Below are 139,432 nucleotides of genomic sequence, written 5' to 3'. Positions count from 1 at the left end.
AATTAATAAATAAATTAATAAATCAATCAATAATTTTAAAAGAGAACAATAGAACAGTAGGACAAGGATGGTAGGCACAATGGTGCTCTTATCCATGCCCGTATATCCCAAGCTGGGAAGATGGGAAGCCAAGCAGGGATGAGAGCAACCAAGATGATTAAGGGATTGGAAACCAAGACTTACGAAGAGAGACTGAGGGAACTGGGCATGGATAGCCTAGAGAAAAGGAGGGCCAGAGCGGACATGATAGCAGTCTACAAGTATATGAGGGGATGTCACAGAGAGGAGGGGATCACTTTATTCTCCAGGGCACCAGAGGGCCGGACGAGGAACAACGGCTGGAAGCTGACCAAGGAGAGATTCAACATGGAGATAAGGAGGAACTTCCTGACGGTCAGAGCGATCAACCAATGGAACAACCTACCAGCGGACGTTGTGAACTCCAGCACTCTGGACATTTTAAAGAGAAGATTGAACTGCCACTTGACTGGTGTACTATAGGGTTCCTGCTTGGGCAGGGGGTTGAACTCAATGGCCTTCATGGTCCCTTTCAACTCTAACAATAAATAAAATAAATAAATAGTAACAATCTTAGGTCCAAGAATAGAGTTTATAGTTTGACAAAGCTGGACCAAACAACAATCTAGAAATAAAAGGGATTTTCTTAATAATCATAGCTCCAACCTCCAAAATTGAACATCTTGAGGTCATTTATAAAATGAGGTAAAAATCCACTATTTGGATACAATTTTTCCAACCTTGCTTTAAAAAAAAAATAAATCCTCAATTTGAAGTGAAACACCTTTCTTGTTGTCTTTAGCATCATTCATTGTGCTTTACAATACGGTAAAGTGCCACATTGGCTCAATGGTTAGAATGCAGTCCTGCAGGCTACTTCTGCTAACTGCCAACTGCCAGCAATTTATCAGTTAGATTCTTACCAGCTCAAGGTTGACTCAGCCTTCCATTCTTTCAAGGTCAATAAAATGAGGATCCATTTTAGTAGGGGGCAATATACTGATGCTGCAAACTGCTTAGAGAGGACTGTAAAGCAGCAGGAAGTGGTATTTAAGTGTTATCGCTATTTACTCTTCCTGATCTCATTAGAAACATAGAAACATAGAAGACTGATGGCAGAAAAAGACCTCATGGTCCATCTAGTCTGCCCTTATACTATTTCCTGTATTTTATCTTACAATGGATATATGTTTATCCCAGGCATGTTTAAATTCGGTTACTGTGGATTTACCAACCACATCTGCTGGAAGTTTTTCCAAGGATCTACTACTCTTTCAGTAAAATAATATTTTCTCATGTTGCCTTTGATCTTTCCCCCAACTAACTTCAGATTGTGTCCCCTTGTTCTTGTGTTCACTTTCCTATTAAAAACACTTCCCTCCTGAACCCTATTTAACCCTTTAACATATTTAAATGTTTCGATCATGTCCCCCCTTTTCCTTCTGTCTTCCAGACTATACAGATTGAGTTCATTTAGTCTTGCCTGATACGTTTTATACTTAAGACCTTCCACCATTCTTGTAGCCCGTCTTTGGACCCGTTCAATTTTGTCAATATCTTTTTGTAGGTGAGGTCTCCAGAGCTGAACACAGTACTCCAAATGTGGTCTCACCAGCGCTCTGTATAAAGGGATCACAATCTCCCTCTTCCTGCTTGTTATACCTCTAGCTATGCAGCCAAGCATCCTACTTGCCTTTCCTACCGCCTGACCACACTGCTCACCCATTTTGAGACTGTCAGAAATCACTACCCCTAAATCCTTCTCTTCTGAAGTTTTTGCTAACACAGAACTGCCAATGCAATACTCAGATTGAGGATTCCTTTTCCCCAAGTGCATTATTTTACATTTGGAAACATTAAACTGCAGTTTCCATTGCTTTGACCATTTATCTAGTAAAGCTAAATCATTTACCATATTACTGACCCCTCCAGGAATATCAACCCTATTGCACACTTTAGAGTCATCGGCAAATAGGCAAACCTTCCCTACCAGACCTTCCCCTATGTCACTCACAAACATATTAAAAAGAATAGGACCCAGAACAGACCCTTGTGGCACACCGCTTGTAACCTGTCTCTGCTCAGAATACTCGCCATTAACAATAACTCTCTGATGTCTATGCTTCAGCCAGCTTGAAATCCACTGAACTATCCAGGGATTAAGTCCAATCTTCACTAATTTATCATCATTAAACAAAGATACTTCATTAGTATTTTATAGTTCCTGCTTTTTCAACAGTCTGCATAGAAGTAGTTGCTCCTTTGTCTATGTTCAACTACAGTACTTTAAAAATATTGCCGGGTTAGGAAAAATAGACCCTCTCTATCCTCTCCCTCTCTATATGTCCCAAAAGCAATCCCGTGAAAGAAGGAACAAAGGAAGGTGAACCCTAGAATATATACAAATATATCCGTATGGTGGATTTCTTCTTTTTGAAAATGCTATTTCTACGGTGCAGTTGATTAAACTCAGTGATGAATACTAAAGCATGTTGACATTTCTAATGCTTAAAAATTGTATGATTCTTCCTTAATATGCAAGCAGAATCAAATACAAATAAATAACCAGGCAGATAATATGTAAATCATTATCAAAGTAAACAATTCTATTGATTCAAAAGTGAATCCTACCACTTCTATCCATTTTCTTGTCACAAAGAAATATTTTATCAATTTTGACTCTTTCCATTCAATTTTCCCTGGGTGATCCCTGTAACCTACTATTTTGTGAGAGGCTTGTTTGTGTTCTCCATACAATGCACGGTTTTATAAGTCTTGTTCCAATTCCCCTAGTGGCCTTTTTCCTCAAATCCCATGGAAGTACCATGTCTAGAAGTTAGATAATAATGTCATAAAGTTGGTTGTTTTTTATTTTCTAATCACTCCTATCATGGACTTTCTTTCTCCGCTACCAAAGGCTTCATCATTACAACCCTGAGATCTTTCTGCTGGTGGATTACAAGCAGCTTGGACACCATCAGTGTAAATGTAATGTTAGAGGGCTCTTTTGTGCTAATGGGTTTTATTGATTTATTGTTAGAGTTGAAAGGGACCATGAAGGCTATCAAGTTCAACCCCCTGCCCAAGCAGGAACCCTATAGCACACCAGTCAAGTAGCAGTTCAATCTTCTCTTAAAAATGTCCAGAGTGTTGGAGTTCACAACATCCGCTGGTAGGTTGTTCCATTGGTTGATCGCTCTGACCGTCAGGAAGTTCCTCCTTATCTCCATGTTGAATCTCTCCTTGGTCAGCTTCCAGCCGTTGTTCCTCGTCTGGCCCTCTGGTGCCCTGAAGAATAAAGTGATCCCCTCCTCTCTGTGACATCCCCTCGTATACTTGTAGACTGCTATCATGTCCGCTCTGGCCCTCCTTTTCTCTAGGCTATCCATGCCCAGTTCCCTCAGTCTCTCTTCGTAAATCTTGGTTTCCAGTCCCTTAATCATCTTGGTTGCTCTTTTTTGCACCTTCTCCAGAGTTTCAATGTCTCTTTTGAAGTGTGGTGACCAGAACTGAATACAGTAATCCAGGTGTGGTCGGACCAGGTTGATAATTCCCCATGTTAGACTCCTCCAAAATCATTTTTGGTTTATGTTACCTTAAACTGTTTAGTATCTCCTGCAAATTGGGACAAATTATTTATTGCTAACTCGAGATCCTTAAAGAAGAAGGGAACAGCTACTGCATTTTCTTCCAACAGCTTCTGAGCGCTGTGCATACACCTTCCAGTTAGTCTTCAAGTCCAGATAGTGTTCAGGGCAACCTTATTCAAAAGTGCTTTGCTCTGTTGTCTCTTCTTAAAGGCAAGGAGCGACTGAGTGTGTGTGACTGAGTGGATGTGACAAATGAAAGATAAATAAAAGGAAATTAAAATTAAACTGTGTTATGGATATATTCAATCTCTAAAGTAAACTATTTGCCTCACCATCAAAGATCAGGTATTGTCCAAGGTGTCAGGAGTTAATAGATGTTTGTAGTACAGTGTTCCCTCGATTTTCGAGGGTTCGAACTTCGCGAAACGTCTATACCATGGTTTTTCAAAAATATTAATTAAAAAATACTTCGCGGTTTTTTCCTCTATACCATGGGTTTTCCCGCCCGATGACGTCATATGTCATTGCCAAACTTTCGTCTGCCTTTAAAAAACATTTTTTTTAATAAAGTTTAATAAATAAACATGGTGAGTAATAATCTAAATGGTTGCTAAGGGAATGGGAAATTGTAACTTAGGGGTTTAAAGTGTTAAGGGAAGGCTTGTGACACTGCTCATAGCCAAAAATAGTGTATTTACTTCCGCATCTCTACTTCGCGGAAATTTGACTTTCGCGGGCAGTCTCGGAACGCATCCCCCGCGAAAATCGAGGGAACACTGTATGCAGTTTCCTCCTGTTTTTTGTGTTTTTGAGATTATGTAAAATGAAAGTTAATCTGAAGCACTTTCCAAACTTTAGAATTTCTTTTCCACGTGGTTTCATTTATGGGAAATCAAGTTACGACAACGAACAAAGTTCTATTGACACTCCACAACTTGTGTGCTTTCTTCCCATTTGGCCTTTATTTTCATATATACAGGTAAATCCTTGACCTATGCCCGTTAGGATTAAAATTTCTATTGCTAAGCAAAGTAGCTATTACAACTTTTATCAGTTATTAAACAAATCAGTGCGGCTGTTGAATGAATTATATCCTGATATCTGTTCTGCCCCAGCTAAGAATGTAGCAAAACACAGTTTGATCAAATTTATTTTTAATCAATGACTACTAGTAACTGCCTTAGCAGAGGTCACATGCACATGAACTTAAAGGACGTATTTTCTTGCAAAAGCCAAACTGTTAATTAGGGGTCATTAACAGTTGGCATAAATTCAGAAAGTCTTAAATCATAGAACAGCAATTAAGTCTTTGGTAGCTCACAAAGTTTGGCAAAATGCCCAGGAGTTATCTTCAAATAACAAACCGAAGCAGATAAGCAGAGCAGAGATTTTCCAGACATGAATCCACACAACATACACACAAATTTCAAACGTTGTTTCCTGCAGAGATTCAACTGCCCCGGCTTTCTTTAAGTAGACTAGGAGAATGGACAATTAGCCCCAAGTCTTACTCCCGAGGAGACCTCCTCTGGAGTAACCACTCCCGCCTTTTGGCAGCTCTACATGCTTGTGAATTCAGAGACGCCTCTTCTTCCTCATCACTGATATGTGGTGCTGGAGATTCCGAAGACCCTGGCTGAATCTCTTGCCTCTGGCACTGAGTCCTCACCAGCCTCCTCAACGCCCAACTCAGGTGCCAGCTGCACAGGTTGCTGGCACATTTTTATTTTATTTTATTCATTTGTCCAATAAACAAATATATAGGAAGAAAGATAGACATGTGATAATATAAAAGAGGGTGAAGGTGAACTTAGAGGAGAGGATATATGAAAGGAAGAGAATATGTAAGATAGGAGAAAGAAAGGAAAGACAATTGGACAGGGGACGAAAGGCACACCAGTGCACTTATGTATGCCCCTTACTGGCCTCTTAGGAACCTGGAGAGGTCAATCGTGGAGAGTCTAAGGGAGAAGTGTTGGGGGTTAGGAGTTGACACAACTGAATCCGGTAATGAGTTCCACGCTTCGATAACTCGATTGTTGAAATCATATTTTTTAGTCAAGTTTGGAGCAGTTCGTATTAAGTTTGAATCTATTGCGTGCTCTTGTGTTATTGCGGTTGAAGCTGAAGTAGTCATTGACCGGTAGGATGTTGCAGCATATGATCTTGTGGGCAATACTCAAATCGTGTTTTAGGCGCCGTAGTTCTAGGCTTTCCAGGCCCAGGATTGTTAGTCTATTCTCGTAGGATATTCTGTTTTGAGTGGAGGAGTGAAGGGCTCTTCTGGTGAAATATCTTTGGACATTTTCAAGGGTGTTGATGTCTGAGATGTGGTATGGGTTCCAGACAGATGAGCAGTAGTCTAGGATGGGTCTGGCAAAAGTTTTGTAGGCTCTTGTAAGTAGTGTGAGATTGCCTGAGCAGAAGCTGCGTAGGATCAGGTTAAAAACTTTTTTGGCGATATTGTTGCAGTGGGCTTTAGCGCTTTAGCAACATCACCAAGTTGATCTCCTCTCAAATGGCATCCGCTATCAACTGCACAGACTGCTGGCAGGCCATATCAATATCCCATTGACTGTTTGTTAGAAGTCAGCTGAGGTCACAAATGGTAATCACGTGAATCCAGAACACTGCAAATATCATAAATACATACCAGTTGCCTACAGACACAACCCCAAATTTTGATAAGTGATTATGCAAATATTGTAATAGCTGCGAGGTCTGGTTTTAAGTCACTTTTTCAATGCTGTGATACTTCGGTCAGTTGCTAAACATTTTTTGGAAATTGAGGACTTCCTGTAAAGTAATACTGAAGCACATTCCACATTAATTACATTTATATAGGTTCTTCCCTCTATGGATCCTCCTTACGCGTACAGTAGTACCTCTAGATACAAACTGCTCCCCATGCGAGTATTCCAAGCTACGAGCCACGACGCGAGCGAAATTTCTGTTCGACACCCGAGCTCAAATTCGGGATACGAGCCGAGCTTCCATTAGGTGGCGCAAGAATCCTTGCTTCTGGTTATCTCGGCGTGAAAAACAAAGTCTAAAGGCATTCGTTTGAGATGCAAGTTGATGTCGAGGTACTACTGTATTAAGTTTTCTCTTCTGAATTTTTTTCCACATTCCAGACATTTAAAGTTTCTCCTGGGTGGATCTTTTCATGGGAAGTAAGAGATATGTTATTACTGAATAGCATGATGGCCTAGAGGTGAAAATGCTCACCTCTCTCAGAAAGCTGAGAGTTCAATCCTAAGTAGTAGCAGATGTTTCTCTATCAGGATGCAAAGAAAAAATATCTGCTGTGAACTCCATGTAGGTGTCAGGAAGGGCATCCAGCCAGTTAAACGCTCAGTCCATTAAGTCAACTTTACTCCACCCCAAAAAAAGAGATTACAGGTTTGTAAAAAGAGAGAAATGTTTTCATTGATTCCACCCCCCCACACTCATATTCAATGAATTTATACAGTCGCCCAGAGTCTACGGAGAGGGGCGGCATACAAATCTAATTAATAATAATAATAATAATAATAATAATAATAATAATAATAATAATAATTGGTCGAAAATGAGCAAGCAAAACTACTGTGGGACTTCCGACTTCAGACTGACCGAATTCTGAAGCATAACACACAAGACATTGTGATCATGGAGAAAAAGAAAGTATGGATCATCGACATCGCAATCCCAGGAGACAGCAGAATAGAGGAGAAGCAGCTAGAGAAATTAGTGAAATACGAAGATCTAAAAATCGAGCTGCAACGACTCTGGCATAAGCCCGTGAAAGTGGTCCCAGTGGTACTTGGCACGCTGGGCGCAGTGCCAAAGGATCTCAGCGGACATTTGAAAACCATCAGAATTGACAAAATCTCCATCTGTCAATTGCAAAAGGCTGCTTTACTGGGATCGGCAAACATAATTCGCGGCTACATCACGCAGTCCTAGGTGCTTGAGAAGTGCCCGACTGGTGATGAAATACGAAATCCAGCATAGTGATCTTGTTTGCTGTGTTGCACTGACATAATAATAATAATAATAATAATAATAATAATAATAATAATAATAATAATAATAATAATTCCTTTGTGATGATTAATATCCAAACCTCAGGACAGATTTGAATGGAGAAAATCTATCTATATAGTTGCTACGAATTGACACACTTCGCTGCTTATAATTAGTCTCCCTTATAAATTATTAAATTAAAAAAATATTCTCCTTTATTAATAATTAGTCAACATAATCAATGGGAAGCCCGTCCTCACACTGTGTGCATTCAAATGGCTTTTCTATTCTTTCACGTGAAGTAAGGTGTCTGCTGCTATGGATGTTTTTACCGTGCCTCATGGATTTGTATGGAACTTCTTTTCTATGTGTTCTGTCATGTCGAGTGAGATCAGCAATCCGCTTGAAGCTCTTTCCGCATTCCATGCATAGATACGGTCGTTCCCCTGTGTGGATCTTTTTATGAAATTTAAGAGAACTCTTTGTACTAAAGCTTTTCCCACATTCCATACACTGAAATGGTTTCTCTCCTGTGTGGATCCTTTTATGGGACGTTAGATGACTACTCAGGGTGAAGTCCTTGCCACATTCTGTGCATTTGTAAGGTCTATCCCCACTGTGGATCCTTTTATGCACGAGAAGGGAACTGGAATCAGCAAAGCTCTTTTCACACTCGGTGCATTTATAAGGTTTCTCCCCGGAATGAAGCCTTTTATGGTACGTGAGATGACTATTTTGAGTAAAGCACTTTCCACATTGCACGCATTTATAAGGCTTCTCCCCTGTGTGGATCCTTATGTGACAAGTAAGGTGACTACTCTGAGTAAAGCTCTTACCACATTCCATGCACTTAAATGGCCGCTCTCCTGTGTGGATTCTTTCATGTGCGATAATTTTACTGTACTTGCTGAAACTTTTCCTACACACCTTACATTTAAATAGTTTCTTTCCCATGTAATCTTGCTGATGCAAAGTAAAAGAGCAAAAGCTCCTGTACTTCTTCCCATCATTTTCCCATCTCCATTGTTTATTTAAATCTGATTGATCTTCAAATAGTTTCTGAAAATCTAAACATTGTCGCCTTCTCTCTGTTTTAATATCTTTTGGGGTCAGGAAATCATAGATTTTAGGACGTGGATTAGCATTTTTATGCCTCGCAATATTTACTTGAATTTCCTCTTGGTTTTTTGAGGGACACTGGTTTTGAAAAGTCTCTTGCCCCACTTCAACTTTGATGACTTGCAATGGCTCTATCTCTGTTTCCTGTTTGTTCTTCCGCTCGTTACCTATTTGGAAGAAAATGAATGAACCAAAACAGAATATTCCAAATTATCATTACATTGTGTAATGTACAGTGGTATTTGGTACTCATTGTTAATTGGTTCAGGAGTAACAAACCAAAATTTCCCATAATAAATAATGTAGCCGCCCCGAGTCTACGGAGAGGGGCGGCATACAAATCTAATAAATAATAATAATAATAATAATAATAATAATAATAATAATAATAATAATAATAAAAGTGAATGACAAGACAGATGACACTGACACGTTCTAGCTTGTGTGTTGAGTACCAATTAAATGATGATTATCAGGACAAATATTTTGTATCAAAATGCATTGAGTAGCAAATTCAGTGAGTTTCCAAGCAGTTGAGTCCCAAAGACTATTGTATTTCTTTCTAGCATTAATCTTTTGGGGACATGTTCATGGCCTTATAAATTACAACAATTGCACCTAGAAAGGAACTTGTATCCAGTCCAGCTTCTTAGCATAGTTATTATAATACAGTAGCAGGTTTGAATCTAAGGCAGTGGTTCCCAACCTTTTTTTGGCCATGCCCCACCCAAGCATCTCTAAAATCCTGATGCCCCACGCATGACAACTAGAAAATACCCAACCCAACTATTTGAACAGAGAGAAAAGAGTCTCTTACTCAGAAAAGCCACATTCCTGCATGTCTCCAACATGATTTCTTCATGCAGAGCTTTCTGATCAAGGTCTAGCAGAGCCCACTCCTCCTTGGTGAAATAAATAACCACCTCCTTGAAGGATATGGAATCCTGAAAGAGGAATAAAGAAATTATTAATTAAGAGACAGACCGAGAAGTCTTTCAAGATCTCTAAGAAATCTCCAGAGCAGAAACTAGCAATAAAATGAACTTTTTTTCTGGCAAGTTTCAGAATTAAGGAAAGAAGTGGACATAGCTCACATCCACTGGCTGAAATCACATTGGATATAAAGGCTGATTAACTGTACAAAGACTGATTAATGTTTCCACGGGATTTGATCAACTGAATGAATGAACAAAGTGTCATTCTGGACAGTAGTGGGTTTCAATTACCTTTGCTACCAGTTCGGGAACAGGAGTGCATGGGCGCACTTGCTTTGCACATGATGTACAATGTGTTTTTAATGATGCCCAGGTGGTTGGGTGGAGCCTGCTACCGCTACCAGTTTGCCCGAACTGCAAAGCGGTAGCAACCCACCACTGATTCCAGATCTTCCCCAACCCGAGCTCTTTCTTGTGTCCACCAGATCTGCTCCTATTCTAAAAGGTGGCTAAGAAGCAGAGGTGGGTTCCTACATGCGGCTGGGACACTGCTCAGTAGTGGCCTGCTGATTGCGCAATTCCAGTGCTGTCTTTGCCAGTCCATGCACACCACCATCATTTTTTAATTTAATTTAATTTAATTTAATTTAATCTATCTATCTATCTATCTATCTATCTATCTATCTATCTATCTATCTATCTATCTATCTATCTATCTATCAGATTTGTATGCCGCCCCTCTCCGCAGACTCGGGGCAGCTCATAGCAATAATAATACAATGTAAACAAATCCAATATTTAAGTTTAAGTTAATTTAAAACCCCAATTTAAAAACCAATCATACATACTAACATACCATGCATAAATTTTATAAGCCTAGGGGGAGGGAAAGTCTCAATTCCCCCATGCCTGATGACAGAGGTGGGTTTTAAGGAGCTTACGAAAGGCAAGGAGGGTGGGGGCAACTCTGCTATTTGGGGGGGGTTGGTTCCAAAGGGTCGGGGCCGCCACAGAGAAGGCTCTTCCCCTGGGTCCCGGCAAATGACATTGTTTTGTCCAATACACAATGAGGGTTTTAGTGGGTATATATCTATATACACATAGTAAAATACATGATGAAGGTTATAGAGGAGATAATCATAGTAAAATATATCCAAGAAATAATAGAAAAGAAGGTATAGTAATAGAACATATCCATGAAAGAATAGAAGAAGAGATATAGGAATAGAAGAAAGGTATAGGAGATATAGGAGAGCAATAGGACAGGGGACGGAAGGCATTCTAGTGCACTTGTACTTGCCCCTTACTGACCTCTTAGGAATCTGGATAGGTCAACCATGGATAATCTAACGGTTAAGTGTTGGGAGTTTGGGGATGACACTATGGAATCCGGTAATGAGTTCCACGCTTCGACAACTCGGTTACTGAAGTCATATTTTTTACAGTCAAGTTTGGAGCGGTTAATATTAAGTTTAAATCTGTTGTGTGCTCTTGTGTTGTTGTGGCTGAAGCTGAAGTAGTCGCCGACAGACAGGATTTTGCAGCATATGATCTTGTGGGCAATACTTAGATCTTGTTTAAGGCGTCTTAGTTCTAAACTTTCTAGGCCCAGGATTGAAAGTCTAGTCTCTTGGGTATTCTGTTTCGAGTGGAGGATTTCCCGCCTAATTTTTTGCAATTTTTCAGCTCTGAGCATGAGAAGAAGGAAAATCATCTCTGCGCATGTACATGCGCAGGGGACACATGCATGCCCTCACAGTCACTCATGCCCTCATCACCTCGAGGCTCGACTACTGTAATGCTCTCTACATGGGTCTACCTTTGAAAAATGTTCGGAAACTTTAGATCGTGCAGAATGCAGCTGCGAAAGCAATCATGGGCTTTCCCAAATATGCCCATGTCACACCAACACTCCGCAGTCTGCATTGGTTGCCGATCAGTTTCCGATCACAATTCAAAGTGTTGGTTAGGACCTATAAAGCCCTTCATGGCACCGGACCAGATTATCTCAGGGACTGCCTTCTGCTGCACAAATCCCAGCGACCAGTTAGGTCCCACAGAGTGGGTCCTCTCCACTCTGTCAACTAAACAATGTCGCTTGGCAGGACCCAGGGGAAGAGCCTTCTCTGTGGCGGCCCCGGGCCTCTGGAACCAACTCCCCCCAGAGATTAGAATTGCCCCCACCCTCCTTGCCTTTCGTAAGCTACTTAAAACCCACCTCTGCCTCCAGGCATGGAGGAATTGAGATACTCGTTCCCCTAGGCCTCTACAGTTTTATGCATGGTATGTATGTATGTATGTTTGGTTTTTATATTAATGGGTTTTTTAATCGTTTTTAGTATTAGACTACTATTGTACACTGTTTTATTGTTGCTGTTAGCCGCTCCGAGTCTCCGGAGAGGGGCAGCAAAGAAATCCAATAAATAAATAAATAAATGTATGAAACTAAATGACATATGCAGTTTTGAGGATGGGGGAAATCTTCTTCCTACCTGAGCTGGCAGGACAGCCGCTGTTTCCATGCCATTAGAAATAGATGCCTGGTTTCCCAATGAGAGCTGATTCATTGTTTTGTTCTCTGTGGGGAGGACAAAGATGAAAGAAATTGGCATTTTTAAAGAACAAGCTTAATACAATATATTCTGGGGGAACCTGAATAGTTTGCGCCACAAGGGGTAAAGTTTGTTTGCAAAGGAAGCTCATGAATGAAAATACAGATAATCCTTGACTTACGACCACAACTGAGCCCAAAATTTTAATTGCTGAGTAGGACAGTTGTTAAAATGAATTTTGTCCCGTTTTATTACTTTTCCTGCCATAGTTGTTAAGTGAATGAAAGAAATGGTTAAGTTAGTAACGTATTTGTTAAGTGCATACAATTTACTCACTGACTTTGCTTCTCAAATGTCACAAAAGGTGATCACAGGACTTCAGGACATTACTATTATTATTATTATTATTATTATTATTATTATTATTATTATTATTATTTATTAGATTTGTATGCCGCCCCTCTCCGAAGACTTGGGGCGGCTCACAACAGCATATAAAAAACAGTATAACAATGGGACAAATCTACTAATAAAATATATAAAAACCCCAACAATTAAAAACCATACAGCACATACACACCAAACGTGAAATATAATAAGCCTGGGGGAGATGTCTTAGTTCCCCCATCCTTGGCGATATAGGTGGGTCTTGAGTAACTTGCGAATGACAAGGAGGGTGGGGGCCGTTCCAATCTCTGGGGGGAGTTGATTCCAGAGGGCCGGGGCCGCCACAGAGAAGGCTTTTCCCCTGGGGCCCGCCAAACGACATTGTTTGGTCGACGGGACCCGGAGAAGGCCAACATTGCAACCATCATAAATATGAACTAGTTGCCAAGCACCATAATTTAAATAATGAGGGCACAGGGATGCTGCAATGGTTGTAAGTATGAAAAACATTCACTATTTTCATTGTAACTTCAATCAATCACTAAATGAATGGTTGCAAGTTGAGGATTACCTGTAGTTTAAATAGCTCTTGATAACTTTTTGCCATTAGAACAAATCCTTCCTTACCTGGTGGTCTGTCCTGAATTGGATCCTTTTGGGAGAGGTCTCCTAAGAATGAATCCCTAGATTTGAACAGATTCCCTCTTGCTTCAGAGCATCCAGTAACCAAATTAATACAGGATGTCTTCACTTGCAACTGTAGACATCAAAGGAGAATGGGTTTAACAGAAACTTGACAAAATGTATTAGATTTGTATGCCGCTTCGAGTCTTCGAAGAGGGGAGGCATACAAATCAAATAATAATAATAATAATAATAATTTCCAACTTCCATCCCACCTCCCCTTCTGCTCCAGGTTCATCTGTGGGAAAAGGGCTTGGGTTTCTCCCAACTACAGTGGTACCTCTACTTAAGAACTTAATTTGTTCCATGACCAGGTTCTTAAGTAGAAACATTCCTGAATAGAAGCAATTTTTCCTATAGGAATCAATGTAAAAGCAAATAATGCGTGCAAACCCATTAGGAAAGAAATAAAAGCTCGGAATTTGGGTGGGAGGAGGAGGAAGAAGAGAAGGACAGTCGCTGCCGAAGGAAGAAGATGAGGTGAGGGGAATCAAAAAAATCCAAAACTTTAAGGCTTAAAAACAAGAGGGACTCTGAGACAGCGAGGAGAAGCACGCGCCTCCAATACACCCGGCGCAAGGCTGCCTCCCATACACTGTCTGCTGCTGCTGCTACCTGCTTCCTCTTCCTTCCCATGCTGAAGGGCTCTCCTCTCATCTCACTCGCTCGCTTTGTAGCTGGCGCCTTTCTTTCGCTGGGGTGACTCCTCGGCTGCCCAGAGCGAAGGGAGCGTTTCTTTTCTCTGGGCGCTGGCAGAGGTTTATTCCCTGTCCAAGCGCCCAGAGAAAGGAAAATGCTTTGTTCGCTCTGGACTGCCAAAGCATCCTTAAGCGCCACCAATAGGCTCCTCTGGCAGCCCAGATGGCCCAGATTGAATGGGGAATGGCAGGAAACTGGCCGGGCCTTCATGCTGCTCTCAAATTCCCTGGAAAACTTTTCCGGGCTCGGGTTCTTAAATAGAAAATGGTTCTTAAGTAGAGGCAAAAAAAATCTTGAACACCTGGTTCTTATCTAGAAAAGTTCTTAATTAGAGGCATTCTTAAGTAGAGGTACAGGAAAATGTTCTTAAGTAGAGGTACAGGAAAATGTTCTTAAGTAGGGGTACAGGAATATGTTCAGAAAAGGCAACAAACATTTTAAGAAATTATACTCCTTCATTATATGTACAATTAATAAAAAAAAGGACTGAGAAACTTTTAAGCTCCCATCTACTTTTAGTAATAATAGCAAGATCCCTCCAATTTAAGGCTGGCCGGAGTCCAGACTATTATATGGCCAGCTCTAATATGGTTTGAAAGGACTGTACAGTGTTCTCTCAATTTTTGCGGGTTCGAACTTCATGAAAAGTCTATACCACGGTTTTTCAAAAATATTAATAAAAAAATACTTCGCGGTTTTTTCCCCTATATCACGGTTTTTCCCGCCCGATGACATATGTCATCGCCAAACATTCATCCGCCTTTAATAAATATTTTTTAAATAAACTTTAATAAATAAACATGGTGAGTAATAATCTAAATGGTTGCTAAGGAAATGGGAAATTATAATTTAGGGGTTTACAGTGTTAAGGGAAGGCTTGTGATACTGTTCATAGCCAAAAATAGTGTATTTATTTCCACATCTCTACAGTGGTACCTCGGTACTCGACCACAATTCGTTCCAGAAGTGTGGTCGAGAACCGATTTGGTCGAGTACCGAATGTATTTATCCCATAGGAAATAATGGAAATGGATTTAATTGGTTCCCAGCCCCTGTTAACTCGCTGGGAACCAATTAAATCTATTTTCTTTATTTCCTATGGGATAAATAAATTCGGTACTCCAAGCTGCAGGAAGGGTGGGGGCGGCTGCAATCCCAGCAGCTTCAGGGGGCTGAGGAGCTCTATAAGAGCTCCAAGCTGCAGGAAGGGTGGGGGCTGCTGCAATCCCGGCAGCTTCGGGGGGCTTCTTTCCTCATTGCTTCCTCTTATTACCTGTAAGCAGCTGCAAAAACTTTCTCCTTCCTGGTGGCTGCAACTTTCTCCTTCCCTTCGAGGAGCAACAGCGCCGGGAATGTCACGTAATGAAGGGAAGCTGCTGGAGCGGCGGCAACTGCTGAGATGACTCCGGCGGCTTCCCTTCATCACGTGACATTCCCGGCGTGGTTCGAAGGGAAGCCGCCGCCGTTGCCACCGCCTGGAAGGAGAAAGTTTTTGCAGCTGCTTACAGGTAATAAGAGGAAGCAATGAGGAAAGGAGCCCCCCGAAGCAGCCGGGATTACAGCAGCCCCCACCCTTCTTGCAGCTTGGAACTCTTATAGAGCTCCTCAGCCCCCTGAAGCTGCCGGGATTGCAGCAGCCCCCGGCGGTAACATTTCGGATAATGAACAAAATTTTCTCTGGCTGTTCGGTATCTGAATTTTTGTTCAGATACCAAAGCAAATTTTTGCCGAAAATTTTGTTCGTTATCCGAAATGTACGAGAACCAAAGCGTTCGAGTACCGAGGTACCACTGTACTTCACGGAAATTCGACTTTTGCGGGCGGTCTCGGAACGCATCCCCTGAGAAAATTGAGGGAACACTGTATACTTAAACTTTGAGATATTTATTATCATTCCCTTGGAAGCAATCAGACCTTCATCTCTTCCTGCTTCTTCTCCTCCACTTGGCTCAGAAGAAAACTTTCTGCCAGAGCCACTGCCTGAGAACTAGTCTCCACTCCACATTCCTTGACCCAGTTCTTGATCTCTGAGGGCAGGATGGCCAGGAATTGCTCCAGGATCACCATGTCCACTATTTGAGACTTTGAATTTCTCTCTGGCTGCAACCACTGGGAACAAAGATAATGAAGGTGGCTGCATATTTCTCGGGGCCCCTTAGTCCCCTGGTAGCAGAACTCTCTAAACATTTGTTGTTGGATGTCACTGCTGATTTTTCCTTCATCTGAGATCTTCTGCTTGCACGTGTCCCAAATGTTCAAACTGGTCTCCCTCGGAAGGAGAGGGCATACTGCTGTTCCCTCACATTCTGATCTTTTTCTATCCATTTTCCATCTATGCTCCATCGAATTTCCCAGTGGGTAAAAGGTCTCCAAACCTCCTTCCATCTATAAAATCAGAACATCTGAAAAAGTCTACTGCAGAATCCAAACAGACCACTGAGGTCTCTTTGGTGACAAGTTGTTGTTGTTTCTATGGAAGTAGAAGTTTCTATGGAAGTAGAAGTTTGCAGGTAAAACAGCGCACATGCAGCTCCCAATCTGTGATCAAAAAGGGAAAAAAAGGAATAATAAATAACAGATTTGTCCTAGCCCTGACAATTTTCATTTTTTTTCTAATAATGTTCAACCAGATTTAATGTCTGGGGAAGAACATTTGCAATCAAAGGGCTTTTCGGTTGGGAGGCTGGGGTCTATCTCCTAAATAGAAATCTCATTGCAAGCAAATCTTTGCTCTGAGAATCCTTGAGAAATTTGATTGCAAGATAATTTTATCAGCCAGAAAGCTAATAAAAGATTACACAGTCATTTGTCTTAAATGGTATATTGTTTCTTGCTTGAGCAGAGGGTTGTAGTAGAAGACCTCCAAGGTCCCTTATAAGTTCCAACTTGGTTATCCTGTTATTCTCTCTGCAGGGGTCTAGACTTTTCTTGATTAATTTTGTATCTTTTACAGTACAGTAGTTTAGCCCCTATAGCAGCTCTACACATGAAATTAAACACAGGAGGAAGGAACCAAAGTTGTCTTTTAAAAATTAATTAAAAGCAGACTTTTCAACAACTTCACATAGTTTTACAAAAAGATGTATACTTTGTTAACAAAGTTTGTTGCAACTTTCTGAAATCAGCTGAGATCTTTTGATATATAAATTCAGCTTTCATTTTTGAAGATTCTGTAGTCTACATAAAGTAGCCGGGGGTGGCAGCTGCGAGCGGGAGCTCCAGGTCGGAGGCACCAGCACCGACAGTGCCCCGCCCAGCTGGAGCTTTCCTGGCGGGGGCGACAACACCAGCAAGTGATCTTTGGGGCCCAGTGGGAGGGCACCGGCAGCGGGAGGGCGCCGGCAGCAGCGGCACCGGGCAGTAGCCAGGGGACGGCGGCAGCGAGCAGGAACTCCAGGGCAGAAGCACTGATGGTAGCAGCTGGACGTGTTGCTGGACGCCGTACATGCTGGCACTGCAGGCTGGCACTAGTCTGCTGGCTGGGCCGGGATGGAGGTGCCAACCCCACGCCCATGCCCAGCGCAGCGCCAGCATGTACGGCATCCAGCAACACGTCCAGCCGCCGCCGTCAGGGCTCCCGCTCGCAGTCGACCGCTCTGCCGCCACCCCTGGCTACTGCTCGATGCTGCTGTTGCTGGCGAGGTGTAAAGAGAGAGAAAGAGAGAGATAGCAAGAGAAAGAGAGAGAGAAAGAGATAACGAGAGACAGAGAGAGAGATAACAAGAGACAGAGAGAGAGAGAATAAGAGACACACAGAGAGAGAGAGAGATAACAAGAGACAGAGAGAGAGAGATAGCAAGGGAGAGAAAGAGAAAGATAACGAGACAGAGAGAGAAAGAGTGAGATAGCAAGAGACAGAGAGAGATAACAAGAGAGACAGAGAGAGAAAGAGTGACAAAGAGAGATAGAAAGAGAGAGAGAAAGCAAGAGAGAGAGAGGGAGGGGGAGGGAGAGAGGGGGAGGAGGGAGGAGGGAGAGAGAAAGACTTAGAGGGAGGGAAGGAGGGAGAGAGAAAGAGAGCAAAAAAGAGAGGAAGGAAGGAGAGAAAGAGGGATAGAGAGAGAGAGAAAGAGGAAGGAAGAGTGAGAAAAAGGGAGGGAGAGAGAAAGAGAGGGGGAGGAGGGAGAGAGAAAGATTTAGAGGGAGGGAAGGATGGAGAGAGAAAGAGCAAAAAAGAGAGGAAGGAAGGAGGAGAGAAAGAAAGAAAGAGGGATAGAGAGAGAAAGAGGGAGGGAGGGAGAGAGAAATAGAGCGAAAGGGAGGAAGAGAGAGATTTCTTTTGTCCAAACTTTTTTTTAGCCCCCCCTCCACCCCCGCTCAATGTTCCCCCAGGATTTTGAAAATGTGAATAATGTGCCGCGGTAAAAAAAAAAAAAAAAGGTTGGCAAACACTGCTGTAGACAATGCATGCCTTTGCTCAGGATTGCCCTCTCTCCTGGGATGCCCGTTTCCCTGCTCACATCCCTTGAAAGGGAAAGCCGAGGCTGCGACCTTCAGGAATCTATAAACCGTCAACCAGCCAGCCACTGGGTAAGCACAATGGGGGAAGCACGACCCACCCATTTCCCCAGCCCCTGCGATCTATATTGGAAACTGCACACCAGCCGCGGAGCTCAGCTTCATCAGAACATTCGCTTCTTGTGAAGCAGCACAGCTACTGTAGCAGAGCGTTAAGTAAGAAGGCGCTTTCAGCCTCACCCAATCTCCGTGCCCTCAAGGCATTCCCGAGCCTTTGCATCCCGGAAGTGTCAGTGGAAGGTGGCTTTTTCCTAGAGAGTCAAACACTCACTTCCTGTCATCCTGCTCAGAACTCCAGCCTTGCACGTAGAGAGAAATCTGTCGGATCGCAGGAGGATCGTTCCCAAGCACGCAACCGGAGTGAATGCGGCTTCCTCCGGATGGAAAGCGAAAGTTGCCTCCGCACCGATGTAGAAAAAGCAAGGCAGCAGTTGGCAGTGTTCCCTCTAATTTTTTTTTTTTGGGGGGGGGGGGGAGGGGGGCGGAAAAGTATAGTGTCTGAGCGGCAGTCCCTTCGGGACTGGGCGGCACAGAAATAATAAATAAATAAACAAACAAACAAACAAATAAAAAACCCACCCTGTTTTGCCTCAGAGAATTTCAAAATAAAATACTGTACTGTGTGTCTATAACAGTGAGCTCATAATAGGGCAACTCTATCAATATCAAAATGCCACTTAAATAGTTGAGCTAGTTTCAAACTAGATTTTTATTTTCTTTCTCTCTTCCTTACTCCCATTCTTTTTTTCCTCTCTTTTCCTTCCTCTCTTGTTTTCTATCTGTTTCTCTCTCTTCTTCTCTTCCTCTCTCTCTCCATCCCTCTCACTCTTTCCCTCTCGGCTTCTGGGCAGGTTTGGAAAACTCCGAGTTGATGATGATTTTTAAGTGAGCGATTGCTCATTGCTCAGCTTAGAGGGAACTATGGCAGTTGGACGAGAAAGCCCGGGAAAAGGGGGAAGCCAGTACGATATAGCTGGGCCCCGCAGTTGTCAGGCGAAACCCCAAGATCTGGGACCCCAACAGTTGGCAGAACCATTGTTTTCCCCCACCTCACTTGATCCATTATTGCTCGTAAAGGCTTGGCGTGAATATTTCATATTTTCTTCGCTTGGAGCAAACAAAAAGATCTAAATCGAGGACTATCTCCTTTGTTCAGTAGGTAGATACAGACGACTCCCCCAAATACAGATAGTCCTCGATTTAGTGTTTTATTTATTTATTTATTTATTTTGTCCAATACACAATGAGGGCTTGAGTGGGTATATATCTATATACACATAATAAAATACATGATGAAGGTTATAGAGGAGATACTCATAGTAAAATATATCTAAGAAAGAATAGAAAAGAAGGTATAGTAATAGAACATATCAATGAAAGAATAGAAGAAGAGATATAGGAATAGAAGAAAGGTATAGGAGATATAGGAGAGCAATAGGACAGGGGACGGAAGGCACTCTAGTGCACTTGTACTCACCCCTAACTGACCTCTTAGGAATCTGGATAGGTCAACCGTAGATAATCTAAGGGTAAAGTGTTGGGGGTTTGGGGATGACTCTACAGAGTCCGGTAATGAGTTCCACGCTTCGACAACTCAGTTACTGAAGTCATATTTTTTACAGTCAAGTTTGGATCGGTTAATATTAAGTTTAAATCTGTTGTGTGCTCTTGTGTTGTTGTGGTTGAAGCTGAAGTAGTTGCCAACAGGCAGGACGTTGCAGCATATGATCTTGTGGGCAATACTTAGATCTTGTTTAAGGCGTCTTAGTTCTAAACCTTCTAGGCCCAGGATTGAAAGTCTAGTCTCGTAGGGTATTCTGTTTCGAGTGGAGGAGTGAAGGGCTCTTCTGGTGAAGTATCTTTGGACATTTTCAAGGGTGTTAATGTCTGAGATGCGATATGGGTTCCAAACAGATGAGCTGTATTCGAGGATGGGTCTGGCAAGTTTTGTAAGCTCTGGTAAGTAATGTGAGATTGCCAGAGCAGAAGCTACGTAGCTGTTCACAGTGATCAGTTAAAACCTCACTGAAAAAAAGTGACTTTAGACTTTTTTGTTACATTTGCAGCATCTCCATGATCACGTGATCAAAATCCAGCCACTTGGCAATAGGTTCACATGACCATTGCTGTGTCCCAAGATCACGTGATACACTTGTATGATCTGACAAGCAAAGTCAATGGGGAAGCCAAACTCATTTACCAGATTACTAATCAATTGGAGTGATTCATATAACAACTAAGGCAACATAGCTGGTAAAAAGGGGCAAAATTCACTTAACAAATGCCTCACTTAGTAACATAAATTTTGGGCTCAATTGTGGTTGTAAGTTGAGGATTACACGTAGAAGCCATTCTTATCTCCTAAACTATTATTTTATTTTTGAGAAATAGCTGGGGGGGGGGAAGGTTTTCCATATCTTTTCAACCTTCACATAAGTCTGTTTTTCCTTAGTTTGGGTAAAAGGTGAGCTTGCAAAGAGTTCTGTGGGGGAGATCTCATTGCAGAAAGAAAGGTGGGAATTCCATTTGGGATGGGGATATGGCTGCCCAACCCCCATCAATCACATTATTAGAAACAGGCAGGATAGAAGAGTTGGAGGCTTTCTAGTCCAACCCCCTGCTCAGGCAGGAGGCCCTCTCCCATTTCAGACCCTTCAGGACCTCCCACTGTAGATTCAGGGAGCAAGCTGCAAGGATGCAACTCCCCTGACTCTTACGGGGCGACTGAGGGGCAACACCACCCCCCACCACCAAAGCTGGAAGATGCTGGCTCCAGGGAGTTGCTTCTGGATGTGCCCAAAGAATCCCCTCCCATCAGAGTGAAAAATACCCTCCTTAATGAAGTGGGAAGGCTTGAAAGACAGGAGATTCCCAAAAAGAAGAACAGAGTTGGCAGGGAGCTTGGAAGCTTTCTAATCCAACCCTCTGCTCAGGAGGCCCTCTCCCATTTCAGATAAATAGTTGTTTCAATGTCTTCTTCTAGTGGAGGAAAGTTCTTCGCTAGTTAATTGTTTTGTCAGGAAATGTCTCCTTAGTTCTAAGTTGCTTAGGTCCTTGATTAGTTTACACCTGGTTCTTCTTGTCCTGCTTTGGAGACTAGCTTGACTCTCTTTTTTATGGCAGGAAATTTAATTGCCTCTTTATATCTTTTCAGGGGGAAAGGACTTCACAGGGGGAAAGCACAGGAGCCTCAAGATATGTCATGGGTCGCTCTCTTCTCCTTTAGCGTTGCCAGTGAGTCGTCTTATGATAACCGTTGTCTCCTAAGCCCCTTCAGGACCTCTATATTTCACCCTGGGGGAGTCCTTCTTCCTGCTCCCCAATTTCTAGCGACACATTTCGAATGAAGCTTTGGGTCCTGCCCGCCTCCCCTCCTACTCTCTTCTTAGAGCAGGTTTAGAAAGCCACTCGGTCTCAAGGAGCTCGGGGAGAGCAGGTCCCCAGCCAAGAGTAGAAACGAACCGTCCTAGATGGGGGGAAAATACTTAGGGAAAAAAATCTCAATAATGGGGGGAGTGGGGGAAACCTTTCGCAACCGCAGGCGCTTCTACCACGCCACCTTCAGACTGAATCCGTTGCTGGGGCTGAGAGGAACGCAGATACCGCGTTAAAAAACAATAATCGCGCGAGCAACGGACAGCCCACTCTGCACAGCAACCGCAGCCGCCTTCAACAGCGCTGCGCTCCTATTGGCCAACCCTCCTCCCCTCAAACTAATCCCAGCGCCGCCGCTGAAGGCAGGCACTCTGCGAAGAATCTGTCCACATACAGAGTGGGCGGTTGGGAGGTTCCGTTACCTGTCCTGGGCTTGGGTGGAGTCGGAAGCGGGAGGGCCTCTCAGAGCTTTGAGGGCCGACTGCTGGTGGTGGTTGCGGGGTGTGCAATTGCGGGGGGTGGGGCGGATCTCTGAGGGGAAATCTCTTGATCTGGCTGCCTCTCCCTCTCTGTTCTTTAATGCGCGTGAATCTGGAGTGACTCCGGCTTGTGTCCCTTCCCTGCGGGAGTCGCTTCAGGATCTCCCACTGTAGATTCAGGGAGCAAGCTGCAAGGCTGCAACTCCCCTGACTCTTACGGGACGACTGAGGGGCAACACCCCCCCCCCAAAGCAGGAAGATGCTGACTCCAGGGAGTTGCATCTGGATGTGCCCAAAGAATCCCCTCCCATCAGAATGAAAAATACCCTCCTTCATGAAGTGGGAAGGCTTGAAAGGCAGGAGATTCCCAACAAGAACAGAGTTGAAAGGGACCTTGGAGGTTTTCTAGTCCAACCCCCTGCTCAGGCAGGAGGCCCTCTCCCATTTCAGATAAAAAGTTGTTTCAATGTCTTCTTCTAGTGGAGGAAAGTTCTTCGCTAGTTAATTGTTTTGTCAGGAAATGTCTCCTTATTTCTAAGTTGCTTAGGTCCTTGATTAGTTTCCACCTGGTGGTTCTTGTCCTGCTTTGGAGACTAGCTTGACTCTCTCTTCTTTATGGCAGGAAATATAATTGCCTCTTTATATCTTCTCGGGGGGAAGGACTTCACAGGGGGAAAGCACAGGAGCCTCAAGATATGCCATGGGTCGCTCTCTTCTCCTTTAGCGTTGCCAGTGAGTCGTCTTATGATTTTATTTATTTACTTATTTTGTCCAATACACAATACATATTGAATAGGCATGTAGTATTATATATAAAGAAAAGGATAGAATAAAAGATATAAAAATAGAAGATATATGAAAGGAAGAAAAGATATATATGAGTTAAGGAGAGACAATTGGACAGGGGACGAAAGGCACACTAGTGCACTTATTTATTTATTTTTATTTATTTTATTTTGTCCAATACACAATGAGGGTTTTAGTGGCTATATATCTATATACACATAGTAAAATACATGAAGGTTATAGAGGAGATACTCATAGTAAAATATATCTAAGAAATAATAGAAAAGAAGGTATAGTAATAGAACATATCAATGAAAGAATAGAAGAAGATATATAGGAATAGAAGGGAGATATAGGAGAGCAATAGGACAGGGGACGGAAGGCACTCTAGTGCACTTGTACCGTTGCCTCCGAAGCCCCTTCAGGACCTCTATATTTCACCCTGGGGGAGTCCTTCTTCCTGCTCCCCAATTTCTAGCGACACATTTCGAATGAAGCTTTAGGGCCCTGCCCGCCTTCCCTCCTACTCTCTTTGAGCAGGTTTAGAAAGCCACTCGGTCTGAAGGAGCTCGGGGAGAGCAGGTCCCTAGCCAAGAGTAGAAACGAACCGTCCTGGATGGGAGAAAAATACTTAGGAAAAAATTGTCAATAATGGGGGGAGTGGGGAAACCTTCGGCAACCGCAATCGCTTCTACCACGCCACCTTCAGACTGAATCCGTTGCTCAGTCTGAGGGGTTGAAGGGAACGCAGATACCGCGTTAAAAAAAAAAAATCGCGCGAGCAACGGACAGCCCAGTCTGCCCGGCAACCGTTGCAGCCTTCAACAACGCTGCGCTCCCATTGGCCAACCCTCCTCCCCCTCAGACCAATCCCGGCGGCGCCGCTGAAGGCAGGCGCTCCGCGAAGAATCTGTCCACCTACAGAGCGGGCGGTTGGGAGGTTCCGTTACCTGTCCTGGGCTTGGGTGGAGTCGGAAGCGGGAGGGCCTCTCGGAGCTTTGAGGGGCGACTGCTGCTGGTGGTTGCGGGATGTGCAATTGCGGGGGGTGGGGCGGATCTCTGAGGGGAAATCTCTTAATCTGGCTACCTCTCCCTCTCTGCTCTTTAAGACGCGTGAATCTGGAGTGACTCCGGCTTGTGTCCCTTCCCTGCGGGAGTCGCTTCAGGACCCCCCACTGTAGATTCAGAGAGCAAGTTGCAAGGCTGCAACTCCCCTGACTCTTACGGGGCGACTGAGGAGCAACCCCCCCACCACCACCACAAAGCAGGAAGATGCTGACTCCAGGGAGTTGCTTCTGGATGTGCCCAAAGAATCCCCTCCCATCAAAGTGAAAAATACCCTCCTTCATGAAGTGGGAAGGCTTGAAAGGCAGGAGATTCCCAACAAGAAGAACAGACTTGGCAGGGACCTTGGAGGCTTTCTAGTCCAACACCCTGCTCAGGAGGCCCTCTCCCATTTCAGATCAATAGTTGTTTCAATGTCTTCTTCTAGAGGAGGAAAATTCTTCGCTAGTTAATTGTTTTGTCAGGAAATGTCTCCTTATTTCTAAGTTGCTTAGGTCCTTGATTAGTTTCCACCTGGTGGTTCTTGTCCTGCTTTGGAGACTAGCTTGACTTTCTCTTCTTTATGGCAGGAAATTTAATTGCCTCTTTGTATCTTTTCAGGGGAGGAAGGACTTCACAGGGGGGAAGCACAGGAGCCTCAAGATATGTCATGGATCGCTCTCTTTTCCTTTAGCGTTGCCAGTGAGTCGTCTTATGATTTTATTTATTTATTTATTTTGTCCAATACACAATACATATTGAATAGGAATGTAGTATTATATATAAAGGATAGAATAAAAGATATAAAAGTAGAGAAGATATATGAAAGGAAGATATATATGAGTTAAGGAGAGACAATTGGACAGGGGACGAAAGGCACACTAGTGCACTTATTTATTTATTTTATTTTTTAATCATTTATTTTGTCCAATACACAATGAGGGTTTTAGTGGGTATACAGTACTGTATATCTATATACACATAGTAAAATACACGATGAAGGTTATAGAGAAGATACTCATAGTAAAATATATCTTAAAAATAATAGAAAAGAAGATATAGTAATAGAACATATCAATGAAAGAATAGAAGAAGAGATATAGGAATAGAAGAAAGGCATAGGAGATATAGGAGAGCAATAGGACGGGACGGAATGCACTCTAGTGCACTTGTACCGTTGCCTCTTAAGTCCCTTCAGGACCTCTATATTTCACCCTGGGGGAGTCCTTCTTCCTGCTCCCCAATTTCTAGCGACACATTTCGAATGAAACTTTAGGCCCTGCCTGCCTTCCCTCCTACTCTCTTTGAGCAGGTTTAGAAAGCCACTCGGTCTGAAGGAGCTCGGGGAGAGCAGGTCCCTAGCCAAGAGTAGAAATAAACCGTCCTGGATGGGGAGAAAATACTTAGGGAAAAATTCTCAATAATGTGGGGAGTGGGGAAACCTTCGGCAACCGCAGGCGCTTCTACCACGCCACCTTCAGACTGAATCCGTTGCTCAGTCTGAGGGGCTGAGGGGAACGCAGATACCGCTTTAAAAAAAAATAATCGCGCCAGCAACGGACAGCCCAGTCTGCACGGCAACCGCAGCCGCCTTCAACAGCGCTGCACTCCCATTGGCCAACCCTCCTCCCCCTCAGACCAATCCCGGCGGCGCCGCTGAAGGCAGGCGCTCCGCGAAGAATCTGTCCACCTACAGAGCGGGCGGTTGGGAGGTTCCGTTACCTGTCCTGGGCTTGGGTGGAGTCGGAAGCGGGAGGGCCTCTCGGAGCTTTGAGGGGCGACTGGTGGTGGTGGTTGCGGGATGTGCAATTGCGGGGGGTGGGACGGATCTCTGAGGGGAAATCTCTTAATCTGGCTACCTCTCCGTCTCTGCTCTTTAAGACTCGTGAATCTGGAGTGACTCCGGCTTGTGTCCCTTCTCTGCGGGAGTCGCTTCAGGACCTCCCACTGTAGATTCAGGGAGCAAGCTGCAAGGCTGCAACTCCCCTGACTCTTGCGGGGCGACTGATGGACACACACACACACACACACACACACACACACACACACACACACCAAAGCAGGAAAATGCTGACTCCAGGGAGTTGCTTCTGGATATGCCCAAAGAATCCCCTCCCATCAGAGTGAAAAATACCCTCCTTCATGAAGTGGGAAGGCTTGAAAGGCAGGAGATTCCCAACAAGAAGAACAGAGTTTTTTTAAAAAAATTATTTATTTATTTATTTATTTATTTATTTATTTATTTATTTATTTATTTATTTATTTAACAATTATAGGGTGTACATATTAAACATTTGATAAGTAATGATAAAAAGTAGACAATAGGACAGGGACGGTAGGCACAGTGGTGCGCTTATGCACTCCCCTTACAGACCTGTTAGAAAGGAGGAGACATCAATTGTAGATAGTCTAAGGCTAAAGGTTTTGGGGTTAGGAGTAGAAACCACAGAATCGGGTAGTGCATTCCAAGCGTTGATTACTCTGTTGCTGAAGTCGTATTTTTTGCAGTCAAGTTTGGAGCGGTTGACATTTAGTTTAAATCGATTTCGTGCTCGTGTTTTGTTGCGGTTGAAGGTGAAGTAGTTGTTAACAGGTAGGACATTTTGGTATATGATTTTATGAACTATAATTAAGTCGGAACGGAGACGACGGAGTTGTAAGTTGTCTAAACTAAGAATTTCAAGTCTGGTGGAGTAAGGTATTTTGTTGTGAGAAGAGGAGTGAAGGACTCTTCTTGTGAAATATTTCTGCACTCTCAATTGTGTTAATGTCAGATATGCAATGTGGGTTCCATACAGGCGAGCTGTATTCTAGGATTGCTCTGACAAATGTTTTGTAAGCTCTTGTTAGCAGTTCAAAATTACCAAAGAAGAAGCTGCGAAGGATTAGGTTAACAACTCTTAACCCTGCTGTTCTGTTCGAAAAAAGTTACAAATCTTCTGTTCGGGTCACATACGACCCGGACCGAAAACTCTTCATTTGAAGTGCTTATGTTTGGTCAATTTGAAAACTTTTTTCACTTGGAAAGTAGTCTGAACATTTCTGCACACAATGATATGAAAATTGAACTGAGAAAATTAATCCTTATTGGTTTATTTTGCACATAAATGTGCCCCCCCCCTCGGGTCTATTTGACCCGAACTGCAAATTGATCATTTTAGGTACTTATATTTGGTCTTTTTGAAAGCTGTTCACCTGGAAACAAGTTTGAACATTTCTGCACACAATGATATGAAAATTGAACTGAGAAAAGTAATCCTTATTGGTTTATTTTGCACATAAATGTGCCTCCCCCCCGTTTCTGTGAAATAGTCTTCACTTTACGGATAGTTTTGCTAGCAGAATACATTCAATTTTGCTAAAGTTGGTGTGGGATTTGTAGCTTGAATATTTCTGAACATAATGATATGAAAATGGAACTGGAAAAATTGATGCATATTGGTTTAATTTGCACATAAAGTTATTTCAATTTATATAAAAATTATGCTGTTAATTTCAAACTTACATACTTTTTTTTAGTAAAATGGATTTCTTTCATAAAATTAGTTATCTGGCTACAATGTGGTTGATTTTCAAAAGGATATTCCAAATATTTCTAGACAAATATGTATAAACAGTGACAATAATGGCACATAGCAAGGCCGGGGGGGGTGGCCCTTTTGTGGCAAAAATAAACCAATAAGAACCATTTTTTTCAGTTCATTTATATTTTTCTTATATTCAGAAATTTTCAATTTAGTATATCAAACCTTTTGGGGGAAAATTCCTTAGGGATTTGTAGCCTTAAAAAATAGAAATTGACACGAATTTCAAAAAGGATGGGGGGAGTGGATTTATGATCGAAATAAAAATATAAGTCTCAATTTTTCCAGTTCAATTTTCATATCATTATGTTCATAAATGTTCAAACTAGTTTTCCAGTTGAAAAAGTTTTCAAAAAGATCAAATTCAAGTACCTAAAAAAATTATTTTTGGTCCGGTCATATACGAACAGAAACAGACTCGAAGTTATGATTTTTTTTTGCCCAGAAAACAATTAGCCACCACCCCAAAAATATTTTTTGATGATCAGCATTGTTAAATTGAGTAAATGAATGCCTAAGATTTTAAAGAATATTTCGGATTTGGAGCATAAAAAAATAAAAAGTGAAAATGGTTGCAAGCAGCCAAGTGGGGGGGGGGAGGCCTTATTTCTGATGTTAAAAAACCAATAAGAATCATTTTTTTCAGTTCCTTTATATTTTTCTTATATTCAGAAATGTTCAAGCTACCAATCTCACACCAACTTTAGTAAAATAGAATGCATTTTGCAAGCAAAACTATCCATAAATTGAAAAAAATTTCACAAAAACGGGGGGGGCGTGCATTATATCCGCAAAATAAACCAATAAGATTTACTTTTTTCATTTCAATTTTCATATCATTGTGTGCAGAAATGTTCAGACTACTTTCCAAGTGAAAAAAGCTTTCAAAAAGACCAAACATAAGCACTGCAAATGAAGAGTTTTCGGTCCGGGTCGTATGTGACCCGAACAGAAGATTTGTAACTTTTTTTGCCCAGCAAAAACTAAGCCCCCCACCCCCCAAAAAAAATTCTCATAGAGAGAACCCCTGAAATGATAAATAGTCATGAAATTTCAAGTTTCAGATATGCAGGGAAAATTTTTTACAGGGACTCAAACTTGGCTTCGGGTCACATACGACCCGAACAGAACAGCAGCCTTTTTGGCAATGTTGTTGCAGTGGGCTCTAGGACTTAGGTCATTGGATATGAGTACTCCAAGGTCTTTGACAGATTGAGGGTTATCAATAAGTTCAATTACTCCAAGTTTATATTTAGCAGGGACCTTGGAGGTCTTCTAGTCCAACCCACTGCTCAGGCAGGTATACCAGCAATCCCCAAACATTTGGGTTCCAGGGACCAGTTCCAGAAAGAGATATTTTTCTATGGACTATAGTAGGGTGCATGGTATTATGTGCTGCCTGCATCCCATGGATGGGGATTCATTTCTTTGCACAGATGGTTTCTGGCATGCTGTGAACAAGCGCCAGTCCTTGGACTGGGGTTTCGGGACCCCTGTCCTAGACCATTTCAGACATTGGAGCACAACTTCTGGAGACAAATTGTTCCAATGAATACTTCTTTTGTCATGAAAATTTTCCTTAGTTTTAGGTTGCTTCTTGATTCATTTCCATCTATTGATTCTTGTCCTGCTTTCAGATGCTTCGGCGAATTGGTTGACTCCCCCTCCCTTTTCTTTGTGGCAACCTCTTAGCCTTACCCTTGGAAGTGAATCTTCAAAAGACTGATGCTCCTTTGCATTATTTTCCATTACAGGTTGAAAATAAGAACCTCTGAAGGTCTTTCTTGTACAGAGACAAAAAAGGAATAGAGCAGCAAAGATGAACGAATGAATGACACAATTAAATTTCTCATAGGAGTTTTTATGACCTTCTGGTTCCATGAACGAAAGAAGCATGGAAGACTTTCACTCATTGGAGGGTACAGTTGAGCCCATGGTGAACATGAGCCCACAGAAACCAGCTTGGGAAGGACTGGCACGTTGTGATCTGCCCGGCTGTCGCCTTTTGAAACAGCCGGGGGGCTTCTCAGCGTTCTCCCGAACAGGTTCGGGTTCGGTGTTTGGGTTCGGGAGGATGCCGAGAAGGCACGCCACCCGGCTGTCAGCTTTTGAAAAGAGCCGCGGAGCTGTTGGCCAGTTGGGAGGCTCAAACGGAGGTGGGGAATCCCAATAAGGAATTCCATGGGCGGAGCTTTGACGTCACGAAGACATCCTTCCTGGCCGGCTGAAACATGGACTCCAACAAGGACGTCTTCGTGATGTCAAAGCTCCGCCCATGGAATTCCCTATTGGGATTCCCCACCTCCGTTTGAGCCTCCCGACCGGCCGACAGCTCCGCAGCTCTTTTGCAAAGATGACAGCCGGGCGATGGGGCTTCTCGGCAGCCTCCCAAACAGTCAACACTAATTGAACTTTAATGTATCTGTTTTGTATGATTGAATAATTAATGTCCTGGATGTTGTACATACTCCTGGTCAGTTGGAGGATGATGAAGAACTTGAGGACTCAGATACAGATAGTGTTTATGAATTAGTGGTGGGCCTGGGGCTACAGGTAGTAGAACAGGTGGGAGGCCAGCCACAGGATGTTGCTATGAGTCCAGAATCTAGCGAGGAAGAATCAGACGTTCGCTGGTCAATCCTAAATTCAGAAGGCTCCAAAAACATAAGGAACAGGTGTTTGGAAGAAGATATTAAGGGGAGGAATGGGTTAAATATTGGAGTGATGTATTTGGTACATCGGGGTCAGTGGGGAAGAAGGGTTGAGTTTCAATGTTGTAGGGCTAAAATGAAAGGTGTTTCTGTTCAGTTCCCAAGCAAGCAAATGCATTCTGTGTTATTTTACAGTCATTTCTGCTGTTTTTGAATCATGCTGTGAGTACATAAATCTTGTTAAATGGAGGAGGCTGGGAGGAATGCATGAGGAATGCAATTAAGAAAGATAATGGGAGGAAGAGGAATGTGCTAGTCTGAACTCTATTTTGAATACGGAAGGGAAGAGAATAAAGATGGAATTTCTTTGTTTATGAAATATTGCATTTAGTAAGAGTTATTTGTAATAGCTAAAGTTCTACCAGAAACCAGAACACTGGATATCTGCTGGAATCTCACATTTTCCTCTGTGGGTATCTTTGATAATCCAAGGGTCATTCTGCACACTTCCCGGTGGAAGGGAAGTGTCAATCACTTTCATTTAAATATTACATCAATTAGCTTCAGGTAAAAACAAATTTGGTTATTCCTAAAACTATTTCTAAGAAACATTGAGGAAAAATACTAGTTCAGATTTTCTCTAGCATTTTACATTAACAGATTAACAGTCATTGAAGCATCCATTGAAGTCAGTGGTGAGATTTGAACTTCTGAACTACAGCTAGCAGTTAGCTGAAGTAGCCTGCAGTGCTGCACTCTAAGCACTCCACCACCTCGTATGCAGGTGGCTGCAGAGTCCTTGGGGACCCCCAGCATCCTGGTAGTGAAACTCCTTGAAGTATTGTCTGTTTGCACTGAAAATGACTTTTTCTTCATTCTGGAGTTTCAGTCCTATACTTTCTTGGACTATTGCACTGCTATCCTTGTGAAGAGGAGGACCACAAAATGCAGTTCCTTCTCCCACGTTCTGTAAAAGACCTTGGAATACTAATATCGAATGACCTAAGTGCTAAAGCCCACTGCAACAATATCGCCAAAAAAGCCTCTAGAGTTGTTAACCTGATCCTACGCAGCTTCTGCTCAGGCAATCTCACTCTACTCACAAGAGCCTACAAAACTTTTGCCAGACTACTGCTCATCTGTCTGGAACCCATATCACATCTCAGACATCAAAACCCTAGAAAATGTCCAAAGATGTCTCACCAGAAGAGCCCTTCACTCCTCCACTCGAAACAGAATATCCTACGAAAATAGACTAACAATCCTGGGCTTTGAAAGCCTAGAACTATGGCACCTAAAACACGATTTGAGTATTGCCCACAAGATCATATGCTGCAACGTCCTACCAGTCAATTACTACTTCAGCTTCAACCGCAATAACAAAAGAGCACGCAACAGATTCAAACTTAATACGAACCGCTCCAAACTTGACTGTAAAAAATATGATTTCAACAATCGAGTTATCGAAGTGTGGAACTCATTACCTGACTCAATTGTGTCAACCCCTAACCCCCAACACTTCTCCCTTAGACTCTCCACGATTGACCTCTCCAGGTTCCTAAGAGGCCAGTAAGGGGCGTACATAAGTGCACTGGTGTGCCTTTCGTCCCCTGTCCAATTGTCTTTCCTCTCTTTCACCTATCATATATATTCTCTTCCTTTCATATATCCTCTCCTCTAAGTTCACTTTCACCCTCTTTTATATTATCACATGTCTATTTTTCTTCCTATGTATTTGTGTATTGGACAAATGAATAAATAAAAAGAAATAAATAAAGATTTTCCTTCTGAACTCAGCTTATAACTCCCAAGAAAGTTCCTTTCATTCCCATACTCAATTTTCTCCCAGAACTATATCAACATATAGAATTCAAACGACATTTAATAATGCTTTCAAATAAACTAAGTTTTAATGTTTGTAAAAGTATTTATTTTAATATTTGAAAAGTATTTTAACATTGCAATGTTGTCTTCATAGTGATTATCAGATCAGTTGTTGGGTAGAGGGTGAGAAAATAAAGCTCCGGTCACTGTCCATCTTTACTAAAAGAGGGCAAAATCAGGCATCCCTGCTGAATAGAATTCTATAGACATTTGGACACATGACTTCTCCCAGTGGTGGAAGACATAGGGTGGTACCAATAAAAATCACCAAAGTTAATTTCTCCAGAATATGTAGATTGAATCAACCTGATTTCTTCTCAAATGATTTTGAGACGTTTGTGACAATTGTCAGGTTATTTTGCATTCCCTCTCAAGCCATCTTTACTGTTTGCTGTTAGATGCTCCTTTGTATTCAAATCTGGCCTCAAGATAATAATGTAGCACTTGGGGATGAAGATACAGCCCAATAACCCAGTACTGGAGGCCAAGATGGAGAAGACCTGAACAGCCACCATGTACTTCCCTTTGGTACTCAGGTAGGCGGGCACAAAGGACACCCAGACACTGCAGAATACCAGCATACTGAAGGTGATTAGCTTGGCTTCGTTGAAGGCCCCAGGCAGGTTCCTGGCTAGGAAAGCCACCATAAAGGAGATGGCAGCCAAGAAGCCCATGTAGCCCAGGGCAACATAAAACATAGCGACAGAACCTTCGCTGCAGTGCAGGACAATCTGCTTGGTCTGAGAGTGCATATCAGACTCAGGGAATGGAGGAGAAACTCCCAGCCAGATGATGCAGATGACAACTTGGAGACCAGAGCAAGAAAGTACAATGGAATTGGCCAGAGTCTTTCCCAACCATCTCCTCACAAAATTCCCAGGCTTTGTGGCAAGGAAAGCCAGCACTACCATGATAGTTTTAGCCAAGACAGAAGAGACAGCAATGGAAAAGATGATGCTGAAGGAGGTTTGTCGGAGAAGGCAGGTGATTGGCTTTGGAGAACCAATGAAAAGGAGGGAAGTCATGAAGGACAGAAGGAGAGAGAAAAGGAGGAGGTAGGAGAGGTCCCGGTTGTTGGCTTTGACTATGGGAGTTTCTAAGAATTTGATAAAGATTGCTAAAACAAAGACAGTGATTAAAGATAAGAAGATGGCAAAGGAAGCCAGAATCATTCCCAAGTCTTCCTTGTACGACAAGAAGGTTATATGTTTGGGGATGCATTTGGTTTGGTCTGTATTCGGATGGTGATTTTTTGGACATCTTGTGCACTTCTCTGCATCTGGGGAGAAGACAGGTGAGACCTCAAATGTTAATGTTACATGATCATAATAAAACATGTCTTCTGAATACTGTCTATTAATACTAAATTATGGTTATTTATTCATTCATTCATTCATTTATTGGATTTGTATGCCGCCCTTCTCCAATATTGTACCTCCGATATTGTACCTCAAAATCCAGGTCTGTAAAGCAAAAAAAGATGGGTTAAAAGTTCTCTAGTAAAAACGAGGAAGGAAAACAGCCAGGAGTAACAAAAAGGATGGGATTGGTGAAGACAGAAGTAAAATAAACTGGCTGCAGTGGAGAGGAAGGTCCCAAAAAGACAAAGAGCAGTCTAAGATCTACATCATCAGACAACTTAACCCTCAACATTATACAAATCCATTGGACCGGAAGTGTTGTGGTGAGACAGTCTGAAAATAGCGGGCTATGATTAGCCACACAAAATTCCACTATTGGGGGCTTTTCGGACCAGATCTGTCCTGTAGGGATGGAGAAGAAGGAGAGGTACTTCAGAAGACTAAGAGGGACAGGCAAGTCTCTCAGAGGTCGGAGGAAAACTCTTGGATCCAGCAGCAGGGAATGTGGTCATGGTGGCCACCATAAAGCTAGGGCAACCAGAATAAGCTTTGTGCAGGAGCGGTGAGTTGTACAGAGCACTGATACTGTGTGAGTGATCAGTCAATGTATATGCAAAAAAAGAAAAAAATTAAAAGAACTTTAAAAGCTATCCTGGCAAGGCGGCAGAAGCTAATTTCTGTGGGGAAAACAATGGAGGTAGACAAATGTAATATCCAAATATCCCTGAATGGCAACACTTCATGGACTGTTCTCCCCATCATTCAAGAACTGCCTTGGTGTCTCCTACCTTCCACAGTAGAGATGGTTCCTTCTGCACACGAGATACACCCGTAGCAGCAAAGAGGCCTTCCTTCCAAGACCATCTTGGCTTGGCCAGGGTGACAGTTTGTGGTACACCGGGAGTGAGGAAGGGACTGTACGAAAAGAAAAGCAGCATCAATCAAAGGTGGTTGGGCATTGGCACCATCACAAGACATTCATCTGTTTAACAGGTCTGCTCATCCCTATCCTTTTTCTCTTTCTGTCAAGGAAGGTATTACAGTGGATTGGGGGTGGGGGGGTTAAGATATGGCCAATCAATTGTTTTTGTTTGAAGTCTTCAAAGGCAGCCTGGATAATTACCTGTCAAAGATGATTTAGTGAATCCTGTGCTGAGTAGGGATTTGGAAAAAAATGATTTCTCTATCCAGCATTAAGTTCAGTGATCAAAGAAAGGGTGGGACTGGAAAAGCAGAATAAAAATAACAGAATAACAGAGTTGGAAGGGACCTTGGAAGTCTTCTAATCCAACCCCTCACTTAAGTAGGAAACCCTACACCAGGGGTGTCAAACTCACAGCCCATGGGCCAGATGCATCACATGCTGGTCACCCCCACCGTCGGTTTAGTGGAGGGGGAAAAAGTCATGATACATCATGTGACAATATGATGCAGTGAGTTTGACACCCCTGCGCTATACCATTTCGGACAAACTTCCAGTGTTGGAGCATTTACAACTTCTGGAGGTAAGTTCCATTGATTAATTGCTGTCAGTAAATTTCTCCTTTGTTCTAGATTGCTTTTTTCTTTGATTAGTTTCCATGCATTACTTCTTGTCCAGTTCGATTTTTGTGGAAAGCCTATACCAAGGGTTTTCAAAAAATAAATAAATAAGTAAAAATTTTGAAAACCCATGGTATTTTTTTTATTTTAAAAATGTATTTAAAGAAGCCTTCTTTAAATAAAAGCTCCGCTTCTGCCCCAGCCTCCCGATCCTTCCCCTTTAATTCTTGGAGCATTGGTACGCTCCACTTGAAGAGCCTTACTGCCACCCGCTGCGGCCAATTTTGCTGCCTCCGATTTCGCCAGCACAGGACCCCTTAGCTGTTTGGCAGTTTACGGGTCTTCTGTTGGCCGCGATGGCGGCAGGAGGTGCAATCTGGGCAGTGGCGGCCAAGGCTCAGCCCCCTCGCTGGACCCATCTTCTTTCGGTGCCGGCGCCACTTTGGGAGGAGCCCTCAGTGGCCATGGGCAAGCCTCCAGATACGGAGGCACAAGACAGCCTGACGGATGGGTGGCTACCTGCCTGCAGCAGCAAAGGGGCCCAACGGTTTGGGCTGGTCAGCGTCGAGAGCTGCTCCTCCGCTTTTGGGATGCCACCGCCAATTTTGCTGCCACTGGGCCTCTCAGCTGTTTGGCGGCCCACGTGTCAGCTGCCGCTGCCCAGATTGTGCCTCCTGCTGCCGCCGCGACTGACAGAAGACATGTGGGCCACGAGACAGCTGAGATGCCTGGCAGTGGCAAGATCTGCGGCAGCAGCGGCGGCAGAGGTCCCGTGAGCTGCCAAACAGCTGAGGGGCTCGGCAGCGGCAAAATTGGTGGCAGCAGCAGCAGTAGCAGGTATGTGCGGGCTGCTGAGCAGCTGAGATACGCAGCCTCCATTCCAGCCTCTGCCGCCACCACCTGCGTCATAGAGCACAGTAAAACCCTCAGATTGCCACCCCGTTGCCCCTGCGGGTTCTGGGGTGAAGTAAAGCGTGTTTCAAAATGCTGCTGGAGGAGCCCAGGGGAGCTAAACCAGTCCTTCAGGGTATGTGCACACCCGCCTCTTGTTTGCTCTCTCTCGCTTTCTCTCTCTGAAGAACGCTGTTTTAACTACAATTTAGGCAGGGGTGGGCTGCTGGAGGTTCTCAGGTGTTTCGGATAATCTGTAGCTGTTGTGGTTAGCTCTGGTTTAGCTCCTGCCCCAAGGACTGTGGATGTGGGGGAGACATCCACATGCTGCAGGCCTGTTTTGCCCTCGATTGGAATCTGCTGATGAAGGCTCCTCTGACCAAGAAGACATGAGTGACAGGGAGGAGGAGAGTGTGGCAGACAGCTCAGAAGGAGATCAATTCTCTAGCTCCTCCTTGGATTCAGAACAAGAGTTAATGATACAGCCACACATGCGGAGAGCGATGCATAGGCAGCAACAACTGAGAGATTATTATCAAAGAAAATGAGACCACCTATGGTTGGGTGGGGCTGTGGTCATTAGTGAGGCTGCTATAAAGAGCAGCCTGTGGGTTTGGCCATTGTGGAGGATTATCTGATTGTTGTGTTTCGTGACTGCTTTACTGACTTTGACTTTTTGTGTGCTGATTTTTCCCCGCTTTGAAACTAAACCAGAGCAAAGTGTCTCTCACTTTGTGAAAGAAGAAGGACTGTGAATTGCCTCACAGCTGCAAGCTAAGTATCACAGAACTGATATGGGACTTGTACAAATTACCAGTTTGTTTGGAGATGAGTGCTCTTTGCTATACCAAAAGAGGGCTTAGTTTAAGTGACTTTTCATTAAAAAGAACATTGTTTTGAATTTTAAAACGTGTGTGTGTCTGAAATTTGTACCTGTGAATTTTTGGGAGAAGTCTACCAGAGAGCCCGACAGAACATGTAGCTAAGATTCCTAGTAGTTCAGAGAGCCCCCAAATCGGTTGGGCTTCAAAAATGTTAGCAAGGGGTTCTCTGCCTGGTTTCTGGGTCATTGTAGCCATGGTGGGCATGGCCTTTTGGCCTCCTACACCACAGTAGGGAGAATTTTTGCCCTCCCTGAGCTCCGAAGGCTTTCTTCGAGTTTCCAGGAGGATGAAAACAGCCTCCTCAGACACCCTCTAGAGGCCGGAAATGGGTCCATTTCCAGCCTTCCTGAACTGCTAGTAGTTTTGCCCTCCCTGAGCCTCTGTGTGTATCCTACACTTACCTGCATCCACAATGGGCCACATGGGGACTCCTGGGAGGAGCAGGATGAGGGGGGCAGCCACGAGAGGAATTTGGGAGTTCTCTGAACTGCGTAGAATCTTAGCTGGAGGTTCTCCCAAACACTGTACTCCCAGCAGCCCACCCCTGCTCCAAATCCCTACTCCTGACTGGCCCTGCTCACCCTGCCCCACCCCTTCTAGGCATCCCAACACAACTCATTTTGGATGCAGGTAAATGCAGTTGCACGCAGAGGCTCAGCGATGGCAAAAAATGGTTCTACTGGAAACAGAAAAATAGAAAACTGATGGCAGAAAAAGACCTCATGGTCCATCTAGTCTGCCCTTACACTGTTTCCTGTATTTTATCTTACAATGGATATATGTTTATCCCAGGCATGTTTAAATTCAGTTTGTTTGTCTGTCTGTCTGTCTGTCTGTCTGTCTGTCTGTCTGCCTGTCTGTCTGTCTGCCTGCCTGCCTGCCTGCCTGCCTGCCTGCCTGCCTGCCTACCTACCTATCTATTTATTTATTTGATTTTTATGCCACCCTTCTCCTTAGACTCAGGGCAGCTTACAACATGTTAGCAATACTGTGGATTTACCAACCACGTCTGCTGGAAGTTTGTTCCAAGGATCTACTACTCTTTCAGTGAAATAATATTTTCTCACGTTGCGTTTGATCTTTCCCCCAACTTCAGATTGTGTCCCCTTGTTCTTGTATTCACTTTCCTATTAAAAACACTTCCCTCCTGAACCTTATTTAACCCTTTAACATATTTAAATGTTTCAATCATGTCCCCCCTTTTCCTTCTGTCCTCCAGACTATACAGATTGAGTTCATGAAGTCTTTCCTGATAGGTTTTATGCTTAAGACCTTCCACCATTCTTGTAGCCCGTCTTTGGACCAGTTCAATTTTGTCAATATCTTTTTGTAGGTGAGGTCTCCAGAACTGAACACAGTATCGACTTCACAACTAGTTGGAAGAATGAAAGATGGTTGGATTAGATGAGCAGCCTAAACTAACCTGGTTAAACATCTGAGACCAATTCATGGCTTCCTGGTCAAGGATGAATTTCAGGTCTTTGGACCTCCATGGTCTGTATATCCACCCAAACTTCACAGCCCCAAAGGTCTTATTAGGAAATAGCACCCAGTTCATGGCATCGTATTTAGCAGCAAGGTCTCCTTTCTCATCCAGATACACGCCACCCATGCAAGTATTGTAGAAGTGGGAATCTCCCAGGAAAGGATGAAGCTACAATGGCAGGGGGAAAAAACACAATAAGAAATCTAAGGATGTTCTACAAGTACACTTGGGTTCTACTATAAAGCTCTCTATAGTGATGGGCAATGTTCCTTCTAATTTTTTTCCGGTGTGGGCGGAAAAGTATAGTGTCTGAGCGACAGTCCCTTTGGGACTGGGCGGCATAGAAGTATAAATAAATAAATAAATAAATAAACAAACAAACAACCAAACAAACAAACAAACAAACAAATAAGAAAAAAAAATCCCTTCTTTTTTTATTAACAGAAATTAATAATAAAACAAAACCAAAATCTATTACTATTATTACTATCTTCTCCTCTTTTTCCATCCCCGTCTCCTCCCCCCTTTTGTGTGTGTGTGTGTGTGTGTGTGTGAATTCTTGAACCATTTCCAATAACAGGTGAGCTATTGGAAATGGTTCAAGAGTTCACACACACACACACACACACACACACACACAAACGGCTGGGTTTTTTTTTCTCTGTTATTATTTGGATGCTTTTTACCATATGCTTTAAATCAAGAGTCATTTCTTTCTCTTGCTCTCTCCCCCTCTTGCTCTCTCTCTCTTTTTCTCACTTCCTCTCTCTTTCTTTCTATCTCTCTTGCTTGCTTTCTCTTGTTCTCTCTCTTGCTATCTCTCTCCCCCCTTTCTCTCTCTCTTTCTCAGTTACTTTCTCTCTCCCTCTCTCTCCCTCTCTCTCTTTCTCCAAGCCCTTTGGGAACGCCTGCCCTGCCTCTACTGCAGCCCCCTTGCTGAAAGTCCGGGACAAAAGCGCTCCCAGAGAAGGGGCTGCGAGAGGGGCGGGGCGGGCATTCCCGAAGCGCATGGAGAAAGCCCTCTCTCGCAGCCCCCAGGCTGGGAGCGTTTTTGTCCCGAGGAGAAGCCGCAGCCGCCACCACCACGAGAGAAGTCACTCCCCAAGGCAAGAGGCGGCGGAGGAGCAGAGGAGGCGGATCGGGCGGGTGGGGGGCAGGGCCGAGAGGCCAGGGGTGCGAGGGGGGCGGAGGCACCATGGGGAAGCAGGGGCAGCCGCGGCTCCCTTTTCTCCTACTGCCGGCACCTCCCCGCCCCCCCCCCCCCGCAGGCTGGCAGGGGGATGGGGAGCGCACGCCCGTGTAAAAGGGTGCGCGGGGGGTATTTTGGGGCACGCGGGTGCGCACGCATACAGCTTACAGAGAATGCTGGTGATGGGCATAGTCAGAGAGATAGAAGGCAAATTTCAGCAACTCCTTGCCTCTAAGATAAAAAAATTAACAAGAGTTGGAAGGAACCATGCAGGTCTTCTAGTTTAATCCAAGGGTGGGTTCTAACTTACCTGGCTGCCAGTTCGCTTCCTCCAGCTGTTTTCACCCTCCCCAGGCTCCAGGAAAGCCTCTGGAGGTTGTGGATGGCGAAAAAGGACCCAACGGACCTACCAGATGTCTGGAGGCCTGCATGCATGCATGGGGGGGCAGTGTGGAGGAGTTCTGTGTGCATGTATGGGGGGAGGGCATTGTGTTATGGGTGGGCACATTCGCATGCCCTTTTACCACCCAAGCAAAAAAAGGTTCACCATCACTGCCCTTTGCCATTTCATATAAATGGTTGTCCAATCTCTTCTTTAAAACTTCTACTGTTGGAGCATGTTGTGTTTGGGCCTGGGCCAGCCGTTGCTCCCACAGATGGGAGAGACGTGGCACAAAGTGAATGCGAAAGCCTGGCTGACAGCCAGGAAGATGTGGCAGACAGCCAGGAAGATGTGGCAGACAGCCAGGAAGACATGGCAGACAGCCAGGAAGACGAGGCCACTGGTATGCAGGATTCAGCAGACAGCCCAGGGGATTTGGCATGCAGTTCCTCAGACAGTCTTTCGTCCCTGGGTTCTTCTGCAGATCAATATATTGATCGGCGTAGCCGAAGAGCTATGCAAAGAAGGGATCACTTTAAGGAGTATTACAAGTCATTATAGGAGCACCTGGGCTGGGTGTGGTTCTTATACTGAGGGCTGGGTGTGGTTCCCTTAATGAGGGCTAAAGGGATAAAAGGGAACAAAGGCCAAGGCAAACTGTGGCTGTTTATCTGTGTTATTTTGTGGTTCCTGCTCTGAAGTTTCTGTTCCGTGCCGTTGGAGTTTTTAACCCAGCTTTGTCAGACAAGTGGGAGGTGAAAACTCTGGGACTTGCTGTTTGCTCCAAAGATTCAAAAGGACTCCTGAAACGTCTTTGCTCATTCCAGGTTGTCTTTGCTTGTTTTTTTCCTGTGTTTTTGTATGCGGCTGAAGTAAGCCTTGCACTCTCATTGTTTTCGGACACTAAGAACTGTTTTTGAGTAACCCTTTTTTGTTTAACTAATACAAGTTTGCTGATTAGCAGATCACGTGTGTGTTTGATTTCTTTTCCTTGGACTGTTACGCATTGCCTGAGCCCAGTCAGGCAGAACAGAGCACTCACAGCTCCTGGAGGCAAGTTGCTCCACTGATCCATTGTTCACCCTGTCAGGAAATTTCTCCTTAGTTCTAGGTTGCTTCTCTCCTTGATTAGTTTCCTTCCATTGCTTCTTATTCTGCCTTCAGGTGGTTTGGAGAACAGCTTGACACTCAATTCTTTGTGGCAGCCTCTGAGATGTTGGAATGCTTCTACTGATGTTATAGATGTCCCCCAAAGTTGCTTTGCAAAGTGGCAAATGAATTGGATTTTTTAAAATAAAATATCAATGTAAAATCATTCCTGCTCTATCTTATTTGCTATGGAAATAATACACATTTCTATTCGCACTAATAATCTTTGTGAACTGTCACCATTTTATTCAAAGAGGAAAGTACCGTATTTTCAGGTATATAAGATGCACCTTTTTACTTTTAAAAGGTGCCTCAAAAACTGGGTGTGTCTTATACATCGAATGCTGCGGGGGCGGAGTTGGGCAGTGGTCGGCAGTGGTAGCAGCAGCCTTCCCGTGCTTTGGCGGCTATCCCCAAGGCCGCCCAGCAGCCCTTGGCCTGCTTCCCTCCCTGCGGGAGGCCTGCAAGCATTGCCCAAGGAGTCCTCCCAGCTGTACTAAGAAGAGTTGGAATTCAATGCCTTTTTTCTTTTATTTTTCTCTTTCCCCTTGTATCTCACACCCCATTTGCCCTGCTTCTCTTCCTTCCTTTAATTTCCTATTTTTCTTCTCTTTTCTATATTTATATAATAAAACAAAACCTTAATTAAAAAAATTAATGAATTTGATTCAAAAAAACAACAGCAACAACTATTCAGTGATGTAGTAGAATCAAGTCATTGATACTGTGCCTTGGTAACCATTTCATACCTCTACTTAAGAACGCCTCTACTTAAGAATGCCTCTACTTAAGAACTTTTCTAGATAAGAACTGGGTGTTCAAGATTTTTTTTGCCTCTTCTCAAAAACCATTTTCTACTTAAGAACCTGAGCCCGGAAAAAATTCCCAGGAAATTTGAGAGCGGCACGAAGGCCCAGCCAGTTTCCTGCCATTCCCCCTTTAATCCCAACCATTTCGGGCTTTTCTGGGCTGCCAGAGGAGCCTTTCGGTGGTGCTTAAGGAGGCTTTGGCAGTCCAGAGCGAATGAAGTATTTTCCTTTCTCCGGGCGCTTGGAGAGAGAATAAACCTCTGTTAGCACCCAGAGAAAAGAAACACTCCCTTCGCTCTGGGCAGCTCAGAGCGAACGGAGCATTTTCCTTTCTCTGGGCACTGCCTCAGAATCCCTCTTTTTTTTTTTAAGCCTTAAAGTTTTGGATTTTTTTTATTCCCCTCACCTCACCTTCTTCCTTCAGCAGCAACTGTCCTCCTCCTCCTCTTCTTCCTTCTCCTCCCACCCAAATTCCAAGCTTTTAGTTCTTTCCTAATGGGTTTGCACACATTATTTGCTTTTACATTGATTCCTATGGGAAAAATTGCTTCTACTTAAGAACGTTTCTACTTAAGAACCTGGTCATGGAACGAATTAAGTCCTTAAGTAGAGGTACCACTGTATTAATAATCATGTTTATACCTACATTTGTTATCTATTACATATTTGACAAGGCAAACAAACAAACAACTAAAAAGGCAAGCAAACAAAAAATAAATAAACTCTAGCCCAGGAATGCAAAAAAGGGGATGGAGTGGAGAATTTCCTAGCCCAGTAACCTCATAAAAAGACAATTGAAAGTTTAACTTCCTCACACAATCTAAAATGTCTTTGAAAACTTGAAATTGTACCTTTAGGATTTCTAAAAGAAACCAAATACCTGCCATGTCTGAAGGACCAGCCTGGGATCCCTTTCCTTCTTTGCTTTTTGCTTGGACTTGGATAGGTAGGCGGCGTGTGATGCCCGAGCTATGGCCCGTGCGAGGTTGTAAATACCGTAGCCATCCAGCGAGAAGGTTTTTTCCACCACATCTTCCTGCAAGGTCTCCAATTCCTCGTTCTCCTGGCACCGCATCCTTCCTTTTGCAGAAAAGAGGTGTCTGGAATACGAACAATTGAACACCATTTTGCCAAAATTTTGCATAGGTACAATAAACGTTTCTGAAATGTGTGGTCTTTCAGTATGGATTAAGAAAGAGAAAAACCCCCTGAGATGCCGAGGAGACAGGACATCGTTGGATAAACTCAGAGTGAGGTCCCACATTGCTGTGGTGATCCAAACTTTTGCCAGAATAGGCGTGACATGCCTTTCAATGTAGGACTGTAAGGCTAGTATCAAGCTGTACAAGTGACGGGATTCCCCGTAATATATGCAAACGCTGACATTGTTCCACAAATGAAATGGTTCTTTGAATAATAGCCCCATTTTCCAAGGCAGTACGGGGATGTTCACCGAGAAGGCCACACAAATTGTGTTTCTCGTTAATATGGGACTGAAAGTTCGGAGGAATCTTTTCCCATTGTCAGTGTCTGGTGCTAGAAGACCAATCCAGTTCCATCTGAAATGGTGAAGCACTTTGGCAATTCCCCAATATAAATATTCTTCTTTGGGGACCATCCGGTACATGAATGGGAAGTGGGTTTTATCATTCAGAGTTTCAGACACAAAACCATAACTGATCTAGTAAGAAAAAGAAGTGTGGGGAAAAAAAATCAGGCCAATGTTTGAAGGGTATGATCTTATCAGTTTAAGCAGGTCTTTTCCCCAAGGTGCTGGGGTAGTTGGTTTCTGCATTAGGCAAGATGTGCTGTGGTCCACCATAGCTTGCAGCAGAGTTGGACAGCAAGGAGGCTGGGGAGGAACATGAACAAGGCCTGGAGTCCAGAGAAGGCTCGGTGCCAGAGGCAGGGATCTAGCTCAGGCCATCTGGGAGGCCTATGCTGACTCCAGAATCTCCAGATGCTGACATGAGCAAGCCAGAGGAACAGGGGGAGCCTGTTCTCAATAGAAACATAGAAGACTGACAGCAGAAAAAGACCTCATGGTCCATCTAGTCTGCCCTTATACTATTTCCTGTATTTTATCTTAGGATGGATCTATGTTTATCCCAGACATGTTTAAATTCAGTTACTGTGGATTTATCTACCATGTCTGCTGGAAGTTTGTTCCAAGGATCTACTACTCTTTCAGTAAAATAATATTTTCTCATGTTGCTTTTGATCTTTCTCCCAACTAACTTCAGATTGTGTCCCCTTGTTCTTGTGTGAGAGAAGCAATCTAGAATTAAGGAGAAATTTTCTGACAGTGGAACAATTAATCAGTGGAATGGTTTGCCTCCAGAAGTTGTAGGTGCTCCAATGCTGGAGGTTTTTTAAAGAAGAAATTCGATAACCCATTATCTGAAAGGGTATAGGTTTTCCTGCCTGAGTATGGGATTGGACTAGAAGACTCCAAGGTCCCATCCAACTCTGTTATTCTGTTCACTGGCACCTCTTTAGAAGCAATGAAAGAATGAATACGTTACTAGATAATTGGCCAAAGCAATGAAAACTGCAGTTGAATGTTTCCGAATGTAAAATAATGCACTTGGGAAAAAAGAATCCTCAATCTGAGTATTGTATTGGCAGTTCTGTGTTAGCAAAAACGTCAGAAGAGAAGGATTTAGGGATAGTGATTTCTGACAGTCTCAAAATGGGTGAACAGTGCAGTCAGGCGGTAGGGAAAGCAAGTAGGATGCTTGGCTGCATAGCTAGAGGTATAACAAGCAGGAAGAGGGAGATTACGATCCCGCTGTATAGAGCGCTGGTGAGACCACATTTGGAATACTGTGTTCAGTACTGGAGACCTCACCTACAAAAAGATATTGACAAAATTGAACGGATCCAAAGACGGGCTACAAGAATGGTGGAAGGTCTTAAGCATAAAACGTATCAGGAAAGACTTCATGAACTCAATCTGTATAGTCTGGAGGACAGAAGGAAAAGGGGGGACATGATCAAAACATTTAAATATGTTAAAGGGTTAAATAAGGTTCAAGAGAGAAGTGTTTTTAATAGGAAAGTGAACACAAGAACAAGGGGACACAATCTGAAGTTAGTTGGGGGAAAGATCAAAAGCAACATGAGAAAATATTATTTTACTGAAAGAGTAGTAGATCCTTGGAACAAACTGTCAATAGTAACTGAATTTAAACATGCCTGGGATAAACAGATATCCATCCTAAGATAAAATACATGAAATAGTACAAGGGCAGACTAGATGGACCATGAGGTCTTTTTCTGCCGTCTGTCTTCTATATTTCTATAAATACAGTGTTCCCTCGATTTTTGCAGGGGATGCGTTCCAAGACTGCCTGCGAAAGTCGAATTTCCGCGAAGTAGAGATGTGGAAGTAAATACACAATTTTTGGCTATGGACAGTATCAAAAACCATCCCTTAACACTTTAAACCCCTAAATTATCATTTCCCATTCCCTTAACAACCATTTACTCATCATTATTACTGGTACTCATCGTTGAATAAGACACTTAATGATCCTGATATTTATAAACATAATTATTTATTAACAATAATTATTTTTTGTTATTTATTTGCAAAAATTATTAGTTTGGTGATGACGTATGATGTCATCGGGCAGGAAAAACCGTGGTATAGAAAAAAACCTGCGAAGTATTTTTTAATTAATTTTTTTTTTTTTGAAAAACCGTGGTATAGGCTATTCACGAAGTTCAAACCCGCAAAAATCGAGGGAACACTGTACCGTGTTCAGTTCTGGAGACCTCGCCTACAAAAAGATATTGACAAAATTGAACGGGTCCAAAGACGGGCTACAAGAATGGTAGAAGGTCTTAAGCATAAAACGTATCAGGAAAGACTTCATGAACTCAATCTGTATAGTCTGGAGGACAGAAGGAAAAGGGGGGACATGATCGAAACATTTAAATATGTTAAAGGGTTAAATAAGGTTCAGGAGGGAAGTGTTTTTAATAGGAAAGTGAACACAAGAACAAGGTGACACAATCTGAAGTTGGGGGAAAGATCAAAAGCAACATGAGAAAATATTATTTTACTTAAAAAGTAGTAGATCCTTGGAACAAACTTTCAGCAGACGTGGTTGATAAATCCACAGTAACTGAATTTAAACATGCCTGGGATAAACATATATCCATCCTAAGATACAATACAGAAAATAGTATAAGGGCAGACTAGATGGATCATGAGGTCTTTTTCTGCCATCAGACTTCTATGTTTCTATGTTTCTATTGAGAACAGGTTCCCCCTGTTCCTCTGGCTTGCTCATGTCAGCATCTGGAGATTCTATGTTTCTATGAATAGTGTAGGACAAGGATATTCTAACGCTCATTCTGTGTATTCTGCCTGTCATTGCATATCAGACTTCCAGTTTTTTGTTTTTTTTTTAAAGACAAAGGTTTCCACTGTCACCTTACAAGCTATGAACTGGAAGAGTTTGCTAATGGCAAGAGGAGTTCCACAATGGAACAGATCCAGGTTTGGTTTTTCTCTCCATCTCCATTTGTACCTGTGGCATCTTGTAGAGGCTCAACATGGTGGAAATCTGCTCAGAAATGTCGGACTCAGTCCCTTCAATGACAGCCAGCAGTCTCTTCTCTCTCCCACAAATGTAGTTTGGAACGTTTGCCTGTCCAATGGAGAGCAAGTCCATCAGGGCATCAGCAGTCAGTCCTGGTTCATAATAGTTCTCGTAGATGTCATAACCCAGGGTGATATTAGGCAAAATGTGGGGATTCTGGTTGATCTCACGAATGGCAAAAAGAAAAGATAGAAGGTACCAGTGTGCATTATGACCTTTGCTTCAAAACAAAACAAAACCCACAACCACCTTTAATATTCATTCAATATTTAACCCTTCCTTCCTTCCTTCCTTCCTTCCTTCATTCCTTTCTTCATTCCTTCATTCCTTCATTCATTCATTCAAGCACGTTGGATTCGAGACCCTTTCTAACTCTATCCTTGCTACTCTTCTAGACGGAATAATCATAATTTATTTTATTTATTTATTTTATTTATTTATTGGATTTGTATGCCGCCCCTCTCTGGAGACTCGGGGCGGCTCACAGCGATAATAAGACAGCGTACAATAATAATCCAATACTAAAAATGATTAAAAACCCATTAATATAAAAACCAAACATACATACAGACATACCATGCATAAAATTGTAAAGGCCTAGGGGGAAAGAGTATCTCAGTTCCTCCATGCCTGGCAGCAGAGGTGGGTTTTAAGTAGCTTACAAAAGGCAAGGACGGTGGGGGCAATTCTAATTTCTGGGGGGAGTTGGTTCCAGAGGGCCGGGGCCGCCACAGAGAAGGCTCTTCCCCTGGGTCCCGCCAAGAGGCATTGTTTAGTTGACGGGACCCGGAGAAGACCCACTCTGTGGGACCTAACTGGCCGCTGGGATTCGTGCGGCAGAAGGCGGTCCCTGAGGTAATCTGGTCCGGTGCCATGAAGGGCTTTATAGGTCATAACCTAGAACACATGACGAACTGTTGCTAGCCAGGAGAAAAGAAGGACCAGCAGTATTTCAAGGGATGTCACAAAGACGAGGGAGTTAGCTTGTTTCCAAAGTACCAGAAGGCAAGACAAGAAGCAATGGATGGAAACTTATCAAGGAGAGAAGCAACCTGGAATTAAGGAGAAACTTCCAGACAGTGAGAACAATTAACTAGTGGAAAAAAAGTTGCCCCAAGAAGTTGTGGATGCTCCATCACTGGAGGTTTTTAAGAAGAGATTGGACATCCATTTCTCTGAAATGATACAGGATCTCCTGCTTGAGCAGGGGATTGGACTAGAAGACACACATAGTCCCTTCCAGCTCTATTCTGATTAAGTGACTGAATAATATGATCTCAGCCCTTTCCCTGCAGAAGAAAAAAATCAGTAAAACAAGTAGGATGCTTGGCTGCATAGCTAGAGGTATAACAAGCAGGAAGAGGGAGATTGTGATCCCGCTATATAGAGAGCTGATGAGACCACATTTGGAATACTGTGTTCAGTTCTGGAGACCTCACCTACAAAAAGATATTGACAAAATTGAACGGGTCCAAAGACGGCCTACAAGAATGGTGGAAGGTCTTAAGCATAAAATGTATCAGGAAAGACTTCATGAACTCAATCTGTAGAGTCTGGAGGACAGAAGGAAAAGGGGGGGACATGATCGAAACATTTAAATATGTTAAAGGGTTAAATAAGGTCCAGAAGGGAAGTGTTTTTAATAGGAAAGTGAACACAAGAACAAGGGGGCACAATCTGAAGTTAGTTGGGGGAAAGATCAAAAGCAACACGAGAAAATATTATTTGACTGAAAGAGTAGTAGATCCTTGGAACAAACTTCCAGCAGACGTGGTAGATAAATCCACAGTAACTGAATTTAAACATGCCTGGGATAAACATAGATCCATCCTAAGATAAAATACAGAAAATAGTATAAGGGCAGACTAGATGGACCATGAGGTCTTTTTCTGCCGTCAGACTTCTATGTTTCTATGTTTCTAAAACAAATGAATAATTTTCCTTGATTGTTCATGGCAGAGGGGAAATTGGGCGCGTCTAACCACAGCTTCCATGCAAAATAATACAAAATCCACCCCCTGAGATCTACTTACAAAACTGGTTGGCTAAAGAGAGGCTGCTGGAAGGTTGCTCTCCCCATCCAGATTGATGATAGGGAAACAATTCCACCAATATAGAGTTCTCCTGGGTGGTGAAAATTGTATACCCCATTCCGATCCTTGGTGAAATCAAGGGAGCATTTTCTCCTACTAGCTGCAGCAGGCAATAGAAGCAGAAGCAACAAGAGAAGGAGCAGCTTAGCTGGCAGGGCAGCCCTCAGAAGCATTTCAGGGAGCAGTGGTGGTAGGACTAGAAGACCTCCAAGATCCTTTTCAACTCTGTTGTTCTGTTCTGCTCTGTTTGTTCTTTTCCTGCCTTGAAAAGAAAGAGTGTCAAAACACAACTTTCCAGGATGGCAGGGAGTTAGTTCTGCACCTCAAGTGGGTGCACGTCGATCTAAACCCATTGGCTCCAGAGGAAGCCTTAATCTGGCATGTGGTTTTCCAAGCAAGCTTTATCAAGATGTTGCAGCAGGTTGCTTGCTATCTTCAGGGATTCAGGGATGATGAAACTCCCTTAAGAGTTAGAGGATATAAAAAACATGATTTTTCAAAATTGCTATGTAGAGCACATCTATTATGCCAGTTTGGTCTAGTGCTTAAGGCACCAGGTTAGAAAACAGGAGACCATGGGTTCAAATTCTACCTTACAGATTCATTCATTCATTCATTCATTCATTCATTCATTCATTCATTCATTCATTCATTCATTCATTTATTTATTTATTGTTAGAGTTGAAAGGGACCATGAAGGCTATCAAGTTCAACCCCCTGCCTAAGCAGGAACCCTATAGTGCACCAGTCAAGTGGCAGTTCAATCTTCTCTTAAAAATGTCCAGAGTGTTGGAGTTCACAACGTCCGCTGGTAGGTTGTTCCATTGGTTGATCGCTCTGACCATCAGGAAGTTCCTCCTTATCTCCATGTTGAATCTCTCCTTGGTCAGCTTCCAGCCGTTGTTCCTCGTCCAGCCCTCTGGTGCCCTGAAGAATAAAGTGATCCCCTCCTCTCTGTGACATCCCCTCGTATACTTGTAGACTGCTATCATGTCCGCTCTGGCCCTCCTTTTCTCTAGGCTATCCATGCCCACTTCCCTCATTCTCTCTTCCTAAGTCTTGGTTTCCAATCCCTTAATCATCTTGGTTGCTCTTTTTTGCACCTTCTCCAGAGTTTCAATGTCTCTTTTGAAGTGTGGTGACCAGAACTGAATACAGTACTCCAGGTGTGGTCAGACCAGGGCGTAGTAGAAACATAGAAACATAGAAGACTGACGGCATGGTCCATCTAGTCTGCCCTTATACTATTTCCTGTGTTTTATCTTAGGATGGATATATGTTTATCCCAAGCATGTTTAAATTCAGTTACTGTGGATTTACCAACCACGTCTGCTGGAAGTTTGTTCCAAGGATCTACTACTCTTTCAGTAAAATAATATTTTCTCATGTTGCTTTTGATCTTTTCCCCAACTAACTTCAAATTGTGTCCCCTTGTTCTTGTGTTCACTTTCCTATTAAAACCACTTCCCTCCTGAACCTTGTTTAACCCTTTAACATATTTAAATGTTTCGATCATGTCCCCCCTTTTCCTTCTGTCCTCCAGACTATACAGATGGAGTTCATTAAGTCTTTCCTGATACGTTTTATGCTTAAGACCTTCCACCATTCTTGTAGCCTGTCTTTGGACCCCTTCAATTTTGTCAATATCTTTTTGTAGGTGAGGTCTCCAGAACTGAACACAGTATTCCAAATGTGGTCTCACATGTGGGTTCAAATTCTACCTTACAGATTAAAGCCAGCTGGGTGACTTTGGGCCAGTCAATCACTCTCAGTCCAATCCCTCTCATAGGAAATTTGTGGGGAAAACAACCTGAGTTACTGTATTTGTAAAAATAATATATGTGCAGTACAAACAAACAAACAGACATTTTGTGGCTTCAAAATCAGGGCCAGGAGGGGAATTTGTACCCCCCCTGAAACCTCATACATTTTATGCGTGTCCTCGAGGCAAATCTGGCATCCTCTATGCCAGTGATTTTCAACCTTTTTTGAGCTGTGGCACATTTTTTACATATACAAAATTATAGGACACATTGAGCGGGGGGGGGGAGTGGGGGGGCTAAAAAAAGTTTGGACAAAAAAAATATCTCTCTCTCTTCCTCCCTTTCGCTCTATTTCTCTCCCTCTTTCTCTCTCTTCCTTCCTTCCCCTCTCTGTCCATCCCTCTTCCTTCCTTCCTTCCTCTCTTTTTTGCTCTCTTTCTATCTCTCCCTCCTTCCCTGCCTCTCTTTCTCTTTCTTTCTCTCTCTTTCTCTCTTGCTTTCTCTCTCTCTCTCTCTTTCTCTCTCTTTCTCACTCTCTCTCTTGCTTGCTTTCTCTCTCTCTCTCTCTTGCTGAGCTTCGCGGCACACCTGACCATGTCTCGCGGCACACTAGTGTGCCATGGCACAGTGGTTGAAAAACACTGCTCTATGCCAAAGTTTGTGGATAATTTTGGTAGAGCAGTGAAAAATACTCAGAGAGTTAACTGGTGAAATTAGCAGTTGTTTATTCGGCTAGAACTGACAGGGTTAATGCAAACGGGTTACAGTCAAAATCACTCCAAAGAAAGTGCGGAGGCTTTTGTATTTATAGGGTTCACAATGTAACAAACTCTATCTGACATGGCAACAAGTCTCCCGCCAAACGAAGCAACCAATCAGGAGGCTCTATTACTATTATTTTTCTTTTAGCTGGCATTTGGAGAGGGAATGTTTTGCACAATTTATTTATTTATTTATTAGGTTTGTATGCTGCCCCTCTCCGCAGACTTCGGGGCGGCTCACAACAATGATAAAACAGTGTACAATGAACAAATCTAATATTTGAACACTCCGCAGTCTGCATTGGTTGCCGATCAGTTTCCAGTCACAATTTAAAGTGTTAGTTATGACCTATAAAGCCCTTCATGGCATCGGACCAGATTATCTCAGGGACCGCCTTCTGCCGCACGAATCCCAGCGACCAGTTAGGTCCCATAGAGTGGGTCTTCTCTGGGTCCCGTCAACGAAACAATGTCGCTTGGCGGGACCCAGGGAAAGAGCCTTCTCTGTGGCGGCCCTGGCCCTCTGGAACCAACTCCCCCCAGAGATTAGAATTGCCCCCACTGTCCTTGCCTTTCGTAAGCTACTTAAAACCCACCTCTGCCGTCAGGCATGGGGGAATTGAGATCCTCTTTCCCCCTAGGCCTTTACAATTCTATGCATGGTATGTATGTATGTATGTATGTATGTATGTATGTATGTATGTATGTATGTATGTATGTTTGGTTTTATATTAATGATTTTTTAATCGTTTTTAACATCAGATTACTATTGTACACTGTTTTTATAGTTGCTGTTAGCTGCCCCGAGTCTCCGGAGAGGGACGGCATACAAATCCAATAAATAAATAAATAAATAAATGAGAATGAAACTTTACATAAAACAATTGTGGAAACAAGTCCTTAAAAGAATGAAAACCAAGAGAGACCTTTATTCAGGAAATTACATGATGACAGCAAAGCTGAGATTGCCCATTTGTGGCTTATACCTGGCATGGTGTTTTTCTCATTCCGAGATGAGGAAGCCAGAAGACTAAATAAAAGAGTACTAAAAGTTTGACAGCCTACTGTTCAATGACAGAGAATTAATAGCTTAACAGAATTGGAAGGGACCTTGTAAATCATCTAGTTCAACCCCCTGCCTAAGCAGGGGGCCCTACACCATTTCTGACAAATGGAAGTCTTCCTAAAAGGCTCCAGTGATGAAGCTCCCACAACTTCTGAAGGCACATTGTTGCATTGGTTGATTGTTCTCCTTACTTCTAGGTTGAATCTCTGCTTTATCAGTTTCCATCCATTATTCCTTGTCTGGCCTTCAGGTGCCTTGGGAAATAACTTGACCCCCTCCTCTCTGTGGCAGCCTCTCAAACATTAACACAATGCTGTTATGTCACCCCTGGTGTTTCTCTTCACTACACTAGCCATATTGAGTACGGTAATACTTCGTCTTACGAACCTAATTGGTTCCCGGGGGAGGTTCGTAAGGCGAAACGTTCGTAAGACGAAACATTATTTCCCATAAGAAACAATGTAAAATGAATTAATGCATGAAAGAAAAAAAAACGCAAAAAAACCACCGCCGCCCGGCTGTCACCTTTTGAAACAGCCGGGCGCTTCTCAGCGTTCTCCCAATGCCGAACCCGGAAGTTCGGCAAAAGTTCGGGTTCGGGTGGCTGCCGAGAAGCCCCGTCACCCGGCTGTCACCTTTTGAAACAGCCAGGGGGCTTCTCGGCGTCCTCCCGAATCCAAACGGCAAACCCGAACTTTGCCGAACTTCCGGGTTCGGCGTGCGGGAGGCCGCCAAGAAGCCCCGCTACCCGGCTGTCGCCTTTTGAAACAGCCGGGGGGGCTTCTCGGCGGCCTCCCGAATGCCCAACCTGGAAGTTCGGGTTTGGCGTTCGGGTTCAGGAGGACGCTGAGAAGCCCCGCCACCCGGCTGTTAGCTTTTTAAAAGAGCCGCAGAGCTGTCGGGCCGGTCAGGAGGCTGGAAAGGAAGTGGGGAATCCCAATAGGGAATTCCATGGGTGGGGCTTTGACGTCACAAAGACGTCCTTCCTGGAGTCCACTTTTTGGCCGGCCAGGAAGGACGTCTTTGTGACGTCAAAGCTCCGCCCATGGAATTCCCTATTGGGATTCCCCACCTCCTTTCCAGCCTCCTGACCAGCCCGACAGCTCCGCGGGTCTTTTGAAAAGCTAACAGCTGGGCGGCGGGGCTTCTCAACGTCCTCCTGAACCGAACGCCGATCCCGAACTTTTGCAGAACTTCCGGGTTCGGCGTTCGGGAGAATACCGAGAAGCCCCCCCGGCTGTTCCAAAAGGCGACAGCCGGGCGGCGGGGCTTCTCAGCAGCCTCCCAAACGCCGGACCCGGAAGTTCGGCAAAAGTTCGGGTTTGGCGTTTGGGTTCGGGAGGACGCCGAGAAGCCCCCCGGCTGTTTCAAAAAGCGACAGCCGGGCGGCGGGGCTTCTTGGCGGCGGCGGCAGCGGGTTCGTAAGACGGAAAAAGTTCGGAAGAAGAGGCAAAAAATTTCCGAACCCCGGGTTTGTATCTCGGATTGTTCGTATGGCGAGGGGTTCGTATCACGAGGTACCACTGTACTTGCAAACATTCATCATATGGTTTAGCCTCCAGCCCTCTAATCATCTTGGTAGCTTTTCTCTGCACTTTTTCTAGAATCTCAACATCTTTTTCAGAATGTGTTGACCAAAACTGGATGCAGTATTCAAAGAGTGGGTGCAGTATTCTAGGAGTGGTCTTACTGAGGCCTTGTAGAGTGATATTAGTACCTCCCTTGATCTTGATTGTATTCCTCTGTTAATGCAATTTAGGATTGCATTGGCTTTTTTGGCTGACACTGCTGGCTGATATTTAACAGGTTGTCCACTAAGACTCCAAGATCCCTTTTACAGTTAGTGCTATTAGTCTGGTTTCACCCAGCCTATATGTGTACTTTTGGTTTTTCTTGCCTAAGTATAAAACGTTACTTTTCTCTACATTGAATTTCATTTTGGTAGATAGGACCCAGTGTTCACGTCTATCAAGATCCATCTGGATCTCCAGTCTGTCATCTACAGTGTAAATAGAGCTAAACAGATGTCAATAGAACTACAAAAAGAGCAAAATCAAAGTTCATAGACATTGTTATCTCACTACATTAGGTGCTTCGAGTGGCCAATAAACTGAGAGATGTAAAAAGCAAAGGTGTCCGAGGTGTATACAGTGTTCCCTCAATTTTCGCGGGGGATGCGTTCCGAGACCGCCCGCAAAAGTCGAATTTCCGCAAAGTAGAGATGCGGAAGTAAATTCACTATTTTTGGCTATTAACAGTATCACAAGCCTTCCATTAACACTTTAAACCCCTAAATTATAATTTCCCATTCCCTTAGCAACCATTTAGATTATTACTCACCATGTTTATTTATTAAAGTTTATTACAAAATATTTATTAAAGGTGGACGAAAGTTTGGTGATGACATATGTCGTCATCGGGCAGGAAAAACTGTGGTATAGGGGGGGAACCGCAAAGTATTTTTTAATTAATATTTTTGAAAAACCGTGGTATAGACTTTTCGTGAAGTTCGAACCCGCAAAAATCGAGGGAACACTGTAGTTTAAGAAATATTAGATTCAGGGCTAAATGTTCAACATTATTCAAGAATTCAGTTGTATTTATTCTCCATTTTCTTCAGAATCATGATTCTGTCTTCTCTTCCATTTGTTCCCTAACGTTTCATTTCTCCACCGTAATAGTTCAAGGACCATAGAGTCCAAAGTTTTCAACTATTTGTTTATACCGTTCTACTATGTTTCTTTTTATGCGTTTCCCTTGAGTGAATTTTTTTATGCTCATAAAGGGACTGATGTTGTGTAAATCCCTTTCCACACACCAGACAGATATATGATTTTTTCCCACTGTGGATCCTTTGATGGGAAGTGAGGGAACTTGACACAGTAAAACATCTACCGCATTCTGCGCATTTATAGGGTTTCTCCCCAGTGTGGATTCGGTTATGTTCAGTAAAGTGATGTTTTTCACTAAAGGTCTTTCCACATTCCTTGCATTCAAACGGTTTCTCCCCCGTGTGGATCCTTTTATGAGAAGGGAGATGCTTTGCCGAACGGAAACATTTCCCACACTCCAAGCATTTATACGGTTTCTCCCCGGTGTGGATTCTGTTATGTACAATATATTGACATTTCTGTCTGAAACTCTTTCCACAGTTCTTGCATTTGTAGGGTTTCTCACCAGTGTGAATCATTTTGTGGGCAGTAAGAGAACTTGAAGCTCTGAAACTCTTTCCGCACTCCGGGCATTTATATGGTTTTTCCCCAGTGTGGATCCTTTTATGAGAAGTGAGACAGCTGGAATTAGTGAAGCGTTTTCCACACTCCGTGCATTTATAGGGTTTCTCTCCGGTGTGGTTTCGGTTATGTACGGTATACTGATATTTTTGACTGAAGGTCTTTCCACACTTGGGACATTCGTAGGGTTTCTCACCGGTATGAATCTTATTATGGGACGTGAGGCTTTGTGCAAAACGGAAGCTCTTTCCGCATTCCTTGCATTTGTAAGGTTTTTCTCCTGTGTGGATCCTTTTATGGGAAATAAGATAACTCGAATCCCTGAAGCTTTTCCCACACTCCAGGCATTGATATGGTTTCTCTCCTTGTACTCTCTGAGACAAAGTAACTGAGACAGTCCTCCTGGGACGTTTTCCATGTTCGTTTTGTCTCCCTACAGTGTGGCTTCTGCAGCAGTCACACAATCCTGATTCATCTGTGGATATTTTTCCACACGCCTCTTTTTCTGGGGGATCATCTTTATTCAAGAAGTCGTTGATATCTAAGTGTGGTAAAGTAGAGCCTTTTCCCAGCTCCCCCTGTAACTGTTTTACTTCAGAACTTTGCTTTTGAAAAAATGTCTCTGCATCTTTCATCTCATCTTTTGACAATGGTGCTGCTGTTTTCTGGCTGGATCCCAGCATCTTCCATTCATCCTCTGCTCAGAAAAAGAAAGACAGAAAGAAAGAAAGAAAGAAAGAAAGAAAGATTGACACAAATTGAGGAGAAAATGGGATCAACATATCTCCAGGACCACCTTCTGCCGCACGAATCCCAGCGACCGGTTAGGTCCCACAGAGTTGGCCTTCTCCGGGTCCCGTCGACTAAACAATGTCGTATGGCGGGACCCAGGGGAAGAGCCTTCTCTGTGGCGGCCCTGACCCTCTCGAACCAGCTCCCCACGGAGATTAGAACGGCCCCCACCCTCCTTGCCTTTTGTAAACTCCTTAAAACCCACCTCTGCCATGGGGGAATTGAGACATCTCCCCTGGGCCTATACAGTTTATTCATGGTATGTTTGTGTGTATGGGGTTTTTAGTGTTTTTAAATTGTTAGATTTGTTTCTACATTGTTTTATTGTTGCTGTGAGCCACCCCGAGTCTACGGAGAGGGGCATACAAATCTAATAAATAAATAAGTAAGTAAGTAAGTAAGTAAGTAAGTAAGTAAGTAAGTAAATAAATAAATAAATAAATAAATAAATAAATACCACTTGGTTAGAAACATTTTAATATGAAACAGCTGACGGCATTTAATCACAAAACTCTCTGCCTGGGGAGCAGCAAACCTACTTACCCAGCGAGGCTACATTCCTATAATTTTCCATCATGACTTCCCAATGGAGTGCTTTTTGGTCTGCATCCAGCTCAGACCACTCCTCCTCAGAGAAATACACAGCTACCTCCTTGAAGGACACCAGACCCTCCTGAACAAGAAACCAAAGAAACCAAATAGGTTCAAAAAGGGTTTGTCAGGTCTATCCCCATTTTGTAAAAATTCCCAAAGCAAGACTATAGACATGGTTGTGCTTGTTAGGATTCCAAGGTTTAGGTGAAAAAAAATAGAGAGGCTTTGAATGAAGAAATAGTTCAGGCAAATTTAATCACCTTGATTGATGTCACAAGACTTTCAGTGCCTTTTAGTGAAAGTAGGTAATCCTAGTTTCCTTATTGATTTCTCTATCATATCTCTCTCTCTCTCTCTCTCTCTCTCTCTCTCTCTCTCTCTCTCTCTCTCTCTCTAATGACTGAACGGTAGAAAATGGAAGTATTTGGAAGGAATGGGATGGAAGAGAAATCCTCCTAGGCTCCATCATTCGGTCAGAACTGAAGAAGCTTCTTGGCTGAGAAGCAAAACATCTTCTAGCAAAAACAAGGAAAATCCAGTTGACTTGGTTACAAATTTTTTAATATGAAACAGCTGATGGCATTTAATCACAAAACCCTCTGACTGGGGAGTAGCAAACCTACTTACCTCTCTGTGGTCACTTTCCCAACTATTGATCCATCCATCCATCCATCCATCCATCCATCCATCCATCCATCCATCCATACATACATACATACATACATACATACATACACTTCTATCTATCTATCTATCTATCTATCTATCTATCTATCTATCTATCTATCTATCTATCTATCTATCTATCTATCTATCATCCCTGTCTCTATATATATGACGGTCTTGGTATATTCGGGTTTCCACGTTTCAGCTGGCCAGGAAGGACATCTCCGTGACGTCAAAGCTCCACCCGTGGAATTCCCTATTGGGGTTCCCCACCTCCATTTGAGCCTCCTGACCGGACGACAGCTCCGCGGCTCTTCTACGAAGGTGATAGCTGGGCGGCGGCGTTTCTCGGCGTTCTCCCGAACTCAAATGCAGAACCCGAAATTTTGTCGAACTTCGGGGTTTAGTGTTCAGGAGAACACTGAGAAGCCTCCCCGGCTGTTTCGGAAGGTGACAGCTGGGCGGCAGTGCTTCTCGGCGGCCACCTGAACCTGAACTTTTGCCAAACTTCTGGGTTCGGCGTTCGCGGCGGTGGGTTCGTAAGGCGAAAAAAGTTCGTAAGAAGAGGCAAAAAATTTCCGAACCCCGGGTTCGTATCTCGAAAGTAGTATGAGGTACTACTGTAATTGCATTTTAATGTATGCCTGTGAATGTACATTCAAAGCGGCAATAAAGTATTCTATTCTATTCTACTTTTTCTAGGCCAGGGAAGGAGAGAGTGCTCTGTATACCAGAGGTCCCCAACCTTTTTTGCACCAGGGACCGGCTTTCAGCTAGACCAGTTTTCCATGGCCCGGGGGGGGGGGGGGGAGCTAGCTGTCAGCGGCGCCGTAAAAGGGGCGATCAAGAGAGGAATGGGTGAATGAATGGACGGAGGGTGGGAAGGAAGGAAGGAAAGAGGGAAGGTACAGGAACAGAAGAAGGGTGCAAAGAAGCAAAGAAAGGTGTGAAAGGGGAGAGTAAGAGAGGAAGGAGTGAAAGAAGGGAATGAGGGAGGAAAGAAGGGAGGAAGGAAAAGGAAAGCAAGAAATGGAGGGAGGAAAGGAAGGGAGGAAAGGAAGGAAGGAAGGAAGAAAGAAGGAAAGAGGGAAGGTACAGGAACAGAGGAAGGAAGCAAGGAAACTTATGAAAGGGGAGAGTAAGAGAGGAAGGACTGGAGGGAGGGAGGGAAGAAGGTAGGAAGGAGAAAGAAAAGAAATAGAGGAAGGAAAGGTAAAAGAGAGAAAGAAAAAGAGCAAGAAAGAAAGAAAGAAAGAGAAAGAAAGAAAGAAAGAAAGAAAGGCAACTTCAAAGAAAGACTCACTGAGCATCTCTCACTCTCTCTCTCTTTCTATCCCTCTTTCTTTCTTTCTCTTCCTTTCTCTCTCTCCTCTTCCTTTATCTCCTCTTTCTCTCCCCACTCTCTCCCCCTTTCCCTCTCTCTTTCTCTCTCCCTCTCTTGCTATCTCTCCCCCCTTTCCCTCTCTTTCTCCCTCTCTTTCTCTCTCTCCCCCCTCTCTCTTTCTCTCTCTCCCCCTCTTTCTCTCTCTTCTTCTCACTTTCTCTCTCTTGTTTTCTTTCTGTCTCTTTTGCTTTCTCTCTCTCTCACTCTTTCTCTCTTGTTTTGTTTCTCACGCTCTTTCTCTCTCTTGTTCTCTCTCTCTTGCTATCTCTTTCTCTCCCCCCCTTTCTCTCACTCTCTCTTTCTCACTTTCTCTCTATCTTGCTGTCCGTTGCTTTCACTCACTCTCGTTCTCTCTCCGTTCTTCTCAGCGGTGACGCGCGCACGCCCTGCCCGCCTCACATTTGCCGAGAGGACTTTCGCCCCGGGCTCTCAGCAAGGGGGTTTGCATGAGAGGCGGGGCCGGCGGAAGGTGATATTCAATGTCGGGGGCGCACGGGCGGTTTTGCGCGCGCTCCCTATCTCCCTGCTAGCCCACTCGGAATACGTATTCAAAATAAGAAAAGCCTTTGCCGGCGAAGGCTTTTCTTATTTTGAATACAGTATTCCGAGTGGGCTAGCAGGGAGATAGGGAGCGCGCGCAAAACCGCCCGTGCGCCCCCGACATTGAATATCACCTTCCGCCGGCCCCGCCTCTCATGCAGCCCCCTTGCTGAGAGCCCGGGGCGAAAGTCCTCTCGGCAAATGTGAGGCGGGCAGGGCGTGCGTTCCGGATGCGGGAGGAGCTGCGGTGAAAGGCAGGAGGTGGCAGAGGAGCAGAGGGGGCAATTCGGGCGGGCGGTGGGCAGCGCGGAAAGGCCGAGGGGGCCCTGGCGCCGCGGACCGGCTGAAAACCCCCAACGGCCCGGTCCCGGTCCGCGGACCGGCGGTTGGAGACCCCTGCTGTATACCACCCGGACTTCCTGAAGGAAAAGGAGAAGATGAATATTAACGAGTGAATTTGCTCCTCTTACTTGAGTTGGGGGTTCAACCACTGTTTCAGCTGCACTGTAAAGAGCCGACAACTCCAATGGAGTCTTCCCTGTGAGGTAAAAACAGCATTTTAAAAATTATCAAAACAAGAAGACATGTTTTACAAGACGAGGAGAGAGCTCGGAACTTTCTGGAGAATGGAGGACTTTGGATTACTTCCCAAAATATCGATTACCTCCAATGATGGGCTGACTAAATTTTTACTGCCACACTGTGAGTGTGGCTTGTTTTGTGGGTGTGGCTTGATGGTCATGTGACTGGGTAGTGTTCTGCCGGCCTGTCCCAACCGCCCATAATTACAGGGTAATTAGTCCAAAAAGACACACACCACACGATAGAAGGAAAACCAAAAGTCTTTAGCAACATAAATGTTTTTAAATGTCAAAGGGATTTTCTGGTATACACAAGGCACAGGTGAAATGCAATCCAATTTCTCACCCAGTATCTGGGAAATTGAGTCCAATTCCAAAAGTCCAGAAATTCCACAGTCTTGAACAGGGAAACAACAAACCACGATCTTGACGAACTATGAATCAGATAAACTTCCACGAGGCTAAACCAGCACGCTGCTCTTTTTATCTATAGCACTAATTACAGCAGCCCCACCCAACCACAGGTGGCCTCACTTATCTCCTGTAATAATCCTTCAGTTGTTCTCTCCTATGCATCACTCTACGCATGCGTGGGTCCGTCATATGTTCTTGTTCAGAATCCAGGGATGATAAGGATGATTGATCTCCTCCTGGGCTGTCTGCCAAACTCCCCTCTTCCCTGCCACTCATGCTTCCTTCGTCAGAGGAGACTTCGTCGGGAGCAAATCAGGCCTATGGCATGTGGATGTTTCCTCAACATCCACCTCCACATTCCTTGGGGCAGGAGTTGGGCCAGAGCCAACCACAACAGGTAGGAGTGGCTTGCAGGCCATGTGACCAGGTGGGAGTGGATTGACAATCATGTGACCAGGGGTGGCCTAAAGGTCATGTGACTGGGTGAGAGTAGCTTACCGACCAAGATAAGTTTTTAAATAGGTGCTTGGACTCTTTTTCAGTTGATTAAGTCACATTATTTGAATAGCCACAAAAAGGCCAAATGATAGACAGCATTATTTGTGAAGGAGCACAGTAACATTTTAAGGATTTGTACTGAACCCACAAGGTTCAGTATGATAACAGATTAGGCAAGTAGCTCAATTTTCTTTAATTGCTATAAAGTTAAGTTCTAGATAATGACTGAAATGATTAAAGCCTTTATGGGTAAAAACATACTATTTAATTATTTCCTATTTTAAAAGTAATTAAGGATCATACTAAGTTACTAGAGAAGGAAGGACAATAAAAAACTATTAAGTATTCAATAAATAGTGCATAAACGTAATACCCCCCACTGCGTCCCTCCACGTGGGGGCAGTAGCCCATCACTGATTACCTCCCAAAATATCCTGACTTGGATCTGCCAGAGAGGTGCTCCTCGGAAACAGCTCCTGAAGGGGGGTTGATGAATTCCTGCTTCCCTCAAGATATCTGATGTCCATTGTGAAGGACTTGAAATAGGAGAGAGGAGAAAATAAGAATGATTTTATTTATTTATTTATTTTATTTACTGGATTTGTATGCCACCCCTCTCCGGAGACTCGGGGTGGCTAACAACAGTAATAAAACAATGTACAATAATAATCCAATAAATACTAAAAATGATTAAAAAACCCATTACAGTGATCTCTCGATTAGCGCGGGGGTTACGTTCCAAGACCTCCCGCGCTAACCGATTTCCGCGTTATACTGGATGCGGAAGTAAAACCACCATCTGCGCATGTGCGCCATTTTTTTCATGGCCGCACATGCGCAGATGGTGGAGTTTGCGTGTGGGCGGCGGGGAAGACCAAGGGAAGATTCCTTCAGCCGCCCAACAGCTGATCTGCTCCGCAGCGCGGAAGCAGCGAGGAGCCGAAGATGGGGTAAAGGCAAAGGGGAAACCCCATCTTCGGCTCCTCGCTGCTGCCGCGCTGCGGAGCGGATCAGGTGTTGGGCGGCTGAAGGAACCTTCCCTTGGTCTTCCCGCCAGATCACTTGCCGCTTGCCGCTTGCCAGTCCACGCCCCCCTGGATGAGCGGCCCCGCATGGCCCCAGCGCCGGACTCCGTTGCCGAACGCCGAAACCGGAAGGGGCGAGGTGGGGGAGAACGGGAGGCTCAGCATTCCGTCAGTCGCAGCGCTGGCTGTCAACTTTTCTTTTTAGCACTGGGGAGGCAAGTCAGCTCCTGCCCAGTTTTAAAAAGAAAAGTTGACAGCCAGCGCTGCGGCTGACGGAATGCTGAGCCTCCCGTTCTCCCCCACCTCGCCCCTTCCGGTTTCGGCGGTTTCGCAGCGCTGGCTGTCAACTTTTCTTTTTAGCACTGGGGAGGCAAGTCAGCTCCTGCCCAGTTTTAAAAAGAAAAGTTGACAGCCAGCGATTGTTCCGCTGCCGCCAGCATGGCCTGGCTGGCAGCGGAAGATGTAACCTTCGCAACCTCGGAGAGCTTCCTGGGCATGAAAGCTCACGAAAACCAGGAAGCTCTCTGAGGTTGCGAAGGAGCCCACGATCACTCGGCTGCAAGCGGGAGGAAGGCGAATTCCACGGGGCTGGGCTCGGTTATCCCCTCGGCTCCCCTCCTACCAGCCCCGCCGCGGAAGGCTCCATTCTGTTCCCTGAATGGAGACCGCCGGCCGCTCAATCGGGTGGCAGGAAAGCGAATGTCACGGGGCTGGGCTCGGCTCCCCCAGCCCCGCCGCGGAACGCTCCATTCTGTTCCCTGCCGGCCCGATTGAGCGGCCCGCGGTCTCCATTCAGGGAACAGAATGGAGCCTTCCGCGGCGGGGCTGGTAGGAGGGGAGCCGGGGGGATAACCGAGCCCAGCCCCGTGGGATTCGCCTTCCTCCCGCTTGCAGCCGAGTGATCGTGGGCTCCTTCGCAACCTCAGAGAGCTTCCTGGTTTTCGTGAGCTTTCATGCCCAGGAAGCTCTCCGAGGTTGCGAAGGAGCCCAGGATCACTCGGCTGCCGGCGGCAGGAAAACGAATGTCACGGGGCTGGGCTCGTCTCCCCCCCCATAGCAGCCCCGCCGCGGAACGCTCCATTCTGTTCCCTGCCGGCCCGATTGAGCGGCCGGCGGTCTCCATTCAGGGAACAGAATGGAGCCTTCCGCGGCGGGGCTGGGGGAGCCGAGCCCAGCCCCGTGACATTCGCTTTCCTGCCACCCGCAGCCGAGTGATCCTGGGCTCCTTCGCAACCTCGGAGAGCTTCCTGGGCATGAAAGCTCACGAAAACCAGGAAGCTCTCTGAGGTTGCGAAGGAGCCCACGATCACTCGGCTGCGGGTGGCAGGAAAGCGAATGTCACGGGGCTGGGCTCGGCTCCCCCAGCCCCGCCGCGGAAGGCTCCATTCTGTTCCCTGCCGGCCCGATTGAGCGGCCGGCGGTCTCCATTCAGGGAACAGAATAAAAAAAAAATTATTTTTTAATATTTTATTTTTTTAAATAATATTTTTTGAAAAACCGCGTTGCAGCGTTTCGCGCTAATCGAGAACGCGCAAGTCGAGGGACCACTGTAATATAAAAAACCAAACGTACATACAGACATACCACACATGAAATTGTAAAGGCCCAGGGGGAAAGAGCATCTCAATTCCCCCATGCCTGGCGGCAGAGGTGGGTTTTAAGGAGCTTACGAAAGGCAAGGAGGGTGGGGGCAATTCTAATCTCTGGGGGGAGTTGGTTCCAGAGGGCCGGGCCGCCACAGAGAAGGCTCTTCCCCTGGGTCCCGCCAAGCGGCATTGTTTAGTTGACGGGACCCGGAGAAGACACACTCTGTGGGACCTAACTGGTCGCTGGGATTCGTGCAGCAGAAGGCGGTCCCTGAGATAATCTGGTCCGTTGCCATGAAGGGCTTTATAGGTCATAACCAACACTTTGAATTGTGACCCGAAATTGATCGGCAACCAATGCAGACTGCGGAGTGTTGGTGTAACATGGGCATATTTGGGAAAGCCCATGATTGCTCTCGCAGCTGCATTCTGCACGATCTGAAGTTTCCGAACACTTTTCAAAGGTAGCCCCATGTAGAGAGTGTTACAGTAGTCGAACCTCGAGGTGATGAGGGCATGAGTGACCTTGTGCAGTGACTCCCAGTCCAAATAGGGTCGCAACTGGTGCACCAGGCGAACCTGGGCGAACGCCCCCCTCGCCACAGCTGAAATGTGTTTCTCTAATGTGAGCTGTGGGTCGAGGAGGACGGCCAAGTTGCGGACCCTCTCTGAGGGGGTCAATGATTCCCCCCCCCCAGGGTAATGGACGGACAGATGGAATTGTCCTTGGGAGGCAGGACCCACAGCCACTCCGTCTTGTCTGGGTTGAGTTTGAGTTTGTTGACACCCATCCAGGCCCCAACAGCCTCCAGGCACCGGCACATCACTTCCACTGCTTCATTGACTGGACATGGGGTGGAGATGTATAACTGGGTATCATCGGCATATTAGTGGACATCACGGAACTTGGAATGGATTCTTGAAAGCCTCCAATGTTCAACAGGAAGGCTGGAAAAGTAAGCCAGGAATACCTGTTTTCTAAAATAAGTAATGAGAAAATATCCTACAAGAATTAGTGAAACATCTCCACATGTTATGAAGGCAAAAACTTCAGAAGAGAAGGATTTAGGGGTAGTGATTTCTGACAGTCTCAAAATGGGTGAGCAGTGTGGTCGGGCAGTAGGAAAAGCAAGTAGGATGCTTGGCTGCATAGCTAGAAGTATAACAAGCAGGAAGAGGGAGATTGTGATCCCGCTGTATAGAGTGATGGTGAGACCCCATTTGGAGTACTGTGTTCAGTTCTGAAGACCTCACCTACAAAAAGATATTGACAAAATTGAACGGGTCCAAAGACGGGCTACAAGAATGGTGAAAGGTCTTAAGCATAAAACGTATCAGGAAAGACTTCATGAACTCAATCTGTATAGTTTGGAGGACAGAAGGAAAAGGGGGGACATGATCGAAACATTTAAATATGTTAAAGGGTTAAATAAGGTTCAGGAGGGAAGTGTTTTTAATAGGAAAGTGAACACAAGGACAAGGGGACACAACCTGAAGTTAGTTGGGGGAAAGATCAAAAGCAACATGAGAAAATATTATTTTACTGAAAGAGTAGTAGATCCTTGGAACAAACTTCTAGCAGACGTGGTTGCTAAATCCACAGTAACTGAATTTAAACGTGCCTGGGATAAACATATATCCATCCTAAGATAAAAATACAGGAAATAGTATAAGGGCAGACTAGATGGACCATGAGGTCTTTTTCTGCCGTCAGTCTTCTATGTTTCTACAGTGTTCCCTCGATTTTCGCGGGTTCGAACTTCGCGAAAAGTCTATAAAACTGTTTTTCAAAAATATTAATTAAAAATACTTTACAGTTTTTCCCCCCTATAACAAGGTTTTTCCCACCCGATGACGTCATATGTCATCGCCAAACTTTCATCCGGCTTTAATAAATATTTTTTTTAATAAACTTTAATAAATAAACATGATGAGTAATAATCTAAATGGTTGCTAAGGGAATTGGAAATTGCAATTTAGGGGTTTAAAGTGTTAAGGGAAGGCTTGTGATACTGTTCATAGCCAAAAATAGTGTATTTATTTCCGCATCTCTACTTCACGGAAATTCGACTTTCGCCGGCGGTCTCGGAACGCATCCCCCGCGAAAACTGAGGGAACAATGTATGTCAGAAACCTCTGGTAGGGAGGAGTGAAAAAGTCAGCCAGTTCTACTTACCTTCCCTACAGGTTCCGGGGTTGTGCCGGAAGTGCTACGCTGGGGTGCGTGCCGTCGCATTCGAGTTACACTGGTCTGTGTATGCGCAGGAGGTCTTGTGCATGCGCAGAGGGTTATTTACGCTTAAATTTGGCTCTGGTGGATGGATTTCAAGCCAGAGGACTGGTTTGGGGGCTTGTCCAGCTGGCCTTTGTTGCTGCTTCAGTGAGCAGGGGGAAATTCCCGCTACCGGTTCTACCGAACCGGCATAATAATAATAACAATAATAATTTATTAGATTTGTATGCCGCCCCTCTCCGAAGACTCGGGGCAGCTCACAACAACGATAAAAACAATATTATAATGGCACAAATCTAATATTAAAAAACTAAAAACCCTATCATAATTTAAAACCAAACAGCAAATACATACCAAACGTAAATTATAATAAGCCTGGGGGAAAGATGTTTCAAATCCCCATGCCTGGCGGTATAGGTGGGTCTTAAGTAGTTTACGGAAGACAAGGAGGGTGGGAGCAGTTCTAATCTCCAGGGGGAGTTGATTCCAGAGGGCTGGGGCCACCACAGAGAAGGCTCTTCCCCTGGGTCCCGCCAGACGACATTGTTTAGTCGACGGGACCCGGAGAAGGCCAACTCTGTGGGACCTTATCAGCCGCTGGGATTCGTGCGGTAGCAGGCGGTTCCGGAGGTACTCTGGTCCAATGCCATGTAAGGCTTTAAAGGTCATGACCAACACTTTGAATTGTGACCGGAAACTGATCGGCAGCCAATGTAGGCCACGGAGTGTTGTAGATACGTGGGCGAATCTGGGAAGCCCCACGATGGCTCTCGCGGCCGTGGTCTGCACGATCTGGAGTTTCCGAACACTTTTCAAAGGTAGCCCCATGTAGAGAGCGTTGCAGTAATCGAACCTCGAGGTGATAAGGGCATGAGTGACTGTGAGCAATGACTCCCTGTCCAAATAGGGCCGCAACTGGTGCACCAGGCGAACCTGGGCAAACGCCCTCCTCGCCACAGCCGAAAGATGATGTCCCAATGTCAGCTGTGAATCGAGGAGGATGCCCAAGTTGTGCACCCTCTCTGAGGGGGTCAATAATTCTCCCCCCCCCCCCCAGGGTGATGGACGGACAGATGAAATTGTCCTTGGGAGGCAAGACCCATAGCCACTCCGTCTTGTCTGGGTTGAGTTTGAGTTTGTTGACACCCATCCAGGCCCCAACAGCCGCCATTCAACCCCTTCTGGGTTCTCAAAATGAAGGTCTCTCACCTGCTCTTTCTGCTCCTCCACCCGGCTCAGGAAAAGGCCTTCCACCAGCGCCACCGCCTGGGAGCTGGTCTCTGCTCCACATTGCCGCACCCAGCTCTCTATCTTCAGGGGCAGAAGAGCCAGGAAGTGCTCCAAAACAACCAGGTCCAGCATCTGGGCTTTGGTGTGCTTTTCTGCTTTGAACCATTGATTACAAAAGTCATGGAGTCGGCTGCAAAGTCCTCGGGGATCCTCGGGAGCCTGGTATTGGACGTTCCCCAAGTTCCAGGACTGAACTTCTGAAGGGACCTTAGTTTTCTTCTCCAGGATCTTCTGTCCAGTTCTTGGCCTGACCGCCCTGCAGTTTCCAGGCAGAACAGCAGAACCACCTCTTCCAGTTCCCTCACTCGGTGAAGGTTGTATCTCCATTCTCTCTCTTTCTCTCTCTCTCTGTCCTATAACGCAATGCCAAATGGGCCCAAGGGATCTTGTGGCTCTCCAAACAACTTGTACGCTGCCCCGAGTCTGCGGAGAGGGGCGGCATACAAATTTAATAAATAATAATTTAATAAATAATTTTCATTCAAAGCACTGTTTCTGCTGCTGCAGTTATGTTAAGATTTATTTATTTTTATTTATTTGTTTTGTCAAGTATGTATTGGTGGTATACAAAGTTATAATAATATTTATTATTATTATTATTATTATTATTATTATTATTATTATTATGTCAGTACAACACAGCAAACGAGATCACTATTCTGGATTTCGTATTTCATCACCAGTCGGGCGCTTCCCAAGCACCTAGGACTGCGTGATATAGATTATTATTATTATTATTATTATTATTATTATTATTATTATTATTATCATCATCATCATCATCAATACAACACAGCAAACGAGATCACTATGCTGGATTTCGTATTTCATCACCAGTCGGGCGCTTCCCAAGCACCTAGGATTGCATGATGTAGATGATGATGATGATGATGATGATGATTATTATTATTATTATTATTATTATTATTATTATTATTATTAATTACATTTGTATGCCGCCCCTCTTCGCAGACTCGGGGCGCCTCACAGCAGTGATAAAACAATATACAATAACAAATCTAATATTAAAGTCTAAAATAACAATTTAACATTAAAAGCCTAAAAACCCCATTATATAAAAAGCTTACACACAAACATACCATACATAAAACTACATAGGCAAGGGGAGATGTCTCAGTTCCCCCATGCCTGACGGCAGAGGTGGGTTTTAAGAAGTTTACCAAAGGCAATACATGATACTAGTAAAAGAGAAACGTTAGGATAGGGGACAGAAGGCACTCTGGTTCACATGCATGCCCCTTACTGACCTCTTAGGAATCAGGTGAGGTCAACAGTGGATAGTCTATGCAGCCAAGCATCCTACTTGCTTTCCCTACCGCCTGACTACACTGTTCACCCATTTTCAGACTGTCAGAAATCACTACCCTTAAATCCTTTTCTTCTGAAGTTTTTGCTAACACATTTTAGCATTCTTTGTTCTTTGCCAGACACACTCCACAATTTCACACTTCCTAGTTTTCTTTCAAGTGTATGCCACAACCTTGCTTTGCTTTGACAGATAGTCCAAGTCAGTGCTAACACTTCGTGTGATCTTAACTTTATCTCAAGAATTAGAAAGTGGTGGATTTAACCCCTGAGCAATATTCATCTCCATGGAAAAAAATATTTTTCTGGGTGGAGATGGAATTGCAATGGCATTGAGTAGAAACATGTGCGTGTTTGTGACAGCCTGGTTGAAAAATACAAAATTGTCTTCCATCAAAAACTTGGAATGCTGATTAAAGGGGGGACATGATCGAAACATTTAAATATGTCAAAGGGTTAAATAAGGTTCAGGAGGGAAGTGTTTTTAATAGGAAAGTGAACACAAGAACAAGGGGACACAATCTAAAGTTAGTTGGGGGAAAGATCAAAAGCAACATGAGAAAATATTATTTTACTGAAAGAGTAGTAGATCCTTGGAACAAAGTTCCAGCAGACGTGGTTGGTAAATCCACAGTAACTGAATTTAAAAAATGCCTGGGATAAACATATATTCATCCTAAGATAAAATACAAAAAATAGTATAAGGGCAGACTAAATGGATCATGAGGTCTTTTTCTGCCATCAGTCTTCTATGTTTCTATATGTATTTGGAGCATTTTCTATGTCTTTTTAATTTTCTACAAAGAAGGGCTTGCTTTTTAAAAACTTAAACTATGGTCACCTCCAAGCAGGGTTCACGCAACGTGTCAAACCCCAAACAAATGAGCAAACCACAAAACTTCAGTTCACATCAAATTAAAGGAAAAGACATTATCGATCCTGGCTTAGGATGCTTTAGGTGGATGCCTTAGTTTTCAGGCCAGGGAAGGAATAAAGGATGGAGGCTGACCAAGGAAAGATTCAACCTGGAAATAAGGAGAAACCTTCTGACAGTGAGAGCGATTAAACAGTGGAACAGCTTGCCTGCGGAGGTTGTGAGAGCTCCAACATTTGAGACTTTCAAAGGGAGATTGGAGTGCCATTTGTCCAACAATATCGCCCAAAAGGCTTCTAGAGTTGTTAACCTGATCCTACGTAGCTTCTGCTCCGGCAATCTCACACTACTCACAAGAGCCTACAAAACCTTTGCCAGACCCATCCTTGAATACAGCTCATCTGTCTGGAACCCATACCACATCTCAGACATCAACACCCTTGAAAATGTCCAAAGATATTTCACCAGAAGAGCCCTTCACTCCTCCACTCGAAACAGAATATCCTACGAAAATAGACTAACAATCCTGGGCCTACAAAGCTTAGAACTATGATGCCTCAAACATGATTTAAATATTGCCCACAAGATCATATGATGCGACGTCCTACCAGTCAATGACTACTTCAGCTTCAACCGCAACAACACAAGAGCACGGAACAGATTCAAACTTAATATTAACTGCTACAAACTTGACTGTAAAAAATAGGACTTTAACAATCAAGTTGTCTAAGCGTGGAACTCAATACCAGACTTCATAGTGTCAACCCCTAAGCCCCAACATTTCTCCCTTAGAGTATCCACGATTGACCTCTCCAGGTTCCTAAGAAGTCAGTAAGGGGCGAGCATAAGTGCACCAGTGTGACTTTCGTCGCCTGTCCAGTTGTCTTTCCTTTATCTCATATATCATATATCTTTTCTTCCTTTCATATATCTTTTCCTCTATTTTTATATTTTTTCTTTATATATATTACCTTATGTCTATTCTCTTCTATATGTATTGTGTATTGGAATAAGTAAATAAACAAACAAACAAAAATAAATAAATAAAATGGTGTAGGGACTCCTGCTTGAGGAGTGGTAGGGGTTGGACTAGATGACCTACAAGGTCCCTTCCAACTCTAATAATAATAATAATCTAATCTAATGCTCTATTTCCCCCCCCCCCCCTTTTAAGATTGACCTTTGGAGAGCCTTAGTTACACACTAATATGCAGAGTCCAAAGAGGTTAGGCAAAGGTAGGAGCCAGGTTTGCCCTGCAAAAAACCTGGATATGCTTGTCCTGCTTCCCTCCCCCTCTTAAGACGGGCTGAATTGGGAAAGATTCTGTTCTCTTTGGGCCTCATCCAGCACCAGGTGTGAATCAGACATTAACACCCTTGAAAATGTCCAAAGATACTTCACCAGAAGAGCCTTTCTCTCCTCCACTCGAAACAGAATACCCTACGACAGTGTTTCCCAACCTTTTTTGAGCCGCGGCACATTATTCATATTTTCAAAATCCTGGGGAACATTGAACGGGGGAGTGGGGGGGTGGGCAGCTAAAGAAAAGTTTGGACAAAAAAAACACTCTTCCTCCCTTTCGCTCTATTTCTCCCTCCCTCATTCTCTTCCTTCCCTTCTTTCTCTCTCTCCATCCCTCTTTCTTTCTTTCTTTCTTTCTTTCTTCCTCTTTTTTGCTCTCTCTCCCTCCTTCCCTCCCTCTATGTCTTTCTCTCTCCCTTGCTCTCTCTCTCTGTCTCTCTTGCTATCTCTTTCTTGCTTTTTCTCTCTTTCTTGCTCTCTCTCTCTCTTTCACTGCCTCTTGCTATATGTCTCTTTCTTTCTCTTTGCCTCTCTTGCTATCTCTCTTTCTTTCTTGCTATGTCTCTCTTTCTTTCTCTTTCTCTCTTTCTCTGCCTCTCTTGCTAAGTCTCTCTTTTTCTCTTGCTAGGTCTCTCTTTTTCTCTCTCTCTGCCTCTCTTGCCATGTCTCTCTTTCTCTCTCTCTTTCTCTATCTCTCTTTCTCTGTGTCTCTTGCTGTCTCTCTTTCTCGCTCTCTCTGCCTCTCTTATATGTCTCTCTTTCTTTCTCTCTCTCTGTCAGCTGACTGCAAGCGGGAGCCCTGCAAAAGGGAACACCCTTGGCTACTCGCCGCTGCCTTCGCCGAAAGCGCTTTTGTCCTGGGCTCTCAGCGAGGGGGCTGCAGGAGAGGCGGCGAAGGAGATCTCTCTCGTTCTCCGGAGGCTGGCGAAAGTGATTTTCAATGTCGGGGGTGCGGGCCGGCGCTCTCTCTCCCCATCCCCCTGCCAGCTTACTTTGAATGGGGCAGGGGGAGGGGGAGAGCGCACGCCGGCCCGCGCCCCCGACATTGAAAATCACTTTCGCCAACCTCCGGAGAACGAGAGAGATCGCCTTCGCCGCCTCTCCTGCAGCCCCCTCGCTGAGAGCCCGAGACAAAAGCGCTTTTGGCGAAGGCAGCAGCGAGTAGCCAGGGGTGCGAGGGGGCTAGAGGCACGGGGGGGCGGACGCGGCTTCGAGAGCGCCTTTGGAAAAGGGTGTGCAGGGGGGTGTTTTGGGGTGCACTGGCGCAGGCGTGCGCGGCCCGGCACCCTCCTGCTCCCACCGCCCTCCCTCCGGGCCCCAAAGGATATTGGTTGCCGCCCCCGCCAGGGAAGCTCCAGCTGGGCGGGGCGCTGCTGGTGCCTCCGCCCTGGAGCTCTTGCCACCGCCATCCCCCGACTACTACTTGGTGCCGCTGCTGATGGCGCCCTCCTCCTCTTGCTGCCAGTGCGAAGAATGAAGCTCTCCTTTTTTCCCGCCTTCCTTCTTTGGGGCCCAGCAGGAGAGCGCCAGCAATAGCAGTATCGGAAAGTAGCCGCACCGGCAGTGCCCCGCCCAGCTGCCCTAGGAGTTTGGCGGCACACCTGACCATGTCTCGCGGCACACTGGTTGGGAAACGCTGCCCTACGAGACTAGACTTTCAATCCTGGGCCTAGAAAGTTTAGAACTAAGACGTCTTAAACAAGATCTAAGTATTGCCCACAAGATCATATGCTGCAACGTCCTGCCTGTTGGCGACAACTTCAGCTTCACCCACAACAATACAAGAGCACACAACAGATTTAAACTTAATATTAACCGCTCCAAAATTGACTGTAAAAAATATGACTTCAGTAACCAAGTTGTCGAAGCGTGGAACTCATTACCGGACTCCATAGTGTCATCCCCAAGCCCCCAACACTTTACCCTTGGATTATCCACAGTTGACCTCTCCAAATTTCTAAGAGGTCAGTAAGGGGCAAGTACAAATGCACTAGAGTGCCTTCCATCCCCTGTCCTATTGTCTCTCCTATATCTCCTATGGCTTCCTTCTATTCCTATATCTCTTCTTCTATTCTTTCATTGATATGTTCTATTACTATATCTTCTTTTCTATTATTTCTTAAATATATTTTACTATGAGTATCTCCTCTAGAACCTTCATCATGTATTTTACTATGTGTATATAGATATATACCCACTAAAACCCTCATTGTGTATTGGACAAAATAAATAAATAAATAAAATAAATAATAAGGCAAATTTTCCCTCTACCTTCACTCCAGCTATTTCCAGAAAAATATGAACTGGGAATCCTGGTGTTCCGGAGGGGTGGGGGGGCGGCCCGGCTTGTCTGGTTCTCCCCCACCCTCCCTGCCTGTTGTTTGCATGGGAAGGGGCAGCTGGGGAACAGTGGACTCTCCCACTGAACTTGAATAAGGACCTAGCATATGTCTCTCCTTCCTCGAGGGTGAGTCCCCTCCGCCTCCCTTTGCATGGGGAAGAAACCCCCCTCCTTCTCTTCCCTTAGAGCCACATCTGGCTGTCTCACCTGCAAGACCCTCCCCCCTTCCCCAGCAATGTTTTTTTTTTTACCTGCAGCAAAGCTCAAAGAGTGATGGAGAGAGAGTGCGGCGTCCTAGAGAGGCGAAGCTTTGTGATGTCATTCCCTTCTCTCCTCCTCTGAAAAGCCAGCTTGCAGCCTTCCAGCCCTCTGAGCTGCCCAATGGCGAAGCGCACTGTGTTCCCGTGGCTTGGTAGAGGGAGCCCTCTGGTGGATTCCCTGTGCAATGTAGCTGCTCGGGCAAAGAGCGGAGAAAGGCTGCGTTTTCCATGTGGGCAGAAGGGAGGCAGCTGTCACATCCTCCCTCCCCCAAAGGCATCTTTTTAAAACTGGCTTTCTCTACAAGAAAATGTTTCCGTTAGGAAAGTGATTGTAATTATATACAGTATTATCCATTCCATTATGTACTATATATTGTACACATATTATAATTATACTACACCATAAATTACAGTATATAATTATACCATACAATATATTAAAATTATACTATATTTTCTATTTTCTATTCTATTCCATCCCATTCTTCCATTCCATATTTTCTATTCTATTCTATTCTATTCCCGTTCGTTCCATATTTTCTATTCTATTTCATTCCATTCTTCCATTCCATATTTTCTATTCTATTCTATTCCAGTTCGTTCCATATTTTCTATTCTATTCTATTCCCTTTCATTCCATATTTTCTATTCTATTCTATTTCATTCCATTCTTCCATTCCATATTTTCTATTCTGTTCTATTCCATTCCATTCTTTCATTCCATATTTTCTATTCTTCTATTCTATTTCATTCCATTCTTCCATTCCATGTTTTCTATTCTATTCTATTTCATTACATTCTTTCATTCCATAGTTTCTATTCTTCTATTCTATTCTATTCCATTCTTCCCTTCCATATTTTCTATTCTATTCTATTTCATTCCATTCTTCCATCCCATATTTTCTATTCTATTCTATTCCATTCTTTCATTCCATATTTTCTATTCTATTCTATTCTGTCCTATTCTATTCCTGTGATCTCCTCTGCTCCGCTCTGCTCTCAACTGCGGTATGGAAAGATCATTTTCTCGACAAAGTCCATTTTACCCTCAAGCTCCCAATCCCCAATACCTCCCCGACGGTCACCTCTTGGGCGCCCTCCCCCTTTGTGCAAACCCCCGCCTGAAAACGGGAGGTGCCCACGGGCACCCTCTTGCAGGAACCAATCGCTTTCCCACCTCGGAAGAAGAGAACCCCCACCTCACCAGAATCTCAACAGAAAGCCGGACGGGGAAAGACCGGAAGTGCCCGAGGGCTTCTCTAGGAAGGAGACCCGCTCGGTGCCTCTGCAAATCCCCCCCAAAACTCTGGAGGGCGGGGGGGGGGGACACTTTGCGGGGGGGGGAAGGCGCATGCGCGCGGCTGCAGCTGAGCTGTTGGGCTAGGCTGGTTGGGCTGGGAGGAAGGTGTTGCGCGGGTCCTGGGCTCCCTGCTTGGGGATCGCAGCTGGGGTGAAGGGCGAAAAAATCCCCTTCCTCACTGTTTCCCCCTGCAGCTCTCTAGCTAGGCATCCGCGGAGGCTCTTGGCTAGAGCCCGGACAGCTCCCTTCGGGAAGCCAGAGGATCGAAACAAGTCTGGTTTCTTACGGGACAATTGCTGGCACGGAAGGCTAGTCTTCAAGGGTCGGTCCGAGGGAAGCAGAGCGCCAGAGAACCCCGCCCACCTCGCCAAGACCCCGCCCGTCAAATCATCCCTGACCCATCCCCGAAAAGATTTAATCTTGGTCTTTGGTGCAACGCTTCCAAACGGCGCCGACTAAAGAAGCATCTTAATACAAGGTGGGTCTCTCTCTCTCTCATCTGGATAGAAAAGAAACAACATCCTACTGTATGTTAATGCTACAGTTGAATGCCAGATTTTACATACTGTAAATCCATTTAATCTATAATCAACCATTTATAACTGACAGCCATTTCTATTGATTACCGTGGAAATGTCCCTCTGCTGTTAGATCTTTATTATGTTATTTATGCTAATGTATTTTTATTATTAGTTGAATAATAAAAATACAATAGTATCAATAGCTTTTCTACCTGGAAAAGCAATTTACTATTAAACCATAGGGCATAAATTTAGTGGGGGGGAGTTTAGTTGAGTATGAATAATAAGTAATAAATATTTGCCAGTATTATCTAATAGAAGAGATAGGAAAATCGTTATAGTGATTCAGAGACCACATTCAAGTATCTGCCATCCCATGACTGGCCAGCAAATGGAGCTCTTAAGACCTCTCTCTCTCTCCCTCCTTCTCCCTCTCCCTCCCACCCTCCCTCTTCCTCTCCCCCTCTCACGGTTTTACGTGTCCCTTCCTCCTTTTTCCTCTTTCTTATCTTGGGAATAGAATGGAACATTGGATAGAGCATTGTTTCCCAACCTTGGCAACTTGAAGATATTTGGACTTCAATTCCCAGAATTCCCCAGCCAGCAAACAGTTCTCCATCACTGCTCTATAGGGTCGTCTTGAGGGAAGAAGTTGAAACAGTTTAACAGTCTGTAGAGTCTACGGAGAGGGGCGGCATACAAATCTAAATAATAATAATAATAATAATAATAATAATAATAATAATAATAATAATATTTTCACCCTCTTTGCATACAGTGTACAGATTCTCAATGGAAGGCTGGCTGAAGTATGGAACTAGAAGCCTTAATAAGAACAATAATTACTTATTCCATTTTATTTACTGCAGAATTTGCAGCGACACTGGTGCTGGAAGCCTTTGAGTTAAATGGCTGCTGAACACCTTGGAGAAAAGGGGAATGATCTCTCCTTAGAGATGCTATTTGGGAGGATCCCTCAGGAAGATCCATCTCAGACGAGACTATCAGGTAAAGGCTCCTTAGGATAGCAATTGCATTTAGACTTATATACGGCTTCACAATGCTTCCCAACCCCTCTCTAAGCAGTTTACAGAGTCAGTTGATCGACCTCAACAATCTAGGTCATCATTTTACTGACCTTGGAAGGATGAAAGGCTGTGCCAACCTTCAGACGGTCAGGATCTCAGGATTGAATTTAGCCTGCAATATACAGCAATACAGTTTTTAATAGGAAAGTGAACACAATAACAAGGGGACACAATCTGAAGTTAGTTGGGGGAAAGATCAAAAGCAACATGAGAAAATATTATTTGACTGAAAGAGTAGTAGATCCTTGGAACAAACTTGCAGCAGACGTGGTTGGTAAATCCACAGTAACTGAATTTAAACATGCCTGGGATAAACATAGATCCATCCTAAAATAAAATACAGAAAATAGTATAAGGGCAGACTAGATGGACCATGAGGGCTTTTTCTGCCGTCAGACGTCTATGTTTCTATGTTTCTATGTTTCTATATATATATTGCTGTATAGAGCACTGGTGGGACCACATTTGGAATACTGTGTTCAGTTCTGGAGACCTCGCCTACAAAAAGATATTGACAAAATTGAACGGGTCCAAAGATGGGCTACAAGAATGGTGGAAAGTCTTAAGCATAAAACGTATCAGGAAAGATTTAATGAACTCAATCTGTATAGTCTGGAGGACAGAAGGAAAAGGGGGGACAGGATCAAAACATTTAAATATGTTAAAGGGTTAAATAAGGTTCAGGAGGGAAGTGTTTTTAATAGGAAAGTGAACACAAGAACAAGGGGACACAATCTGAGGTTAATTGGGGGAAAGATCAGAAGCAACATGAGAAAATATTATTTTATTGAAAGAGTAGTAGATGCTTGGAACAAACTTATTTTATTGTTGTTAGCCGCCCCGAGTCTTCGGAGAGGGGCGGCATACAAACCTAATAAATAAATAAATAAACTTCCAGCAAATGTGGTTGGTAAATCTACAGTAACTGAATTTAAACATGCCTGGGATAAACATATATCCATTGTAAGATAAAATACAGGAAATAGTATAAGGGCAGACTAGATGGACCATGAGGTCTTTTTCTGCCGTCAATCTTCTATGTTTCTATGTTTCTAACCATTGCCACCATCACAGCTCCATATCTTTTAAGCCTCCGACTTCACTTTGTCCAAGTTCCTTTAATTGGTGAATTCCTTTTCCTTTTTTAATTTACTCTGGTTATAACATCACTCAAGAAAGTCTGGTGGCAGCATGTAGTTAAAAAGGAATCGGTCTTTCTCCTGGGCTAGCGGTCCTCAATCTGTGGCTTGAGGATCTGTGGATTGTTGTCACAGGGATTTTGTGAAGGCTGGAAGAAATGTTATAATTGAAATCTTGGAGGTGCATGGCCACAATAAGGTATTTAAAGAGAGTCTGTGGTGAAGAAAAGGTTCAAAGCGACTGTGCTGGGCTGTTCCAACTGAGAAAAAGGTAAAGTCTTCGGAGAGAGGCGGCATACAAATCTAATAAATTATTATTATTATTATTATTATTATTATTATTATTATTATTATTATTATTTAATAACTATTTATTGTTGAGGGGGAGGAGGACACTCAGCACACCTCCAAAGGACATGGGGAAGGATCTTCAAGTTCTATGGTGAAAACAGCCTCCCCCACCTTTTGTAGGGCCGAAAATCAGCTGGCCAGTGCTGGATATGGCTCCGCGTGTCACCTTCGGCATGGCTGTAGGGCTTTTACCTTGCTCAAAATTAACAGGCAGAACCTTGTATTCTTCAGTACTTGGTTCCAGCAGATTGTGTGGTCTCCACTCCTAAATTGGGTTAGGGAAGAGATCTGAAAGCACATAATGAGTCTTTCAGTGATTGTCCCCATTGAGCAAATGAAGATTGTATTCCCATAGTCTCACCTCAATTAAAAGGGGTCCAGAGATGATCCACTGACATGTTTTGTTGTTGAGACACAGCCACTCCCTCCATAACCTTGACTAATAATGAGCAGGTAGGAACTGGACAATCATCTGCTCAGTCTAGGGTGGTTTACTTTCAAGATGAAGTGTTTCTCCACCTACTTCAAGAGAGGGATTCTTTCTTACTTACTTCTTATGCAATCAGCTTCCTCATTCTTCCCTGGTCATCTCCAGCACAGGCAGAGCTTCTGTCATTTCAAGGACCTTACTGTTGTGGTCCATTGGCTGCCAGCACAGCTAGCTGCAGAGTCAAATGAGGAGGAGGTTGAGGGAGAGCCTGCTTGGGAGTCTTTGGAAGGCTCTGATAAGGAAACAGCATCAGAGACAGAGGCAGAGATGGGACCTTCTGTCCTCTCCCAGATGGAGAGGCGGCTGTCTGTCTTTGGGACTTGAGTCGAGTGAGGGGCAGGAACAGATGGGCCCCATTCCAGATGTGCATATGCCTACTGTACAAAGGAGAGGAGAGCAAAGGAAAACAATAAGCCGTCTCTCAAGGAAAACAGACTTAGACTCTAGCTGGGAAATAAATAACAAGGATGTGTGAGTATGTGGTTTTAACAAACAACCATTCACTTTTTAGATAGAGCAAGCAATTCGGATTTGTTGGCCAGGTCTGTTGGAACTACAGTAATTACATTTGATTTTTGTTTATCCACATAAATAAAAGACTGTTCCTACCCTGTTTGAAAAGGGACCTCCGCTGGATCTGGTTTGGATAAAACTCAGCAGCACTTTTTTGTGTGGATGTTGATAAAAACAGTAGGATTGTCAACATGATCCACCAATGTCCGATAAATGACCTGGACGAGGGAGTAGAAGGGGAACTAATCAAATTGGCAGGGGTAGCCAACACCCTAGAGGACAGGCTCAAAATACAGAAAGATCTAGACAGATTAACACTATGGGCCCGCGCTAACAACATGATGTTCAACGTCGACAAGAGCAAAGTCCTTCACCTTGGTAAAAAAAAAACTAGACACACATACAGCCTGGGAGTAACCCCACTTAGCAGCAGTAACTGCGAAAGAGATCTTGGAGTCTTGGTGGATAATCAACTAAACATGAGCCAGCAATGTGCAGCAGCGAGCAAAAAAGCCAATACAATCCTAAGCTGCATCAACAGAGGGATACACTCCAAGACCAGGGAAGTATTAATACCACTCTACTACGCCCTGGTCAGACCACATCTGGAGTATTGCATCCAGTTCTGGTCACCACACTTCAAAAGAGACATTGAAACTCTGGAGAAGGTGCAGAAAAGAGCAACCAAAATGATCAGGGGTCTAGAAACCAAGACTTAAGAAGAGAGACTGCGGGAACTGGGCATGGATAGCCTAGAGAAAAGGAGGGCCAGAGGGGACATGATCATTAGATTTGTACATGTTGTATTATTGTTGTGAGCCGCTCCGAGTCCTCGGAGAGGGGCAGCATACAAATCTAATAAATTAATAATAATATAATTATAATAATAATAATAATAATAATAAATGGAAGAAGAGTGTTTTTATAACAATTAGTTCTTCTTTTTTTCTCACTGTCAGAGACCAAAGCCACATTGATGGTATCTCCTAGAACATTGGTTGTCCGTGGTGGAGCACTTGGTTTTCCAAGGAAGGTAGGAAAATATTTCCCTCCTCAAACTGCTAGCGTCTAGCCCTATCCAAAGTAAAGTAATCGAGCCCAGTCCAAAATGTGGGGAGGTTTTTTGTTTTTTGTTTTAATAAACAGCTTCCTGATACTTTGGTAAGAAGTCACACAGTGCTGCATATATGCAGGTAATTGAAGAGAAACTATCTTGCACTTCAAAACTTTGGATGCTGAATGGAATGTACTTGGTACCGTAATTCTGGGTTGAACGCTGCCGTACATTGCCATGCAATATTATTGATCAGCGGTCTTAAAAATCACAGGTTAAAAATTATCTAAATAACATTGTACACAGATGTGGATGTGAAAACTAGAAAGAAATTAGGATGATAAGTTGATCTGCTTAGGAGGAAGCACAAGGTTCCCTTAGGTTGATATTTACATTATGTAATTACCCTATTTTCCCCCAAAACAAGACATCCCTCGATAATAACAGGACTGCCTTCTGCCGCACGAATCCCAGCAACCGATTAGGTCCCACAGAGTTGGCCTTCTCTGGGTCCCATCGACTAAACAATGTCGTTTTGCGGGTCCCAGGGGAAGAGCCTTCTCTGTGGCGGCCCCGACTCTCTGGAGCCAGCTCCCCCCAGAGATTAGAACTGCCCCCACCCTCCTTGCCTTCCGAGTCTACGGAGAGGGGCGGCATATAAATCCAATAAATAAATAATAAAATAAATAAATAAACTCCTTAAAACCCACCTTTGCCGCCAGGCATGGGGGAATTGAGATATCTCCCCCAGGCCTATACAATTTATGCATGGTATGTTTGTACGTATGTTTGATTAATAATGGGGTTTTTTAAAATGTTTTTAAATGATTAGATTTGTTATGAATTGTTCTGTTGCTGTTGTGAGCCACCCCGAGTCTACGGAGAGGGGCGGCATACAAATGTAATAAAATAAATAAATAAATAAGCTCAATCAGCTTTTGAGTGCATGGCAATAAGGTTAAGCGCTTATTTCAGGGTTAAAAAGAAAGGCAGGGTCTTATTTTGGGATAACACGGTAATATCCACAATATATCTACTCTTGCTCTAGTCGTCCTTCCTTCAATTAGGCTTTGATTTTTAAAAATGCAACAAGATTCATTTTTATTCTTAAAAAGTTCAACAAAGTATATTTAAATTTATTTTTAGTCTCCCCAGTAACAAGGTGATTTGTTCATGTTTCACCTGTGTCCTCGGACATTAATAGAAGGGTGTACAACAAGTTACGTTGCTATTGTACATTACATCAGTGTTTCCCAACCTTGGCCACTTGAAGATATCTGGACTTCAACTTCCAGAATTCCCCAGCCAGCATTTGCTGGCTGGGGAATTCTGGGAGTTGAAGTCCAGATATCTTCAAATGGCCAAGGTTGGAAAACACTGCATTACATAATTTAGAATTAGCCAAATTCACAAAAGAATTTGTAAGAAAAACAGTTTTTTAATTATATTTCTGTTGCAACAGGTCCCCACTTGAACAGAGAAATGATGTCTCCAAATCAAAAAGGGCAAAGTCATCATATGACTTCAGCATATTAGTACAAAACCATATCTTTAGCACATAACAAAATAACTCCACATATCTTTAACACATAAGAAAGTAACTCCCTAAGTAACACCTTATGTAATATATTGACATCCTCTTATAGTGTTTGCCCAGCTTGGAAAGTGCCTATCCATCCATAATTGTCCATCATCCTGACAACTGCGCACTTCCTCAAGTTACTTCGGAGAGGGGCGGCATACAAATCTAATAAATTATTATTATTATTACTCTTCTTAATTGGTCAGCATATCTGTTTTCCATATTCTGGTAGCATATATCTGTTTATACTGTAACTACAGAAGGAAAATTGTTGTGGTTGGCTCTGGCCCAGCTCCTGCCCCTAGGAATGTGGAGGTGGATGCAGGAGAAACATCAACATGTCATAGGCCTGTTTTATTGCCGACAGAGTCAGGTAGTGAAGTTTCCTCGGAAGAAGAAGAAGGTGGGGGTGACTTGGAAGAGGGGAGTTTGGCAGACAGCCCAGGAGGAGATCAATCATACTTATCATCCCTGGATTTTGAACAAGAACTTATGACATCCACGCATGCGTAGAATAATACATAGGAGAGATCAACTGAAGGATTATTACAGGAGATAAGTGAGGCCACCTGTGGTTGGATGGGGGCTGCTGTAATTAGTGCTACAGATAAAAGAGCAGCCTGCTGGTTTAGCCTCGTGGCAGTTTATCCGATTCATAGTTTCGTCAGGATCGTGGTTTTTGCTGTTCAAGATTTTGTGTGGACTTTCTGGACTTAAGAATTGGACTCAATTTCCCAGTTATTGGGTGAGAAATTGGATTGCATTTAACCTGTGCCTTGTTTGTACCAGAAAATCCCTTTGACATTTAAAAAGGGAGCTGTTTCTGTTTTTCTGTTGATAAAGACTTTTGGGTTTTCCTTCTATTATGTGGTATGTGTCTTTCTGGACTAATTACCCTGTAATTACGGGCGGTTGGGACACGCCGCAGAAGAGAAAATTACTAAGTAAAAATACATTTCATTTACATCATCATAAAATGGTTGTACTATGGTTCTCATTACATGTCCCATTTCTTACAAGAAAAATATTCCATTTCTCACAATCCCCCATTTTCAATCAGAGGCTCAGAATTGAGGGCAATTGCATATTGTTTCTGGTTGGGAATCAGATTTGTTCTTTAAGAAAAAACTTTGTTTTCATTATCCAATTGTTTCTTAAGAGGGAATTTGTAAAATGTGTGGTTTCTGTTTCAGAATTCTGTTTCATTTGAAGATGTAGCTGTGTTTTTCTCTCTGGAGGAGTGGACCCTGCTGGATTGTGAACAAAAAACCTTGTACCAAGAGGTCATGCTGGAAAACGCAAAGAACGTAGCCTCCTTAAGTAAGGAACTCATACTTCTGTAGCCTGAAATTGTGATAGAATGTATTTTCTAGCTAGCCAAACATAAACAGCTGATTTCTTGGTAAATGCTGACCTCTAGTTGCATGTATATATCTGTTTGGTCCATTAAGAAGGGCTAAAATTATCAGTGAGGCTAGCAAAGATGTTTATTTATTTATTGGATTTGTATGCTGCCACTCTCCGTAGACTCGGGGCGGCTAACAACAATGTTAAAAACAGCATGTAACAATCCAATCCAATACTAAAATAACTAAAAAAAACCTTATTATAAAACCAAACATACAGACATACCATACGTAAATTGTAAAGGCCTAGGGGGAAAGAGTATTTCAGTTCCCCCATGCCTGATGGCAGAGGTGGGTTTTAAGAAGCTTACGAAAGGCGAGGAGGGTGGGGGCAATTCTAATCTCTGGGGGGAGTTGGTTCCAAAGGGCCGGGGCCGCCACAGAGAAGGCTCTTCCCCTAGGTCCCGCCAAGCGACATTGTTTAGTCGACGAGTCCCAGAGAAGACCCACTCTGTGGGACCTAACTGGTCGCTGGGATTCGTGCGGCAGAAGGCAGTCCCAGAGATAATCTGGTCCGGTGCCATGAAGGGCTTTATAGGTCATAACCAACACTTTGAATTGTGACCGGAAACTGATCGGCAACCAATGCAGACTGCGGAGTGTTGGTGTAACATGGGCATATTTGGGGAAGCCCATGACTGCTCTCGCAGCTGCATTCTGCACGATCGGAAGTTTCCGAATGCTTTTCAAAGGTAGCCCCATGGAGAGAGCATTACAGTAGTCAAGCCTCGAGGTGATGAGGGCATGAGTAATAGGGCCGCAACTGGTGCACCAGGCAAACCTGGGCAAACGCCCTCCTCACCACAGCTGAAAAATGTTTCTCTAATGTGAGCTGTGGATCAAGGAGGACACCCAAGTTGCGGACCCTCTCTGAGGGGGTCAATGATTCCCCCCCTCCAGGGTGATTGACGGACAGATAGAATTGTCCTTGGGAGGCAAAACCCACAGCCACTCCATCTTATCAGGGTTGAGTTTGAGTCTGTTAACACCCATCCAGACACCAACAGCCTCCAGGCACCGGCACATCACTTCCACTGCTTCGCTGACTGGACAAGGGGTGGAGATGTAGAGCTGGGTATCATTTGCATACTGATGATACCTCACCCCATGCCCTTGGATGATCATGGATGAACATGTCTGCCAAATTTTGGAAATGTAATCAAGATACCAGGCACATATTATCATATGGAGTGGACATGCACAAAGGCAAAAAATGTTTGGATGAAAATGCATACATAGTTAGGAAAAAATGTTAAAGCAACACATAGATTATCAGCCAGAAATATTTTTATTAAGCATGCTACCAGAAAAAGGACCATATACTTAATACTGCATATCTTGACAGCAGCAAGAATTGTATTTGCATGGCACTGGAAAAATGAAGAAAATAGAGCAAGGGTGTCAAACTCACGATGATACATTATCATCCTGTAACGTATCACAATTATTCCGGCATCGCCAAAATGGGGGTGGACGTGGCCAGTGTATCACTCCTCCGACCTGTGGGCCACTAGTTTGACACTCCTGAGGTAGAGGAATCATAAAACAACTAAAAGGAAGATGAGCTGGAGGGAAGGTTTAGAAACATAGAAACATAGAAGACTGACGGCATGATCCATCTAGTCTGCCCTTATACTATTTTTTGTATTTTATCTTAGGATGGATATACAGTGTTCCCTCGATTTTCGCGGGTTCGAACTTCGCGGAACGTCTATTCCACGGTTTTTCAAAAATATTAATTAAAAAATACTTTGCGGTTTCCCCCCCATACCACGTTTTTTCCCATCCGATGACATCATATGTCATTGCCAAACTTTCGTCTGCCTTTAAAAAACATTTTTTTAATAAACTTTAATAAATAAACATGGTGAGTAATAATCTAAATGGTTGCTAAGGGAATGGGAAATTGTAATTTAGGGGCTTAAAGTGTTGAGGGAAGGCTTGTGATGCTGTTCATAGCCAAAAGCAGTGTATTTACTTCTGCATCTCTACTTCGCAGAAATTCGACTTTCACGGGTGGTCTCAGAATGCATCCCCCGCGAAAATCGAGGGGACACTGTATGTTTATTCCAGGCATGTTTAAATTCAGTTACTGTGGATTTACCAACCACGTCTGCTGGAAATTTGTTCCAATGATCTACTACTCTTTCAGTAAAATAATATTTTCTCATGTTGCTTTTGATCTTTCCCCCAACTAACTTCAGATTGTGTCCCCTTGTTCTTGTGTTCACTTTCCTATTAAAAACACTTCCCTCCTGGACCCTATTTAACCCTTTGACATATTTAAATGTTTTGATCATGTCCCCCCTTTTCCTTCTGTCCTCCAGACTATAAAGATTGAGTTCATGAACTCTTTCCTTTCTTGACAGTGTTCAAATAAGGGCTTGCAACAATGATGCCAATGATGCAACAATGATGTTAGTTTTTCTTTCCTTCTCTTTGAAACAGGTGATGGATGGGAAATGGAATGTTCCGGCCAAGAGACAGCAGCACCTTTGCCAAAAGACAAAAAGGAAGTTGTGGAGAAGTTTTCTGGAAAGCCAAATCCTGTGGAAACACAGTTAAAGGGGGAGCCGGAGAAATGCTCTGCTTTACCACGTGCAGATATCAACGTCTTCTTAGCCAATGATGTTTACCAAAAACGAGAAGAGTGTCCAAGGTGTGGAAAAGTAGCCACAGTTATATCAGGATTGTGCAATGGTTGCAGAAGCCACATCGTAGAGAAACAGAACGAAAGTGGCAAACGCTCCAGAAGGACCTTCCTCCTTACTTTATGTCAGAGAATACAAGGAGAAAAACCATACAAATGTCTGGTGTGTGCAAAATGCTTCAAAGATTTAAGTCATTTTACTTCTCATTACAGGGTCCACACGGGAGAGAGGCCGTATAAATGCACGGTGTGCGGAAAGTCCTTCAAGAATCCAAGTCATCTAATTTGCCATACTAGGATCCACACGGGAGAGAAACCCTATAAGTGCGCCGAGTGTGGCAAATGCTTCACCGAGTCTCGTTCCCTCACTTGCCATAAAAGAATCCACACCGGGGAGAAACCGTACAAATGCAAAGAATGCGGAAAGAGTTTCAATCAAAAACATAGTTATACGGTGCATAACCGAATCCACACAGGGGAAAAACCCTATAGGTGCTTGGAGTGTGGAAAGTGCTTTGCTGAATCGAGTTCCCTCACTTGCCATAAAAGAATCCACACTGGGGAAAAGCCATATAAATGCACGGAGTGTGGCAAATGCTTCAGCGAATCAGGTTCTCTCGCATCTCATAAAACACTCCACACAGGGGTGAAACCATATCAATGCCAGGAGTGTGGGAAGAGTTTCAGAGCTTCAGTGCTACTGGCTTCCCATATAAGAATCCACACTGGGGAGAAACCGTATAAATGTATGGAATGCACCAAGAGCTTCCGTTCTGCAAAGCATCTTAGTTTCCATAAAAGAAAGCACACCGGGGAGAAACCATATAAGTGCCAGGAGTGTGGAAAATCCTTTACTGAATCAGGTTCCCTGACTTATCACAAACGGATCCACACTGGAGAAAAACCCTATAAATGCCAAGAGTGTGGAAAGAGCTTCAGGGCTTCAAGTTTTCTTACCTCCCATAAAAGGATCCACACTGGAGAGAAACCGTACAAATGCACGAACTGCGCCATGAGCTTCAGTCAAAATTATCAGTATGCCATACACAACCGAATCCACACTGAAGAAAAACCATATAAATGCATGGAGTGCGGAAAGGGCTTCCACAAGAACAGTCACCTTACGTACCACAAAAGGATCCACACCGGGGAGAAACCGTATAAATGCAAAGAATGTGGAAAGAGCTTCATCCAGAAATATCAATACACTGAACATAACCGAATCCATACTGGGGAGAAACCGTATAAATGCACGGAGTGTGGGAAGAGTTTTAGAGCTTCCAGTTTTCTTACTTCCCATAAAAAGTTCCATGCTGAAGAAAAACCATATAAATGCGTGGAGTGCGGGAAGCCTTTCACTAATTCGGGGTCTCTTGCTATCCATAGGAGGATCCACACTGGGGAAAAACCATACCAATGTAAGGAATGTGGAAAGAGTTTTAGTCAAAAACACCATTATACTAGACATAGCAGAATCCACACTGGGGAGAAACCATATCAATGCATGCAGTGTGGGAAAAGCTTCACCGAGTCACGTTCCCTTACTTGCCACCAAAGGATTCACACCGGGGAGAAACCATATGAATGTGCTGATTGTGGACGACGGTTTACGGAATCCCGTTCTCTCACTTCCCATAAAAGGATCCACACTGGGGAAAAACCCTACAAATGCCTGGAGTGTGGAAAGAGCTTTAGAGCTTCAAGTTCTCTCGCCTCCCATAAAAGGATCCACACTGGGGAAAAACCCTATGAATGCAAGAACTGTTTCAAGAGTTTCAGGCAAAAATATAATTATACTACACATAACAGAATCCACACTGGGGAGAAACCTTACAAATGCATGGAGTGTGGAAAGAGCTTCCATTCTCAAAAACTTCTCCCCACCCATAAACGGATCCATACAAGGGAAAAAACACATCAGGGCAAGAAATGTGACAAAAGCTTCAGTCAAAAGCATTATACTGAACATAACACAATCCACACTGGAGAAAAACCTTATCAATGCATGGAGTGTGGGAAATGTTTCACTGAGTCGGGGTCCCTCACTTCCCATCAAAAGATCCACACGCATGAAAAACCATATAATCCTATGGAAAATGGTATTTACTGTCAGGGTTCCAAGTAACACCCCCAACGAAAGAAAACTCCAAGGCTTGAGTTTCCTCAAAGTTCCATTTTATTAGAGATGTCATGGTGGCACATCCGGGAAAACCCGAATCTGAAAGCTCCCAAGTTATCCCCCCCTCAAAAGAAAATCCAAAGCCCTGTTCCAGCACCCAAGTCCATCAGATGGTCCAATCAAAGTCCCACAAGTCCATCACATGGTCCAATCAAAGTTCCACAAGTCCATCACATGGTCCAATCAATGTCCCACAAGTCCATCACATGGTCCAATCAATGTCCCACAAGTCCATCACATGGTCCAATCAAAGTCCAACAAGTCCATCACATGGTCCAATCAAAGTCCCACAAGTCCATCACATGGTCCAATCAAAGTCCCACAAGTCCATCACATGGTCCAATCAATGTCCCACAAGTCCATCACATGGTCCAATCAAAGTCCCACAAGTCCATCACATGGTCCAATCAAAGTCCCACAAGTCCACCACATGGTCCAATCAAAGTCCCACAAGTCCATCACATGGTCCACTGTCCCAACTGGAGATGCCTCCTAGGCACACTCCTCTAGGTGCAGGGCAGCATGACCTTGACTCTCAGAGGCACACCTAAAAATCCAATGCCCGAGATAATGTCCAGTGCTGACAGCCCCCCTCCAATCAATTATCAAATCCTGCAATGAGATCAGGAGAGCAGCATAAGGGGGTTAACCAATATCACCTAATCACCCCTCGCTCCCAGGGAAACCCTTTGGCTTATCAGGATATTCATCATGAAATTGCTTCACTAACCTGCCTGCCTTCAAATCTCAGCTTGTAACCCAAGTAGCTTCAGGCAAAAGGTACCCCTTCCAATGAAGGAAGTATTGTAACCTTCCTCTAAATAATTTAGAGTCTGTTGTGGTTAGCTCTGGCCCAGCTCCTGCCCCAAGGAGTGTGGATGTGGGGGAGACATCCACATACTGCAGGCCTGTTTTGCCCCCGGTGGAATCTGCTGATGAAGGCTCCTCTGACCAAGAAGACATGAGTGACAGGGAGGAGGAGAGTGTGGCAGACAGTTCAGAAGGAGATCAATTCTCTAGCTCCTCCTTGGATTCAGAACAAGAGTTAATGATACAGCCACGCATGCGGAGAGCGATGCATAGGCAGCAACAACTGAGAGATTATTATCAAAGAAAATTAGGCCACCTGTGATTGGGTGGGGCTGTGGTGATTAGTGAGGCTGCTATAAATAGCAGCCTGTGGGTTTGGCCATTGTGGAGGATTATTTGATCGTTGTGTTTCGTGACTGCTTTACTGACTTTGACCTTTTGTGTGCTGATTTTTCCCCGCTTTGAAACTAAACCAGAGCAAAGTGTGTTTCACTTTGTGAAAGAAGGAGGACTGTGAATTGCCTCACAGCTGCAAGCTAAGTATCACAGAACTGATAAGGGACTTGTACAAATTACCAGTTTGTTTGGAGACGAGTGCTCTTTGCTATACCAAAAGAGGGCTTAGGTTAAGGGAATTTTCATTATAAAGAACATTGTTTTGAATTTTCAAACGTGTGCGTGTCTGAAATTTGTACCTGTGAATTTTGGGGAGGAGTCTACCAGAGAGCCCGACAGAACAGAGTCTAATCTTTGTTTTACTTCATAATGGGTTTCCCCTTCTACCACGGTAGGTTTAGGAGCTGGTCAGGTCTGTGACATTAATTTTGACCCTTATGCTGGCTTTAACAAACTGCGATGAAAGATAGGATGTATTTTCTCTAATATGCATGGGAGGCTAAGCTGAATTGTCACTAGGTTAATCACTTCGACTATGGGGAACGGACCTAAGAATTTATGTCCTAGCTTTTTGCTGGGCAATTTCAGTCTGATGTATTTAGTTGACAGAAAGTCCCAATCTCCCACATGGAACGAAGGTTGGAGAGATCGGTGCTTGTCCATTTATTTATTTATTTATTTTATTTATTTATTTATTGGATTTGTATGCCGCCCCTCTCCGGAGACTCGGGGCGGCTAACAGCAACAATAAAACAGTGTACAATAGTAATCTAATACTAAAAACGATTAAAAACCCATTAATATAAAAACCAAACATACATACACACATACCATGCATAGAATTGTAAAGGCTAGGGGGAAAGAGTATCTCAATTCCCCCATGCCTAACGGCAGAGGTGGGTTTTAAGCAGCTTACGAAAGGCAAGGAGGGTGGGGGCAATTCTAATCTCTGGGGGGAGTTGGTTCCAGAGGGCCGGGGCCGCCAGAGAGAAGGCTCTTCCCCTGGGTCCCGCCAAGCGACATTGTTTAGTTGACGGGACCCGGAGAAGATCCACTCTGTGGGACCTAACTGGTCGCTGGGATTCGTGCAGCAAAAGGCTGTCCCTGAGATAATCTGGTCCGGTGCCATGAAGGGCTTTATAGGTCATAACCAACACTTTGAATTGTGACCGGAAACTGATCGGCAACCAATGCACTTGCTTCTTATATGCTTCTGTGGCATTTGCTAATGCTTTTTTCGTATTCTCTCAGCCCTTCCTCCAGTCAGTTAAAGGTATTGAGGAGGGTGGTTTCCTAAGCAACTCTGGCATGGGGAAAAATCCACGGAAGGGGGCAATCTGGTACTGCTATGCACCGGGTTATTAATGACCATAAGTATGCCCTGTTTTCCTGTTGGTAATCCATATTGCACTGTATATGCTGTTCCACCATTGCATTTGCTTGTTTGGCCATGCCATTCATACTCTAATGGAAAACTAAGCTAAACCCCTGTGTGGATCCAACCAATCTGAGGATTGTTTAGGAGACAGTTTTTGAAAGGTTTGGAGGGCTTTAAGGTTTTTGTGATTAGTCCAGACTTCAAAAGGCACTTTATCCCCTTCAAGAAAGTGTCTCCCAGGAAAGGAGGGTCCAGTAGACTGCATTGGCTTCTTTCTTCCAAAGGGCCCACCTCCTCTTGGTGTCATTCAGTTTTTTAGACAGATATGCACAAGGCAGAAGTTGTCCTTGTGGATCTTTTTGTAAGAGTACGGCAACCACGGCTACATTCCTTGTGTGTCCAATCACACTTGGCCAATAAAATTCTATTCTAGTGTCTTCTGGACAATGACCTTCTTCTCTGGGTCTGGGTGTTGGAGGATAGGTCCCTCTGTAAAGAGTCCTACTTGGGAAGGGGAGTAGACGGTCTTGACCTAAATTGGTGGGTCACCCACACATCCACACACCTGATTCCCTCTGTGACTTTCTTGTCTTCCTCCATCTTTCCTGAATCTTTGCGCTGCCCAGTTTCAGATCAACATTTGAGGCTCAGGACCCTGGACAGCACCCCAGAGTTTGGGGGAACTAGTTATGAATTTTAAAGAGATTTAGGTTGATGTCAGGGTTCCAAGTAACACCTCCAATGAAAGAAAATCCCAAGATTAGTAGAGATTTCATATTGGCACATCTGAGAAAACCGGAATGTGAAAACGTCTGGATTTTCCCCACCAAAAGAAAGTCCAAGTCCCAGCACCCACATGTCCATCACATGATCCAATCAATGCACTGTCCCAACTGGAGATGCCTCCTAGTCGCACCTCTCCAAGTGCAGGGTAGAGTGACCTTGACTCTTGGAGAAAGGAATGTTATTGTGACTATACAAAAGAATGAACTGATTTAATGACACATTGCTTCAGTCCTCTAGCATCATCATGTAATGCATCAGTGACCATTTGAAAAGAGGACTTATCTAAGTTGTGAAGGCCACATTGAACACTTGTAAGACAGGAAATGAAAATATTACTTTTCCTTAATAAAATATTACATCATGAAATTGATTCATTCTTTTTGAATAACCACATATACTGTATCTCCTCAGTCTCATACAATTCACCCCTCCCAGTTTCTCACAATCCAAAATTTATTTATTTATTGGATTTGTATGCCGCCCCTCTGAGGACTGAAGATCCAATGCACAAGATGGTGTCCAGGCCTGACATTTACCCAACATCAAAGCCTGTATGAGCTTAGAAAAAAATCATTCGAGAGAAATCCATAAAAACAGACTGGAACCTTTTTCCGGACTACAACTTTATGCTGGGGTTGGTTTTATTTTTTACCACAATGAAATTTTAGAGAGTGGACGATAAGGAATGATGATTCTGAAGAGAAAGGAGAATAATTACAAATGGTTACTTCAGTGCTATTAAACATTTTTCTTTACATAGCCTTGAATCTAGTCTTTTTTGGAAGATCTACTATGACACCTTTCAATATTTATCTCTTAATCAATTGCTGCTAGAATCATCCTGCAGAGTGACAATACAGCAACTTTGGAGTTTTCTCTCTTTGCAGCCAAAACCTTAATTTCTTTATTATTATTATTATTATTATTATTATTATTATTATTATTATTATTATTATTATTTTATTATTATTATTTTATTATTATTATTATTATTATTATTATTATTATTATTATTGTCAGTACAACACAGCAAACGAGATCACTATGCTGCATTTTGTATTTCATCATCAGTCGGGCATTTCCCAAGCACCTAGGACTGCGTGATGTAGTGATGAATTATGTTTGCCGATCCCAGTATTATTATTATTATTATTATTATTATTATTATTATTATTATTATTATTATTATTTAGATTTGTATGCCGCCCCTCTCCGATGACTCGGGGTGGCTCACAACAATAATAGAAACAATATAACAGTGAAACAAATCTAATATTAAAAATAAAACATATAAAACCCCAGCAATTAAAACCATACAGCACATACATACCAAACATAAAATATAAAAGCCTGGGGGAGGATGTCTCAGTTCCCCCATGCCTGGTGATATAGGTGGGTCTTAAGTAATTTGCAAAAGACAAGGAGGGTGGGGGCCATTCTAATCTCTGGGAGGAGTTGATTCCAGAGGGCCGGGGCCGCCACAGAGAAGGCTCTTCCCCTGGGGCCTGCCAAATGACATTGTTTGGTCGATGGGACCTGGAGAAGGCCAACTCTGTGGGACCTTATCGGCCACCGGAGGTATTCTGGTCCAATGCCATGTAGGGCTTTAAAGGTCATTACCAACACTTATTGTGACCAGAAACTGATCGACAGCCAATGCAGGCCACGGAGTGTTGCAGAAACGTGGGTGAATCTAGGGAGCCCCACGATGGCTCTTCCGGCCGCATTCTGCACGATCTGAAGTTTCCGAACACTTTTTAGAGGTAGCCCCAGGTAGAGAGCGTTGCAGTCATCGAACTTCGAGGTGATGAGGGCATGAGCGACTGTGAGCAATGACTCCCTGTCCAAATGGTGCAGCAGGCAAACCTGGGCAAACGCCCTCCTCGCCACAGCCGAAAGATGGTATTCCAATGTTAGCTGTGGATCAAGGAGGACGCCCAAGTTGCGAACCCTCTCTGAGGGGGTCAATAATTCCCCCCCCAGGGTAATGGATGGACAGATGGAATTGTCCTTGGGAGGCAAAACCCACAGCCACTCCGTCTTGTCTGGGTTGAGTTTGAGCTTGTTGACACCCATCCAGGCCCCAACAGCCTCCAGGCACCGGCACATCACTTCCACTGATTCATTGACTGGACATGGGGTGGAGAAGTATAACTGGGTATCATCGGCATGATCGTTATACCTTTGATCAGACTGTTAATCACAAAAGTTGTAAAAAGAACACCTTTTCTGTGTTCTGTTTACTCTTCTGTTTTCTTCAGTGTAATGGGATAAAAAGCTCATGATGGTTCTAAGGCATAGATGGAAAATCTCCGCTTTGTTGTGATAATTTCTTAAATAAAAATGTATAATGGTTTTCTCTCTTTCATGGATTAGTCTGAGGAGTTGTTTTATAAAGTGGCAGTGTCCTAACTTCATTATTTCTCTTTTAAGTGCACTTTTAATACATGCAATGGGGCAGAACAGGAATCTTAGCAGTGTTCCAGAATTACAAAGTGGAAGATAAAAAGTGTTCTTTCTTGGTTCTCTAATAATATTCTCCACCTAATTATTGAAATATGATTGCATGTAGATTGCATGTGTTGAATTCCAATCCTATAGCTCCTTAGGAATCCTACGCAATGCAGAAATTCTTTGATTTAAAGGGAAGTCTAAATCATTGCTAGATACAATATAACTTTTCTGAGTTAGAAGAGAAAGCATCTCAGTCATGAAGGATGGCTCAGTTGGCCATTTTGGGGGCTCCCTGACCTCTAGCAGCAGTCTGCTGTCCAAAAATGGGCTGCCTAGGGCCTCCGTGTGGCCCATTTTCAGTCAGCAGAGTGCTCTATGGGGACTGCATTGAACTGGATTACAGTTATGTGACCTCAAGTAAGTAGCTGATCTGGATAGAAAAGAAGCAACATCCTACTGTATGTTAATGCTACAGTTTAATGCCAGATTTTACATACTGTAAATCCATTTAATCTATAGTCAACAATTTATAACTGACAACCATTTCTATTTATTACCCTGGAAATGTACCTCTGCTGTTAGATCTTTATTATGTTATTTATGCTAATGTATTTTTTATTATTAGTTGAACCTTACTTTTTTTACCATTGAATTTCATTTTGTTAGATAGTGCCCAATGTTCAATACTGTCAAGATCCTTCTGTATCTTGAGCCTATCTTCTGGAGAGTTGGCTATTCATTGATTCCTTGGTATCATTTCCCAGCTGCTCCTTTTCCCTTACAAATTTGTTTTACACACACACACACACACACACACACACACACACTCAACTGGGATCCATCTTTTTGGAAATCCATCATTCTTGATCAGGAACTCCAGAAAACTCTAGTCAGTCTGACTGCTTCTATATGAAGAGTGGGATGTCAACTTCCAGGAGTATTATTCAGTATCACATTTCACCTTTTAATACTAAACTAAAACTCCATAACATAAAAATGTTGAATATATCTACAGTTTTGATAATTCTTTGAAAAACCCCCTCAGCTGCCTATCTTCATTTTCTCTGAAGCTTGCTAGCTAATGCCACAACTAGGGAGGTAGGGGCACTTGGGAGAGGAAGAGTGCTGGGGGTGTGAAAGAATGTGGGAATTCAGAGAGTATGGACACTAACAGGAACCAGAGGTCATCTTCCTGCCTTCAAGAACACCAGCCCTGGGAAATGAATTTACAGCAGTGCCTGAGGCACAGAGTTCCCAAAACATAGGAACAGAACCTGATTGGACTACTCTCACAAGCGGAGGGTTTTGGAAAGAAGGTGGGAAAAACATGGAGGCTGATTGGAAAGATGGTTAATTGACAAAGCAGAACTGCCAGCCAGATGTGATTTTGGGCAGCTGACAAAATGGAGTTGAGAGTGGGAGGGATTTTTGTTGTATCCTGGAATGGCTACCTTGTAACGCTGTAAATAGTTTGTTCCTCTTTTCCAGCGCTGTCTGAGCCCAAGCAGGAAGTCGCTCCTGATTGGCTCAGACGCGGCCGGCTCTCGCTTTGGCGGGAACCGCAAAAGTATAAAAGAAGCGGTTTCTCCCTGCAGAGCCAGTCGGTACTCGCTGAACTGTCACTTTACTTGCTGAGCTGTCACTTGTTCTCTGAGCTGAATAAAAGTACCGATTGCTCAAACCCTGTCTCTGGGTCTACTTCACTGGCGACGAACGAATGGAAGAACTTCGCGTGCAACATGGACAAAATCCAGATCGGCCAGGCTCCAGAACTCTTCGATTCCGAGAAAATGACATGGGACGAGTACATGGCCACCTTCGAGATATTCCTCGAGGCGGCGGGAATGCAGGACGCCGGAGCCGATCGCAGACGGGCTATTTTTCTCAACTACTGCGGCGCAGAGATCCGTAGACTTGCCCAAACTCTCACCGAGCCAGAACAAGCAAGAGCCACAGCGTGGGACGTCCTTCAACAGAAACTAGCGAGCCATTTTAAACCAACCAGACCAGCCATGGTTTACCGGCATCAATTTCACATGATGGCTCAGAGAGAAACCGAGTCAATCAGCCAATTCACAACGCGGCTTCGAACGGTACTTGCTCAATGCAAGTTTCAAGACCCGGAAGCTCGCCTTACCGACGCCTTGGTTTTCGGCATGAAGAACAACTCGGTGAGAAACAAACTCCTCACCGAAGAAGAGCCGACGCTACAAACCGTAATTAAATTAGCACAAACCGCGGAAGCAGCCGACGCAGCGGCAAGAGAATTAAAGGAGCACGGAAGGCGAGAAATCATTGCCAAAATCAACGCCGAGTCTCCCAGCGCCGAGGGAACAGACGACCTCAGCCAGCCGACTAGAAACGGGGACAACTGCCTCCTCCTGCAAGACCAGCCGAGACATCCTAGAGCTACTCACCCAGCCCCCTGCGCGGGCTGCCGGGGAAATCACCAGCGCCATCGATGCCCCTTCCGAGACGCTACTTGCCACCGTTGCAACCGGAGAGGCCACATCGCCATCGCATGCAGAGCAACGGCACCAGAAGAAACGTTTGCCACACAACAATACCAGCGACCTCAAAACCAACCCCCCCAATCGCGAGAAAGGAGACCGTTCCGCAGCTCGGGTCAAAGGAACTACTCAAGCGCTAACCGCGACTACAATAGAGGTAACTCTAAATTTTCCGTGAATAACACGGCAACCAAAAAGGGGGCTAAAATTGTTATCTCATTGTTACTAAATAACCAGCCTTGCTCAATGGAGCTGGATACGGGCTCGAGATATACCATCATGCCCTGGGAAAAATTTAAACTATACATGCCTAAGGTGTCTAAGGCTGACTTAACTCAAACCTCATTGGTGATCAGAGACTTCCAAGGGGGGGTAATCTCGGTCCTGGGAACAGCAAATGTACCTATTGCCTTTAAGAATGTGAAATGTACCCTTCCCATGCTTATTGTGACGGGGGCCAAACACTCCCTGCTGGGTCTAGCGTGGATGGAACCGTTGGGGATCGAAATTTCGGGTGTGTGTAATGTAAACTGTGATAATATGCCTAACTTTGTGAAAGAGTTCCCTGAAGTGTTCAGCCCCACCTTGGGATTGTATAAGGGACCCCCTATATCTTTCTCTATCGACCCAAAGGTCCCACCGGTCAGACTGAAACCTCGCAGGGTTCCCCTTCCGCTTCTCCCCAAGCTGGACATGCAGCTGGACAAACTCATTAGTCAAGGTATTTTGGTCCCTGTGGAACAGGGGCCATGGGAAACTCCCATAGTGACACCATTGAAGCCAGATGGCTCTTTAAGAGTTTGCGCTGATTACAAATCAACCTTGAATAAGGCACTCCAACACCACCCCTACCCCATCCCGGTCGTGCAACAACTCTTACACTCCCTGGGGGAGGGAAAAAGGTTCGCAAAGATCGACCTGGCCCAGGCTTACCAGCAGCTTCCGGTCGATGAACAAACAGCAAACGCCCAAACGATTGTAACACACAGGGGGGCTTTCAAATGCACGAGGTTACAGTTTGGGGTAAGCATAGCCCCAGGAATATTCCAGAGCATCATGGAACGCCTATTGTCAGGGGTAAATGGGGCAATTCCATATTTTGATGACATCTTAATTGCAGGGGAAAACCAGGGGCAAGTGAACAAAAGAATAAGGGAAGTACTTAAGAGGCTACAGGACAAAGGGTTACGAATCAAGCCTGATAAATGTGTCTGGGGAACTGACAGTGTTGAATTCCTTGGGTATAAAATAGATAAGGAAGGTATCCACCCCACAACAGAGAAGCTGAGAGCAATTAGAGAAGCCCCAGAGCCACAAGATAAGAATGAGTTGCAGGCATTTTTGGGCCTCCTTAATTTTTATTCCGTTTTTTTAAAGCAGAAGGCAACAGTAGCAGAGCCTCTCCATCGTTTACTCCAGAAGGAAGCCCGCTGGACATGGGGGAAAACTGAACGTGAAGCTTTTTCTCAGATAAAAAATTTAATAACTTCTAAAAGTGTAGTAGTCCAATATAGTGCTTCACTACCCATTAGGCTCACGTGCGACGCTTCGCCGTACGGCATAGGAGGAGTCTTAGCTCACGTTCTACCGAATAAGACAGAGGCCCCAATAGCATTCTTTTCAAGAACCATGACCAGCACAGAGAGGAATTATAGCCAGTTAGACAAGGAGGCTCTAGCATTAGTGGCAGGGGTAAAGAAGTTTCACAATTACATTTTTGGGAGAAGCTTTGAGCTAGTCACTGACCACAAACCCCTACTAGGCCTGCTAGCCCCCAACAAGCCCACTCCACCTTTTATGTCTCCAAGACTAATCAGATGGGCCCTTTTCCTCTCAGGGTATCAGTATGAGCTCACCCACAAGGGGGGGAAGGAAATCAATCATGCAGACGGCCTCAGCAGATGCCCCATAGCAGACTTGGTAGAAGACCCTGTTCCTGCCACAGATGTGCTAATGATAGAACTCGAGGAAAACCCACTAACCACAGCAAAAGAGGTAGCTGCACACACGCAGCAAGACCAAATCCTTAAACAAGTGGTGAACTGTGTTCTAAAGGGATGGCAAAATGATATTGTTAAACCTGAATTGTGTGATTTTAAGAACAAAAGGCTTGAATTATCATATGTAAAAGGTTGTTTGCTGTGGGGGGATAGAGTGATCATCCCCAAACGCCTAAGGGAAAAGGTACTCAAAATGTTACACGTGGGCCATCCTGGGATTGTCAGGATGAAGAGCCTAGCAAGGGGGCATTTATGGTGGCCAGGGCTTGATGCTGATATTGAAAGTTGGGTTTCAAAGTGTGACCCGTGCCAAGAGTCTAGGCCCAGTCCCCCCAAAACAACTCCGGCTGAGTGGGAACAGCCTGCTGGCCCTTGGTCTAGGATCCACATTGATTTTGCTGGCCCAGTGGGGTCTCAGTACTTCCTAATAGTGGTTGATGCTTTCTCCAAATGGTTGGAAATAATAGCAATGAACAACATAACCACAAGTGCCACTATCAAGGTATTGAGCAGACTGTTTGCATCCCATGGTTGCCCTGATCTATTAGTGTCTGACAATGGACCACAACTAACAGCCAGGCAATTCGAATTATTCCTAGATGGCCTAGGGGTCAGACATGCCCTCATCTCGCCTTACTCGCCCTGGGCTAACGGGTTGGCAGAACGTTACGTAAGGGTGGCAAAGGAGGCATTGCACAGGTCAGGCCCTGGAGATGTGCAACAGAACTTGGACCAATTCTTATTAACCCAGCACATTACCCCTAACTCGCACACACATGTAAGCCCTGCAGAGTTATTGATGGGGAGAAAGTTGAGGTCACCATTAGACAGGTTAAACCCAAGGTTCTGTGTGAATAATAACCAAATGTGCATGAAACCAGAAAGAGAAATGTATTTGGGTCAAAATGTATATGTAAAATGCTTTGATGGAAATGTAAACTGGATGAAGGGAATTATTGTTAAGCAAAACGCACCCAAAACTTATATTGTTAAACTGGAGGATGGTCGTTTGTGGAAACGACACATAGACCACATTCGGAAACGAACTGAAAACCAATTGCAACAACCCGCTGACTCGGACTCTCCCCCTTCAACAGACTTTTGTACATTGCCCGAACTAAGAAACACGCAAAGAGACTTATCGGGCCAGGGGGAACCATCCAGCGACGCCGAGCCATCCTCGTCCTCCGAGGCCTTCGTTGGGCCCGCCAGGCCAAGTCCGCCGCACCGGGAGAGCGGCGGCGAGCCATCCTCCACAGTCAGTGGCGAAGGAGAAAATGGACTGCGCAGGTCAGCGCGAGAGCCTCGAAGGCCTCACCGATTGGACGACTTCGTCACGTGGCTTTCTTGATGGATGAGTCCAACTATGAGGGGAGGGGTGTTGTATCCTGGAATGGCTACCTTGTAACGCTGTAAATAGTTTGTTCCTCTTTTCCAGCGCTGTCTGAGCCCAAGCAGGAAGTCGCTCCTGATTGGCTCAGACGCGGCCGGCTCTCGCTTTGGCGGGAACCGCAAAAGTATAAAAGAAGCGGTTTCTCCCTGCAGAGCCAGTCGGTACTCGCTGAACTGTCACTTTACTTGCTGAGCTGTCACTTGTTCTCTGAGCTGAATAAAAGTACCGATTGCTCAAACCCTGTCTCCTTCAATTTTGTACCTTTTTTGGGCTTTGTAGTGGCGTTTCCTGTACCCATGCAAGAGCATGTCCTTTAATATTGTATTGGCTGTTGTCAGATTCCTATGGGGTCATGTAGGGGTTATGTAGGGGTCATAGCTAGCTCAATAGGCAAAAGAGAAAATGCAAATCCTAGGTGTTCGTCTGAGATAATTTTGTCAGTCTTTTGTTTGTTGCTTATCTAAGTTTCTGTCTTGACCCAGTCTTTCTGAATGGATTACCAAATTTGCATTTCTAAAAGTTGATCTCAGTTTCTGCTTGGGGGGGGTTTGGTGCTTGTTTCTGTCTTTAAGAGCATATTTCTCCTTTAGGGAAATGCAAATTCTGCCTTTTTAATATTTTCCAAAATAATTCATTCTCCCGTCTGTGTGTCCCATATTTATTTATTTATTTTCATTCCCCCGGGGGCGTGGGCTCACACCCTTATATGATTTCTGCATAGGTTTTTCTTCAGAGATTGCCTTGCTCCTGTTACACTCAGCACCTCTAGTAAAAATACCTTTTTAATTTGTTTGTTTGTTTGTTTATTTATTTATTTATTAGATTTGTATGCCACCCCTCTCCGAAGACTCGGGCGGCTAACAACAATAAAAAAGACAATGTAAACAAATCTAATATTAAAAATAATCTTAAAAACACCAATTTAAAGAACCAATCATACATACAAGCATACCATCTATAAATTCTATAAGCCTAGGGGGAAGGGAAAATTTCAATTCCCCCATGCCTGACAACAGAGGTGGGTTTTAAGGAGCTTGCAAAAGGCAAGGAGGGTGGGGGCAACTCTGATATCTGGGGGGAGTTGGTTCCAGAGAGTCAGGGCCATCACAGAGAAGGCTCTACCCCTGGGTCCCGCCAGACAACATTGTTTAGTCGATGGGACCCGGAGAAGGCCAACTCTGTGGGACCTAACTGGTCGCTGGGATTCGTGCGGCAGAAGGCGGTCCCGGAGATATTCTGGTCCGATGCCATGAAGGGCTTTATAGGTTATAACCAACACTTTGAATTGTGACCGGAATCCGATCGGCAACCAATGCAGACTGTGGAGTGTTGGAGTAACATGGGCATGTTTAGGAAAGCCCATGATAGCTCTCGCAGCTCCATTCTGCACAATCTGAAGTTTCCGAACACTTTTCAAAGGTAGCCCCATGTAGAGAGCATTACAGTAGTCAAGCCTCGAGGTGATGAGGGCATGAGTGACTGTGAGCAGTGAGTCCCGGTCCTGGTTTCTCTGACATCTATGGAGTCAAGGCCCATTCTTTCCTAGGGAGCAGGCTGCGTCCAATCTGACAAACCCAGTGAATCAGGAATTTTCTCAATGAATTAATTTTGCTAGAGTATTTCCTTTCAAAGAGTCCTCAAGAAGACTGTCAGGAAATACTGCTCTCCCCATCAAAAACTTCCCCTAAAGAAGTTAAAACACATATCATTATATGCATGTTCCCCAGTAATGGAAGGTATACAGCACTTCAAAAACATCTACCAGATTCCCTTGGAATATCTAATCAAGCTATGATGTAGCAGCATCTGAGAGGGTTATGATGATAGGAATTATTTTGCATTTATTTTCAAGTCATTTTTAGTTTTTGCTGTTAGTTGCTCCTTTGTATTCAAGTCAGGTCGTACCAAAATAATGTAGCATTTGGGGATGAAGATGCAGCCCAGCAGTCCAGCACTGGAGGCCAAGATGGAGAAGACCTGCACAGCCACCATGTACTTCCCTTTGGTACTCAGGTAGGTGGGGACGAAAGATACCCAAACACTGCAGAAGACCAGCATGCTGAAGGTGATCAGCTTGGCTTCATTGAAGGCCCCAGGCAAGTTCCTGGCCAGGAAAGCCACCGTGAAGCAGATGGCAGCCAAGAAACCCATGTATGAGAGGGAACCATAAAACATTATGACAGAGCCTTCATTACACTTCAGAACAAGCTCCTCTGGCTGGGATTGCTTGTCAGACTCAGGGAATGGGGGAGAAACTCCCAGCCAGATGGTACAGATGATAGTTTGGAAGCCTGAGCAAGAAAGGACAATGGAGTTGGCTAAAGTCTTTCCCAGCCATTTCCTCACAGCATTCCCAGGCTTTGTGGCCAGGAAAGCCAGCACCACTGTGATTGTTTTCGCTAAGATGGAAGAGACGGCAACAGAGAAGATGACACTGAAAGATGTTTGCCTGAGAAGACAGGTGACTTCTCTTGGACGACCAATGAAGAGGAGGGAAGTCAAGAAGGACAACAGGAGAGAGATCAGGAGGATGTAAGAGAGGTCCCGGTTGTTGGCCTTCACTATGGGAGTTTCTAAGAATCTGATGAAGATTGCTAAAACGAAGGCTGTGACCAAAGACAAGATGAGGCTAAAGGAAGCCAGGATTATCCCCAAGTCTTCTTTGTAAGACAAGAAGGTTACTTTCTTGGGGATGCATTTGGTTTGGTCTTTATTTGGATGCTGATCTTCTGGACATCTTGTGCATTTCTCTGCATCTGGGGAGAAGACAGGCAAGACCTCAAATATCAATTTTACATGACCATAACAAAACACTTATTTTGAATAGGCATATGAGTTATTGCTAGGATATTGTCTCCTAAATCCAGGGTTTGTCAAAGACAAATTTTTGTTAGAATCTCTCTAGTGTAAACCAAGATCAATAAAATGGTGCTAATTCACACTAATTGAAACAAACTAGTTGGAGTGGAAAGAATGTTCCAAGGAGAAGAAGTGTCACCTAGTGGATATGTCACCAGACATGTTACATGCAACCCGCCCCAACCCAGGTTGGCCAGAGGTCTCTTTGCTTACTTCCATCCAGCTGTGCAGGGTCTTTGCTCGCTCGTTTCCCCTTCCCCGCCTACTCTCCTGCCTTTGTCTCCACCCGGGCACCATAGGGGCAGGGAAGCTGGGCAGCTCCTGTGCTGCAGACATCCTGCTGTCGACCTCTGAGCCCGAAGGAGGAGTGGAAGCCCCACCCTCTCTCTCCAGGTGTAGCTGCTCCTGGGCCAGAGCACCTACTGAGCCCTAGGGAAGGGGCTGGGTTCGTGGGGGGGAAGGAGGGAGGGGAGAAGAGGAAGGAAGGGAGAGAAAGAAAGAGAGGGAGGGAAGGAAGGAGAGAGAGAGAAAAAAGAAAGGGAGAGAAAGAGAAAGAAAGAAAGAAAAAAGGAAAGAAAGAAAGAAAGAAAGAAAGAAAGAGGGAGGGAGGGAGGGAGGGAGAGAAAGGTAGAAAAGAGGAAGGAATAGAGAAACGGAAAGGAAGGAAGGAGGGAAGGAAGACAGGAAGGAATATTTTTTGCTAATTTTTTTTGGCAAATTTTTTTAGCTTCCCCTCGCCCCCCGCCCCCTGCTCCCAGTCAATGGTGTCCTTCTTTCCCAATCTTAAAATTTGGTCACTTTAGTGTGGGAGGAAGTAAACCGGCATGGTAAATTAGAACCCACCCCTGCTGGAGGCTAAAACATATCAAGAACACTTGGAGGAATTGGGTGTCTAGTTCAATGAAAAAAGGATGGGGTGATATGATAGCAATTTAGGAAGATGTGCCGCACGTTTAATAAACACACAGGAAGATATCCCTGAGCTGCTTCCAAATGTTAAATGCCCTTTATTTTTATATTCTCTTCTTGAATATCTCAATCAAGGCCATTTTTATTCCACTGTAAATACCCTTTGTCCAAGGTTTGCAAGCTTGCTTCTGATCAACCCTCACCCAGGAGCAGCTACACCTGGAGATAGAGGGTGGGGCTTCCACTCCTCCTTCGGGCTCAGAGGCCGACGGGCAGGATGTCTGCAGCACAGGAGCCGCCCAGCTTCCCTGCCCCGATGGTGCCCGGGTGGAGACAAAGGCAGGAGAGTAGGCGGGGAAGGGGAAACAAGAGAGCAAATTTATTTATTTATTTATTTATTGGATTTATATGCTGCCCCTCTCAATAGACTCGGGGCGGCTAACAACAGTGGTAAAAACAACATGGAACAATCCAATACTAAAGCAGCTAAAAACCCTTATTTTAGAACCAATCATACATACAAACATACCATACATAAATTGTAGAAGCCTAGGGGGAAAGAATATCTCAGTTCCCCCATGCCTGACTACAGAGGTGGGTTTTAAGAAGCTTACGAAAGGCAAGAAGGGTGGGGGTTATTCTAATCTCTGGGGGGAGTTGGTTCCAGAGGGCCGGGGCCGCCACAGAGAAGGCTCTTCCCCTGGGTCCTGCCAAATGACATTGTTTGGTTGACGGGACCCGGAGAAGGTCGCTGGGATTCGTGCGGCAGAATGCGGTCCCGGAGATAACCTGGCCTGGTGCCATGAAGGGCTTTATAGGTCATAACCAACACTTTGAATTGTGACCGGAAACTGATCGGCAACCAATGCAGACTGCAGAGTGTTGGTGTAATATGGGCATATTTGGGAAAGAACCATGACTGCTCTCGCAGCTGCATTCTGCATGATTTGAAGTTTCCGAACAATTTTCAAAGGTAGCCCCATGTAGAGAGCATTACAGTAGTCGAGCCTCGAGGTGATGAGGGCATGAGTGGCTGTGAGCAGTGACTCCCGATCCAAATAGGGCCGCAACTGGTGCACCAGGCGAACCTGGGCAAACACCCCCCTCGCCACAGCTGAAAGATGGTTCTCTAATGTGAGCTGTGGATCGAGGATGACACCCAAATTGCGGACCCTCTCTGAGGGGGTTAGTAATCCCCCCCCCAGGGTAATGGATGGACAGATGGAATTGTCCTTGGGAGGCAAAACCCGCAGCCACTCCATTAGTGACTATTCTACTAAACCTTCAAGGTGTCTCTCTTTCTCCCCCTAGTATCTCCTACCTTCCTGCGTAGAAATGGTGCCTTCTGCACACAAGACACATCCATAGCAACAAAGTGGCTTTCCTTCCAGGACCGTCTTAGCTTGGCCAGGCTGACAGCTTTTGGTGCACCTGGAGCGAGGAAGGGACTGACCAAAAAGAGAATGCGCATCAATTATTGAAGAAAAGGTGTTCTCACAGTCATAGAACTGTGAGGAAACGAAATTCTTAGAAGAGTGGGAATGTGTTAGCAAATAGAAACACAGAAGGAATAGAAAACCAATAATCAACGCTAACTGCAATATTTTTTTATTTAACATTTGTGAGAAGATTAAACCAGGGTCTGAAATAGATAGGCCTCAAATAAATCTCACACTACTCACAAGAGCCTACAAAACCTTTGCCAGACCCATCCTAGACTACTGGTCATCTGTCTGGAACCCATACCACATCTCAGACATCAACACCCTCGAAAATGTCCAAAGATATTTCACTCGAAACAGAATATCCTACGAAAATAGACTAACCATCCTGGGCCTAGAAAGCCTAGAACTACGGCGCCTAAAACACGATTTGAGTATTGCCCACAAGATCATATGCTGCAATGTCCTACCGGTCAATGACTACTTCAGCTTCAACCGCAATAACACAAGAGCACGCAACAGATTTAAACTAAATACGAACCGCGCCAAACTTGACTGTAAAAAATATGATTTCAACAATCGAGTTATCGAAGCGTGGAACTCACTACCGGACTCAATTGTGTCAACCCCTAACCCCCAACATTTCTCCCTTAGACTCTCCACGATTGACCTCTCCAGGTTCCTAAGAGGCCAGTAAGGGGCGTACATAAGTGCACTTGTGTGCCTTTCGTCCCCTGTCCAATTGTCTTTCCTTTCTTTCACCTATCTTATATATTCTCTTCCTTTCATATATCCTCTCCTCTAAGTTCACCTTCACCCTCTTTTATATTATCACATGTCTATTTTCTTCCTATGTATTTATGTATTAGACAAATGAATAAAATGAATGAATGAATGAATGAATAAATAAATAAATAAATAATAAATAAATAAATAGTAGGCCTCAGATAAATTGCTATGCAGTGGTCCCTTGACTTTCGCAGGGGATATGTTCCAAAACCGACCACGAAAGTCAAATTTCTGTGAAGTAGAGATGCTCCCTCCCTTCCTCCCTTACTCCCTCTCCCCCCTCCATTCCTGGTTTTACTTACCCCCAGAACCCACAGGGGCAACAGGGTGGCAAGCTGGGGGCTTTACTGCGCTCACTGCCAGCGTCTGCCATGGTGGTGGGCGCGGCACTGGTTCTCAGGGTCAGGGCAGGGGAAGGGGAAGTTCAAGGGAAGAGGGATCCAGGCCAGGACCTCAAAGCTGGTCAGCTGGGAGGTTGGATGCTACCACTAAGGGAGACGGCTTAGGTGGATAGGGGAAGAAGAGGTGGTGGCGGTGGGTGGCCGTAAGCGATGGCGGCAAAAAAAGAGGTTCCGAGAATTAAAGGGGAGGGATCGGGAGGCTGGGGCCTAAGTGGAGCTTTTATTTAAAGAAGCAGGATGGCTGGGGTGGGGAGGGAGGAGGAGAGTTAAAACGCACAATACTCTACATTGGGCGGCCACATTAAAAGCCGTGGTGTTCAAAAAAACCAGACTATTTTTTCCATTAATATTATTTGAAAACCCGTGGTAGAGCCTTTCCACGAAAGTCAGACCCATGAAAGTCAAGGGACCACTGTATATTAAAAAGAGCAAGCTAGAATGATTAATAATATTTTTTTATTTTTCAAGAATAAAGCAGTCCTTGCACTCTGCTCTGCTAACACAATTTTATAACATGTATTTGTTAAGTAGAGAGTTTCAGAAGCTATTTTGAACTAAGGGAATTAGAGACAAAAATAAGAAAGAAGACTCAGGTAGCACCTGAATTTAACTAATCCACAATAGACTTCGAGAATCCATTCAGAGATTGAAGGAGCATTGCAATTTCATTGGACAAAGCAGAGATTGTGAGCAATCGTTCATTCCAGCTCCACCCATTTTCAGGAATGAGCTGTTCCCACTTCGCTTGTGCCTATCAGTTGTAGGAGAGCCAGTCATGAAAGGATGTTGAGAGTCCACACTGCCATTTCTGTTCTTTTACACACTGTATGTTAATGCTACAGTTTAATGGCAGATTTTACATACTGTAAATCCATTTAATCTATAATCAACAATTTATAACTGACAGCCATTTCTATTTATTACCCTGGAAATGTACCTCTGCTGTTAGATCTTTATTATGTTATTTATGCTAATGTATTTTTATTATTAGTTGAATAATAAAAATACAATAGTACAAATAGCTTTTCTGCCTGGAAAAGCAATTTACTATTAAACCATAGGGTATAAATTTAGAGGGGGGGTGTTAATGGAGTATGAATAATAAGTAATAAATATTTGCCAGTATTATCTCATAGAAGAGAGAGGGAAATTGGTTTTTTAAAAATATTTTTATTATTTTCAAATTAAAAAAACAAACATTACAAACAAACATAAAAAGACCATACAAAACACAAAACATGAAAAGGAGCTACAATTGCTCCGCTCCAAATAGAAGTCTTCTTACACTTTTACACTCTGTGCATGGACTGAAGGCTTTGAGCTTGTGCAGAGGGTAAAAATACCCAAATGGCAGCATCTGGGCTGGTGGGCAGAGTCTCATGCTCCCTTTGTGAGCAGCTCTCCCACAACCAACAGGCAGAAGCAAACCAGGAACATTTCACCTATTTTCCAGCTGGAAAGAAGAAGTTGGAGGTTGGAGACCATCAGATGAACACTCCCAGCTCACCTGGTTAAACCTCTGGGGCCAATTTATGGCCTCCTGGTTAAGGATGAATTCCTGATCTTTGGATCCCCAAGATCTATCTATCCTCCCAAATTTCACTACCCCAAAGGACTTGTTAGGAAAGAGCACCCAGTTCACAGTATCAAATTTGGCTGCAAGGTCCCCTTTCTCATCCAGAAAAACTCCCTCCATGCAAGTATTGTAGAAGTGGGAATCTCCCAGGAAAGGATGAAGCTGCAATGACAAAAAAAAAAAAAAAGAACAATATGAGAAAAATGAAACCAAGTTCTATAAGTAGAATTGACATCCTCCATAAACCTTATTTTTTGGACTATAGCTTGTGGTTGGCTCTGGGCCAGCTCCTGCCCCAAGGACTGTGGGGGTGGATGTGGGGGAATCTTCCCAGTGTCAGAGGCCAATTTTACTGCCAATTGCTTCTGGCAGCGAAGGGTCTGAAGTAGATAGTGAAAGTGAAATGTGATCCTCAGAGGGGGTAATGACAGACAATCCATTAGGTAGTCGCCCCATGAGTGATTCATCATCGTTATCATCACTGGATTCAGAAGGAGAGACATTCATTGATGTGCGCAGGTGCAGGGCAATGTCTAGGAAAAAGCAACTGCATAAATACTACAGGAAATAAGGTAGATCACCTGTGTCTGGGTGTAATTAGACTAATTGGAGCTGTTGTTAAATTGTCAGCGTTCTGGCCTCTGGGTGTGGAAGTTTATCCGTTTGGTAACGGAGGACATCTTTTTGTATCAGGAATCTACAAGGACTCTATTTGAACTGTTTCCAGGACTATTGAACTAAATCATAGTCACTCTTCAAGGAGAGTGGCTGTGACGTCTTCACAGCTGCTTGTTATCTGCTTTGTGTTTGTTTATTATTCTTCACAGCATTCATTGTTTTGAAGGTGAGCATTTTGCCTGACTAAAAGTGTGCTTGGCTCCTCTTTTACTTTTGATAAAAAACAGTGTTATTGACTGACAACTGTGTGTGTCTGAATTCCTACCTTTGAACTTAATTGAGGTCTCATGCTGAGAAGCCCGGCAGAACAATAGGATGTGTATAAGATGCACCAAGATTTCAAAGAGGTAAGTAAGAAAAAAAGTGTTTGTCCTTCCTGCCATAGGGGCACTCTGCAAGCCTGCCAAACCCTTTGTGCAACCTGTTTTTTTTTGTTTTCGTTTTTTGCAAAAATGGAGTGGGCAGAGGGTTTGGTGAGGCCTGCAGAGAGCTCCTGGAGGCTAGGGAATGGCAAAAACACACCTGGTTTTTGCAAAAAATATTGGCATTTTTCATCCATTCCCCCCCTTCCCAAAAGAGGGGTGTTTTAGAAACATAGAAACATATAAGATTGACAGCAGAAAAAGACCTCATTGTCTGTCTAATCTGCCCTTATACTATTTCCTGTATTTTATCTTAGAATGGATATATATTTATCCCAGGCATGTTTAAATTTAGTTACCGTGGATTTACCAACCACCTCTGTTGGAAGTTTGTTCCAAGCATTTACTACTCTTTCAGTAAAATAATATTTTCTCACGTTGCTTCTGATGTTTCCCTCAACTAACCTCAGATTGTGACCCCTCGTTCTTGTGTTCACTTTCCTATTAAAAACACTTCCCTCCTGCTCCCCCCCCCGCTTTCCCTTCTGTCCTCCAGACTATACAGATTGAGTTCATTAAGTCTTTCCTGATAGGTTTTATGCTTAAGACCTTGCACCATTTTTGTAGCCCGTCTTTGGACCCATTCAATTTTATCAATATCTTTTTGTAGGTGAGGTCTCCAGAACTGAACACAGTATTCCAAATGTGGTCTCACCAGCGCTCTATACAGTGTACCTTATACTCAAAAAAAATGGTAACTCAAATTCAGACGTTACCATAAAAGAAGTGGATAAACTATTTAAAATGTCTGTGATCCCCGAAGGGTCATTTTCAGGATTTTTGAAGGAAACCAAATACCTGCCATATCTGATGGGCTGGTCTGTGATCTCTTTCCTTCATTGCTCTCTGCTTGGACCTGGATAAATAAGCATTGTGTGACGCACGAGCAACTGCCCAGGCGAGGTTGTAAATACCGTAGGCATCCATAGAGAGGGTTTTTTCTACCACCTCTTCCCGTGGGATCTCCAGGTCCTCATTTTCCCGGCACCTCATCCTTCCTTTCACGGAAAAGTGGTGTCTGGAATAGGAACAACTGAATGCTATTCTGCCAAAATCTTGCATAGGGACGAAAAATGTTTCATAAACATACTGTTGTCTTCTTTGGGACTGAATTAAGAAAGAGAAGAAACCCTGGACATGCCTGGGAGTCAGGATTTCAGGAGATAAGTTCATGAAGAGGTCCCACATTGCTGTGGTGATCCAAACTTTGGGCAGGATGGGCTTAACCTTGCTGTCAACATATATTTGCAATGCATGTAAACAGCCATAGAAATAGCGATTTTCTCCATAGTATATGGACACATTAGCCTGGTTCCACAGTGCCTCAGTTTTTGGCAACGACATTTCCAAGGGCGCTGTTGGGATGTTCACTGAGAAGGCTACACAAATTGTATTCCTGGTTAATATGGGGCTCAAAGAGTGAAGAAATCTTTGTCCGTTCTCAGTATCTGGTGCAAGGAGACCGACCCAATTCCATCCAAAATGTTGGAGCAATTTTGTAATCCCCCAGTATAAGTAATCTTCTTTCGGGACCATTCGGTACACGAATGGGAATTGGGTTTTATCATTCAGACTTTCAGCCACAAAACCATAGCTAACCTAATAAAAATGGAAATATTTTCAGGACAAAATTTGCAGGGTTTGACCTTTTCATGGAAGATCATTACCGTGCACATACACAAACACACTGCGAAAGAGACCTTGGAGTCTTGGTGGACAATCAACTAAACATGAGCCAACAATGTGCAGCAGCAGCTAAAAAAGCCAACACAATCCTAAGCTGCATCAACAGGGGAATACACTCCAAGACTAGGGAAGTCTTAATACCACTCTACTACACCCTGGTCTGACCACACCTGGAGTACTGTATTCAGTTCTGGTCACCACACTTCAAAAGAGACATTGGAACTCTGGAGAAGGTGCAAAAAAGAGCAACCAAGATGATTAAGGGATTGGAAACCAAGACTTACGAAGAGAGACTGAGGGAACTGGGCATGGATAGCCTAGAGAAAAGGAGGGCCAGAGCGGACATGATAGCAGTCTATAAGTATACGAGGGGATGTCACAGAGAGGAGGGGATCACTTTATTCTCCAGGGCACCAGAGGGCCGGACGAGGAACAACGGCTGGAAGCTGACCAAGGAGAGATTCAACATGGAAATAAGGAAGAACTTCCTGACAGTCAGAACGATCAACCAGTGGAACAACCTACCAGCGGACGTTGTGAACTCCAATACTCTGGACATAAGAGGAAATTGAACTGCCATTTGGCTGGGATGCTATAGGGTTCCTGCTTAGGCAGGGGGTTGGACTTAATGACCCGCATGGTCCCTTCCAACTCTAACAATAAATAAAATAAAATAAAAATAAAAATAAAATAAATATCCTGGCAAGGACTAAATGCCAAGACAAGTTCCTGGTGGACCTATCAGGAAAGGCATGGCACTTTTCTGCACAAGAAAGATTCAGGCTTGGTGTGAAGTTTCCGAAAGCTTAGCTTTTGTCCCCATCCCCATTTATACCTGTGGCATTTTGTAGAGGCTCGACAGAGTGGAAATCTGCTCGGAAATGTCAGACTCAGCCCCTTCAATCACAGCCAGCAGCCTCTTCTCTCTTCCACATCTGTAATTTGGAACATTTGCTTGTCCAGTGGAGAGCAAATCCGCCAGGGCATCGGTGGTCATTCTTGCATCATAATAGTCCTCATAGATGTCATAACCCATGGTCACATTAGGCAAAACTTGGGGATTCTGGTTGATTTCAGAAACGGCAAAAAGAAAGGAGAGAAGATACCAGTATATCTGAAAGCCTTTGCTGCAGAAAACAACAAAACAACAACTCACCTTTAATATTCATTCAGCAGTTTAGCAGATATTGCACGTAAGCAGATGTTTGGACTAAATAACTTTGGAAATCTATTTTAACTCTATCCTCACTATAATGACTATTATTGGTAGTAATAATAATAATAATAATTAAAAACGGTCTCAGGTTTACTTTTATTTTATTTATTTTATTTGTCAAAAGCATGCACAATATAGCAGGTTATGGTAAGCAAAGTAGGTACAGGTAAGTAAGGACAAAGTAGGTACAAGTAAGTAAGGGATAGCTCTGTCCTTACTACTGCAACTACTACTACTACTACTACTACTACTACTAATAATAATAATAATAATAATAATAATAATAATAATAATAATACGGTCTCAAGTTTATTTTTCCGAAAGCAAAAGAGGCAGAAAAATTAAAAAACAAAGAAGACTCCGATTATTATAAAACATGGAACATATTTTATGATTGGTTTAAGAGGAAAAATAGAAGTTCAAATTGAATTACGATAATAGCGATGCTTTAAGACATGTATTTATTGACAGAAAGATGAAATATGATGCAATTACAATGATTTTTTGTGAAAACAAATCTTTATGTAACTAAATTAATTAATAAAAAAAGGTACGGAAAGCGGTTTAAAAATAACAATAATAATAATAGAGAAGACATTGATAACCAAAAAGAACAACAGTGAATGCCAATGACTTCTATTCACCAGAAAATAATTTGATATGCAACAAGACTGTAACTCTCCTTCTCTCAAGAGGAAATGATGATATTTTTATGTTATTTGTAATTTTGTAATTGTCCAGGTGTTTTTTATGTGTTTAGAAGTGTATGTATGTTTTTCTATTTTCTTTTTTGTGTATTGCAAATATTGCAAATACGTCAATGTATATATTTTCTTGATTATGCTTTTTAAAACAAATTAATAAAAATTGCTTTTAAAAAACGGTCTCAGGTTTATTTTTATTTTAGTTATTTTATTTGTCAAAAGCATGCACAAGATAGCAGGCTATAGTATGAACATAAACATAAGCAAAGTAGGTACAGGTAAGTTGGGACAATAGGACAGTAAGACAGGGATAGCTCTGACCTTACTACTGCTACTACTACTACTACTACTACTAATAATAATAATAATAATAATAATAATAATAATAATAATACGGTCTCAAGTTTATTTTTCCAAAAGCAAAAGAGGCAGAAAAATAAATAAATAAAATATTCTAAAGATTGTTCATGGTGGAGAGGATCATTGATTTTATTTTATTTTATTTTATTCGATTTGTATGCCGCCCCTCTCCGCAGACTCGGGGCGGCTAACAACAGTATTAAACAGTACATGACAATCCAATATAAACAGTGTCTTGCATGTAAGGATCTTGCATGTAAGCAGGATTTTGGACTGAGATCAGTTTTAATTCTATCCTCACTATAATGACTACTATTGGTAATAGTAATAAGGGGAAAATAAAAGCTTTTCTTTCCTATATCTGGAATAATATTCACCTAATGATGAAGCAATTGTTGCATTCAGGTTTTGGATTGAATATCAGCCCCCTAACATCTTAGGAATCCCATCTATAGCAATAGCAATAGCAATAGCAATAACAATAACAATAACAACAACAACAACAACAACAACAATAATAATAATAATAATAATATGGTCTCCAGTTTATTTTTCCTAAAGCAGAAGAGGCAGAAAAATAGATGAAAAAACATCCCTGAAGATTGTTCATGGTGGAGAGGATCATTGGGTGTCCGTGAAAACTGATTCTATGCAAAAAAAATAGTACAAAAACAGCACCACAGATCTACTTACTAAGCTGGTTGATTAAAGAAAGGCTTATGGAAAGTTGGTGGGAGACTGTAACCTGGTCTTATAGACACAATCCCACCAAGAAAGAGATCTCCTGGGTGATAATAATTGTACACTGTATCCCGATCCTTTCTGAAGTCGAGGGGGCATTTTCTCCCATTGGCTTTGGTGGGTAGCCGCCATAGAAGCAACAGCCAGAAAAACAGCTTTGGTCTGATGGCAAAATCTGGCAACATTTCAGGAAATAGTGCTCTCTCCAAAAAGACAGAGTTCAACCCCAGCTTTACAGGCAAGTCATGATCTTACATCTCAATGTCATCTCTAAATCTCTGTCAGAATACATTGGGTCCAGAGGAAACATTTATTTTCAACATCAGGCAAGATTCAAGACAATGTTGCAGAAGGTGGCTCTTCACATTCAGTGATGACAGTTGGGCAAAATCCCATGAGATTTATAGAAAGAGTATGATTTTCACAATAATTAGGCCTCTGGGAGCAGGTGCAAGATTGGAAGACAGCTGATCTGGAAGTCAGACATGAGTTACTAGTGTTTTGTGAACTTTATTTGAATTTTAACAATTTCTAGTTCGGGGATCTGCAACCTGCGGCTCTGGGGAAGGTCTGGTAGGGAAGGTTTGCTTATTTGCCGATGACTCTAAAGTGTTCCATAAGGGTTGATATTCCTGGAGGGGTCTGTAATATGGTAAATGATTTACCTATAAGGCCCTTCATGGCACTGGGCCAGAATATCTCTGGGACCGCCTTCTGCCGTACGAATCCCAGCGACCAGTTAGGTACCACAGAGTTGGCCTTCTCCGGGTCCTGTCAATTAAACAATGTTGTTTGGCGGGACCCAGGGGAAGAGCCTTCTCTGTGGTGGCCCCGACCCTTTGGAACCAACTCCCCCCAGATATCAGAGTTGCCCCCACCCTCCTAGCCTTTCGTAAGCTCCTTAAAACCCACCTCTGTCATCAGGCATGGGGGAATTGACATGTTCCCTCCCCCTAGGCTTATAAAATTTATGCATGGTACACTAGTGTGTATGATTGGTTTTAATTTGTGGTGTTTTTTAAATTAACTTAAATATTAGATTTGTTTTACATTGTATTGTTATTGCTGTGAGCCGCCCCGAGTCTGCGGAGAGGGGCGGCATACAAATCTGATTAAACTTAAACTTAAACTTAAACTTTACTAGATAAATGGTCAAAGCAATGGAAACTGCAGTTTAATGTTTCCAAATGTAAAATAATGCACTTGTGGAAAAGGAATCCTCAATCTGAGTATTGCGTTGGCAGTTCTGTGTTAGCAAAAACTTCAGAAGAAAAGGATTTAGGGGTAGTGATTTCTGACAGTCTCAAAATGGGTGAGCAGTGTGGTCGGGCAGTAAGAAAAGCAAGTAGGATGCTTGGCTGCATAGCTAGAGGTATAACAAGCAGCAAGAGGGAGATTGTGATCCCCTTATATAGAGCGCTGGTGAGACCACATTTGGAGTACTGTGTTCAGTTCTGGAGACCTCGCCTACGAAAAGATATTGACAAAATTGAACGGGTCCAAAGACGGGCTACAAGAATGGTGGAAGGTCTTAAGTATAAAACGTATCAGGAAAGACTTAATGAACTCAATTTGTATAGTCTGGAGGACAGAAGGAAAAGGGGGGAGATGATCGAAACATTTAAATATGTTAAAGGGTTAAATAAGGTTCAGGGGGGAAGTGTTTTTAATAGGAAAGTGAACACAAGAACAAGGGGACACAATCTGAAGTTAGTTGGGGGAAAGATCAAAGGCAACATGAGAAAATATTATTTTACTGAAAGAGTAGTAGATCCTTGGAACAAACTTCCAGCAGACGTGGTTGGTAAATCCACAGTAACTGAAATTAAACATGCCTGTGATAAACATATATCCATTGTAAGATAAAATACAGGAAACAGTATAAGGGCAGACTAGATGGACCATGAGGTCTTTTTCTCCCGTCAGTCTTCTATGTTTCTATGTTTCTATGAACCACATGCAGCTCTTTTCGACCTCTTCTGTGGCTCCTTGTCAGGTGATTCAGTTCAATTCAATTTATTAGATTTGTATGCTGCCTCTCTCCGAAGACTTGGGGCGTCTCACAACAACAATAAAAACAATATTCTAGCTAAAACAAATCTAATATTAAAAAGCACATAAAACCCATCACTGACAGCCCCCACCCCTCACCCTCCCTTCCCAGTCACTCCTTGCTTAGCCTTACTATTTACTTACTTACTTACTTACTTACTTACTTACTTACTTACTTACTTACTTACCTACCTACCTACTTACTGTTCTGGATTCTGGTAGAACTTCGGTTACATTGAAAATAATGCTTACTGAATGCAGGATTTCAGAAACAAAAAACCTCCATTTTTATTCTCCTCTCCTCCATATTCCAAAATGTAATACAGACATTCACATACTTCTCTCTTTTATCTTTAGCAATTTGAGCACACAAACATTCCTCCATGCCTCCTCCCTTATCTTAAGATTTACGTCTATACAGTGTAGTTCAAAAGCACCAGGATTAGCTGTGAAATAATAAAGAATAAGCTAACTCACTCCGGAGCCAAAACAACACACGTCTCATGCTGACACCCTGACGTGATGAATACATCACTCCAGTAATTAACCTGTTCCTCCCCTTAATATCTTTTCCCTAACACTTGCTCCCTGAGCCTTTGAACTCTTCTGAAGTGAGGGTTTAACCAGTGATTGTCTGTCTCTTCTTCACTGGAGTCTGAACTCAGAGCATCATCCTGTGGCTGGCCTCCCACCTGTTCTGATGCCTGTAACCCTGGTCCTGCCACTAATTCATAAACACTATGTATCAGAGTCATCCACCTCTTCAGCATCCTCCAACTGACCAGGAGTATGTACAACAGTTACCTACTGACTCCCAATGACCAGCTGGGTAGGCATGGCTAGAGGAATCATGTGACTGGGTGAGAGTGAGTGATGTCAAGTTGCAGCAACCGAAATCTCACATTGATGTCCTTGTGGCAGTGAGATTTGGGTAAAAATTGCCATTTTTTTTGCTTCTGCGGCAATGGAGCGCGTAGGTCACCCAGCTGAAGCTTGGGCAGGCGGCTGTTGCTTGCTGGCCATAGCTGCCGCCCCAGGCACCACGGTGCCATGAAGGGCTTTATGGGTCATAACCAACACTTTGAATTGTGACCGGAAATTGATCGGCAACCAATGCAGACTGCAGAGTGTTGGTGTGACATGGGCATATTTGGGAAAGCCCATGATTGCTCTCGCAGCTGCATTCTGCACGATCTGGAGTTTCCGAACACTTTTCAAAGGTAGCCCCATGTAGAGAGCATTAGAGTAGTTGAGACTCGAGGTGATGAGGGCGTGGGTGACTGTGAGCAGTGACTCCCGGTCCAGATAGGGCCGCAACTGGTGCACCACTTCACATGATCTTGATTCTATACCTCTGTTAATGCAGCCTAGAACTGTGTTGGCTTTTTTGGCAGCTGCTGCAAACTTCTGGCTCATATTTAAATGGTTGTTAATAGGTCTCCAAGGTCCCTCTCACAGTTACTACTGTTGAGCAAGGTACCACATGTACATTTTGTTTTTCTTGCCTTAATGTAGAACCTTACTTTTTTACCATTGAATTTCATTTTGTTAGATACCGCCTGTTCTGCTGGTGTGTCCCAACCGCCTGTAATTACAGGGTAATTAGTCCAAAAAGACACGCACCACATGATAGAAGGAAAACCAAAAGTCTTTATCAACAGAAAAGCAGAAAAAACTCCCTTTTAAAATGCCAAAGGTATTTTCTGGTACACACAAGGCACAGGTTAAATGCAATCCAATTTCTCACTCAGTAACTGGGAAATTGAGTCCAATTCTAAAGTCCAGAAAGTCCACACACAGTCTTGAACAGGGAAACAGCAAAACCACGATCTTGACGAAACTATGAATCAGATAAACCTCCACAAGGCTAAACCAGCGCGCTGCTCTTTTTATCTGTAGCACTCATTACAGCAGCCCCACCCAAGCACAGATGGCCTACTTATCTCCTGTAATAATCCTTCAGTTGTTCTCTCCTATGCATCACTCTACGCATGCGTGGGTCCATCATACGTTCTTGTTCAGAATCCAGGGATGATAAGGATGATTGATCTCCTCCTGGGCTGTCTGCCAAACTCCCCTCTTCCCTGCTACTCACGCTTCCTTCGTCAGAGGAGACTTCATCGGGAGATTCTATCGGGAGCAAATCAGGCCTGTGGCATGTGGATGTTTCCCCCACATCCACCTCCACATTCCTTGGGGCAGGAGCTGGGTCAGAGCCAACCACAACAACGCTCAATGTTCAAAACTGTCAAGATCCTTCTGTCTCTTGAGCCTATCTTCTGGAGAGTTGGCTATTCATTGATTCATTGGTATCATCTCCCAGTTGCTCTTTTTCTCTTACACATTTGATTTACACACACACACACACACACACACACACACTCAACTGGGATCCATCTTTTTGGAAATCCATCATTCTTGATCAGGAACTCCAGAAAACTCTAGTCAGTCTGACTGCTTCTATATGAAGAGTGTGATGTCAACTTCCAGGAGCATTATTCAGTATCACATTTCACCTTTTAATACTAAACTAAAACTCCATAACATAAAAATATTGAATATATCTACAGTTTTGATAATTCTTTGAAAAAAACCCTCAGCTGCTTATCTTCGTTGTCTCTGAAGCTTGCTAGCTAATGCCACAACTAGGGAGGTAGGAGCATTTGGGAGAGAAAGAGTGCTGGAGGTGTAAAAGAATGTGGGAATTCAGAGAGTATGGACACTAACAGGAACCAGAGGTCATCTTCCTGCCTTCAAGAACACCAGCCTTGGGAAATGAATTTACAGCAATGCTTGAGGCACAGGGTTCCCAAAACATGGAAACTGCAGTTTAATGTTTCCAAATGTAAAATAATGAACTTAGGGAAAAGGAATCCTCAATCTGAGTATTGCATTGGCAGTTCTGTGTTAGCAAAAACTTCAGAAGAGAAGGATTTAGGGGTAGTGATTTCTGACAGTCTCAAAATGGGTGAGCAGTGTGGTCGGGCAGTAGGAAAAGCAAGTAGGATGCTTGGTTGCATAGCTAGAGGTATAACAAGCAGGAAGAGGGAGATTGTGATCCCGTTATATAGAGCCCTGGTGAGACCACATTTGGAGTACTGTGTCCAGTTCTGGAGACCTCACCTACAAAAAGATATTGACAAAATTGTACGGGTCCAAAGACGGGCTACAAGAATGGTGGAAGGTCTTAAGCATAAAACGTATCAGGAAAGACTTAATGAACTCAATTTGTATAGTCTGGAGGACAGAAGGAAAATGGGGGACATGATCGAAACATTTAAACATGTTAAAGGGTTAAATAAGGTTCAGGAGGGAAGTGTTTTTAATAGGAAAATGAACACAAGAACAAGGGGACACAATCTGAAGTTAGTTGGGGAAAAGATCAAAAGCAACATGAGAAAATATGATTTCACTGAAAGAGTAGTCGATCCTTGGAACAAACTTTCAACAGAAGTGGTTGGTAAATCCACAGTAACTGAATTTAAACATGCCTGGGATAAACATATATCCATTGTAAGATAAAACACAGGAAACAGTATAAGGGCAGACTAGATGGACCATGAGGTCTTTTTCTGCCGTCAGTCTTCTATGTTTCTATGTTTCAAAAACATCTATCAGATTCCCTTGGAATATCTAATCAAGCTATGATGTAGCAGCATCTGAGAGGGTTATGACGATAGGAATTATTTTGCATTTATTTTCAAGTCATTTTTAGTTTTTGCTGTTAGTTGCTCCTTTGTATTCAAGTCAGGTCGTACCAAAATAATGTAGCATTTGGGGATGAAGATGCAGCCCAGTAGACCAGCACTGGATGCCAAGATGGAGAAGACCTGCACAGCAACCATGTACTTCCCTTTGGTACTCAGGTAGTTGGGGACGAAAGATACCCAAACACTGCAGAAGACCATCATGCTGAAGGTGATCAGCTTGGCTTCATTGAAGGCCCCAGGCAAGTTCCTGGCCAGGAATGCCACCGTGAAGCAAATGGCAGCCAAGAAACCCATGTATGAGAGGGAACCATAAAACATTATGACAGAGCCTTCATTACACTTCAGAACAAGCTCCTCTGGCTGGGATTGCTTGTCAGACTCAGGGAATGGGGGAGAAACACCCAGCCAGATGGTACAGATGATAGTTTGGAAGCCCGAGCAAGAAAGGACAATGGAGTTGGCTAAAGTCTTTCCCAGCCATTTCCTCACAGCATTCCCAGGCTTTGTGGCCAGGAAAGCCAGCCCCCCTTGTGATTGTTTTCGCTAAGATGGAAGAGACGGCAACCGAGAAGATGACACTGAAGGATGTTTGCCTATGAAGGCAGGTGACTTCTCTTGGACTACCAATGAAGAGGAGGGAAGTCAAGAAGGACAACAGGAGAGAGACCAGGAGGATGTAGGAGAGGTCCCGGTTGTTGGCCTTGACTATGGGAGTTTCTAAGAATTTGATGAAGATTGCTAAAACGAAGGCTGTGACCAAAGACAAAATGAGGCTAAAGGAAGCCAGGATTATCCCCAAGTCTTCTTTGTAAGACAAGAAGGTTACTTTCTTGGGTATGCATTTGGTTTGTAATTTATTTGGATGCTGATCTTCTGGACATTTTGTGCATTTCTCAACATCTGGGGAGAAGACAGGCAAGACCTCAAATATCAACTTTACATGACCATAACAAAACACTTATTTTGAATAGGCATATGAGTTATTGCTAGGATATTGTCCCCTAAATCCAGGGTTTGTCAAAGACAAATTTTTGTTAGAATCTCTCTAGTGTAAACAAGGAAGGAGAAAAACCATGATCAATAAAATGGTGTTGATTCACACTAATTGAAACAAACTAGTTGGACTGGAAAGAATGTTCCAAGGAGAAGAAGTGTCACCTAGTGGATATGTCAACAGACATGTTACATCCAACCTGCCCCAACCCAGGTTGGCCAGAGTTCTCTGTGCTTACTTCCATCCAGCTGTACAGGGTCTTTGCTCACTCGTTTCCCTTCCCTGCCTACTCTCCTGCCTTTGTCTCCGCCCGGGCACCATCAGGGCAAGGAAACTGGGCGGCTCCTGTGCTGCAGACATCCTGCCTGTCGGCCTCTGAGCCCGAAGGAGGAGTGGAAGCCCCACCCTCTCTCTCCAGGAGTAGCTGCTCCTGGGCCAGAGCACCTACGGAGCCCCAGAGAAGGGGCTGGGTTTGTGGGGGGGGGGAGAAGAGGAAGGAAGGGAGAGAAAGAAAGAGAGGGAGGGAAGGAGGGAGAGAGAGAGAAAAATGAAAGGGAGAGAAAGAGAGAGAGAAAGAAAAAGAAAGGGAGGGAGGGAGAGAAAGAAAGGAAGGAAGGAAGGGAGGGAGGGAGAGAAAGATAGAAAAGAGGAAGGAATAGAGAAACAGGAAAGAAGGAAGGAAGGAATATTTTTTGCTAATTTTTTTGGGCAAAACTTTTTTTAGTCTCCCTTTGCCCTCCCCCACCCCTGCTCCAGCTTAATGGTGTCCTTCTTTCCCAATCTTAAAATCTGGTCGCTAAAACATATCAAGAACACTTGCAGGATTTGGATGTCTAGTTCAATGAAAAAAGGATGGGGTGATATGATAGCAATTTAGGAAGATGTGCCCTACGTTAAATAAACACACAGGAAGATATCTCTGAGCTGCTTCCAAATGTTAAATGCCCTTTATTTTTATATTCTCTTCTTGAATATCTCAATCAAGGCCATTTTTCTTCCACTGTAAATAGCCTTTGTCCAAGGTTAGCAAGCTTACTTTTGATCAACCCTGGATCAATGCCATTAGTGGCTATTCTACTCAACCTTCAAGGTGTCTCTCTTTCTCCCCCTAGTATCTCCTACCTTCCTGCGTAGAAATGGTGCCTTCTGCACACAAGACACATCCATAGCAACAAATGGCTTTCCTTCCAGGACCGTCTTAGCTTGGCCAGGCTGACAGCTTTTGGTGCACCTGGAGCGAGGGAGGGACTGACCAAAAAGAGAAGGCACATCAATTATTGAAGAAAAGGTGTTCTCACAGTCATAGAACTGTGAGGAAAAGAAATTCTTAGAGGAGTGGGAATGTGTTAGCAAAATAGAAACACGGAAGGAGTAGAAAACTAATAATCAAGGCTAATTGCAATATTTTTTTATTTAACATTTGTGAGAAGATTAAACCAGGGTTTGAAATAGGTAGGCCTCAAAGAAATACCACATCTCAGACATCAACACCCTTGAAAATGTCCAAAGATATTTCACCAGAAGAGCCCTTCATTCCTCCACTCGAAACAGAATATCCTACGAAAATAGACTAACAATCCTAGGCCTAGAAAGCCTAGAACTACGACGCCTAAAACACGATCTGAGTATTGCCCACAAGATCATATGCTGCAATGTCTTACCAGTCAATGACTACTTCAGTTTCAACCCCAATAACACAAGAGCACGCAACAGATTCAAACTTAATACGAACCGCGCCAAACTTGACTGTAAAAAATATGATTTCAACAATCGAGTTATCGAAGCTTGGAACTCACTACTGGACTCAATTGTGTCAACCCCTAACCCCCAACACTTCTCCCTTAGACTCTCCACGATTAACCTCTCCAGGTTCCTAAGAGGCCAGTAAGGGGCGTACATAAGTGCACTGGTGTGCCTTTCGTCCCCTGTCTAATTGTCTTTCCTTTCTTTCACCTATCTTATATATTCTCTTCCTTTCATATATCCTCTCCTCTAAGTTCACCTTCACCCACCTGTCTATTTTCTTCCTATGTATTTATGTATTGGACAAATGAATAAAATAAATGAATGAATGACTGAATGAATGAATGAATAAATAAATAAATAAATAAATAAAATATAATAAATAATAAATAAATAAATAGTAGGCCTCAGATCAATTGCTATGCAGTGGTCCCTTGACTTTCGCAGGGGATACGTTCCAAGACCGACCGCGAAAGTCCAATTTCCATGAAGTAGAGATTCTCCCTCCCTCCCTTCCTTCCTCCCTCTCCCCCCTCCATTCCTGGTTTTACTTACCCCCAGAACCCACAGGGGCAACAGGGTGGCAAGCTGGGAGCTTTACTGCGCTCACTGCCAGCGTCTGCCATGGTGGCGGGGGCAGCACTGTTGCTCAGGGTCAGGGCAGGGGAAGGGTAAATTCAAGGCAAGAAGGATCCAGGCCAGGACCTCAAAGTTGGTCAGCTGGGAGGTCGGATGCTACCACTAAGGGAGACGGCTTAGGTGAGTGGGGGAAGAAGAGATGGTGGCGGTGGGTGGCAGTAAGCGATGGCGGCAAAAAAGAGGTTCCGAGAATTAAAGGGGAGGGATCGGGAGGCTGGGGCAGAATCGGAGCATTTATTTAAAGAAGCAGGATGACTGGGATGTGGGGGAGGAGGAGAGTTAAAATGCACAATACTGTACATTGGGTGGCCACAGGAAAACCTGTAGTGTTCAAAAAAACCACAGAGTATTTTTCCATTATTATTTTTTTTTGAAAACCCATGGTATAGCCTTTCCACGAAAGTCAGACCCATGAAAGTCAAGGGACCACCAGTGTTCCCTCTACTTTTTGGGGGGAGTGGGCGGAAAAGTATAGTGTCTGAGCGGCAGTCCCTTTGGGACTGGGCGGCACAGAAATAATAAATAAATAGATAAATAAATAAACAAACAAACAAACAAATAAATAAAAAACCCACCCTGTTTTGCCTCAGAGAATTTCAAAATAAAATACTGTACTGTGTGTCTATAACAGTGAGGTCATAATAGGGCAACTCTATCAATATCAAAATGCCACTTAAATAGTTGAGCTAGTTTCAAACTAGATTTTGATTTTCTTTCTCTCTTCCTTCCTCTCTTTTTTCTATCTGTTTCTCTCTCTTCCTCTCTTCCTCTCTCTCTCCTTCCCTCTCACTCTTTCCCTCTCGGATTCTGGGCAGGTTTGGAAAACTCTGAGTTGATTATGATTTTTAAGTGAGCTCATCTTAGAGGGAACTATGGGGACCACTGTATATTAAAAAGAGCAATGTAGAATGATTAATAATAATATTTTTTTACTTTTCAAGAATAAAGCAATCCTTGCAATCTGCTGTGCTAACACAATTTTATAACATGTATTTGTTAAGTAGAGAGTTTCAGAAGCTATTTTGAACTTGTTTGGCTGTTGTGTTCCGTAGTACCTTGTGGAACTTGGGGTACTGCCCTCTTTGCATTAGGACATCTAGGTTAGATGGCGAGATCTCTAGATTGCAGTCCTTAGTTTGTAGCTTGCAGGCAGAAGTGGAAAGATTGTCCCAGCCACGTGCTGTAATGCAGCCATGTGTGCAGCCTCCACTTCCACAGCGCCCCCCGAGGAGGAGGGCTGTTTGGACAACTGTTGGTTCAGGAAGATTACGTGCGGTTGAACAAAAACATAACAATTTTGGTCTCTCTGTATCCAATTCCTATAATGTTCTTGCGGATTTAAATAGTAGGGATGTTGTAGATATTAGCAAGGCCCCTCAGGCGGAGAATGAGGGGATGTTCAAAGGAGAAGTTGTTGTAAATGAGGAGCATAGTGTCACCATACCAAGTCCAGTTAGTAGAAATAAAGAGAGGACACATGTTCTTGTGGGTGACTCGATTGTCAGAGGTGTTGATTTGGGACAGAGGAAGGATGTAGTGAAGGTGATGAGGTGTCTTCCAGGAGCCACTGCCCACAGGGATAGGAGGCGGATTACAAACATTATCAAGGCTGTGAGTAAAGATAATAACGTTGATGTGGTGGTGCATCTTGGCACAAACGATTTGTCCCAGAGAAATGTTAATGTAGTAAAAAGAGATTTTCAATGTCTAAGTGTGGAGCTGGGTAAAATAACTGATTCAGTGACATTCTCAGAGGTGTTACCGGTTTGTGGCCAGGAGGGTAAAACAAGTTGTATCAGAGAGTTTAATGTGTGGTTAAGGCAGTGGTGTAAAGCTGAAGGTTTTGGTTATGTAAGTCATGATGTCAATAGGTGGTCTAATAGGGAGTTGTTTAAGAGGGATGGTTTGCATCCATCATACAGAGGTGCCCAGGTGCTCGGTGAGGAATTCAGAACTTTTTTGGACAGGCATTTAAACTAGGTAAAGGGGACAGAGATGTACCAGATGTGGAGGATTTCTGTCCCCGACCAATGAGGATAAATCAGTTTCTGGAAGCTTATGGAAAGGGAGCTGTAAATAAAATAGATGTAGTTGCTGATGATAAGGGGCAAACTAATAATGAAAATAATGTCCTTCGGGTAATGTACACAAATGCTCGAAGCTTGAGCAACAAGCTCTGTGAGTTAATGGCCATAATATCTAGAGATAATTTGGATCTGGTTGCCATAACTGAGACATGGTTTAGGGATTCTAATGAATGGGAAATATCCATACCAGGATATACACTGTATAGGAAGGATAGAATAGAGAGAAGGGGAGGTGGAGTAGCCATTTATGTTAAAGAAAGTCTAAAAACAATACTAATTCAAAATACATGTAAAGATCTGGAGACCCTCTGGATTTGCATGCAAAATAAAGACGGTTCTGTCATTAGAATTGGGGTGATCTATAGGCCTCCAGGGCAATCTGAGGAACATGACAACAAGATGGTGGATGAGATTACCCTAATGGCAGTAAAGGGAGATATTGTGGTTATGGGTGATTTCAACATGCCTGATGTTGACTGGAATATCCCCAGCGCCCTTACATGCAAAAGTAAGAATATAGTAGAGGCCTTTACAGGAGCAGCTATGGCACAGCTAGTTAAGACACCAACTAGAGGGGAGAATATTCTAGATTTAGTTTTTACCAATGGGAATCGGGTTTCAGAGGTCAAGGTGGGAGAAAATTTAGGTTGCAGTGACCATCTATGTTTGTGGTTTGATGTAAAAACTGATGGTGAGCAATCCTATACTGCAACCAAAGTATTGGATTTCAGAAAAACAAATTTTAATGCAATGGGGGAATATTTAAATAATGAATTAAAGGGGAGGGATAAAATGGCAGGAGCAAGCACCCAGTGGACTGTATTAAAAAAGGCCATCTTAAAAGCCACAAGACTTTATGTAAAGCAAGTAACTAAAGGTAAAAGGAAGAAGAAACCGCTATGGTTTAGCAATGATGTAAGGGCTATAGTCAATGAAAAAAAGGCTGCCTATAGGAGGTATAAAGAGTCTGAAAGTATAGCTGATAGAGAGGTGTATAAAATGAGACAGAAGGAGGCGAAACAGATAATATATGCTGCTAAAGCCTCAAAAGAGGAAGAAATAGCAAAATCTGTAAAGAAGGGGGATAAAACCTTCTTCAGATATATTAGTGATAGGAAGAAGAAAAACTGCAGCATCACAAAGCTTAGTACCGGGAATAATACATACATTGATGGGAATAAGGAGATCGCTGACCATTTCAATAGCTACTTCTGTTCAGTTTTCTCAAAAGACACCTTACAAAATAATAATAATACTATAGAGGGATATAGCATTGCTTCCAGCTGTACGGATTCAGCTCCAGTGATCTTAGAAGCCGATGTCTTAGAAGAACTTGAAAGATTAAAGATAAATAAGGCAATGGGTCCAGATGGCATCCACCCCAGAGTTCTTAAAGAACTCAGATCTGTCATTGCTACCCCCCTGACTGATTTGTTTAACAAATCCCTGTTAACAGGAGATGTTCCTGAGGATTGGAGAATGGCCAGTGTTGTGCCTATCCACAAGAAGGGCAGTAGAGATGAAGCTGGTAACTACAGGCCAGTTAGCTTGACATCAGTTGTAGTTAAAATGATGGAGACTCTACTCAAAAAGAGGATAAATCAGCATCTAAAAAACAATAACTTATTGGACCCAAATCAGCATGGCTTTACTGAAGGCAAATCGTGTCAGACTAATCTAATTGAGTTCTTTGACTATGTCACAAAGGTGTTGGATCAAGGTGGTGCCGTGGATATTGCCTATCTGGACTTCAGCAAAGCCTTTGATACGGTTCCACATAAAGAGCTGATAGATAAATTAGTGAAGATTGGACTTAATCCCTGGATAGTTCAGTGGATTTCAAGCTGGCTGAAGCATAGACATCAGAGAGTTATTGTTAATGGCGAGTATTCTGAGCAGAGTCAGGTTACAAGCGGTGTGCCACAAGGGTCTGTTCTGGGTCCTATTCTTTTTAATATGTTTGTGAGTGACATAGGGGAAGGTTTGGTAGGGAAGGTTTGCCTATTTGCCGATGACTCTAAAGTGTGCAATAGGGTTGATATTCCTGGAGGGGTCTGTAATATGGTAAATGATTTAGCGTTACTAGATAAATGGTCAAAGCAATGGAAACTGCAGTTTAATGTTTCCAAATGTAAAATAATGCACTTGGGGAAAAGGAATCCTAAATCTGAGTATTTCATTGGCAGTTCTGTGTTAGCAAAAACTTCAGAAGAGAAGGATTTAGGGGTAGTGATTTCTGACAGTCTCAAAATGGGTGAACAGTGTGGTCGGGCGGTAGGAAAGGCAAGTAGGATGCTTGGCTGCATAGCTAGAGGTATAACAAGCAGGAAGAGGGAGATTGTGATCCCCTTATATAGAGCGCTGGTGAGACCACATTTGGAGTACTGTGTTCAGTTCTGGAGACCTCACCTACAAAAAGATATTGACAAAATTGAACGGGTCCAAAGACGGGCTACAAGAATGGTGGAAGGTCTTAAGTATAAAACGTATCAGGAAAGACTGAATGAACTCAATCTGTATAGTCTGGAAGACAGAAGGAAAAGGGGGGACATGATCGAAACATTTAAATATGTTAAAGGGTTAAATAGGGTTCAGGAGGGAAGTGTTTTTAACAGGAAAGTGAACACAAGAACAAGGGGACACAATCTGAAGTTAGTTGGGGGAAAGATCAAAGGCAACATGAGAAAATATTATTTTACTGAAAGAGTAGTAGATCCTTGGAACAAACTTCCAGCAGACGTGGTTGGGAAATCCACAGTAACTGAATTTAAACATGCCTGGGATAAACATATATCCATCCTAAGATAAAATACAGGAAATAGTAAAAGGGCAGACTAGATGGACCAAGAGGTCTTTTTCTGCCGTCAGACTTCTATGTTTCTATGTTTCTATGAACTAAGGGAATTAGAGACAAAAATAAGAAAGAAGACTCAGGTAGCACTTGAATTTAACTAATCCACAATAGACTTCGAGAATCCATTCAGAGGTTGAAGGAGCATTGCAATTTCATTGGACAAAACAGAGATTGTGAGCAATCGTTCATTCCAGTCCCACCTATTCTCAGGGATGAACTGTTCCCACTTCGCTTGTGCCTGTCAGTTGTAGAAGAGACAGTCATGAAAGGATTTTGAGAGTCCACCCACCCGCCCGGACACTGCCATTTGGGTTCTTTTACACACTGTATGTTAATGTTACAGTTTAATGGCAAATTTTACATACAGTACTGTAAATCCATTTAATCTATAATCAACAATTTATAACTGACAGCCATTTCTATTTATTACCCTGGAAATGTACCTCTGCTGTTAGATCTTTATGTTATTTATGCTAATGTATTTTTATTATTAGTTGAATAATAAAAATACAATAGTACAAATAGCTTTTCTGCCTGGAAAAGCAATTTACTATTAAACCATAGGGTATAAATTTAGAGGGGGGGGGTTAATGGAGTATGAATAATAAGTAATAAATATTTGCCAGTATTATCTAATAGAAGAGAGAGGGAAATTGTTTTTTTTTAATATTTTTATTATTTTCAAATTAAAAAAACAAACATTACAAACAAACATAAAAAGACCATACAAAACACAAAACGTGAAAAGGAGCTACAATTGCTCCGCTCAAAATAGAAGTCTTCTTACACTTTTACACTCTGTGCATGGACTGAAGGCTTTGAGCTTATGCAGAGGGTAAAAATACCCAAATGGCAGCATCTGGGCTGGTGGGCAGAGTCTCATGCTCCCTTTGTGAGCAGCTCTCCTACAACCAACAGGCAGAAGCAAACCAGGAACATTTCACCTATTTCCCAACTGGAAAGAAGAAGTTGGAGGTTGGAGACCATCAGATGAACACTGCCAGCTCACCTGGGGCCAATTTATGGCCTCTTGGTTAAGGATGAATTCCTGATCTTTGGATCCCCAAGATCTATCTATCCTCCCAAATTTCACTGCCCCAAAAGACTTGTTAGGAAAGAGCAGCCAGTTCATAGCATCAAATTTGGCTGTGAGGTCTCCTTTCTCATCCAGAAAAACTCCCTCCATGCAAGTATTGTAGAAGTGGGAATCTCCCAGGAAAGGATGAAGCTGCAATGACAAAAGAAAAAAAGAACAATATGAGAAAAATGAAACCAAGTTCTATAAGTAGAATTGACATCCTCCATATACCTTATTTTTTGGACTATAGCTTGTGGTTGGCTCTGGGCCAGCTCCTGCCCCAAGGACTGTGGGGGTGGATGTGGGTGAATCTTCCCAGTGTCAGAGGCCAATTTTACTGCCGACTGCTTCTGGCAGTGAAGCGTCTGAAGCAGATAGTGAAAGTGAAATGTGATCCTTAGAGGGGGTAATGACAGACAACCCATTAGGTAGTCGCCCCATGAGTGATTCATCATCGTTATCATCACTGGATTCAGAAGGAGAGACATTCATTGATGTGTGCAGGTGCAGGGCAATGTGTAGGAAAGAGCAACTGTGTAAATACTAAAGGAAATAAGGTAGATCACCTGTGGCTGGGTGTAATTAGACTAATTGGGGCTGCTGTTAAATTGTCAGAGTTCTGGCCTCTGGGTGTGGAGGTTTATCCGTTCCGTAAAGGAGGATGTGTATTTTGTATCAGGAATCTACAAGGACTCTCTTTGAACTGTTTCCAGGACTTTTGAACTAAATCATAGTCAAGTTTGTAACTTTGAGCACTCTTGAAGGAGAGTGGCTGTGACGTCTTCACAGCTGCTTGTTATCTGCTTTGTGTTGGTTTATTGCTCTTTACAGCATTAATTGAAGGTGAGCATTTTGCCTGACTAAACGTGTGTTTGGCTCGTCTTTTACTTTTGATAAAATCAGTGTTATTGACTTACAACTGTGTATGTCTGAACTCCTACCTTTGAACTTAATTGAGGGCTCGTGCCGAGAAGCCCGGCAGAACAATAGGATGCACTGGTGTATAAGATGCACCAAGATTTCAAAGAGGTAAGTTTATCCTTCATGCCATAGGGGCACTCTGCAAGCCTGCCAAACCCTTTGTGCAACCTGTTTTTTGTTGGTTTTTTTGCAAAAATGGAGTGGGCAGAGGGTTTGGTGAGGCCTGCAGAGAGCTCCTGGAGGCTAGGGAATGGCAAAAAAACACCTGGTTTTTTGCAAAAAAAAATATGGCATTTTTCATCCATCCCCCCCCCCAAAAAAGAGGGGTGTTTTAGAAACATAGAAACATACAAGATTGACAGCAGAAAAAGAACTCATGATCCATCTAATCTGCACTTATACTATTTCCTGTATTTTATCTTAGAATGGATATATATTTATCCCAGGCATGTTTAAATTTAGTTACCATGGATATACCAACCACATCTGTTGGAAGTTTGTTCCAAGCATTTACTACTCTTTCAGTAAATTAATATTTCCTCACGTTGCTTCTGATGTTTCCCCCAACTAACTTCAGATTGTGACCCCTTGTTCTTGTGTTCACTTTCCTATTAAAAACACTTCCCTCCTGATCCTTATTTAACCCTTTAACATATTTAAATGTTTCGATCATGTCCCCCCTTTTCCTTCTGTCCTCCAGACTATACAGATTGAGTTCATTAAGTCTTTCCTGATAAGTTTTATGCTTAAGACCTTCCACCATTTTTGTAGCCCGTCTTTACAAAAATGGTGTTAGTATACTGAACATAACCTACTTGGGTGTTGCCATACAGCAGCTAACAATGACAATTTGTATAAATATAAAGACTGTACCTTTAAGGAATTACTACTGGTTGGCCATAAGAGGGCGCCAACACCATTCTCTTTGGGGGAATTACTTTGTTAGACATATACAGTAACCCCTCACTACTTCATGGTTCATCTTTCGTGGATTCGCTACTTCATGGGTTTTTCAAAGGGGGCTTAAATCCATTAAATCCATTGAAAATTTTAAACCCATTAAAAATTCATAAAATTCTTCTACAGTTTCTCTATTAAAGAAACTGGTAGGATATCACATGTAGTTCCATCTGAGAAACATTATAGAATGACTGCTTAATGCAAAGGGTGGGTTTTAAACTTCCAAATACTTGTTAAATACATTAAAAAATATATTTCCTCTACTTCACGGAAATCCGTTTTTTACGGGTGGTCTTGGAACGCATCCCAAGCAAAAAATGAGGGATCACTGTATTTGCCGTGAGCTGTATTCTTGCTGTGTGGGTGGTTTGTAAACTACTACTAGTAGTATTTTGTTGATTCTGTATATTTGTACATAATAATATTGTTGTGTATACATTGAAACTAAGTCGGAATCATTGTCTGGCTAACCCACATTTCCTACCTCACAACAACTCTGCTTAATGTGTGTTGAAGGTTTTGTACCGAGACATACTAACAAATGGAATGCAGGGGGTGAGACTTTGGGAGGCCAAAAATAGCAGTATTCGATGCATAAGACACACCAACAGATGATAAATCAGCACCTAAAAAACAATAACTTATTGGACCCAAATCACCATGGCTTTACTGAAGGCAAATCATGTCAGACTAATCTCATTGATTTCTTTGACTATGTCACAAAGGTGTTGGATGAAGGTGGTGCTGTGGATATTGCCTATCTGGACTTCAGCAAAGCCTTTGATATGGTTCCACATAAAGAGCTGATAGATAAATTAGTGAAGATTGGACTTAATCCCTGGATAGTTCAATGGATTTGCAGCTGGCTGATGCGTAGACATCAGAGAGTTAATGTTAATGGCGAGTATTCTGAGCAGAGACAGGTTACAAGCGGTGTGCCACAAGGGTCTGTTCTGGGTCCTATTCTTTTTAATATGTTTGTGAGTGACATAGGGGAAGGTTTGGTAGGGGAGGTTTGCCTATTTGCCGATGACTCTAAAGTGCACAATAGGGTTGATATTCCTGGAGGTATCTGTAAATGATTTAGCTTTACTAGATAAATGGTCAAAGCAATGGAAACTGCAGTTTAATGTTTCCAAATGTAAAATAATGCACTTGGGGAAAAGGAATCCTCAATCTGAGTGTTATTTTGGCAATTCTGTGTTAGCAAAAACTTCAGAAGAAAAGGATTTAGGGGTAGTGATTTCTGACAGTCTCAAAATGGGTGAATAAAACAGATAAAAAAACTGCAAATAAAACAGATGTAGTTGTTGATGATAAGGGGCAAACTAATAATGAAAATAATGTTCTTCGGGTAATGTGCACGAATGCTCGAAGCTTGAGCAACAAGCTCTGTGAGTTAATGGCCATAATATCTAGAGATAATTTGGATCTGGTTGCCATAACTGAGACATGGTTTAAGGATTCTAATGAATGGGAAATATCCATACCAGGATATACACTGTATAGGAAGGATAGAATAGAGAGAAGGGGAGGTGGAGTAGCCATTTATGTTAAAGAAAGTCTAAAAACAACACTAATTCAAAATACATGTCAAGATCTGGAGACTCTCTGGATTTGCATGCAAAATAAAGAAGGTTCTGTCATTAGAATTGGGGTGATCTATAGGCCTCCAGGGCAATCTGAGGAATATGACAACAAGATGGTGGATGAAATTATCCAAATGGCAGTAAAGGGAGATATTGTGGTTATGGGTGATTTCAACATGCCTGATGTTGACTGGAATATCCCCAGTGCCCTTACATGCAAAAGTAAGAATATAGTAGAGACCTTTACAGGAGCAGCTCTGGCACAGCTGGTTAAGACACCAACTAGAGGGGAGAATATTCTAGATTTAGTTTTTACGAATGGGAATTGAGTTTCAGAGGTCAAGGTGGGAGAAAATTTAGGTTGCAGTGACCATCTATGTTTGTGGTTTGATGTAAAAACTCATTGTGAGCAATTCTATAATGCAACCAAAGTATTGGATTTCAGCAAAACAAGTTATTGTTAACAGCGAGTATTCTGAGCAGAGTCAGGTTACAAGCAGTGTGCCACAAGGGTCTGTTCTGGATCCTATTCTTTTTAATATGTTTGTGAGTGACATAGGGGAAGGTTTGGTAGGGAAGGTTTGCCTATATGCCGATGACTCTAAAGTGTGCAATAGGGTTGATATTCCTGGAGGCGTCTGTAATATGGTAAATGATTTAGCTTTACTAGATAAATGGTCAAAGCAATGGAAACTGCAGTTTAATGTTTCCAAATGTAAAATAATGCACTTGGGGAAAAGGAATCCTCAATCTGAGTATTGTATTGGCAGTTCTGTGTTAGCAAATACTTCAGAAGAAAAGGATTTAGGGGTAGTGATTTTTGACAGTCTCAAAATGGGTGAGCAGTGCAGTCAGGCAGTAGGGAAAGCAAGTAGGATGCTTGGCTGCATAGCTAGAGGTATAACAAGCAGGAAGAGGGAGATTGTGATCCCGCTGTATAGAGCGCTGGTGAGACCCCATTTGGAATACTGTGTTCAGTTCTGGAGACCTCACCTACAAAAAGATATTGACAAAATTGAACGGGTCCAAAGACGGGCTACAAGAATGGTGGAACGTCTTAAGCATAAAATGTATCAGGAAAGACTTCATGAACTCAATCTGTATACTCTGGAGGACAGAAGGAAAAGGGGGGACATGATCGAAACATTTAAATATATTAAAGGGTTAAATAAGGTCCAGGAGGGAAGTGTTTTTAATAGGAAAGTGAACACAAGAACAAGGGGACACAATCTGAAGTTAGTTGGGGGAAAGATCAAAAGCAACATGAGAAAATATTATTTTACTGAAAGAGTAGTAGATCCTTGGAACAAACTTCCAGCAGACGTGGTAGATAAATCTACAGTAACTGAATTTAAACATGCCTGGGATAAACATATCCATCCTAAGATAAAATACAGAAAATAGTATAAGGGCAGACTAGATAGACCATGAGGTCTTTTTCTGCCGTCAGACTTCTATGTTTCTATGTTTCTATGAACAGTGCAGTCAGGCGGTAGGGAAAGCAAATAGGATGCTTGGCTGCATAGCTAGAGGTATAACAAGCAGGAAGAGGGAGATTATGGTTCCGCTATATAGAGTGCTGGTGAGACCACATTTGGAATACTGTGTTCAGTTCTGGAGACCTCACCTACAAAAAGATATTGACAAAATTGAACGGGTCCAAAGACGGGCTACAAGAATGGTGGAAGGTCTTAAGCATAAAATGTATCAGGAAAGACTTAATGAACTCAATCTGTATAGTCTGGAGGACAGAAGGAAAATGGGGGACATGATGGAAACATTTAAATATGTTAAAGAGTTAAATAAGGTCTAGGAGGGAAGTGTTTTTAATAGGAAACTGAACACAAGAACAAGGGGACACAATCTGAAGTTAGTTGGGGGAAAGATCAAAAGCAACATGAGAAAATATTATTTTACTGAAAGAGTAGTAGATCCTTGGAACAAACTGTCAATAGTAACTGAATTTAAACATGCCTGGGATAAACATATATCCATCCTAAGATAAAATACAGAAAATAGTATAAGGGCAGACTAGATGGACCTCATGAGGTCTTTTTCTGCTGTCAGACTTCTATGTTTCTATGTTTCCATTCTCTTTTGGGGGGGGAAGGTGTGCCTTATACTCAAATTCAGACATTACTAAGACTTACAAAGTGGCGCTCAAGGCGGCAAGATGCGCGTATCATGCCGCCTTGATTGCATCAGCGGAATCCCGCCCGGCCGCTCTGTTTAGGGTGACTCGCTCCCTTCTTAATCAGAGAGGAGTTGGGGAGCCCTTACAGAGTAGTGCCGAGGATTTTAACACGTTTTTCGCTGATAAAATCGCTCAGATCCGGGCGGACCTCGACTCCAATTGGAAAACAGAGTCGGCTAACAACGAGTCAGTTGAGGTGACTGGGCCCGTACTTCTCCATCTGTCTGGGAAGAGTTTGATCTGGTGACACCTGATGAAGTGGACAAGGCCATTGGAGCTGTGAGTTCCGCCACCTGTTTACTGGATCCATGTCCCTCCTGGCTGGTTTCGGCAAGCAGGGAGGTGACACGGAGCTGGGTCCAGGAGATTATCAACGCTTCCTTGGGGAGGGGATCCTTCCCATCATCCTATAAAGAAGCGCTCGTGCGCCCCCTCCTCAAGAAGCCTTCCCTGGACCCAGCCGTACTTAATAACTACCGGCCAGTCTCCAACCTTCCCTTTATGGGGAAAGTTGTTGAGAAGGTGGTGGCACTCCAGCTCCATCGATCCTTGGAAGAAGCCGATTATCTAGGTCCCCAGCAGTCGGGTTTCAGGCCCGGTTACAGCATGGAAACTGCTTTGGTCGCGTTGATGGATGATCTCTGGCAGGTTCGGGACAGGGGTTTATCCTCTGTCCTGGTGCTTCTTGACCTCTCAGCGGCTTTCGATACCATAGACCATGGTATCCTTCTGCACCGGCTGGAGGGGTTGGGGGTGGGAGGCACTGTTCTCCAGTGGTTCTCCTCCTACCTCTCCGGTCGGTCGCAGTCGGTGTTAGTGGGGGGTCAGAGGTCGACTCCGAGGTCTCTCCCTTGTGGGGTGCCTCAGGGGTCGGTCCTCTCCCCCCTGCTATTTAATATCTACATGAAACCGCTGGGTGAGATCATCCAAGGGCATGGGGTGAGGTATCATCAGTACGCTGATGATACCCAGCTCTACATCTCCACCCCATGTCCAGTCAACGAAGCAGTGGAAGTGATGTGCCGGTGTCTGGAGGCTGTTGGGGCCTGGATGGGTGTCAACAGACTCAAACTCAACCCGGATAAGACGGAGTGGCTGTGGGTTTTGCCTCCCAAGGACAATTCCATCTGTCCTTCCATTACCCTGGGGGGGAAACTATTGACCCCCTCGGAGAGGGTCCGCAACTTGGGCATCCTCCTCGATCCACAGCTCACATTAGAGAACCATCTTTCAGCTGTGGCGAGGGGGGCGTTTGCCCAGGTTCGCCTGGTGCACCAGTTGTGGCCCTATCTGGACCGGGACTCACTGCTCACAGTCATTCATGCCCTCATCACCTCGAGGTTCGACTACTGTAATGCTCTCTACATGGGGCTACTTTTGAAAAGTGTTCGAAAACTTCAGATCGTGCAGAATGCAGCTGCGAGAGCAGTCATGGGCCTACCTAGGTATGCCCATGTTTCACCAACACTCCGCAGTCTGCATTGGTTGCCGATCAACTTCCGGTCACAATTCAAAGTGTTGGTTATGACCTTTAAAGCCCTTCATGGCACTGGACCAGAATATATCCGAGACCGCCTGCTGCCGCACGAATCCCAGTGACCAATTAGGTCCCACAGAGTGGGCCTTCTCCGGGTCCCGTCAACTAAACAATGTCGGTTGGCGGACCCCAGGGGAAGAGCCTTCTCTGTGGTGGCCCCAGCCCACTGGAACCAACTCCCCCCGGAGATTAGAACTGCCCCTACTCTCCTTGCCTTTCGTATGCTTCTTAAGACCCACCTGTGTCGTCAGGCATGGGGGAACTGAGACATCTCCCCCGGGCATATACAATTTATGAATGGTATGTGTATATGTATGTGTGTTTAGAAAATGGTTTTTTTAAATGTTTTTAGTAGAAATTTAGATTTGTTGTAAACTGTTTTTTCACTTTGTTGTGAGCCGCCCCGAGTCTGCGGAGAGGGGCGGCATACAAATCTAAATAATCATAAACATAAACATAAACATTACCACAAAATAGGTGGATAAATAGCCTTTGTAAACTATTTAAAATGTCTGGGATGCCCAAAGGCTCATTTTCAGGATTTTTGAAGGAAACCAAATACCTGCCATATCTGATGGGCTGGTCTGTGATCTCTTTCCTTCATTGCTCTCTGCTTGGACCTCGATAAATAAGCATTGTGTGACGCACGAGCAACTGCCCAGGTGAGGTTGTAAATACCGTAGCCATGCAGAGAGAGGGTTTTTTCTACCACCTCTTCCTGTGGGATCTCCAGGTCCTCATTTTCCCGGCACCTCATCCTTCCTTTCACGGAAAAGTGGTGTCTGGAATAGGAACAACTGAATGCTATTCTTCCAAAATCTTGCATAGGGATGAAAAATGTTTCATAAACATATTGTTGTCTTCTTTGGGACTGAATTAAGAAAGAGAAGAAACCCTGGACATGCCTGGGAGTCAGGATTTTAGGAGATAAGTTTATGAAGAGATCCCACATTGCTGTGGTGATCCAAACTTTGGGCAGGATGGGCTTAACCTTGCTGTCAACATATATTTGCAATGCATTTATACAGCCGTGGAAATAGCGATTTTCTCCATAGTATATGGACACATTAGCCTGGTTCCACAGTGCCTCAGTGTTTGGGAACGACATTTCCCAGTACGCTGTTGGGATGTTCACTGAGAAAGCTACACAAATTGTGTTCCTGGTTAATATGGGGCTCAAAGTGCGTAGAAATCTTTGTCCGTTCTCAGTATCTGGTGCAAGGAGACTGATCCAATTCCACCCAAAATGTTGGAGCAATTTTGCAATCCCCCAATATAAGTAATCTTCTTTCAGGACCATTCGGTACACGAATGGGAATTGGGTTTTATCATTCAGACTTTCAGCCACAAAACCATAGCTAACCTAATAAAAATGGAAATATTTTCAGGACAAAATTTGCAGGGTTTGACTTTTTCATGGAACATCATTACTGTGCACATACAAAACACACTTTCACAAAGGAATAGAATAAATAGAATAGAATTTTATTTATTTGTTTGCTTGCTTATTTATTTATTTTATTTATTTTATTTATTTTATTTATTTTATTTATTTTATTTATTTTATTTATTTTATTTATTTTATTTATTTTATTTACTTTATTTACTTTATTTACTTTATTTACTTTATTTATTTTATTTATTTTATTTATTTTATTTATTTTATTTATTTTATTTATTTTATTTATTTTATTTATTTTATTTATTTTATTTATTTTATTTATTTTATTTATTTTATTTATTTTATTTATTTTATTTATTTTATTTTATTTATTTTATTTATTTTATTTATTTTATTTATTTTATTTATTTTATTTATTTTATTTATTTTATTTATTTTATTTTATTTATTTTATTTATTTTATTTATTTTATTTATTTTATTTATTTTATTTTATTTATTTTATTTATTTTATTTATTTTATTTATTTTATTTATTTTATTTATTTTATTTATTTTATTTATTTTATTTATTTTATTTATTTTATTTATTTTATTTATTTTATTTATTTTATTTATTTTATTTATTTTATTTATTTTATTTATTTTATTTATTTTATTTATTTTATTTTATTTATTTATTCATTCATTTATTGGATTTGTATGCCGCCCCTCTCCGCAGACTCGGGGCGGCTAATAACAGTGATAAAAAACAGCATGTAACAATCCAATACTAAACAACTAAAAAAAACCTTATTATAAAACCAAACATACATACAAACAAACATACCGTGCGTAAATTGTAAGGCCTAGGGGGAAAGAATATCTCAGTTCCCCCATGCCTAATGGCAGAGGTGGGTTTTAAGAAGCTTACGAAAGGCAAGGAGGGTGGGGGCAATTCTAATCTCTGGGGGGAGTTGGTTCCAAAGGACCAAGGCCGCCACAGAGAAGGCTCTTCGCCTGGGTCCCGCCAAACGACATTGTTTAGTTGACGGGACCCGGAGAAGGCCCACTCTGTGGGACCTAACTGGTTGCTGGGATTCGTGCAGCAGAAGGCGGTCCCTGAGATAATCTGGTCCGTTGCCATGGAGGGCTTTATAGGTCATAACCAACAGTTTGAATTGTGACCGGAAACTGATATGCAACCAATGCAGACTGCGGAGTGTTGGTGTGACATGGGCATATTTGGGAAAGCCCATGACTGCTCTCACAGCTGTATTCTGCATGATTTGAAGTTTCCGAACACTTTTCAAAGGTAGCCCCATGTAGAGAGCGTTACAGTAGTCGAGCCTCGAAGTGATGAGGGCGTGAGCGACTGTGAGCAGTGACTCCCGGTCCATGTAGGGCCGCAATTGGTGCACCAGGCGAACCTGGGCAAACGCCCCCCTCGCGTTTGAATTGAATGGAATGAAATGGAGTAGAACACGACCACCCCTGCTTAGGCAGGATACTCCACACCACTTCAGACAAATGGTTATTCAACATCTTCTTAAAAGCTTCAGTGTTGGAGCATTCACAACTTCTGAAGGCAAGCTGTTCCACTGATTAATTGTTCTGTCATGAAATATCTCCTTAGCTCTAGGTCACTTCTCTCCTTGGTTACTTTCCACCCATTGCTTCTTGTTCTACTCTCAGGAGCTTTGGAGAATAGTTTGACTCCCTCTTCTTCATGGCAGCCCTTGAGATACTGGAACACTGCTATCATGTCTCCCCAATCATTCTTTTCATCAGACTAGACATACCCAGCTCCTGCAACCATTCTTCTTATCTTTTAGCCTCCAGTCTCCTAATCATTATATGAATATAATTAATTGATGGGATATCAATCACTATAGATGTTTCACCAGAATCTAAGTGGACCGTTTTTCTCAGATGCTGGAAAAGTTGATTTCTGCTCTAGGTTAAGCTGCCCAATTCATCTGTTAGAACAGATGAACTGGAAGAGATCTGTAATGGTAAGATGAGTTATCACAAGGGATAGTTCCACAGTGGAAGTAGAGTGCTTATTTTCACTGTGACTGGGTGGTAATCTTTTGGGGATGTTGTTAAGATTCCTGTATTGGAACAGAACAGAATAGAATTTATATTGGCCAAATGTGATTGGATACACAAGGAATTTGTTTTGGTGCACATGCTCTCAGTGTACATTAAAAATCAGACTCAAACTCAACCCGGATAAGACGGAGTGGCTGTGGGTTTTGCCTCCCAAGGACAATTCCATCTGTCCGTCAATAACCCTGGGGGGGAATTATTGACCCCCTCAGAGAGGGTCCGCAACTTGGGCGTCCTCCTCGATCCACAGCTCACATTAGAGAACCCGAGTCTTTGGAGAGGGGCGGCATACAAATCCAAATAATAAATAAATAAATAAAATCTTTCAGCTGTGGCGAGGGGGGCCCTTGCCCAGGTTCGCCTGGTGCACCAGTTGCGGCCCTATCTGGACCGGGACTCACTGCTCACAGTCACTCATGCTCTCATCACCTCGAGGTTCGACTACTGTAATGCTCTCTACATGGGGCTACCTTTGAAAAGTGTTTGGAAACTTCAGATCATGCAGAATGCAGCTGCGAGAGCAATCATGGGCTTCCCCAGGTATGCCCATGTCACGCC

The 139,432-nt window shown here is 43.4% G+C and overlaps 4 protein-coding genes across 4 annotated transcripts; 1 reads left to right on the top strand and 3 right to left on the bottom strand.

Moving 5' to 3' along the window:
- Positions 1 to 32,666: 32,666 nt before the first annotated feature.
- On the bottom strand, positions 32,667 to 48,770 carry LOC139159096 (vomeronasal type-2 receptor 26-like). Its single transcript, XM_070736458.1, has 7 exons — positions 48,766 to 48,770; positions 46,548 to 46,839; positions 43,314 to 43,687; positions 42,887 to 43,106; positions 38,415 to 38,645; positions 34,463 to 34,589; positions 32,667 to 33,592 (listed from the first exon to the last, which is right to left on the bottom strand). Exons 1-7 carry the CDS (start codon positions 48,768 to 48,770, stop codon positions 32,667 to 32,669), a joined length of 2,175 nt encoding a protein of 724 aa, XP_070592559.1.
- A 5,876-nt stretch (positions 48,771 to 54,646) lies between these two features.
- On the bottom strand, positions 54,647 to 73,285 carry LOC139159669 (zinc finger protein 331-like). The gene is made up of 6 exons (XM_070736991.1): positions 73,234 to 73,285; positions 67,058 to 67,561; positions 61,426 to 61,540; positions 59,982 to 60,049; positions 56,871 to 57,000; positions 54,647 to 56,232 (listed from the first exon to the last, which is right to left on the bottom strand). Exons 2-6 carry the CDS (start codon positions 67,463 to 67,465, stop codon positions 55,022 to 55,024), a joined length of 1,932 nt encoding a protein of 643 aa, XP_070593092.1. The 5' UTR covers positions 67,466 to 67,561; positions 73,234 to 73,285; the 3' UTR covers positions 54,647 to 55,021.
- A 1,423-nt stretch (positions 73,286 to 74,708) lies between these two features.
- On the top strand, positions 74,709 to 88,996 carry LOC139159660 (zinc finger protein 420-like). The gene is made up of 5 exons (XM_070736977.1): positions 74,709 to 75,020; positions 75,933 to 76,071; positions 79,604 to 79,677; positions 82,474 to 82,600; positions 85,135 to 88,996. The coding sequence occupies exons 2-5, from the start codon at positions 75,972 to 75,974 to the stop codon at positions 87,459 to 87,461; spliced, it is 2,628 nt and encodes an 875-aa protein (XP_070593078.1). The 5' UTR covers positions 74,709 to 75,020; positions 75,933 to 75,971; the 3' UTR covers positions 87,462 to 88,996.
- Positions 88,997 to 101,072: 12,076 nt separating this feature from the next.
- LOC139159095 (vomeronasal type-2 receptor 26-like) lies at positions 101,073 to 119,081 on the bottom strand. Its single transcript, XM_070736457.1, has 7 exons — positions 118,836 to 119,081; positions 113,281 to 113,303; positions 110,840 to 111,131; positions 109,117 to 109,917; positions 107,150 to 107,380; positions 104,332 to 104,458; positions 101,073 to 101,998 (listed from the first exon to the last, which is right to left on the bottom strand). Exons 1-7 carry the CDS (start codon positions 119,079 to 119,081, stop codon positions 101,073 to 101,075), a joined length of 2,646 nt encoding a protein of 881 aa, XP_070592558.1.
- Positions 119,082 to 139,432: the final 20,351 nt, after the last annotated feature.

The sequence above is a fragment of the Erythrolamprus reginae genome, chromosome 2, assembly GCF_031021105.1.
Source record: "Erythrolamprus reginae isolate rEryReg1 chromosome 2, rEryReg1.hap1, whole genome shotgun sequence".
In the NCBI taxonomy this organism is placed as follows: Eukaryota; Metazoa; Chordata; class Lepidosauria; order Squamata; family Dipsadidae; genus Erythrolamprus; species Erythrolamprus reginae.
Note: the sequence above shows the minus strand (reverse complement) of the source record. Positions and strands in the feature narration are given on the sequence as shown.

Excerpts from the sequence above, each read along its gene's own strand:
- LOC139159096 (XM_070736458.1), bottom strand. Across the intron at positions 43,107-43,313 it reads TTACAGTCCTACATTGAAAG|ACACCTCTTTTCTGCAAAAG; the intron begins GCATGTCACGCC and ends TTCGTATTCCAG. Across the intron at positions 34,590-38,414 it reads GGTCTCAGATGTTTAACCAG|TCCCTTCCTCACTCCCGGTG; the intron begins GTTAGTTTAGGC and ends CTTTTCGTACAG.
- LOC139159669 (XM_070736991.1), bottom strand. The coding sequence starts at position 67,465 with ATGGAGATACAACCTTCACCGAGTGAGGGAACTGGAAGAGGTGGTTCT. Across the intron at positions 60,050-61,425 it reads AAGTCAGGATATTTTGGGAG|GGAAGACTCCATTGGAGTTG; the intron begins GTAATCAGTGAT and ends TTTACCTCACAG. Across the intron at positions 57,001-59,981 it reads TGGTTGAACCCCCAACTCAA|GAGGGTCTGGTGTCCTTCAA; the intron begins GTAAGAGGAGCA and ends TTTCTTGTTCAG.
- LOC139159660 (XM_070736977.1), top strand. The coding sequence starts at position 75,972 with ATGGCTGCTGAACACCTTGGAGAAAAGGGGAATGATCTCTCCTTAGAG. Across the intron at positions 76,072-79,603 it reads ATCTCAGACGAGACTATCAG|AGACCAAAGCCACATTGATG; the intron begins GTAAAGGCTCCT and ends TCTCACTGTCAG. Across the intron at positions 79,678-82,473 it reads CACTTGGTTTTCCAAGGAAG|AATTCTGTTTCATTTGAAGA; the intron begins GTAGGAAAATAT and ends TTTCTGTTTCAG.
- LOC139159095 (XM_070736457.1), bottom strand. The coding sequence starts at position 119,081 with ATGGGTTTCTTGGCTGCCATTTGCTTCACGGTGGCATTCCTGGCCAGG. Across the intron at positions 113,304-118,835 it reads CCAAATGCTACATTATTTTG|AGATTTAGAGATGACATTGA; the intron begins GTACGACCTGAC and ends GTATTCTGACAG. Across the intron at positions 104,459-107,149 it reads GGCCCCAGAGGTTTAACCAG|TCCCTTCCTCGCTCCAGGTG; the intron begins GTGAGCTGGGAG and ends CTTTTTGGTCAG.